The sequence below is a fragment of the Crinia signifera genome, chromosome 8 (genome assembly GCF_055691185.1).
Source record: "Crinia signifera chromosome 8, ASM5569118v1, whole genome shotgun sequence".
In the NCBI taxonomy this organism is placed as follows: domain Eukaryota; kingdom Metazoa; phylum Chordata; class Amphibia; order Anura; family Myobatrachidae; genus Crinia; species Crinia signifera.
Window position 1 is genome coordinate 64657430 of NC_139224.1, and position 115844 is coordinate 64773273.

At 44.1% G+C, this 115844-nt stretch overlaps 2 protein-coding genes across 3 annotated transcripts; one reads left to right on the forward strand and one right to left on the reverse strand.

Annotated features, from left to right (window-relative positions):
• Positions 1-21341: 21341 nt before the first annotated feature.
• On the reverse strand, positions 21342-25190 carry SHLD2 (shieldin complex subunit 2). Its single transcript, XM_083156592.1, has one exon. It carries the CDS (start codon positions 25052-25054, stop codon positions 22688-22690), a length of 2367 nt encoding a protein of 788 aa, XP_083012718.1. The 5' UTR covers positions 25055-25190; the 3' UTR covers positions 21342-22687.
• A 264-nt stretch (positions 25191-25454) lies between these two features.
• On the forward strand, positions 25455-92306 carry IFT56 (intraflagellar transport 56). 2 transcript variants are annotated; one of them, XM_083156594.1, is made up of 18 exons: positions 25455-25612; positions 34817-34954; positions 41330-41422; positions 43900-44014; positions 46614-46663; positions 47715-47860; positions 49269-49440; positions 53869-53943; positions 54485-54587; positions 55307-55362; positions 56562-56615; positions 67050-67113; positions 72585-72673; positions 73550-73633; positions 80514-80583; positions 84279-84385; positions 87870-88003; positions 91890-92306. In XM_083156594.1, the coding sequence occupies exons 1-18, from the start codon at positions 25610-25612 to the stop codon at positions 91999-92001; spliced, it is 1665 nt and encodes a 554-aa protein (XP_083012720.1). In that variant the 5' UTR covers positions 25455-25609; the 3' UTR covers positions 92002-92306. The 2 variants fall into 2 exon arrangements, with proteins under 2 accessions (XP_083012720.1, XP_083012719.1); XM_083156593.1 differs by lacking the exon at positions 25455-25612 and adding an exon at positions 25715-25735.
• The last annotated feature ends 23538 nt before the right edge of the window (positions 92307-115844 follow it).

A 115844-nucleotide genomic window follows, 5' to 3' on the forward strand; every position in this document is an offset into this window, starting at 1 on the left:
ATCGAATAGCTTCAAAGCTCCGGAGTGCCACTTTGTTCTTTTTGCTGTTTATCCCCGTTTGGAGGCACCCGAGGATTACGTTTGCTTGGAGGTTGTGCTGGACCCTGCTATCTTGTGTATATATATATATATATATATATCGAAGCGTGATGGTCCGGCACGGCCGCTTACAGTCACTCAACTCGGACGGGTGCCCGCAGTTTGCATATAATGCCACATAGAACTCCAAATACTGCAGCACTCCAGTCTTGCTGGGTATTACAGACCCCTCAGGACCACAGTAATCCGGGTCTCCCAGCTGGGAGACCCGGATTACTGTGGTCCTGAGGGGTCTGTAATACCCAGCAAGACTGGAGTGCTGCAGTATTTGGAGTTCTATATATATATATATATATATATATATATATACACATACACACAGATGGAGCATCTTTCATCTTCATCTTTCATGCAGGGACTAGAGGTGGATTCGCCATGCACCAGCCCCCGCCAGCTGCCGGAAGGGGTCGTGCGTGACTCCCCTTACAATGGGGGTCCCCGCCGCCAAGTTCCCCCACCTCCCCATTCCCCCCAACCCTACCCATCCCCCTGAAGCGGAGACGGGTAGGGTTCTCATCCCCCCGCCGACAGGAAACTGGGACGTGCATCCCAGTCAGATGTAGTGCCGCTTGCCAGTGGGGGTGGTCTGGCGAGCCCCGGTGCTGGATGAGCGGTGCAACATCTGTATATACACACACACAAACATGCAAACACATACATAACTACACACTAATTGACTATTATTTAGTAGGGATTTGATACACCCGGAATGGGTTTGCTGCCTCATGTAAAACTGTGTAAAACTCCACCAACTGAGGCAGCACACAAGTGTGAGTCTCAATATTAATTCTTTACAAATAATGTAAACATAGAAACTAAACCACAATCAGCTGCTAGGAGTGCATTTTGTATGTCTCTTAGACATAATTTTGACATGTATTGAATTAGGGTAAAATATCAGAGGAGGGAAAGCGGAGGAGTGGAAGCAGAGGAGAGGATGAGGGGAAGTAGAGAGAGGAAGAGGGCAAGTGGAGGAGGGAGCGAAGAGGAGGGGGAGCAGAGGAGAGGAGGGGGAGCAGAGGAAGCGGTCATGGGGGAGCTGAGGGGAGAAAGGAGAGCAGAAGCAGACCAGAGGGGGTAGAATAGTAGGTAGGGGGAGGAGGAGGGGGAGGAGAAGAGGTGTGGAGGAGGAGCAAAGAAGGGAGCGCAGTACAAGCATGTGCTACAGTATAAAAGGATGGAAGCAGAGGAGAGGAGGAGAGGAAGCGGAGGAGAAGGAGGTGGTGAGGGAGTTGAGGAGGAGAGGAGAAAGGGAGGGCAGGAGCGGTGTAGACGAGAGGGGGGAGGAAGGGGGAGTGACTTTATATCATGTTACCTGCTTGCTTTTTGACATTACGGGGGAAATTTACCAATATGGATTCGTAAAAAATAGGTGTATTCAAAGGCAGAAATACACCTATTTTTTACACATTTGTATTTTCGGGATTTACTGTCCCGAAAATACAACAATTCGTATTCCTAATGATGGGACATTCGTATTTGTATTTACAAATACGAATGTCTACACCATCGATAGGATACGACCGGAATCACCATTCAAAAGAATGGTGGTTCCTGATTTACTAAGCAGCCGTATTGATAATACGGCTGCTAATTGGTGTAAAACAGGCACGAAAATACGACAGGAAAATACACCTTGATTGTCCTGTCGTATTTGGCTTTAGCCTGCACGGATCAGTCAGATCCGTGCAGGCTTTAGTGTAAAAAAAAAAAAGGAAAATTAAATAAATAAATTAAAAAATCTGCGTGGGGTCCCCCCCACAGCTGTAACCAGCACCAGGCTGAAAGAGCCGGGCCGGTAATTAAAAATCATGGAACCCGACAAATAGGGGTTCCCTAATTTTTAACAACCAGCCCCAGGCTCCAGGTCCGGGGCTGGTTCCCAAAATACGGGGGACAAAATGACTAGGGGTCCCCCGTATTTTAAGAACTAGCCCCAGGCCAAACCAGCCAGCAGGGTAATGCCACAGCCGGGGGGGAGACTTTTTATAAAAGTCCCCCCGGCCAAAGCATTAACCCTCTGACCAGCAGCCTGGCCAGGGGCCCTGGGGGAGTGGGGACCCCCCCAATAAAGGGGTCCCCCCCTCCAGGACTTACCTAACCAGGCTGAAGCCTGGTGCTGTCCTCGATGCCCCTGGGCGGTGGGCATCGAGCTGATCTTGGTGTAAAAAAAAAGATGAATAAACTATTGTTTTAAACTGTGGAACTATGAGTCCCAGCAAGCCTCTCCTGCAAGCTGGGACTTGGAGAACCACAAGTCCCAGCCTGCGGGGCATTAAAGGGCCCGCTGGGTCTTGTAGTTCCACAGTAAAAAAAAATAGTTAAATAAATACACGTTGTCACCTGAAAAATAAAAGTTTAATACATACATTACACACACACTGATACTTACCTATCTTGATCCCGTAGGTAGGTCCCAGAGTCTTGATCCGGTGCCTTGTAATGGTTCTGGATCATGTCGTCATTCTTCACATGTCAATCTTCATGTCGGCGTCAGGTCCGGGTCCGAAGAAATCCATGGTGGACCTGTGGAAGGAAATCCAACTCACCCAGGTCTTCCATGGACGTTCTTCTGGCTTGGTCCGATGTAGTCCAGGGCTTCTTCCTTCTTCTTCCATCTTCTTGCTTCTTTTTCAAGCTGCCGGCGACTCCAGCAAGCTCCCCGACTGTCAGAGCCGCAGAGATCCTTCCTCCTCGGCGTCTGTACTCAGAATGAATTCTGGCCAATCAGGAGCCGACTTTCCTGGCTCCTGATTGGCCGCTAGGCGGCTCCTGATTGGCCAGAATTCATTCTTAATACAGACGCAGAGGAGGAAGGATCTCTGTGGCTCTGACAGTCGGGGAGCTTGCCGGAGTCGCCGGCAGCTTGAAGAAGAAGCAAGAAGATGGAAGAAGAAGGAAGAAGCCCTGGACTATGTCGGACCAAGCCAGAAGAACTTCCATGGAGGTCCTGGGTGAGTTGGATTTCCTTCCACAGGTCCACCATGGATTTCTTCGGACTCGGACCTGACGCCGACGCCGACATGAAGATCGACATGGTGAAGAATGACATGATCCGGAACCAGGACAAGGCACCGGATCAAGACTCTGGGACCTACCTACAGGATCAAGATAGGTAAGTATCAGTGTGTGTGTAATGTATGTATTAAACTTTTATTTTTCAGGTGTCAGTGTGTATTTATTTAACTATTTTTTTTACTGTGGAACTACAAGACCCAGCGGGCCCTTTAATGCCCCGCAGGCTGGGACTTGTGGTTCTCCAAGTCCCAGCTTGCAGGGGAGGCTTGCTGGGACTCATAGTTCCACAGTTTAAAACAATAGTTTATTCAATTTTTTTTTTACACCAAGATCAGCTCGATGCCCACCGCCCAGGGGCATCGAGGACAGCACCAGGCTTCAGCCTGGTCAGGTAAGTCCTGGAGGGGGGGGGGCCTTTATTGGGGGGGGGGGGCCCACTCCCCCAGTGCCCCTGGCCAGGCTGACTGGTCAGAGGGTTAATGCTTTGGCCGGGGGACTTGTATAAAAAGTCTCCCCCCGGTTGTGGCATTACCCTGCTGGCTGGTTTGGCCTGGGGCTGGTTCTTAAAATACGGGGGACCCCTAGTCATTTTGTCCCCCGTATTTTGGGAACCAGCCCCGGACCTGGAGCCTGGGGCTGGTTGTTAAAAATCGTGGAACCCCTATTTGTCGGGTTCCCTGATTTTTAATTACCGTTCCCGGCTCTTTCAGCCTGGTGCTGGTTACAGCTGTGGGGGGGACCCCACGCTGTTTTTTTTTATATTTATTTAATTTTCTATTTTTTTTTACACCTTGCAGCCTGCACGGATCTGACTGATCCGTGCAGACTGCCTCTACTAATTTGTATTAGCGGCCGTATATACGGCCAGCTAATACGAATGGTTACACCATCGGAGGGTTACAAAGCAGTCGTATCTGACTGCTTTGTACATTCCCCTCCGGAACACGACTTTGCATACGACTGAAACAGTCATATGCAGTCGTAGGGAAAATACTAATTCGAAAAACTAGGTTTTTCATATTAGTAAATTTCCCCCTACGTTTCACTAAAAATCATTTGCAAAGACCCTAGGAGTTATGCTGCCTTTCTTGTTTGTGAGATATGTATATCTCTCATATCTCATATCTGGGTCCGGAACTCGCAATAAGCCAAAGCGTAATATGCTCCGGTGCCTTTACAAAATTTAATTCTAACTATTAAATGGTAAACTACAACTTCTAAAAATTAAAAGTGGTGATGTTGCCCATCAGCAACCAATCACGTTCTGAATCTCTCCATGAGGTCTATACAATTAGATTGACCCTGCATCCTAGGGGGGATTCTGGAGAGTCACCCTTGAAAACTCACTCCCCACTCATTGCCCGATTTTGCTCCAGATTAGTTGTACTTTTGTACGCCTATAGACACACACTTACGGCCATGAGTAATTTGCAATTGATGGAATTGAATTCCATAAATATTAATGATGTGAGAAGGGCAGTATCTAGGGATGTGTGAGTGGTACAATCGCACAGTGCTCTGGGGGCAGCACAGTCACTGCCCCACAGTCTTGCTTTTGGCTAGCAGAGTGCCTGGCTGCAGGGTGGGCCAGGGTTTGGCACACTACAGCCAAAATCAGTGTTGCACTACTGCCTAGAGCACAGGTCTTCAACCTGTGGCCCTCCAGATGTTGTGGAACTACATGTCCCAGCATGCGCTGAGGTTTTTTGGCATGCTCTTACAGGAAAAAATGTGGCAATGCATGTTGGAACATGTAGTTTCACAACATCTGGAGGGCCACAGGTTGAAGACCCATGGCCTAGAGAGTCACAAGTGGTTGTTTAGGGGCACCAGTGGTGGATGACTAATTACATGCTGAATTTCAGTGTATTTGTGATCAGTGAAAGGAAATGCATATAGAGGATTATTACCAATGTAATTTACCAGTTGTTAGGTTTCGGGTGTGACCCCACCGCCGGGACTGCTGTTTAGGACAGCCACGGCCAAACCCTATACTACCTCTGTTGTACCCCCCAGGCTGGGTGACCGACTCCTGCAGGTGTTACTAGGCTTCGCCTGTAGCCGCCACGTTTGAATGGGTAGGTTAAGCCCACCCAAGCTCCGGTGCAGCCAGGTGTTATGAGAGGACAAGGAGCCGGGGACCCCCCTAGGGTACGGTCAAGAGGAAAGCTGACTGAGGGGCCTAACTGAAATTAACAAACGGCGACTTGCCGGACCCTGGCTAACGCAACTAAGCGCCCGCGACCTGGTCGCCACAACCCGCGACAACCGTCGCCCAGGGAACCATACAAAATATAAGACACAATACCAAAGTATACAAAGAGCAGGAGGGACTGGAAAACCCCAGAAAAACTGGGAGACAAGGGGAGAGAATGAGTGGGAAGCAATGGACCTTCCCAACATAAATGACCTGCCAATGCGGCAGACAGAGAACACAGGTAATGAGTAAGGTAATGACAATAAAGAAGGTGTGAATGAAACTACCCCAAAGGGGCAACTCACGACACAGGAGGAACCAATGGAAGAGGAGACCACGAAGGAGCCGCTGGGAACAGCAGGGAAACGGACCGGAGAGCAGCAGACAGATAGGTCCAAACAGGAGCTATCACCGGCGAGGACTGCAGGGCTGGCTTCCTAGATAAGAAGGCTAGGAGCCAATGAGAATGGAGGCCTGAGTCCCGCCTGTCATAACGAGTCCTTTCCGACACCTGCGGCCTGTTGAATTTCGCGGCTTTTCCTCTCTGCCTAGCAGCGTCTGCCGTTGCTAAGCAACGGCGCTGCCGCGTCTCAGGCGCTGAGAGACGTGAGGAGGGAGGACGGGCGTCACGCTCCGACGCTGCGTCCTCCGGCGTCCCTGGTTGCTAGGCAACCGGACGTCAGAGCCGGAAGGACAGGCGGCTAAGCGTACATGCCGCTCTGTCCTTCCAGAAGCGCTCCCACGGCGCCTAACAGTACCCCCCCCCTTGAGGAGGGGTTAAAGAACCCCGAAGCCTTGTTTTCTGAGGGAAATCCCGAAAGAAACTTGCTTTGAGGCGTGGGGCGTGCAGATCCCTATCGGGAACCCATGACCTCTCTTCCGGGCCGTATCCTTTCCAATGGACAAGGAAACATAAAGAACCTCGAGAGACCTTGCAATCCAAGATTTTTTCTACAAGAAATTCTGACTGTCCATGGACATTAACAGGTGGTTTACCCAGGTCTGCCTTTCGAGGAAATTTCCTAGACGTGAAAACGGGCTTGAGCAGAGAGGCATGAAAAGTATTGGCTATCTTTAAAGCCCTAGGAATTTGTAACCGAAAGGCTACAGGATTAACTCTCTTAATAATGGCAAATGGACCAATAAATTTTGGACCAAATTTAGAAGTTCCTTGTCGCAATCTGATGTTCCGAGTAGACAACCAGACTTTATCGCCTACTTTAAAGTTGCATGGTCGTCTTGACCGGTCAGAAAAAACTTTTTCCTGAAGAGCAGACCTCTTAAGAGCGTCGTGTACCTCCTTCCAAATGACCTATAAACGGGCAGTAGTGGAAGAGCGAACTACTGATCCCTCTGGAGCCAGAGCAGTGGCTTTAGGGTGAAAGCCATAATTGGCTACAAAAGGTGAAGTCCGGGTAGCCGAGTGATAGGAGTTGTTATATGCGAACTCGGCAACGGGGAGGAACTCCGACCAGTCATTCTGAGCTTTGGACACAAAAAGGCGCAGATATTGCTTCAAGGATTGATTAAGGCGTTCCGTCTGCCCATTGGATTGGGGATGATAAGCGGAAGTTAAACTCAACTTGATCTTTAATGCATTGCAAAAAAGTTTCCAAAACCGGGCAATAAACTGCGGACCTCGATCAGAAACTATATCGGTTGGAAGACCATGAAGTTTGAAAACATGAGCTAAAAACAATTTGGCCAACTTATTGGCTGATGGCAACTGGGGCAAAGGAACAAAGTGGGCCATCTTACTGAACCTGTCAATAATCACCCATACTACTCGAAAACCTGATGATAGGGGTAGGTCGACCACAAAATCCATGGCAATATGTGACCATGGTCTGGAGGGAATTGCCAAGGGGATAAGTTGTCCTGTGGGCGACACTCTGGGAATCTTGTGTCTAGCACAATCGGGACAAGACTGGATGTACTCCTTGGTATCTGGAACCATGCTCGGCCACCAGACGCATCGGGAGAGAAGATCAAGTGTCTTCTTGATGCCGGAATGCCCTGCAATCTGGCTGTCATGGAACTCCTCTAAGACCCGTTTTCTCAAGGACTGCGGCACAAATAAATGGCCGAGAGGCATCTGTCTAGGTGCCTGACCCTGGACCTGCAGAAGTAGATCCTTGAGGGTCTGAGTAATGCCAAAATGGATAATTGATGCCGGAAGAATGGGCCGAGGAGATTCCCGCAACCCTTGTTTGGGTATGAAACTCCGAGACAATGCGTCTGCTCTTACATTTTTAGACCCGGGACGGTAAGAGATAATAAAGTTAAAACGTGTAAAGAATAATGCCCACCGGGCTTGTCGGGCATTCAGACGCTTTGCTGATTCCAGGTATTGTAAATTTTTGTGGTCTGTGATAACCAGAATCTGATGGTTGGCCCCTTCCAACCAATGCCTCCATTCTTCGAATGCCCATTTTATGGCCAACAATTCCCGGTTCCCGACGTCATAGTTCATCTCTGCAGTAGAGAATTTTCGAGACATGTAGGCGCAAGGAAAAAAAAATAAGGACTCAGGATCCTGTTGAGACAGGACTGCCCCTGCCCCTACCTCAGAAGCGTCGACTTCAACGACAAACGGTAGTTGGGGATCGGGATGTCTTAAAATGGGAGCGGACACAAAAGCTTGTTTTAAGGCCCGGAATGCCTCTTCTGCCTGGGGAGGCCACTGGGATGGATCTGCTTCCTTTTTTGTGAGCGCCACGATGGGAGCTACCACATCAGAAAAAGAGCGGATAAACCGCCTATAGTAATTTGCAAACCCTAAAAATCTTTGGACAGCTTTAAGGGTCGTGGGCTTGACCCAATCTAAAACTGCTTGCAGTTTTTTGGGTTCCATATAAAAGCCTTCCGAGGAAATCACGTATCCTAAAAAGGATACCTTAGTAACTTCGAATTCGCACTTCTCAGGCTTAGCAAAGAGACGATGTTCTCTAAGCCTTTGAAGAATTAACCTGACCTGATGGCGATGTTCTTCCAACGAGCTGGAGTAGATCAAAATGTCGTCTAAATAGACCACAGCGAAGACTCCCAAGAAATCTCTAAGGATGTCATTGATGAAATCTTGGAAGACCGCTGGTGCGTTGGACAAGCCGAATGGCATTACGAGATATTCGTAGTGCCCTGTTTGGGTACTAAAGGCAGTCTTCCATTCGTCTCCCGCTTTTATGCGGACAAGGTTGTAGGCACCGCGCAGGTCGATCTTAGAAAAGATCTTAGCGGTGCGAAGCTGGTCAAACAACACAGATATTAATGGTAATGGATACGTGTTTTTTACCGTTATCTTGTTGAGTGCCCTGTAATCTATACAGGGTCTTAAGGAGCCATCCTTTTTGGAAACAAAAAAGAACCCTGCACTTAAGGGAGACTTTGAGGGCCGAATAAAGCCTTTAGCCAAATTTTCTTGAATATAGGTATTCATGGACTGCGTCTCAGGTCCAGACAAGGAATAAAGTCTGGCTTTGGGAAATTGTGCCTTGGGAATTAGCTCAATGGCGCAATCGTATGTGCGATGAGGGGGTAAGACCTCAGCTTCGCCTTTAGAAAAGACATCCTGGAAGTCAGCGTAGGCCGCTGGAATCCCCTCCACGGAAACCATTGCCCCGAGTATAGGCTGCCCTAGGCAATGACTGGAGCAATGACTACTCCAACGAGTTATTTCCCCTGCCTGCCAGTCAATCTGTGGGTTATGAACCCGGAGCCAGGGGTGACCCAGAACGATCGGCACAGTGGCGCATGAGATAAGAAAGAAAGAAATCTTTTCTGTATGAAAAATGCCCACACGTAGGGAAACTGGCGGGGTCTGATGGCGGACCACTCCGTTGACCAACGGGCTGCCGTCCAGGCCTCGCATTATTACAGGTTTTTTCAGAGGGAGCAGGGGGATGGCCAGTCTTTCAGCCAGCTGAATATCTAGAAAATTCCCAGCTGCCCCGCTATCAATAAATGCAGTAACTGACATCTTCACCTCTATACCCTGAATCTCAGTAGGGACTAATAATGCATTGTGAGGGGAAATAAGAAGAGAACCAAAGTGAATCCCCTCTGCATTCACTTGGTTTTGGCGTTTCCCGACTTGTTGGGACAAACGCGGAGGAAATGCCCTTTGCTCCCGCAATAAATGCATAAACCGGCATTCATCCGGCGAGCTCTCTCATCTGAGGTGATGCGGTAAGCACCAATTTGCATTGGTTCTTCTTCGTCCTCTGAGGGTACAAAGCCGAGGGAAGTAGGCCTCAAACTAGGTCCTCTCTCAGACCTGCGTTCCCTAAGACGCCGATCAATTTTAATCGATAACTCCATGAGTTTATCAAGGGATCCCGGGACGGGATACTGGATAAGGCTATCTTTAATGGCTTCAGAAAGCCCTAGCCTGAATTGGCTACGTAATGCCGGGTCATTCCAGCCACAGTCATTCGACCACCGTCGGAATTCTGTGCAATATGCTTCTGCAGGGTTCCGGCCCTGCCTGAGAGAGCGCAGATGACTCTCGGCAGACGCCTCTCTATCAGGGTCATCATATAGAAGTCCTAATGATTTAAAGAAAGCATCCACCGACGCTAAGGCGGGATTATCGGATTTTAACCCAAAAGCCCAAGTCTGGGGATCCCCCTGAAGCAAAGACATAATTAAACCAACTTGCTGTAATTCAGAGCCGGATGACCGGGGTCGCAGCTTGAAATAAAGCTTACAACTTTCTCTAAAATTAAAGAAATCCTTCCGGTTACCCGAAAACCGGTCTGGAAGATTAATTTTGGGTTCTACCAGAACCGGCGGATTTCCTCGTACACCCTCCTCCTGGGTTTTCATCCTAAGAGATAAATTTTGAACCATCTGCGTTAAACCTTGTAATTGACTGGCAAATGCCTGAGCCTGACCCTCAGGAGTGGGATTCATCTTAATAACAGATCCACACCAGAGACAACAAAGATATACACACCCAAAATGCTATCTGTCCAGAAAAAACGGGAGAATAAGAAAGGGGAAGGGAGAGAGGGAAAAAAAAAAAAAAATCTTTTTTTTTTTTTTTTTTGTATGGCCGGTGATAATGTTAGGTTTCGGGTGTGACCCCACCGCCGGGACTGCTGTTTAGGACAGCCACGGCCAAACCCTATACTACCTCGGTTGTACCCCCCAGGCTGGGTGACCGACTCCTGCAGGTGTTACTAGGCTTCGCCTGTAGCCGCCACGTTTGAATGGGTAGGTTAAGCCCACCCAAGCTCCGGTGCAGCCAGGTGTTATGAGAGGACAAGGAGCCGGGGACCCCCCTAGGGTACGGTCAAGAGGAAAGCTGACTGAGGGGCCTAACTGAAATTAACAAACGGCGACTTGCCGGACCCTGGCTAACGCAACTAAGCGCCCGCGACCTGGTCGCCACAACCCGCGACAACCGTCGCCCAGGGAACCATACAAAATATAAGACACAATACCAAAGTATACAAAGAGCAGGAGGGACTGGAAAACCCCAGAAAAACTGGGAGAGAATGAGTGGGAAGCAATGGACCTTCCCAACATAAATGACCTGTCAATGCGGCAGACAGAGAACACAGGTAATGAGTAAGGTAATGACAATAAAGAAGGTGTGAATGAAACTACCCCAAAGGGGCAACTCACGACACAGGAGGAACCAATGGAAGAGGAGACCACGAAGGAGCCGCTGGGAACAGCAGGGAAACGGACCGGAGAGCAGCAGACAGATAGGTCCAAACAGGAGCTATCACCGGCGAGGACTGCAGGGCTGGCTTCCTAGATAAGAAGGCTAGGAGCCAATGAGAATGGAGGCCTGAGTCCCGCCTGTCATAACGAGTCCTTTCCGACACCTGCGGCCTGTTGAATTTCGCGGCTTTTCCTCTCTGCCTAGCAGCGTCTGCCGTTGCTAAGCAACGGCGCTGCCGCGTCTCAGGCGCTGAGAGACGTGAGGAGGGAGGACGGGCGTCACGCTCCGACGCTGCGTCCTCCGGCGTCCCTGGTTGCTAGGCAACCGGACGTCAGAGCCGGAAGGACAGGCGGCTAAGCGTACATGCCGCTCTGTCCTTCCAGAAGCGCTCCCACGGCGCCTAACACCAGTGTTATAAATGTTTCTCATACCATTCCCCTTCCTTGCCCACAACTCCCTGACCTGTAAAGTCACTGATTGTATGTATACAATTATATATCCATGATCAGTTAACATCTAAATTGCTGAATATAAAAAGGGGAGTCCCATTGTCTGAGAGATAGGAGTTGGCTCTATTCTCAGGGTTGCCTACCTGACCCTCTCCTTCAGGGCCAGATGTACTAAGCTTCGAAAGTGATAAAAAATGTGACATATCAGGTAGGAGCTGATTGGCTGGCTGTTTATCACTCTCCATTTTATCACTTTTGAAGCTTAGTGCATCTGGCCCTCAGGGAGAAAATACTCTGTTCCTGGACTTCCCTGGTAATGTAGGATTGCCATCACCTGTGGTGAAACACCTTTCTTATCAATTAACCAGCTCACCACAGGTGATGGCAATCATACATGACCAGGGAAGTCCAGGAAAAGAGCATTTTCTCCCTGAAGGAGAGGGCCATGTAGGCAACCCTGCTCTATCTGTATTGCTTGAAAAAAAAATGCAAATGTTTTACCATTTTACTAACACATCTGGGTAATAACTGATTTCACCAAAGACATTGTATGGGAAGCTCTTCATTTTTTTAAGAAAATATCTTCTAAGAACTGTAACAGTAGCCTGCATTAGCAGTACATTGGTGGTGTTTATCATGGAAACTTGTAGGCCCAAATCAGTACAGTACTAATCAGCCATATGTCTACCTTTGCTATCAGCAAGAAATACTGTAGAGGACATGTGTGTTGTTTAAATGAAATAATGGTACAGTGTCATTTTTCCCCCCAAGGGCCATATTAACTTCCGCACTAGGTTGAGAAACACTTCCTCTTTTCCTATCACTGTGAGAACACCAGAGCAACTAAACACATCTAATCTCAGCAGATAAAGGATATGTAATAAAGATATGGTGTGCTGATTGTATTAACATAATCTGTGATGAGCAATTATACACTCTTCCCTTCTGTCACTCACACAGAAATAAACGTCACTTCATATCTTTCTTCATTTGTTAGTAATTAGCATTGGTGTTACAGTAGGTGAGCTCCGGTATCTGTAATACACTAGTGTGATGTGGCTCTCTCCACATGATTTCAACACATTGGGGCCGATAAATTGTGTGAAAAATTTGATATTGTTTGTAATTTACTTCCAATTTCATGCACAGTCTTGTGCTTATTGGATCGGATCCAGATATTGTCATTGCTTCCACAAGGATACATGGGATTTCATACAGTACATCATATGCAAAGTGACCACTTAAGATACCTTGCACTAGTGTATGGGGGGGCCTTAAGGCTGGGCGTGGACCATAGGGTCGACCACAGTTGGTCAACATGAGTTTTTCCCATTTTTTTTGTATCAGTTTGTACATTCCAGCAAATGGACCCCCAATTAGTGTACCACGTACAATCGCATTTCTTGCAAATGAGACATTTGTGAGCTAGACACATAGGAGAGCACAGATACTTTGTGGTGGACTAACTGATCCACTAACTGACAAACTGATCCACAAGTAAATGAACTCTTTCAGCAGAACGATCAAAGAGGGATTTGCCCCCATATTCCTATATCAAATGATCTACTTATTGCCAGCATGAATCTCTGAATCTTCTTGTTGTATGAAAGTTGGCCTAATCAGGTGAAGAAAACCTAGAAAGTTTTTACCCTATAAGAATAGGAATTAATTCCCTAAATTAATATCTCAATTGGATAATACAGGTTGAGTATCCCTTATCCAAAATGCTCGGGACCAGGAGAATTTTGGATAACGGATTATTCCGTATTTCAGAATATTTTAATATTTCAATGATGTATTTTGAAGTATCTTGCATTTATGCTGTATAAACACATCAACCACATGATATACACACAAATATATTTTATTTGTTCAAAAAACAAGGATTGAAAACATGAAACAAAGTTTGTGTACTGTCTCAGGCACTGAATTTGAATGCCAAGCAATCATTTTCTTGTACATATATAGTGCTAGTTACATACAGTATCATGTCCTCAGTAGTGCTGTTATAAAATTTCCCCAGTACATTTTTCGAAAAAAAAAAAAAAAAATACTTTCTGGAATGTATGGTTTTCTGAATTATTCAGATAAGGGATACTCAACCTGTACCAACATAAAGTCCCAATAAAATTATAGACCAATAAAACCTAGGAAGACTATAACTTTCATCTTACCTAATATCTGTAGAAAGATCTTTTTTTGTTACCCCTGATGAAATTTCTTGACGAAACGAAACTCGCTGGGTATGCTACACTAGTGATTTCAGGCAACTGATAAACATCATATATTTCTCCAGAAAAAAGGAACATTGTAAAGAAATTTCAGAATTTAATTGAATATTGGACTTTTTAATTAATATATTTTTATACATGAACAAATGTATTTTTATATGTATAAGAAAAGAATATAACTTTTGTTATTGCACACTTAGATAACACTATTGTACATTGATATATATATATATATATATATATATATATATATATATATATAGATATATCTATATCTATATATATATATATTCTGTGTATGGGATAATTAATCCACGAAAAGCACTCATCAGTAAAAACATCAATCTTTTAATTTCGTACTTGCTTGTAATAATACAAAGATCTTACTTCAAGGATCCTCAGATCCTGTAGGTCGACGTTTCGGCCACTAGAGGGCCTTTTTCAAGACAGCTTCAAATACTCACAACTGCACAGTTCAAGGGTTTCAAGTTCGTGGATTAATTATCCTATACACAGAATATTATTGGGACACATTGATTGTCACTCTAGTTAAGCACCCCAATTGATGACCTTGGCTGGCTGTGAGTGCGGATCCTCCAAGAATATATATATATATATATATATATATATATATATATATATACACACTACTACTACTACTACTACTACTATTATTATTATTATTATTATTATTAATAATAATAATAATAACAATTATAATAATATACAAAAGTATCAGCTGTTTAGGAAGAGAGGAGGAGGAAGCAGGAGCTCTTCTTCCATTTCATATAAATGTATTTTACAAATAATGCTAGTATCCGAAAAATACAGTATCTTGAATTTTGGAATAAGCTATAAATGTAGAGTATTGTTAGCTCAGCAAATCAGACGCTCTTTTGTAACTTTAAATGAGTCAATATTTAAACATCACAGTTATACAACCACATAAATCCAAGAGAGCACTCAGCTAGTGACAGATTGTAACTTTGTTTAGTACATTTGCTTGTGTTTATGATATATACCCACTTTTCACATGTTGTAAATATGTATATATGTCATCTTCACTAGTAAAAAAAAAACAAAAAAAACAATGAAACACTATCATGTTTAGGAGACACAAGACTTGATGTAAAAGTGTTGTGAAATGTTCAATGTCTACATAAAGGCATCAATAAACAGAAAGTCTGAGCGGGATACACAAAACCATTATTTGAGTGGATGAGAGGAGAGTCAGCATTACACTTGTAAAAACTCCCCATCTGCCTCATTTAAGGAAGAAGTGGAAAATGGAACAGACCATTAAAGGCAGAACAACAGAAATTTGACAGGTATTGTAAGGACTGAATCCCCATTACATATGAACAATATCACTCACAATGGGGTTTCTGAGCGATATCATTCACCATATCGTCTTGTGTGTACACTCAATTTCATTACCAATGCGTGCTCCCGTGTGACATTAATGATGATTGTCTTCTGAACATGCTGGTCAATTTTGCTATATAGCCTAACGACCTGCATGTTTAGCAGGCCCCGGTGATGTCACTGAACCATATCAGCCGCCATTAACTATATCGGCTACAGCTAGTGTCGGCTAGTGTGTAAGGGGCATTAGTCCTATTGAAATGGGCACACTGATCATTCATCCTCCACTCACAGGTTATTTCTGAACTACATACTGTATAGGGGTTTAGTTACGAAGATGGGAGATCTGTTGAAGAAGGGATGTTGCCCATAGCAACCAGTCAGAATCTACTTCTTATTTATTTAGCAATTTCTTGAAGATAAAAGAATCGGATTAGTTGCTCATAGCAACATCCCATCTTCAATAGAACTCCCATCTTAGTCAGGGCTGGATTTGTGCCTAGGCCCGCGAGGCACCGGCCTCAGGGCGGCACCAATTAAGGGCGGCAGGCAGGCTGACATTCTGTTAAATGGCACAGCAGGTGGGCAGCGGCGAGTGCCGCCGCCACAGACATGAATTATCATGTTGGCGGCAGCGCCGCTCGTCACCCGCCACTGCCCACCCACTCTGCCATGCACATTACATCACCGCTTAGTGGCTGGGTCCGACGGTCCCCCTGCATGTCCGGAAATGGCTCAGGCTCACTGCTGCCGGCTCCCGCCCATTGGCTACTCTACACACACACAGTCTATTGGCTGCTGTGTATCCAGCAGCTGAGCTGAGCGGCGCGCAGATCCTCCCTGCGCTCAGTCAGTCACAGTGTGTGAGCCGGAGAGAGACTGACGGAGACACTGTGCTAATCACTGTACTAATAAGTGCCTCCCTCCCTCCAGGTCCTCCATACAGTGAGCAGTCCAGAGTGCTTAAAAAAATATTAAGGTGGGCTACAGTTAAATTTTTATGAAATATATAAATAACAATGTATATACATGTATGATTACATTAAAATAGGGGGAGGGGGGGGGCACAAAAATGTTGTGCCTAGGGGCGGCCTGACCCCTAAATTCGCCCCTGATCTTAGTAAATAAACCCCATAGTTTTTGTGCTATTCTAAGGTCTATTGTGACACCAGAAACACTTTTACCTACACAGAATTGAACTGAAATATTTTTGTAATCCTATAATATAAGTAACACATATATTGAGACTGCGATATATTTATCAAAGGCTCAAAACCTAACTTTTGAGATAACTGAATCTACAGGTATGAGTCCTTTAGCATAGCTAACAAAGCCTCCTGTAGGTGGGTGCCTGACTGCCGGAATTCAGACAGCGGGGTGAGTGCAGCGATGCCCCTTGCATTCTCACTGTGCTGCATGCTCGATGGCTCGCCACCTATTCTAATATCCCTCTATGGGAGTCGTAGACCCCCACGAGGGAGAATAGCCCGTCAGTTGGGATTCCAGCGTCTGTGTATCTGTGTAGTCATTGCAAGCCATTGACTTCAAAGCATAGAAAAAATCTTCTAAGCATAGAGAAAATCAGTATGTATTATGGATGGCACCTGGAGGGAAAAAGCTTTCGTTTTAAAAATATATACCCTATATACTCGAGTATAAGCCTACTTTTTCAGAACATTTTTTATGCTGAAAAAGCCCCCCTTGGCTTATACTCGAGTGAGGGTCCCACTTGGGTCAATACGTTTTCCCAATTTTTTGTTGTAAAATTAGGTGCCTCAGCTTAAATTCGGGTCGACTTATACTCACGTATATACGGTATTTCTAATCATTGTTTTATAATGTAATTTTAATAGAGTTTAATAGCTTAAACTGGATGCCATTGTGCATGTGAAAGCCAATAAGTATGCTCACAAATGCCATCCTTGGCAACTCACTCGCCTATCGATTGGTAAGATAACTCTTGATGCTGTCACCCAATGCCATTGGAGAAGTGGGCATTGGGTGTCTATATTATTATTAATGCTTTTAAAAAAAAAAATTCCGTCGCTGTGAGGAGAAGCCATATAATTTTTTCCTTTTGGATGCATCTTAAACCATTCACTGCGGGTTTCATTCCTAGCACTGCAAGGAAGAAATTTACCAAGAAACGATTTTGGGAAAGATTACAATTGTCCACAGTTGCTAGCTCAGACACAAGGTGCATACACACTGTACAATTTTTTTGACCAACTTTTTTGACCAATTTCATTCATTTCGGCCATTCTGAACGAAATTCGTCAAAATATCTTTCAGTGCGTTTGGGACGAACAATGATGCACATACCCGCCAGGTGTTCATCAAGGTTGTTCGTCAACTGCGCATGCAGCTCAATTTTGTTATCTTTCAAAAAGAGCCTATAAACTGTAGTGAGAGCTTTCGTCATGTCTTTCAAGGAAATTGGTCAAATATTTTTTACAGTGTGTGTGCACCTTTAGAGCCTAATTCAGATCTGTGATTTTTGCAGACGGACAAAGCTATGCTGCACTGCAGATGGGACAAATGTTACATGTTCAGAAAAAGTTAGATTTGGGTGGGGTGTGTTCAAACTGAAATCTAAATTGCAATGTAATGCCCAGTACATGCGGTTCCATTTTAACTATTTTTCTATTAGATTGTGCTTATATAGGCGAAATAGAATGGGTTTCAGACATTTGCGGTGGACGATGTGCGGAACTACGGCATTGAAATCCAACATAAAAATAGACTGTGCCAGCAAGACTATATAGTACAGATTTGTACTATATGGTTTAAATCAAATGTGTACACTGCGCCCTGCGATTCAATCAATCTAAATCGATGATAAAATGAATCGCACCGTGCGTACGGGGCTTAAGAATAAAGCAGTTTGGCCATGCCTGGTTTAAGTAATAGAAGGAAGGAAAAGCACATTAGGGAAGAGGGCCTGCGCAAATAGCACCTTAATTTGCTTAAAAGCTTTTGAATTTGCTTTTCAATTTACCATATGTGCATAACATAGAATTTGAAACATAGAAACATAGAATTTGACGGCAGATAAGAACCACTTGGCCCATCTAGTCTGCCCCTTTTTTTAAACATGTTGGGGGAAATTTACTAAAGGAAATTTGTAAAAAATAGGTGTATTTGTATCCAGAAATACACTTATTTTTGACATTTACTATACCGAAAATACGGCAATTCGTATATGTATTGATAGCACATCAATACGACTACGAATTGCTGTATTTTCGGGATAGTAAATGTAAAAAATAAGTGTATTTCTGGATACAAATACACCAATTTTTTTGCAAATTTCCTTTAGTAAATTTCCCCCGTTACCTCAAACCATATTTGATCCTTATTTTTTTGTAAGGATATCAATATGCTTATCCCAAGCATGTTTAAATTGTACTACTGTATTTGCGTCTACCACCTCTGTTGGGAGGCTATTCCACTTATCTACTACTCTTTCTGTGAAAAAATTCTTCCTCGCATTTCCCCTGAATCTTCCTCCCTCTAGTTTCAGTGCATGTCCTCGTGTTCTGTTGCTCCTCTTCCTGTGAAGAATGTCTCCCACCTGTACCTTGTTAAAGCCCTTGATATATTTGAAAGTTTCTATCATGTCCCCCCTTTCCCTTCTCTGCTCTAAACTATACATATTAAGATCTTTTAGTCTTTCCTGGTACGTTTTGTGATGTAGGCCATGCACCATTTTAGTTGCTCTTCTTTGTACAGTCTCTAATGTATTTGTATCCTTCTGGAGATATGGCCTCCAGAACTGAACACAATACTCTAGGTGAGGTCGTACCAATGACCTATACAGTGGCATTATTACAGTACTTCTTTCTTTCTACTGCTGATACCTCTCCCTATGCAACCAAGCATCTGACTTGCCTTCTTCATTGCTTTGTTACATTGCCTACCTGCTTTTAAGTCCCCTGAAATAGTGACACCTAGATCCCTCTCTTCCTCAGTAGTTTCCATTATAGTGCCATTTATACTATATTGAGTCTTTGGATTTCTGAGACCCAAGTGCATGATTTTGCATTTTTTGGCATTAAACTGTAGTTGCCATTCTCTTGACCATTTCTCTAATCTGCCTAGATCCTCAATCATTTGTTTTACCCCTCCTGGTGTGTCTACCCTGTTGCATACCTTTGTGTCATCTGCAAAAAGGCACATTTTACCCTCAATTCCATTTGCAATATCACCAATAAAGATATTAAAAAGCACCGGTCCAAGTACAGATCCCTGGGGTACTCCACTTGTAACCTTTCCCTCCTTTGACTGTACTCCGTTTACTACAACTCTCTGTTTTCTGTCCTGCAACCACGCTCTTATCCATTCAACTATCTTAGAATCCAATCCCAAGCTTTCAAGTTTATTTAACAGTCTGCGATGTGGGACAGTGTCAAAAGCTTTACTAAAGTCTAGATAAGCTACATCTACAGCCCCACCTTGATCTATTACTTTAGTCACCCAGTCAAAAAAGTCAATAAGATTTGTTTGACATGATCTTCCCCCAGTAAACCCATGCTGTTTTGGATCCTGTAAATTGCTGGTTTTGAGATATTCTACAACTCTTTGTTTTAAGAGTGTTTCCATCAATTTCCCTACTACTGATGTAAGGCTCACTGGTCGATAGTTGCTTACCTCTTCCTTGCTTCCACTTTTGTGCGGTGGGACTACATTCGCTGTTTTCCAGTCCTCTGGGATTACTCCAGTAGCTAGTGACTGGTTGAATAATTCTGTTATTGGTTTTACCAGCTCCCCTTTAAGCTCTTTTAGTATCCTTGGATGTATCCCATCTGGCCCCATTGATTTATCCACTTTCAGTTTTGAGAGTTCTGTGAGGACTTTCTCCTCTGTAAATGTACTTGTCTCTCCCTCAGTTTTCTGACTATACTTGCAACTTAACTGTGGCCCCTTCCCCTCTCTTTCAGCAGTGAATACTGAGCAGAAATAATTATTAATATTATCTGCTATTACATTGTCCCCTCAAGAAAACTTCCACTCTCTGTCTTCAGTCTAATTATTCCACTTTTTGTTTTTCTCCTTTCACTTATATACCTAAAAAAAGTTTTCCCCCCTTTACCCACTGACTGGGCCATTTTCTCTTCAGCCTGTGCTTTTGCACATCTGATTACCTTCTTAGCCTCCTTCTGTCTAACAAGATACACCTCTTTGTCCTCATTCTTCTGCGTCTGCTTAAATTTCTTAAAGGCCAACTTTTTTGCTTTTACAATACTTGCTACTTCTTTTGCAAACCACAATGGCTTTCTTTTTCTTGTGTTTTTCCTAACTCTTTTGACACAAAGTTCTGTTGCTTTTAGAATTGCACTTTTTAATTTTTCCCACTTATCCTGCACTCCTTCCAAGTTCTTCCACTCTGCCAAAGAATCCCTTACAGAGTTTCCCATCTCTACAAAATCAGCCTTCCTAAAATCTAACACCTTTGTTTTTGTGTGCGATGAGTCAGTCTCTGTCTTTATTTTGAACCATACTGCTTGATGGTCACTGGATCCCAGATTTTCACCCACATTTATGTCAGATATTCTGTCACCATTTGTAAGTATTAAGTCTAATATTGCGTCCTTACGAGTGGGCTCCCTCACCAATTGCTGGAGGGATGCTCCTTGCAAGGAATTCAGCATGTCCCTACTTCTGGTGGAACTTGCAACAGGCAGCTCCCAGTTTACATCAGGTAGATTAAAGTCTCCCATGATTATCACCTCTCCTTTTAATGCCATTTTATTGATGTCCTGCAATAGGCTCTTGTCTAGTTCCTCTTCCTGACCTGGTGGTCTGTAGATCACCCCTATACGAAGAATCGCCTTCTCCCCTGTTTCTATGGTCACCCAAAGGGCCTCCGTTTTTTCTTCAATACTTTGTATTAAGGTAGTCTTTATATATTTTTTCACATATATTGCAACCCCTCCTCCAATTTGTCCCATTCTGTCCTTCCTAAATAAAGTATATCCTGGTATAGCTATGTCCCAGTCATGATTTTCATTGCACCATGTCTCTGTAATAGCCACAATATCCAGTTCATCCCTTGTCATTATTGCAATTAGTTCTGGGATTTTATTTCCTAAGCTCCTAGCATCACATATCAACCACCCAGGAGGTAATTTGTTGCCTACCCACCAAACTTACCAACAATGGCCACTGCAGTCACCTGAGGGAAACCTGGTCCCAGGATTGTGGACCTATGGGAACACAGGTACCTCAAAGACACCCTAACACCCAACCGGGGTCCCCTCAGAATGATAACCGGCAGTGATCAATACAAATAATAGGCATAATAGGCACAATATATGTGATATGATTTTATTCCATTAGTACCAATGAACGGATTGTCTATTTCATCACACCGTTTATTCTCTTCATTAACACACCTAAGGGGTACATATCACACAAGACACATCCCTCATACTGCATATTCCTAATATGCACAGACAACACCTATAAAAAGCAGAGAGCTCAGCATATAGACTTTTTCCTTGGATAAAATATACCACCAACAACTAGAAAGAAAAAAAACAGATTGCATCTGTGTATATATAGTAATTACCACTATAGAAACATAAGTGGGGATTATTTGATAAACAGATGCCCATGGGAATTACTTGATATACAGGTGCCCATTATTTAAACAAAAGACCAATTGTTCACTCTAGGCTGTTTTAGCAGGGCACTGCACCCTGCCCGATATTTAAAGGGCAAAATGCTCCCTGCCACTCTAGCAGCGGCTGTGGATCAGTTGGTCACCAGCAAGTCATTAGGTCAACATGCATTTAGGGCGACATGTGTCTAGGTTGACATGCAGGAAGGTCAACACGGGTTAGGTCGACAGGGTCATTAAGTTGACACGGATTAGGTCGACAGTCGTAAGGTCGACATGGGGTTTTTCACTGTTTTTTTTACCCGAATATCGACATTGTGGACATAGATATAGGTTAAAGTGATCCGCTGAGCTCGCCATTTTATTCTCCCACCACGCCATAGTAGATGGTAGGGCATGAAATACCGCCTGTCGGCACGTCGGCTCAAAAAAACCCAGTGAAAAACATGTCGACCTTTTGACTGTCGACCTAATCCATGTAGACCTAATGACCCTGTTGACCTAGACTCATGTCTACCTTCCGGCATGTCGACCTAACAACTTGCTGGTGACCCAATGATCGTATCCCCTAGCAGAACCCTGCTAAAACAGCCTACTGCCTGTCCCTGCCGGAAGCATGGGGATGCCCAGTGCCGCCATAGATGCCTGTCGCTTCCCCGGCAGTGACTTCGGCGGGGTCAGGCCCACCCATTTTGGCAATGTCCGCAGGTCACGCCAGCCTCCTTTCCTGACAGCGGTGGCAAGGCCCGCCCCCTTTCGTGACATTGCCCGCCCACAATGGTGAAGTTGGCAGGTCCGGTCCGCCCCCCTTTATGCTGCCCCCGTGCAGCATCGCCCTGCCCAGTTCCAAGAAGGAACACTAAGACCATTAATAAATAGATAAAACACATAAATCTCATGAAACAAAGCTAGGTATTATTAGTAAAACACATGTAGAGTTATCACCCTGAATACATAAATACCATTCATCTTTACAATTTCACAGTATTTAAGCCACTGGTAATTGTTTATCAAGCAAAAAAATGATAGTTTACATTAAAGATCAAGATGGAAATCCAAAACATGAAATTCCTGCTCTAATGGTACGCTATTTTCATCAAGCAAAAAGTGACTTCTTATGAGGAACAAATAAGATTCTCCAGTCTCGGCCAAAAGAGAATGGCAAAGGTCTGCTACAACAGTCCCATAGGTTACACCAGAGAAGCTGTCTACAGTTTTGTGTAATAAGTTAGGAGTTATATTTAAAAATATTTTTTCAAGAATTTCTGGCAGGACGTGGACCCGTAACTCACAGTCCTCACTCGTAATAGTCATTAGTGATGGCCTATAGAAAGTCCTAACTTGATTATAGGGCAAACAATTTAGGCACTGTTCAAACACATGGTTCTCATCTACTTTTAACTCTGTTTTACATTTTTCACAGCCTGAGTATATCACTACAGGTAGAGACATCAGAATATCTGTAATTGAGGTTGCTTGGGTCATGAAGATGTTCTCATTGCCTGGAATAAGAAATTCCAATTCTGAAATACTGGCCTTCACCTGAATGTCACCTGAATATCGATCTTCAATAATGTCCTTCAGGCTCATCTGCTTTTTTACTGCAACATGCTCAATAAAATGCTTTTGAAAATCTATAGCCCTTTTGTCATCATCAAACAAGCATTCACAGTAGGACCAAGGAGTAGTGTGCAACTCCAGATCTCCAGAAAATAAATTCTTCTTTGCCAGTAAGTATTTAAAAACCCAAATGTGACCTATTTTGCGACGAATCTGGTCACACCAAGAAATGCTTGCTCCCCACAGTATTAAGGCACCCGTTCGTCCTCTGACCTCTTCAATTGTCAGAATTATTTTATGTTGTTGCAATCCCTTGAAATGATATGTGCACTCCTTTAGAATGGAAATACTTCTTACTTTTAGAACTGAATGGACAAGCAATTCTGGTTGAAGCTGAGCAAGTCTGACATATTGTATGTTGTCTAGTTTCTGGGGCTGTCGTGGAGGCAGTTGTTTCAAGTGATAATGCTTAATATGAATGTAGTCCATTAACTCCTGTAGAACTGAAAGATTCACAATGTTTGAACTCTCCTCTACTAAAAGAGTAGAACAGCTTCCAAAATGTATCAGTCGACTCCTAAAAGTAGATTGAAGGAAGGGTTTTTCATTCCACTTATCTTCGGACACTGCCATATTATTTAGCATTATAATGTCTCCAGGGAATAAGGCTATACTCCAAAATGCAGCGGCACGCCACATGAGTACTTTACATTCAGCATCCGACTGGTCCAAAACAATAATTGTTCCCAATGGAAAAGAAGAACCAACATTTGGTCCACTTTTTACCTGGATTTCTTTTAAAGAACATGGGTGTAGCAAAACAGCCAAAATATTGTACTCTTTGGTTTTGTCTGAGCAGTGTTTAAGAAGAGTCAACGGTTTTATATGAGTTTGAGGTCTATGCTCATCATACGTTTTCTTAAGAAATTTTACTGGTGAGGTGGAATTTTTAGGCTTTTTTGACTTTTGATCATTTTTAGGAGGAGAGGGAGATGCAATAATATTTTTCCTTTTGCAGCTAGTAGTCTCAACTTGGTCACTGAGGTCATGGACTCTGCTAGTGGACTTTTCTAGACCTTTAATATTTTCTTGACACCTCTCCGGTTTTTGATTTTCTGACGCCACTTTGTTGGACTCATGTTCAGATATTTGAGTAAAAAGTTCAGGAGAGCAGGCAAAGTAGTCTTGATCTGCAGATCCTGCTGCAGTGTTTTTCCTCAAAACATTGTTTGTGCAACCTGCTGATTGGTGTTGCATGGAAGGGGTGAGCGCTTTTGTTTCATTTTGTGCAAAAGATGCACAATGTTTAAAAATGTTCCCACGACCTTCTATTGCGACCTGGCTAGATGTCAAAACTGTAAGGAACTCTGTTTCAGCAGATATTATATTAGTATTTGTTTCCACGCCATTACGATCTTCTGTCTTTTCAGGGTATGATGCGATAAAGTGATCATGAAGAACATCATTTGTATCTCCTGTAGGTTTATGCCAATTTGACGTTATATGACATTTTTTTGTGGTACATACCAAATCTGAAATGACCCCAGAGCTATGGGCACCGGTTTTAGACGTAACATTAGACCGTTGGGCTGATCTGTCACTACATACAGATGTGTCATAATGCTGGTTGTCATGTCTAGCACCTCCAAGCAACTCGGGAATCAATGACGTTTTGGTGCTGCTAGTACTCTGCAAGCATAGGGTTTGCTCATTGAAAACATAAGGGCTTTCTTCCCACTTCATTTTTTGAACATCTGGAGAACATATGTCAGATCCCCAATGCACAGACTGTGATATATAAGGAGCTCCGATAAAAATGTGAACTTTACCGTTATCACACATCTTTTTCAGGCGTTTGCTAACATAGCTTCCGCATATAAGCTCACCCCTGCATCACTTCCAAGTGCACGCTACTTTAACACAGTCACACACACACACGACTCTGCACCACACTTCCTATATCGTAATGTGTGTTCCGATTCTGCCCACCCAGGAAGTGCGTTCCGAGCCTCGTGTTCATTCTTGATATCCCCTGCCACAGGAAACCGGAAATACTCATCTACCATATTATATTCTGGAAAAACTACAATACCAAAGGCATTTCATTCCCTCACTAAAGTTTCACGTATTCATTACAAATCATCGTAATGTACTAAACTTTAGCATCCACCTGTAATAATATTCCCAAGTGCGACGTTTCTTTACGGCAAAGACGTCAACAGCTAGTCACGTGTCCAGCGCCTGCGCGGTGTATCCGTTACTGTTGCTAGGGAAACGCAGACTGTTGGGTTGACGTTTATAACGGACTGTACGGGCAGGATTTACAGCGGCTGCTATTTGAGTGGTGTAATATCGGACACCGCTCCCTCCTGGAGCGTCGCTTCTCATCTTGTCAAGATGGTGAGGAATTTTATTATCAGGATAATTAAAGTCCTCTCATACTAGAAAACGTTGGGTTTATATTATATTTGGCGAATTCTCTCTCTCTCTCTCTCAGATTTCCATCCATTGGCGTTGACCAGGGTCAGTAAAAGAGAAGGTTAAACGTTTAGAAAACGACCTACATGATTAGCCTAATACAGTGGCTCCCAAACTTATTTGAAACTAGAGCATCAGATTTTTTTCCCTTAGGCTAAAAGTTTCTTATTGGGAATGTAGAAATGTATACAAATAAACCCAATTTACTTTAATGTCTTTCTTATAGGGCATACATACAGTTCGATTTTGTATTTTCTTCTATTTGATTTTGATTATATAAGCAAAATCACAAGGAAATTGAACGCTTTTGGTTTGATCCCAATGTGTGACGCGGCGGCATCGAAATCGAATAGCAAAGTAGACTGTGCAGGCAAGACTATAAAGTACAGATCTGTTCTATATATTGTAAATCAAATGTGTACACAGTGGCATGCGATTTGATCCCGATTAGAAAGGGATCGAGTTGTGGGTTAAATAGAAAGTACATTGCACTTTGTGTACACCCCTTCAGTGTCAAGTATGTGGTGAGGGACAGAATTTGCTTCTGTTTGTCCACATATGTGTGATAGTAAGTCCATATGTATTGGTTTTCCTATTACATTAGCCGCAAATGATTAGCACAACACACAGTTTGGGTACTACTAGCCTAATATGTAAATTTGTGTATATAATACAGCTGGGCACACACTAGACAATGTGTGTGACCAATGACATAGTTAGCGTTGTCATTCGCTTGCCCTGCATTCGCTAATGATGCACGGATTGTCAGCTATATGGTGGGTATACACTATACGATGTGCACAGAATGTTGGTCCAGTCCACTGGATCGGACGACATATTGGCAGGTATTCAATGCTGTTTGCGAGTGGTGACAGCGAGCAGGGCTTCCTGCTCGCTGTCACCACTCACCCTGACAGCATTCAACACAGCCTCCGCATCCGCCAATTCCCCCTCGCTCCGGTTTTTGAGCGAGGGGGAATTGGCGGATGCGGCTCCAGAATCAGCGAGACCCGCGGCTAAAAACTGCGAGTTTTCTGCAGCAGCGGGTCTCGCTGTTTTGGGGAATTCTCGCCGTCCTGTGACGGCGAGGATTTCCCCAGTACGTTGAATAGAGCGAGCGGCCGGCGCGGGGGTTAAACAGCGAGGATCGCTGGTTTTCTGCAATCCTCGCTGTTTAACCCCCTCGCCGGCCGCTCGCTGCGGCATTGAATACCCCACATTGTCTAGTGAGTACTGAGCATAAGAGTGAAAACTGCATTTTGTAATGACCTTAAATACCAAAGGGGTCAATCCCAATGTCTGCAATGATCTTATGGGTATTAATCATGTTGGCAGTGGGCATACTTTTTTTGAGTATTTAGATTAAAAGTGTTTGTTGCCTCACAGTGCTTTGAACACTTCCGTGCTGCAAAGTCTGGTTGATTTCAGCCTGCAATGGGTGCTAGTTCAAGTGCCAATGTTAAAATGCTGCAGTAATGGCACATTGCGCCCTTTGTGCACAATAGGATTAACCTGAAAGTGTTTATTAAAGCATCAGGATATAAGCACCAATGCTTCAGACGACTACACACGTAGAAGAAGAGCTTTAATTGCAAGCAAAGAAGGGGGTAAAGACAAAATGATGCCTTTTTTGGGGCACTCTTTGAATACATTCACAATTTAAATATAGGGATCATTTTCTGGACAAAAATAAATGTTGTGCAGGGCAATATTTGTGATTGTCCTGTGTTGTTTTTTTGAGATATTGCTACTAAAGGTTGAGTATCCCTTATCCAAATATCTGTTATCCAAATTATTCCAAAAACCATACATTACAGAAAGTGACATTTGTTTTTGCTAAAAGCACTACTGGGGACATCTGTAACAGACACTCCCGGGGACATGATATGTAACAGGCACTACTGGGGACATCTGTAACAGGCACTCCCGGGGACATGATATGTAACTGGCACTACTGGGGACATCTGTAACAGCACTCCTGAGGACATGATATGTAACAGGCACTCCCGGGGACATGATATGTAACTGGCACTACTGGGGACATCTGTAACAGGCACTCCCGGGGACATGATATGTAACTGGCACTCCTGAGGACATGATATGTAACAGGCACTCCCGGGGACATGATATGTAACTGGCACTACTGGGGACATCTGTAACAGACACTCCCGGGGACATGATATGTAACTGGCACTACTGGCATACCTCCCAACCGTCCCGGATTCGGCGGGACATTCACGATTTACGGCCGATGTCCCGGTACTGCTTACCGCAGTCCCGGCTTCCCGAGACGGTTGGGAGATATAAACCACGATAATGGGGCAGATGTATCATAGCAGCGCTTATCGCGCCGCTATGATACTTCCTGCTTCGCCTCAATAGCGAGGCGAAGCAGGAAGGGACATCGACAAGATGTATTAACATCTTGTCTGCCGAAGCGGGGGAGCGTTAACTCCCCCCTTCGGCGATGTCCCTTTCTGGAGATAGCGCATCAGTTAATACTGATGCGCTGTCTCCTGTCCCCTGGCCGGCCGCACTGGGCATGCGCGGGATCTCGCTGTTCACGCGAGATCCCCAGCGCAGCCCAGACCTAACAGCAGGGACAGTGCTGTCCCTGCTGTTTAGATAGGGCTTCGCCAGCCTGATGCTGGCGAAGCCAAAGCAGGCTTCGTGCGGAACGGTCAGCGATGCTGACCGTTCATACATTCGGCCTGCTATCATTTTGATAGCAGCGCCGATATGGACAGGGGCGCATAGCGCCCCTGTCCATTACCGCATCCCGGCACGATCATACATGGGGGAGAAGCGGTATCAGTGCACATAACGTGCGCTGATACCCCTTCTCCCCCATAACGACCCTTCATACATCTGCCCCATTATTACGACGAGCGGCGAAAACGGGGGCGTGACCGGATTTCGCGTCACCCCGTGAGGCCACGCCCCCTTTTCTTGAGGCCGCGCGAACGTCCCGACCTACTGGGGACATCTGTAACAGGCACTCCCGGGGACATGATATGTAACTGGCACTACTGGGGACATCTGTAACAGCACTACGGAGGACATGATATGTAACAGCACGGTACTTGTGGATTATCACGGCTCCCACGATGGCCATCGTATGCGAAAAAATCGCATCGCATGCGATCGCATACGATTTTTCACTGAAAAGCATCCAAATGCAGTGGAATTAGTATGAAACATGTTCAATGGCTCCCAAATGGCATTTTTGAGGCTGTACCACCCCCACTATCAACGCGAACCCGAAGCGTGGCGAGCGCAGCGGTACGCGTCCTACGACCTTTTCATACCCCCACTATCCACGTCGGCGTGGAGTTGAGAATAGAAAGTGTGGCGAGCGCAGCGAGCCACCGAGCCCGAAGCGTGGCGAGGGGACGCGGATACCTTCACAGGTATCCGCGTCCCCTCACGGGCTTCACAGGTGTCCGCGTCCCCTTGCGGGGCTCGCTGCGCTCGCCACGCTTCGGGCTCGGTGGCTCGCTGCGCTCGCCACACTTTCTATTGTCAACTCCACGCCGACGTGGATAGTGGGGATATGAAAAGGTCGTAGGACGCGTACCGCCGCCCCTCGTGGGCTCGCTGCGCTCGCCACGCTTCGGGTTCGCATTGATAGTGGGGGTGTTACAGCCTCAAAAATGCCATTTGGGGTCCATTGAACATGTTTAATACTAATTCCAATGCATTTGGATGCTTTTCAGTGCAAAATCGTATGCCATCGCATGCGATCAAATCGCATGCGATGCGATCAAATCGCATGCGATGCGATCGCATGTGATGCGATTGCATACGATTTTGCCAAAAACGTCAAAAATCTGTACAAATCGCATCGCATCGCATGCCACTATATATGGCATGCGATGGCATGCGATTGGAGCCGTGATAATCCACAAGTACCAACAGCACTACTGGGGACATGATATGTAACTGGTAGTGTTCACTCTAGGATTTTTTTAGGGCAGGGTGCCGACCAACGGACAGGGCAATTTTTTCAATCGGGAGGGCACATTTTACATTCAAAATTTATATTAAAAATAAGATAAAAAATCATATATAAAAAATTGGGACACTGCGCCACGATTACACCCATTATACATTGTTACACACTATGGGGGAAATTTACTAAAGGAAATTTGTAAAAAAATAGGTGTATTTGTATCCAGAAATACACTTATTTTTTACATTTACTATCATAAAAATACGGCAATTCGTATTCGTATTGCTGTGCTATCAATACGAATACGAATTGCCGTATTTTCGGGATAGTAAATGTCAAAAATAAGTGTATTTCTGAATACAAATACACCTATTTTTTAAAAATTTCCTTTAGTAAATTTCCCCCTATAATGCCAATCACACATTATACACCACACACCGTAATTCACTTTACACTAGTGTTCATTCTAGCACCTGCCATCTTTGAAAACCCATGCAGTTCCTGTTCCTTGTCTGTGGTTTTGCTGTCTGCTGTGGTGTTTCTTGCACAGGTCTGGTTTGCATATAAGTGCTGATATACAGGCCACACTATGCTAGAAGCACTACATCAGACAGTGACACCCCAGGCTGGGAAGAGGAACTACATTAATTTTCAAAGATAGCGGGTGCTAGAATTAACACTATACACTATACACCACACACCATAATGCACTTTACGCCACACCATAATGCACCTTACCCTATATGTATCACACCATAATGCCCCTTACACTATAGGCCACACACCGTAATACCACTATATGCCTCCAGCTGCTGTAGTACAAAGCAGGCAGTGATACTCCAGCACACTCACGGGTACAAACTAACTCCACACTATGTCATGGCCAGTTAATTAACTAATGATAAAAGTGCTGTGACGTAGTAGTGTTTCTGTTACTGCATTTCCTTGTTGGTGTATACAGTAGCAGATCCTGGGGCGCAGGAACAGGATGATCTCCCCTTATAACTTTTCCCAGTGGAGTGGTGCCATACTCTGCCGCAAAAAAGGGGATGAGTGCTATAATGTACAATAACCTGATTGTGATTCCCTTCTCTCCCTTCCCTGGATTCACCACTGGGTGTAGCTTAGATAATTATTTAAGAGTGAGAGATTTGGCATAAAAAAGAAGGCATAATCCTACTTATCTACACAATTTGGGACATAAGAAAAACAACAACTTGGCTCAGTAGATATTATATTCTTTATTTTTGACTTTTTTATTTGTAAGGTGACAAAGTTTCCGCAGCACCATATAAGTATCTGTACAACTACAAGTCCCAGCACATGTACTTTGACTAGCCTGATATTAGTCATAGAACGTGCACATTATTGACATCTGCAGCCACCTCACCCCATATATATATATGGGGCAACCAGACCTTTGCACCAATGTGGGAGAGCATTTCATCACCAGCCCTGCAGACGATTCCGCTTCCATTGATTGCATTGCATACTAGAACACAATGGTCCCTGGTATTTACAGGCCAGCAAAGCAACAAGGCTTGCAATGGTAGCCAATAACAGAACTTCTCTCATGCACGGCAGCCCTGTATGCCGCTCTGAGCTGAGCAGGGATTGGGTGAGCCTTCTTGCTGTGTGGCCATGTGAGGTGCTGTAGGTAGGGGCCGGGCTGAATCTCCAGGGCACTCTGCTGACTGGAGGCAAGGAGACCTGCGGCTATGCTGGCTGGCTGATGTCTGTGATGGGGCAGGGCGGCTGCTCCCTCCTATCATAGCAGTAGCTTCCCAGTGGCGGCACTCCCCGCAGACACTGCCAGATCCCCCAAGAGGAAGTGGTTACCTGTCACAAATGGTGATGGCAGCGCCAGCTGCCACGGGTCCCGACTCCCTACATTAATGCCAGTAACAGTGGACCCTGTCATCAGCTCTGCAGCAGGGGTGCCTGTCATTAGTGCTGGCGGCAGCGCCAGTGGAAGTGCTAGATACAAGGACAGCCTATGTTATAGGAAATGATTGCGGGGGAGGGTCGCGGACTGCTGGAAGGGCTTACATGGCCACGCTGTTCTGAGTTAAGCAGCGTGTCAGCTCTTCCAGCTGCGCTGACAGGCCATTCAACTCCTAGGCTGAGAACAGTGTATCAGCTTTTCCAGCCAAACCCTCTCCCCAGCGGAAGGGTGCACAGTAAAATCAATTTAAAGGGCAGGGCGGATTTTCAAGTTTAAAAAAACGGGCAGGGTGCGGCGCCCTGCAAAACAAAGCTAGCGTGAACACTATAACTGGCACTACTGGGAACATCTGTAACAGTGAGGACATGATATGTAACTGGCACTAAATACAGTATATGCAAGAAAATGATTGCTTGGCTTTTAATTTCAGTACCTGAGATAGGACACAAACTTTGTTTCATGTTTTCAAACCTTGTTTTAGACACAAATAAAATATATTTGTGGGTATTTCATGTGTTTGATGTGTTTGTATTACATAAATGCAAGACCTCAAGATACAGCATTGAAATATATAAAAATATTCTGAAATACCAAATTCTTCTGGTCCCAAGCATTTTGGATAAGGGGGGATACTCAACCTGTAGTTTTACACCAGTGTGCACAGTTACGCAAGATGTGCAGTCAGATGAAATGAGCAATCTACCACTTGTGATGTGACCAAGAAAGCAGAAAAAAAGATGTATAAATAATCTATGAACTAATAGGCAAATGTAGACATTGTGGCTCATAAAAACTTTAGCACAAACCCAGCTAAACCATACAAACAGAGCAAATGCATGAGGGCAATTATTTTAATTTTGACATTGTGTTTGTGATTACAGGTATTACTGTTATTCTCTATCTATCTATCTATCTATCTATCTATCTATCTATCTATCTATCTATCTATATATATATATATATATATATATATAAATTAGTGCCATAAAGGATCTGCAACACCCCAATTACAAAGTACATTATTTATTTATTTATTTATTTACAGTTTCTTATATAGCACAGCAGATTCCGTTGCGCTTTACAATTGTAGACAGTGATAAAACTGGGTAACAACAGACAGACTTGGAGGTAGGAGGGCCCTGCTGCAAGCTTACAATCTATAGCGGCATAGGAGGGAAACACAAGGACAGGCAGGTCTGACAGGACCAGAAATAGCATAGCAGTCCCACCAAGTTGCAGGTCCAGAAGGGAAGCTATAAAATACATAAGTGCCTCACAGGGTTATGTGTGTGGTACTTAAATATGATAGGCTTGCCTGAAGAGGTGAGTTTTCAGGGAACGCTTAAAAGTTTGGAGGCTAGTGGAGAGTCTTATTGTGCGTGGAAGGGCATTCCATAGGATGGGAGCAGCCCGATGAAAGTCCTGTAGTAAAGAATGGGAGCTAGTGATCCGTGCAGAAGACAGGCGCAGATTTTGTGCAGAGTGGAGTGGTCGAGATGGGAGATATTTTGTGATAAGTAAAGAGATATATGCTGGTGCAGTATAATTAATAGCTTTATATGTGAGTAGACGTGTTTTATATTGAATACGGTAAAATACAGGCAACCAATGGAGGGACTGGCAGAGCGAATCAGCAGACAATGAGCTTCTTGCTAGGAAGATCAGCCTAGCAGCAGTATTTAAAATGGATTGCAGTGGTGAGAGTCTGTTCTTGGGAATACCAGACAGAAGACTATTGCAGTAATCAATGCGGGATATAATGAGTGCATGGATAAGAGATTTGGTAGTGTCGTATTTTGGATATGTTTTTTAGATGCATGTAACATGATTTGGAGACCGATTGAATGTGGGGAACAAAGGACAGTTCAGAGTCGAGGATGACCCCTAGGCAACAAGCTTGTGGGGTAGGGTAGATTGTCCAGTTGTCGAGTACATAAACATAAAAGCAAAACAGTTACAATAAAGGACAAGTACAGGGCACATAAACATAGCTGCATCAGCATACAACACTGAAATAAGTATTGGTGGCAGAAAACTGGGATTTATTGCTTTCAAAGGTGGTTTGTAGTAAGTAAGAAAAGGAAAAGCGAATGAGGGCAGAGGGCCCTGCTCATGATTATATTCTAAAGCAGTGATCCTCAACCGCGGTCCTCAAGACAAACCATCAGTTCATGTTTAATGGCAATACAGCTTAGGTGACTTAATTTGTACCTCAGTCAGCTTGATTATACCATCTGAGGACCAGGGGTGAGGATCACTATTCCAAAGAATTGACAGTTGCTGTTCTGGGCATGATCTACACGCAAAAACAATGTGCAGCCAAAACATTGCATTACACCCTGTCTAAAGTGATGGTTGAATTACAGTTATGAGTTCTCATTGAACAGCTGAATTGCCTTGTTTCCTATTGGGAGTAAAGTGATATGTACTGTAAGAAACATTATTTTAATAAACTATAATAATGACAGAACCACAGTTTATATAGAATGCGAGTTATTTTTGTTGCTCCGCTGTTTTATTTTTTTGAACACAATGGGGGGTTTGCAATGTCCCGCCGCTATTTCCGACGGGGGAAATAGCGGCGGGACCCTATTCAATGCTGGCTATAGTGACAGTATTGAAGAGGGATCACAGCAGAACGAGCCTGACTTTAGAAGCCGTCGGGCCCGTTCTGCCGATAATGGCCGTGGATTGTCGCGATCCCGGCCGCAAATCGACAATCCACAGCCGTTTTTGCGGCCATTCCCCCTTTTCAGAGATTGGCAGGCGGGACATTGAATCCCGTCTGCCGATCTGCTGGCGGTCAGACCGCAAATGGGCGAGGATCATGGCTGGTGGGAGCGATCGACAGCCGTGATCCTGGATTGCATACCCCCCAATATATCTCTCTCCTATGTATATTTTACCATATGAATACATATTTCTGTGGTTTGTTATTTTCGGGTTTTGGGTGATGCATGTTGGTTTTACAGTAAAGGGGCATACACATCGGGCGATTTCAGTCCCTTTTCCAAGCGATCTAATCAGATCATTTAGAAAAGGAGCACGGATTGCCCTGCAGCGATGGTGATGCGCGGTATCGACGAGGAGCGATGTGCTCAGCACAAAGCATTGCGGTGGCTGCGTTGTGCATTGAGCGATCGTGTTAAAGCATGTTGCTCAACCTAAAAGCAAGGTCACCCTGTGTGTACGGGGCTTAAGTAATTCTAATAAAAACTGTTTTTTCCAGATGCTGTCACGAGCCAAACCTGCTGTTGGCAGCGATCTACAACCGGCTGATAAGAACAAGAAGAAAGGAAAGAATGTTCCCAAGCTGGATGAGTTGCTGGCCCAACGGGACTTTACTGGGGCAATAACACTTCTGGAGGTATGATTCTTTCATTTTTGGTGGTCTGAGTTGCAGTTAAAGAAGATAACACAGGCCAACATAAAAATGATATCTGAACGATTTTAGGGTATTTTAGGTTGATGAGTTTATTTGAAGTTTGACACACTTCTATTCTCAGTGTTCATCCCACGATCATTCCAGAATATTCCCTGGGTTCTATGTATAAGTGATTAATCACTGTCAGTCGACAGTTTGCATTTAAGTGATTCGCAGTAGCGCACACAGGGGGGTTTCTGAGTACCCAGAAACCCCCTCAGGAGTCTAAGGGCCCTAGGCTGAAAGCTGAGGGTCCCCTCTTTCCATGGGTACAAGAATTTTTAAAATCGGCCCTTGGGAACCGGAGATATCTGACTTCAAAGCAGTGGTCCCCATCCAAGCCTGTTAATTGCTCTCCCCAGTCAGATATTTCTGGTTCTGGCTGACTTAGTTTTTCTGAGGGTATATTCCAAAAGCTGGGACTCTCCCCCTTTGATGGACACTAGTAGCTTGTCTCTACTGTTCCCAGAACCAGAGATATCAGCCTTCCAGCAGCTGGTTACTGCTCCAGCTCCACACACCTGGTATGTAGTATTATATACTCGTGGGCAGATTGCTCTGCCTCCTGAACACTGATCCCCTAGTCCCCATTACCATTTGGTAGGTGGGATTCTCTAGTTTTTAATTCCATTAAAATCTAAGAAATCTATTTCTGAGAACTGGAGATATCTGCAGTCAAGCAAGCTGTCCTCCCACCAGAAAAGTATGAATAATAAGCCCACTCCACTATACACCCCTCCTCTGCATATTAAACATCCTCTACCACCCTGGAAGTTATGTATCAGGGCCCCTTCATTCAGCCCAATGCCCCCTTCTCCCGCCTCATCTCCCACCATCTGTGCAGTAAAGGGGTAATTAGTGGAAATTACTGATCCAGGCCCTACATGCTGAGCGGTTGATATAATACCCCCTATCACCCGGGGGACATCAAAGCTTCCGCTCATAGCACCCCCCACCCCTACCGCTGGAGGATTGGTAGGGGCCCCAATACATTGCTATGCCCAGGTGTCTACACTGCTGTTGACGCCCCTGTATGTATATATGTGTGTGTGTGTGTGTATATATATATATATATATATATTTTTTTTATTATTTATATATATTTGGTCTATCTATAATACTTTAACTGACCGGCATATACTGGGTCACCTAAGTGTCCATCTCCGTGCTATCCTCCGCCCCTCTGGAAACCCCCTTCTAAAAATCCTGCGTTTGCCCCTGATTCGGGTTGTCTATAATACAGACAACCAGAGTGGTACACATTGTTTCTCATCCGTGTATCTCAAATATTCGAGCCAATCTAGCAATACTGATGTCAGGATCAGCAATACAAAGTTACCCAAAATCTCTTTAATATTATTGGCAAAAAATTGAGTGTTAATCAGTGATAAGTAACCATGTAAGGAGGCTGTACATGTAATGCCGCCTTTCCTTTTAGCCAGGATTTATTTATTAAAAATGTTTTCATTTAAATAAAAAAGGTCTCTTTTATATAGGCCCTTATACAGAACCAGGGACGTGCAGTCAGGGGAGGCAGAGGGTGGGGGGCAGCGGGAGAGGTGCCTCCCGCTGTTTACATTGAAACTCCGGGCAGCGTGGGGCGGGAAGGGGTGGGCAGGGGGGCAGGGTGCAGCAATGGGCTGTAAAAGCCCATTGAAAATGAATGGGGAAGCGGCACTTATACTGGTGCCGCAATGACAGGGGCACCAGTATAAACGCACGCCCCCAGATGTGATTGGGCCAGCAGATCCAGTGCTGGATCCGCTGTCCAATCACACATGCAGGACCCGTGAGGAGGATGCAGCAGCGCGGGCAGCGGGGAGTCCGGCGCCTGTTGGTAGACGGACTGCCGTTGACACCGCCGTGGAGAGGACCGGCCGCCGTCACCACCGTGGAGAGGACCAGCCGCCGTCACCGCCGAGAAGACAGGTGAGTTCGCCGGGTGGAGGGAGGGCAGGTGGGGCGCGCGTGTACCGGCGGGGGGGGGTGCAGAACAGTCCTGTAGTGACAGCCACGTCTGTCAGCATGTCCCACTCAGACAACCCCAGCAGCAACGGGGTTAATTTCCATAGCCTGGCTGTGAATATGGAAATTAAGCGTCTGGGATGGAAGGCACAGGGTAGTCTCATACGTACATTTCTCTGTTTAAAGCACTGCAGGTGTCTGAGTCGTATACACAAAACAAGCCTGTGCCAGCGAAGAGAATAAAATGACTTTTGCACAGACAATAGCAGGACAAGCCTGTATTATATATAGCAGGACGTCAGCAGGGAGGTTTTTATATTCTCATTAACCCTTCCAGCCAGGATGAGCGCTGACTGTAGCACAGGCTAGCATAGAGGTTTTAATGAGAATAAAAGCACACAGAACATTCAATGCCAAATCCCATATAACAGCATTACGTCCTCCCAAACAATGCTGTGCTAACTCCACCACTCCCAGATGGACAGATCACAGTCAGAAATGCAGAAGAATAGAGAGCCTTGCATACTGGATGTGGCTGTGAGCCTCAACAGTTAACCAGTTAATGACATCCAGGTATGAGACTACCCTGTGCCTTCCATCCCAGACGCTTAATTTCCATATTCACAGCCAGGCTATGGAAATTAACCCCGTTGCTGCTGGGGTGGTCTGAGTGGGACATGCTGACAGACGTGGCTATCACTACAGGACTGTTCTGCACCCCCCCCCCCCCCCCCCCCGCCGGTACCAGTGACGTGCGGTGAGGTCAGTGCCTCCCCAGGCAATGACCTCACCGCACGTCACTGTACAGAACTGATTGCAGTACAAATTTGTTCTCAAAATGGGCAAAACCATGTGCACTGCAGGGGATGCAGTTACAATCCCGGTGGTCGGGATCCCGGCGTTCAGAATCCCGACGCCGGAATCCCGACCGCCGAAATGCCGACACTTTCTCCCTCCTGGGGTGTCCACGACACCCCTGGAGGGAGAATAAATTAGTGTGCCGAGCCCGCTGCGTGGCGAGCGCAGCGAGCCCGCAAGGGGGGGCGATCCACGTCCCCCCCTTGTCGGCATTTCGGCTGTCGGGATTCCGGCGTCGGGATTCTGAACGCCGGGATCCCGACCGCCGGGATTCAATACTGAATCCGCACTGCAGGTGGGGCAGATGTAACATGTATATAGAGAGTTAGATTTGTGTGAGCTATTTTGTTTCTGTGCAGGGGAAATACTGGCTGCATTATTTTTACACTGCAATTTAGATTTTAGTTTCAACACACCCCACCCAAATGTAACTCTCTCGGCACATGTTATATCTGCTATGCACATGAGTGCCTTGAGTCCTGTTGAAGAAAGTGCGTTACATAAATTAAACTTACTTACTAACTTACTTAAATGGTTTTGCCCATTTTGTGAACAAATTTGTACTGCAATGAGATCTGAATAAGGGTCTATATGCCCATTGGCCTGATTCTGATTGTGGGAGCAAGTAAATGCACTAGGACATACCATGTGGCAATACAAGGGCTGCAAATACTTTTATACAGTATTTTACAAGCATGATACTGCCTGATTTCACCTATAGCCCAGAAATGCGGAACAGCTTTATTTTTTAAATTGCAAGTTGATTAGAGTTTAAATACACCACCTCAAATCAAAATTATGCAGTGCAACATGGTTTTGAATGTTGGAAGGTACACAGTTACTTGTTCTTTTTAATTTACTGCCAACTCAGAATCATGTACTGTACTATGACTTTATTTAGTTTGTACACAGAAGTGGTAATGGGAGAGTAGTGTGTAAAGGTAATAGAATAGTACTTGGTGTCACCATACTGTAACATATTGGAAATGATTTACAAAAAGTAAGTTTTATTTATATAGCGCACTTTCTCCAACAGGACTCATTGGTACACTGCTCCATGCAGGGGTAATTGAAATATTTACTGTCCTTAATATTTAAGGACCTCTTATATTCTCTGTATCTGTACTTTATATAATAGTATGTATAGTATAGAATAAGCCAAGGAGACCACTATAAATGATAGTCACTTATTAATGCACAGGTTTAAAATATACATTTTAATAATTTTGTTAAAAATTTCAATTTATATTAAAACAGTTTGTGAAATATAAGAAATAGATTAAGATAGGTGAATAAAGTACAGAAATTGTGTTTAAAATAAAATCATTCTGTACACATCAGAGATTGACAATGTGTTAAGCGCCGGAGTGAGCGACGCCGTCTCCCCACTCACCTGGCAGCTCCGGCGCTGCAGGAGCAGGGACCACGGCGCCTCCAGCCATCCCCGGGCAGCTCTGGGCGGAACTTCTGCCGCTCACATAGCACTAGGTAGAGAAGCATCTGGGACGTTGCTAGGCAACACGCCGAGCTTCCGTAATTCACGGGCACACGCTTCTGAAGTCACCCACGCCTGCAGGCGGGGTGACCGGTATTTAAGGCATTCTGTCCCTCACCATGGCGCCGGTTATAGTGTCTTGGACCCTGCCTCAGCCATGTCCCTGATGTGTTCCATTTGGGTCAGAACCTTGCAGTGCAAGGTATTGGGATAGAGGTTGTTTAGTCTTTCTGTACCATCTTCTGTGCATTGTTGCATTGGCTCTTATTTATATTCCACCTTTGTGCATTGTTGCATTTGCATTTATTTATATCTCATCTCTGTGCATTGTTGCATTCACACATTGTTACTGGTTGTTGTTATCCAGACACTCAGCAGCACCTGACGTGGGTTCTCCCACCTGGGCCTCCTCAGTGTGGTTCTGGCCTGTCCGTGTTGGGGTTAGTTAGTTTCCCTCTTGCGCCCAGTCCGCCTCAGTGAACGTGTTGTCCCTCTTAAGACCTGACTGCAACGGAGTCTGGGCGGACCTAGTTCGCCCTTACAGCCGGGGCGTTTAAAGGTGACTGGGTCATGGCTGTCGAGCCAGCTCAACAGCCATGACCCCCAGATTCAATACCCCCCTAAGTCTAGTGTTTGTTCCCTTTTTGAGTGATTGAGCGAATAATTATATATTTTTTCATATCTAAGGGATACAGAGGTAGAATGGTAATGTGTATTCCTCCTCAAATGAGTAACATCACATATAACATGTATTTTACTTCCCTGGCAGAGTATAGAGACCACTATTTAAAATCATATGCATTCAACCCAATATACAATGCACTTAGGCAGTTATCACTGAGGAATTTAAATTAATCTCTCTTTGAACATTTAGATAATACTAGTACTATAGTATTTCAGTTGTGAGTAATATATATCTAGCGCCTAAGCATAAATTAAATATAGGGAGATACTGATCTAAATAACGTGTCCAGGTCATTCTGTGTCAAATCAACACAGTTTTTTGCTAAAATTTCACTTCACCAGCGCAGATTTTATTCCAATTTGGTACTGCATATGGATAAATAATTTATTAACTAATAAAAATAATGGGCTGTGTCTCATGTTTCTAGTCAAGTCTTTTTTTTGTCACTGGGTGGTAAATGGGGCCCTAAGAAATGCTATACCTCTGAGTGCAGTGTTTGTTTTTTTTGTTTTTTTCTTTCTTGAGTATGCAGTCATACATTTACAATGTCAACACCAGAATGTCGACAGTTATAATGTTGACATGCTTGAAATGTCAACATTATAAGTATCGGCACCTGGATATTGATGACATGAAAAGGAAAATGTCAACATTGGCATTAGTGTTAATATTAGGGATAGTGGTATTGGTAAGTTTACCTTAAACAGTAATTTCCTGAAATTAAATAAATATTGATATAATGAACATGCTTGACAAGGACATTATGACAAGGACGACATATGGCATAGGCATTGTGAGGCATATATTCAATGCCGTGGGCGAGCGGTGACTGCGAGCAGGACTTTTTGCTCGCAGTCACCGCTCACCCTGTCAGTATTCAACTGACCCCCCCTCATTCGCAAATTCCCCCTCGCTCCGTTTTTTGAGTGAGGGGGAATTTGCGAATGTGCCTCCAAAAGCTGCGAGAGCCGAGGCTAATTACAGCGAGTTTGCTGCACTAGCCGCGGCTCTCGCAGTTTAGGGGAATCCTCGCCGTTCTGTGATGGTGAGGATTCCCCCGGAACGTTGCATAGTGCGAGCGGCCGGCGCCGGGGTTAAACTGCGAGGATCACTGGTTTTCTGTGATCCTCGCAGTTTAACCCCCTCGCCGGCCGCTCGCACCGGCATTGAATACTGCACTGAATGTCAACACAGTCAACTTTGAACATATGCCAAATCTCTTCTTTGACCAGAATAATGTTTTGTAATCACTACAGCACAAGTCCCTTGTTTACCAAAATTCTGTATAATCGAATGTATGAATTTGTCTTTATAGTTTAAACGCAGTGTTGGTGAGAGTGAAGAAGACACAGATTTGTGGATCGGATACTGTTCATTTCATTTGGGGGACTACAAAAAATCTCTAGAGGTAACATATTCCTAATCCAATATAGCATTGAAACAAGAAAGCAAATTTTTTTTTTAAATCCCAAGGCGGTAAATTATAATGGGGTGTGAGAAGCAGGAGTTTGTTTTAATCAAAACCAGGTTGGCATTTCATATGGTATGCACATATGATACATGGTGACTGTTTTTTAGTCTAAAGCAGGGTTGCCTACTTTAGAAAAATCATTTCAGGGAGAAAAGTAAAAGCCAGGGGGTTGGCCTGGTCTCACCAGGGGGCGGGCCTTGTGTCGCCCAGAGGCGGGCCTTGCGTCGCCAGGGGGTGGGCCTTGCACCATCGGCGGCGGGCCTTGCATCGCCAGGAAGGCACATTACACGGTGAGAAGGACTGGAACCGAGAGCAATGCTCTGCAGATAGCATACATAGTGAGGAGAACTGGGGCACAGTGCAATGATCTGCAGATAGCATACATGGGCCCTTATTCTGATCGGTGCGGCCGGATCCGAATATGCGGCCAGGACCGTGCGTGCGAAACCCCGCCTTCCATACGGATCGCCAACTCCGTCCGTACGCGGTAAGAAGCTGGCCGAACGGACCGCACATGTATTTTTCACGGAATACGCCTCCTCCATCTGAGGGAACCTCCCCCATCATTCGATGGTCGCAGACCATCGAATGCAGGACCGAGTGCTCCACCAGCTCCCGCAACCTCAGACCACACGGACATTTTTCCGTGCAAAAGCAGGGATCTGGGCGGGCAGCTGACATCCGGCGATGTCATATGTCCGCCCACTACACGTGCGTCACGGCCGCATTACCATACGTACGCCCAGCGTTTGCATGGGAACGCCCATGAAACGCGGGGCGTATGATGGTAATGAGCCCAAATAGCCCTTCACGCCCCTCTCCACCCCCTGTTCGGAGTGTTCACATATCATGCAGGATTTTGCCGTACGCCCCGCTCGCACATGCGCAGAGACACCTCTGCACATGCGCAGACACAAAACATTGGCGGGCCGTACGCACGCGGATATATCCGCCCCAACCAGAATAAGGGCCATGGTGAGGTCTAAGAGCACCAAGCAACCACTACAAACTGAACAAATGAATGGTGCTGCACAGGGACAGCTTTCTGGAAAGGAAGAATGTATTTATAAATCCAGAAGTTTACACATCAGGCAGGCATTCCCCAAAGCCTGCAGAAGCACAGGGCACCCATGGGCATGGTATACAAGGGGGCATACTCAGTGTGTGAGCTGATGGGCTTAATACTAAGGTAGGAGATAGAGGGAAACTGGGAGTGGGTGAGGCAATGCCAGTCGCAATGTGCCTTCCCCACCACAGCTGCCAGGCCCCATACCAACAGTATGTAATACAGTAGGAGCAATAATACAGAAGAGCTCCCTGTCCCCCTGCCTCAGTCATTACCTGTCACCGGTCACTCCATATCTCTGACACCAGACACGGGGGCAGTAGGGAACGTAGTCCTTTCATGATGTGGCCTCTCCAGCAAGACCCCACAACTACATTTCCCAGCATGCACGTGTCTCTGCTGCCGACTTGCCAAGCTCTCTATCTGCCGGCAGCGGGCAGCGCAGGTCATGGAGGAGTCGGACTACAATTCCCGGCAACCATGTAGCTGAAGGTACTGGTTGGCGAGCAGGTGGCGCTGTGTCATCGCGTCGGTAGCGTCGTAGCGCAAGCGCAGTGAGCACAGATGCGGAAGCAAAGCGGCAGCTGCGGGAGAAAGGGGTCCTCTTTCAGGAGCCCATGAGATGTCCCAGAATTCCGGGAGTCTCACGGACATTCTGGGAGAGTCGGCAACCCTGGTCTAAAGCCCCCATCCACTCTGCAGACATATCTCAAGCTACAAATCTATTCAGATTTCCCTTGAACTGTCCCAGATATCTGATCTGAGCCTGGGCTAATTTTCTATTCACTTGGCCTCTGCCAGCATAAGGTTATTAAATTTAGGGGGTGATTCTGGTTGGCTCGGTAAGATGCAAGGACCTTAGACGGCACCCATCAGAGTTCCCGCCCTCCTGCCACCACAATTCCCTTTTTTAACATGCATGGGGATGTGTAACAAAAACACACCCCCTTGCATGTCTCCGCTGCAGAGCGGATGGTTGCCGACCATCAAATGACATCTCCTTTGCAAATAAAAGTCAGTGGAACGGGATGAAGACAGAGCCCAGCGTTTTCATCGGGACACCTATAAAACGCTGGGCTTCCCCAGTCCCTGCTGCCATCCACTCCTGGTCCGCTCTCCGATACTTGCGAACGGCTCAAAGTCTATGCAGCCATTCGCAAAGAGTAGCTGCCCCTGCTCATATATACCATGCGCAGTCCCCCATTCATCAGAACAGGGCCAAATTCACCCCATTCCAAGGAAATCAGAATGATCCTCTGAGTCACGTGCTTTTAATAATAAGTCCACAAAGTGTTGGCAAAGTATTTACTTGTTGCATAGAAGGATTATTTGTTTTCTTTTCTTGTAGGTGTTTAAGATTGTAAACCAACAAGAGGGCTGTAACCCTGATGTCTTGGTGAACTTGGCTTGTACCTATTTCTTTCTGGGAATGTATAAAGAAGCGGAGGAGGCAGCAAATAAAGGTATGAGAGTCATTATTGCAGTGGATTGCATATACACTAAGGTAATCTGTGAATGACACATCTTACTTGTATCATTTTTTACTTCTGTTAAATGTGGGTATTTAATCCTAAGGGTCTATTTTTACATTTAATCCATCTCCTACATCTACCTGCTGTTTAGGTACACTAACGCAGTGGTTCTCACACTTTATTGAATCACTACTCAAGAGAGTATCATTCATTTTTTTATGACACCCTTAGGCCAAAATTTTCTTATTAAGAAATTCAGCCAAAATGCTGTAATTAATTTAATTATGGTTACCTGTCATCCTCTGGTGCAATTCTGTTATGGTGCATAGGGTTGCTGCTACGTTTTGCCAAGTATTTTATGATTGGTAGCCGCCAGCACTGGTTTTCCCCATAATATTGACCATATTTTTGGGTCCTGGACCAAATATACATTGCATCCCTGCAAGTGCCCCGCAGTTGCCAGTTTTAGAACCACTGTTCTAACTTACATTGCACCTAACAAGTACACTTACGATCTAGTTCTCATTTATTTTCATCTATAAATTGCAAAATTCAAGCAATCCCTGTTCCTTTGCTCAGTAAAATCATTCTTCCCCATTTTGAATTGGCGCATTGTGATGGTCTGTAATTCGGAAGAAAATACGACTTCTTGATGACTAAGAAATGATCTTCCGTCAGCTGTGTATGATTTACCTGCAAAGAATCACATTTGTCTGGTGAATGTATATCTGTATGCCTGTATCGACATATACTTCACAATATAAACTGTGTTTTTTGTTTGCATCATTAAGCAACTAGGAAAAATATTTAAAATAACTGAAAAGGGTTGAGGCCTATTTTCATTGGGAAAACAATAGTTAAGTGGTTAAAATTAGAAATTGATGACCCTTGCATCGTCTTTATTGCACTCAAAAAACACTTAAGGCGCCCATACACATTACAATTATTGTATACAATATCGCATCTTGGTTTTGCGATGAGATCTAGTACAAAAAGTATGTGCAGCCAGTAGCGCACGCAGGGGGGGTTTCTGAGTACTCAGAAACCCCCCCAGGAGTCTAAGGGCCCGAGGCTGAAAGCTGAGGGTCCCCTCTTTCCATGGGTATAAGAATTTTTAAAATCGGCCCTTGGGAACCGGAGATATCTGACTTCAAAACAGTGGTCCCCATCCAAGCCTGTTAATTGCTCTTCCCAGTCAGATATTTCAGGTTCTATCTGACTTACAGTTTTTCTGAGGATATATTCCAAAAGCTGTGACTCTCCCCCTTTGAGGGACACTAGCAGCTTGTCTCTACTTTTCCCAGAACCAGAGATATCAGCCTTCTAGCAGCTGGTTACTGCTCCAGCTCCGCACACCTGGTATGTAGTTTTATATACTCATTGGCAGATTGCTCTGCCTCCTGAATTCCCATCCCCTAGTCCCCAATACCATGTGGTAGGTGGGATTCCATTAAAATCTAAGAAATCTGTTTCTGCAAACTGGAGATATCTGCAGTCAAGCAAGCTGTCCTCCCACCAGAAAATTATGAATAATAAGCCCACTCCACTATACACCCCTCCTCTGCATATTAAACATCCTCTACCACCCTGGAAGTTATGTATCAGGGCCCCTTCATTCAGTCCAATGCCCCCTTCTCCCACCCTCTGTGCAGTAAAGGGGAAATTAGTGGAAATTACTGATCCAGGCCCTACATGCTGAGTGGTTGATATAATACCCCCTACCACCCGCGGGACATCAAAGCTTCCCCCACCCCTACCGCTGGAGGATCGGTAGGGGCCCCAATATATTGCTATGCCCAGGGGTCTACACTGCTGTTATGTATGTATATATATATGTGTGTGTGTGTGTGTGTGTATTATTATTATTATTATTATTACTACTATTATTTATATACATTTGGTCTATCTATAATACTTTAACTGACCCGCCATATACTGGGTCACCTAAGTGTCCATCTACGTGCTTTGCTCCGCCCCTCTGGAAACCCCCTTCTGAAAATCCTGCGTTTGCCACTGTGTGCAGCACATACTTTTTGTACTAGATCTCATCTCATCTTATCGCAAAACCGAGATGCGATGAGATGTGATATTGTATACAATATTGTATACAATAATTGTAATGTGTATGGGCACCTTTACATTTTGCTCTACTTCACTAGGGCCAGATGTATTAGCTGCTTCAGTGGTATGTCTGTAATTCTTCTGGGCTGCGCTGCAGGAGCAGGCTTTCCCGGAAAATTCCCGACATGTCACTGATGGGCAGGTGTACGCTAGTGGTGTCTCCAGCTGTGCAACATCAGTTTTCTCTCACCAGAGGGCACTGGCCCACATGGATCGCTCAGCACACATCGTGGGTGGATCACGGGTGTGCAGCGATGTGTGCTGACCGGTTTGTGCTTCAGCACGCCACTCAGCTCCCTCCACCCATCGCCATGTGTGTGCGGGGCATATGAAATGCTTCTTTGCAGGAATAACAGGATATGTGAACTTTGTTCTCATTTTATAGCAACGGAAGCAAGTAGCTGTTATATATATTTTGGGCATTTATTTTTTAGATTCTTCTAACTTATTTATTTAATCCTTTTTTTAGGACCTAAAAGTCGCCTGCAGAATCGCTTGCTCTTCCACTTGGCCCACAAGGTATAAATAAGGAATAAACATTTGATAGCATATGCATGATTTGTACACGGGTCCGTCCCAGGAGCAACCTAGCATTTGAATGGGTTTTCTCCCTACAGCAAGTCCCTGCATACGGGGAGACTTGCTGGGACTTGTTGTTCCACAACAGAACCCAATAGTTTATTCATCTATTTTTTACACTTCACTAGCATCAGCCTTGTACTCCCAACCCAGGAGCACCGGGGACAGTCTCAGTCTTCAGCCCAGGCTGAGGGTGACCTGGAGGGGGGGATCTCTTTATTGGGGGCTCCTCACTGCTGACCAGTTACGGCTGTCATGGTTTGGCCGCGGGACCTTATATAATAAGTGTCCCCGGCTATGACATGGCACCACTGGCTGTTTGAGCCTGGTGCTGGTTGCTGAAATATGGGCATCCCTAGTTATTTTGTCCCCTGAATTTTGGGATCCAGGGTGGGGCCAAGAGCCTGATGCGGGTTACAGAAATACAGGGGACCCCAGCTCCCCCCCTCCCCCCTATAGTTCTGCAACTAGGACCGTCTCAATGAGCCCGGGGCTGGTTATAGCCTGGCAGGGGGACTGCATGCTAGTTTTTTTAATTATTTATTTATTTTTATTACTATTACACACGGAAGCCTGCACATCTGACTGATCCCTACAGGCTTCTGGAAAAGGTGGTCCACTTTTCATTCGTATTCTAAGCACCTCCTCCCCCCACCGCCAATGACACTTTGCTGCTGTGCCGCGCCCCCAGATTACGTCGGCGACCTGGCAATATTGCCGGTTCACTGAGGAGGTCTGAACAGACCAAAATGCAGGGTCACACCGGGACTGAACCGTTTCAAAGTCCTGGGGCGACCCTGCATTTTGAAAGGGGTATTATTTGCAGCCCCCCCCAGTAAGCAGGAATTTTTTTAAATTTGACTCCTAAGGGGGTTAAAAGGGTTAAAATGTTCTGCCCATCAAACCTTTACCCCGTTGAAACCATGCATCTCAGGTGTGTGTGTGTGTGTGTGTTTATCTTGTGACCAAAGACTTATTTTCTATTCAATAGTTTAACGATGAAAAGAAGCTGATGGTCTTTCACCAGAACTTACAGGACATTATTGAGGATCAGCTGAGTCTGGCATCCATACACTACATGAGATCACACTATCAGGAAGCAATCGATATCTACAAGAGGATATTACTAGAAAACAGGTACTTGAATAAATTTGTACACTGCATTTGTATATTAAGAGGAACAAATAGTAGTACATTCTCTACATTAAATAGTACAAAATGTTTGTCCGATTTCTTGCACTGTAACAGTTGGAAGATTTGTCATATAAACATATAGCTATCTTTCTGGTTCTGAGTTTAAAACTAGAAAAACTAAACTACTGCAGACAGTTTATTAAATTTCAACCAGTTTATTACATTTCAAATCCACCCTTCCCATTTGACATAACCCCCTGACTGTTTTCTGTATCCATCATGTGTCTTCTTACTATGATTTGGCTTGGAGACCATTCAATCCTAGAGGTATAGTAGAATAAGGAATGAAGAAGTTAGCAAGATTTGTTATTGGACAGTTGTTTGCCCAACTCAAGTGCTGTAAACAGGGAGGTCAGTCCTGGGAGTTTTAGGCCGACTGTAATAAGCACTGTGGCCCATAATATTTTTAAAATAGCAACAGACCCTTAATAGCAACTACCTCTAAATTGGAATCTGTTAAGCCAAGGACTTTTCATTATCAAAACTAAAACAAGTATTTTAATATAAAACTTTATTTTAACAAACCGTTTTCACACTATGTTAATTACACCCTTACAACAAACAACTTCCACTCTGCAGAATATCCCCATATTTCTGACTTCATATGGTGGCATTCTTATTGGGAAGGGGCTGCAGGGGACATCTGAACTGCGCTGTTAGGGCCACATTACTGTGTTTATCCCACATGCAGATGTTTTACCTAGAGCTCAGTTGGTGCTATAATAGAGAACCTCTAAGCCAGTTGTGGTTACTTGTGGTAATTAGCTTGGTAGAGAGGTGAACCTGTGCAGTGTCCAGATGCTCAATAGGGTTCGAATACAGCTTTTCACATAAAAATGTGTGCAGTGCACACAAACTCCTGGGTCCAGGGGGCCCACACATTGCACGCCCTGCACCTATTTAATTATACAATACTGTTCCGCCACACCACGCTTACTGCAGTGGTGTATAAATATCAATGGGAAAATGCGGCTGCTAGGAGTAGATCGTCCCGATATGGGATACATGATTTTGGTGAAACCCAGAGGAGCAGTGGCTAGGCCGAATGGAAGGGCTTGGAATTGAAATGGTGGATATAGCAAACCTGAGAAATCTCTTTTCTCCGAGTCCACAGGTGTCACTGGACGCCCACCAAGTGCATTTTATGTATAGATTTCCTAGTGAGAGAAGCAGAATACTTTCTGTGTAAACTGAAGACTGTACAAATATTAAGGTTCTACAAAAAATACTAGCTAAATATGATATTTAATTTTTTTTTTTAAAACATGCCTCCTTAAGTACCCCTATAATGTAAAATAGTTTTGTGATGTATAGTAAACTCTTCATTGTTTTTGTTTTTTTTCCTCTAAAGGGATTTCCTTGCTCTGAATGTCTACGTTGCGCTTTGTTACTATAAGCTTGATTATTATGATGTTTCACAAGAGGTCCTTGCAGTGTATTTACAACAAGTTCCTGACAGCACCATTGCTCTGAATCTCAAGGCCTGCAATCACTTCCGTCTTTACAATGGGAAAGCAGCTGAAGTAAGTATGCACATTGTTGACTCATATTACAGTATAAATTTAAAATGCATTTATTGTCAGAAGGGGTTGGCTACGAAATCCTGGCAGTAAGGGTCCCGACATTAATAGCACTGATAGTGCGATCCTGATGGGCAGAATCCCAACTCATGCTGGTGTCTTTTCGGCTGTACATGCGGGCTGCTGCTGGTGATAGCCGCCGGCTTATCTCCGGCAGCAACGTTAAATTTTGTCTAAGTAAAATCGCCCAGCCTCCAGCCCGTGTGTGCACCCTTTTAGAGCAGTAATTCTTTGTTGTCATTCTCATTAGTGTTGCCTTAACCCCTTCCCGACATTTGACGTACATTTACGTCATGGTCGGGAAGTACTTCCCGACACATGGCGTAAATGTACGTCATGACTTTAAATTAACACCCCGTCTCGAGACGAGGTGGCAGAGGGACAATGTCTGCTGTCCCTGACAGCAGACATCCTCCCTCATTGCCCAGGGGGGGCAGCGATGCCTCCCGTCTTGGGCGATCGCTGCTATTGGCCGTTAAAAAGTTAATAGCCAAAAGCACCGTTGAAATGCATTGAGTCTAAAATTTAGACTCTGCTGCCCCCTAGCGTCCAAAAAAAATAAAGGCGGTTTAAATAATGATTTAAAAATAAAGAATATATATGGTCTTTGTTAGTTATTAACTATTTTGAGTGATATGATTATTTGTCTCACAAGCAGAAAATGGAACATTTTGCAAATAGCAAAATGTTCCATTTTTTCACGACACTTTGGAATTTTCCCCCCCAAAAAAAAAACTGTATCGACCAAATTTCACCACTAATTTAAAGTACAATGTGTCACGGGAAAACAATCTCAAAATCACTGGGATAAGTAAAAGCAAAAAAAAGTTATACCCACTTAAGTGATACATGTCAGATTTGAAAAAAATGGCTCTGTCAGGAAGGCAAAAACATGCTGCGTCAGGAAGGGGTTAACCCCTTCACGACATATGACGTATATATACGTCATATGGCCGTTGCGGGGGAATCAAGCCAGCTCACGGAGTGAGCTGGCTTGAAAGAGAGCAGGTAATGGCTGTATATTACAGCCAGGTCCCTGCTCTCACGGCCACGAGCGGCGAGTTCGCCCGCCGATCGTGGCCGTTTAACCCTTTAAGCACCGCGGGCAAAGCGCCCGCAGTGCTTAAATAGCTGATCGGAGGGGGGGCGCCCCCCTCCGGCGCCGATCGGGGCCCCCCGCAGCGAGATCGGAGGGTGCCGATCGGTTGCCATGGTAGCCAGGGGTCTAATGTAGACCCCTGTGCTGGCCGTATATGCATACCTATTACATCCTGCCTCAGGCAGGATGTAATAGGAAGTGCATAAAATCACTACGTTCAGCCATAGAGCTCTATGGCTGAACCTAGTACAGGCGATCGCGCCCCCTAGTGGTCAAGTACACTAGGGGGCCTTGTAGTAAAAGTAAAAAAAAAAAAAAAAATAAAGTTTAAAAATAAAAAAAAATAAAAAAATATTAAAAGTTCAAATCACCCCCCTTTCCCCATTTCCCAAATAAAAATAAAAAATAAATAAAAAAAATAAACATATTTGGTATCGCCGCGTTCCTAAAAGTCCGATCTATTAAAATATAACATTAGTTATCCCGCACGGTTAAAGGCGTAAACGGAAAATAATCCCCAACGCCAAAACTACGTTTTTTGGTCGCATCGCGTACCCAAAAAAAAATAACTAAAAGAGATCAGAAAGTCGCCCATATCCCATAATGGTATTAATTAAAAAGTACACTTCAGCCCGCAAAAAATGAGCCCTCACCCAGGTCCGTAGGTGGAAAAATAAAAAAGTTATAAGCCGCAGAACATGGCGACGCAACGCAAATTAGAAAAACCGTAAAAGTTGCGATTTTTTTTTTTAGTGGTAAAACATAACGAAAACTATATAAGTTTGGTATCGCCAGAATCGTAACGACCCATAGAATAAAGATAACCCATCATTTTAAACGAACTATGAACTCCAAAAAAACCGTAACCAGCGCAAAATTGTGCAATGGCGTTTTTTTTTTTTTTTACCCCACATTGAATTATTTCCTGATTCCCCAGAATATTATACGGTATAGTAAATGGTACCATTACAAAGTACAACTTGTCCCGCAAAAAAAAAGCCCTCATGTGTCTATATAGCCGGAAAATTAAAAAAGTTACGCTTATTTGAACGCAAGGAGGAAAAAAAAAAAAAAAATTACCTTAAAAGGCAATGTCGTGAAGGGGTTAAAGACAACCGATCCTGAAAATTGAAAATAAACAAACATACTGATTAAAAAAAAAAAATCTATTAGTAATAAAATGTCCTAGAGCCTGAAGTAAGAGAGACTGATAATCACATGAGGTCGGCTGTCAGTGCCTCTGGCTCTCACAGTACACACATTTTTGTGATTGTTGCTTTTTAGAACTTCTTATAGAATACTGTATTACTAAGAGAATCCTCTCATGTATATCTCTCCAGTATCTAGTATTTTTGAATATTACTAGGTAGAAGAAACTGTTATAGCAGCACTGCCATTACTATAAAACACTTCACATTTAGCATATACAGTAAAGCCAGCCATACATCTACAGATCGATTGTCAGATTGGGCTGGTTGGAACAAAATCCCGGTAATGGATGAGAGCAGATGACAGTAGACTATTTGCTTTGAAATGCTGGAAAACTGCCAAACTGTCATTCAGATACTACCAGGTTTTTGTTACAACCAGCCCAATCTGACAATCGATCTGTAGATGTATGGCCAGCTTAATTTTAAAAAGATAATTAATCTAAAACTTACCAATAGTCAAAGGGGAATATATTCAATGCCCTGATGGCAAACTATCGATGGCGAGAGGTTCTTGCTGTCAGTGTATTCAATTCCCTCCCCTTCACTCACTCTTTTCACCTCACCTGTTCCCTGAGGCGAGGTGGAAACGGCAAATGTGGCCATTAAAATGGCGGTGCTCACCACAAAATATGGAAGACTCGCTGCTTTTGAGGTGAACCATGCAGTATAAGGGGACAGTGATAGAGAGGATGGATTATTTTCGGCGAGGAAAATCCTCCATCACCATACAAACCCCATCACCGAAGGCATTGAATACCGCCCATAGCAAATTTGGAAAACTTGACTTGAATATATTCTTTACTGTGTAAGTATCTTGAGCTTGGTATGTGAATGATGAACAGTTTACTTTCTATAGGGAGGTAGGGTTCTACATCTTGTGGATCAGGTTTATAGGTTTGTAAGAACTGGGGAAGCCCAAGTGGTCATGGGACCTATTAATGTGCCCTCATACAACTATCCTGGCATGTTTCTGTACTGTGTATTTCTAACTCCATTTTGCTATTTTTCCTCAATTTTGCATCTGAATTTGTATATACTGTAGTGCCTGATTGTCAGTCTCATTCACCCACTTAAGGCCGTGGCATTGTACTTTCTTAACAATGTTAATGTGGCAAACTGCACAAGTAAATCTGTGGGGATAATTTACTGAGATGGGAATTCTATTTCAGATGGGATGTTGCTATGGCCACCAATCAGCATCTACTTCTTATTTATTTAGCACCATCTAAAAGATAATAGATAGAATCTTATTGGTTGCCCATAGCAACATCCCATCTGAAATAGAACTTCTATCTTAGTAAATAAACCCCTGTGTGTCTGAAAATGTAAGCCTATCCCACCCACTGTTCTAGCATCTGCATATACAACCATTTTGATGAGTTTCAGCACTTCCACCAGCTCCATACCAGGTGCAGAGATCCATTACAAACAGATGTTCCTTTCCTGGATGCACGACTCAGAATGGCCCTCGAAAATGAATTCTCTGTGATCTTTTTAATTTAGAAATATCTATGACTATATAATAATGTCGCTATTATTACTTATGTCAATAATAAGTGCTGGATGCATTATGAAAAGCAGGAGAAAGTGTGAGAACTGACAAATCATTGTTATAGGCCATACACACAGTTCAATGTAGTCTATTTTTCCATTCGATTTCGCTTATATAATTAAAATCAAATCGAAATTGGACGGAAATTGAATGATTTCTATTTGATCCCGATACGCAGCCCCGCGGTATCAAAATCAAATAGAAAAATAGACTGTGCAGGCAAGACTATATAGTACTGGTATGTTCTATATAGTCTAAATCAAATGTACACATGACGCCATGCGATTCAATCCCGATTTCATTGAATAGAAAGTAAAGTGCACCATGTGTACACTACCTTAGAAAGAAGTCAGGCACCCATGTAAGATGCTGCACCACTATCCATATCTAAATACAACTTGCTTTGTTGTTCTATATAGGTGAGAGCAAATTATAGTCTAGTCACATATGATTCATATTAACCTGTAGAGATTACCTTTATTTTCTATCTCTCTTTTTTTTTTACACAGGCAGAACTGAAAAGTTTAATGGACAGTGCTTCATCCTCGTTTGATTTTGCGAAAGAGTTAATTAAGCACAACCTTGTAAGTTTGTCTCTGTTCAATATAGTGCAGTATTGTGTCTGTTTTTTTTTTTTGTAGTTTCTGACTATGAAACTACTCTTTCAAGAAAGGATAGGTGCCAGGAAAAAAGTGGAGATTCCATTTTGTTGCATATGACAGCGCTTCATGGCCGATTGAATTGTATTCTGCCTTCCTCCCCCAAGCCTATCCCTTTTACCCCCACCCACAAGCTAACCCAAAGTCCACCACAGCCTAACTCAAGTCTAAACCCTGCCACCCCCCAATGCTTGCCCACCTACATATGTTCAGAACGTTGGCAGTTAGGATTCTGGTGCAGGTCTTGTGGTCCCAATCCAGGATGTTAACCAAATCCCATAGTGATAAAGGAATAAAAACCCTCTACTATTTACAGTAGATGGTAGATAAAATGTTAAATTTTCTTACTACACGAGATATATATATATATATATATATATATATATATATATATATATTTATATTTATATATATTGTCTGTCTGACCTTTATTTTATAGCCTGTTGAATAATACTGTATTTGTCAGGTGGTGTTCCGTGGAGGAGAGGGAGCCCTGCAGGTTCTTCCACCACTCATAGATGTTATACCTGAAGCACGTTTGAACTTGGTTATTTACTACCTCAGACAAGGTAGAGTATTTAGCTAGGTCAAAAGTATGTAATCCTTTATTATAGGATTAAGTTTGTTTCATGACATGTCTTTGCCCTACCTGCACCATCTTTAGTATGTTAATCTTCCTGTATGCATGTCTGAATAGTGCTGTAAACATTTTAGGGGCTATTTATCAAAGCGTGGAGAAAGCTAAAAGTACCAACCAATCAGCTCCTACCTGTCATTTTTCCAACCAATCCTGTAAAATGATAGAAGGTCCTTTGGTCAGTACTTGGTAAATCTCCCCCTTAATTGATACATCTATTTCTCTGTAGATATATTGCTAAGTCAAACTTGTTTCCATCATTGCTATTACCCTTTTTCTCTTTTATCCTTTCTTTGGAACACTGCTACCTTAGGGTATAGAAGGTGCATTTCAGGAGCAGGCACGCATATTCACAAGCAGACAGTCTTCTCTATATGCCCAGAGTCTGGACTCCACCTCTAATTGTTTTTATTTATGACTGGGTAGACAACATACTCTTTAAGTTGCTGCATTGGCAGCCTATTTTTCTTATTTTTAATTTTACATAGAATTATATTTATTTAGAGGTTCCACTGTTGAAATTCTGTGCTTTCGAAAACAATATTGTCACTTCCAGGATACTGTTTAGTGTGTGTTTGTAACACACACTAAGCAGAACTTTGTTATATCCTAGCACTTGTGTATTCTAATTTATTTTCTTCTTGTTTGTAGATGATGTGCAAGAAGCATTCAACTTGATTAAAGACATAGAACCCTCTACACCACAGGTAGAACAAGTTTAATTTGTGTACTTAAGACATTTAAGTGGGAATTCAATTCCTACATGCACCAGCAATTGTAGCTTCGTTCAGGTGCGATTGGATGCTGCATCTTGCAACACATTTTTGCACCATATGGCACAAGGTGAATGGTGCCACTTTGATGCTCTGCCATAGGTAGCGATTCCTTGATTTTCCTACTTATCTTTGCATTTTGCATCTGTGCTGCATTCAGAGTAGTGTTTAAGATTAGCATTATTGTTACTATGGGTACCCATCCTTTGTCACATTCGTGATGCAAATACATTAAATAAAAATGTACGGTCATCTATATATATATGTCTAGTGTCTGATTGTGTGTCTCTGAAACACTGCCATCTGTTGGCAGCGAGTGAAACTACATCTCTTTCTCTCTCACACATGCACAAACACAGAGGCAATCACAAGGTAGCAGACTAACTTTCAAAGCATTTGCTTCGAGCGGGCTTACTAGTATGTGTTTGTGTGTGTGTGTGTGTGTGTGTGTGTATAAATCTGTGTTACACCAAGCTTGGCTAAGTTAGATATTTTCAGAATAGATGTGTGTGACACATCTGTAGTGCCATAAAAAGTAGGCAGAGATCATTGTAATTTTATAATAATCTTAACTTGTAATAAAGTGTTTTAAGTTTGCCAATAGTCAATTCTAATAATTCTGTCATGTTCTCTGTAGCACTTTTGATAGTAGAGATTTAGGGGGGTATTCAATGCTCCGCCGACGGGGGAAATAGAGGCGGGTCCCTGTTCAATGCTTTCTTTACCGACCGCATTGAAGAGGGATCACGGCAGAACGAGCACGACTTCAGAAGCTGTCGGGCCTATTCTGCCGATAACGGCCGTGGATTGTTGCAAACCCAGCCGCAGATGGACAGTTCACGGCCGTTTACGTGGAGACGCTTACTTTTCACCGATCAGGAGGCGGGGCATTGAATCCGGCCTGACTATTTGCTGTCGGGAAAAACGTAAATGGGCCTGGATAACGGCTGTCGGGAAGGATCGACAGTCGTGATCCAGAATTGAATACCCCCCTTAATAGCAAATGTCTGTAATGTGTGTGACAGATTGCCTTTTTTATTCTTAACTGTAACCAAAATGTGACAAATCTTAAAGATGGTTAATTTCTGCCTTGTTTTAAGTGACAAAAATGAGACTGTTTTTGTGATGTACAGGAATACATTCTCAAGGGTGTTGTGAATGCAGCACTTGGCCAGGAACTGGGCTCGGTGAGTTCACCACACAAATAAATGTTTGTTTCCTTAAATGAATATATTGTGTGTATTCTGTTGAGAACAAGAAATAGAAATGATATATTTCAGCTACTTATACATTATGGAGATTGTGTATAGACTCGTCAGGAGGATCCTCTGTAATTTCAGTGACAACTGGGGAAATTTTTTTTTTTTTAATAAGTTCGTTAAAGAGAAATACAGATCATCATTGCTGCAGTCACGTTAAATAGCCCTTACGCGAACGTGTTTTTGTGCATTTTCTCCTGAAAATGTGCTTTATTCAGATCACAATGCAAATAAGACAGACAAGTAGGCTATGCCGGAAATGATATGCAGTAAGCCCAAATTATGTGTGTGACTGCAGCTGTATCTGCATACAAGATGCTTTTCCTGGAAAACGTATGCAGATACAGCTGCGACTGCACAAAGAATATACTCATGCCACTTTTTTTAATCAGCATAGTCTGTGTGTCTTAATGTGAATAGTGATGCAGATAAGACAAATTTAGAGGATAAAGGAGCATGGTGCTGGCAGAGTCACATATAAGCGCTCATGTGCCACTCATTATGTACAGAGACTACATCTGTATTCAAACAAAAGAAATACAAAGATGATCTATTTTATTTGTATATTTTTCATTTGTTTTTGGGTGTTATGCACCCAAAAACAGGTTGAGTATCCCTTATCCAAAATGCTCGGGACCAGAAGCATTTTGGATAATGGATTATTCCGTATTTCTGAATATTTTTATGTTTCAATGGGGTAACTTGATGTGTCTTGCATTTATGTTGTATAAACACACTAAATATACACAAATATATTTTGTATTAGTAGACTGCTTAAAACTGCTTTCACATTGCAGAAATGGGTAATGACACGGTATTCTTAAATGGGACTTTAAAACGGGTCTGAGCCTTGAGACCTTTCACATTGCAGGTGAAAACCATTTTAAAAATCATTTAATACCATTCAAACATTCAACCCGTTTAACCCCCAAGGGACACGTTTCAAGCCATTGAAATAGAGCTGTTCAAACTGCCAAAAAAACGGCTTTAAAACGTGTAGGACTCTGCTTTTTAACCGTGTTGAAATACCGGTTAACTTTAACCGGTAAATCAACTCTGGCACTTTCACATTGCAGCCTTAAACGTTTTAAAATGGAAAAAATACGGCAATATACCGTTTTAAAAGTGCGATGTGAAAGGGGTATAAGTTTGGTAAATAAGTTCCATACCTGGTGCAATGAACTCCGGGCTTTTAGTACTAGATTGCATTGTATATAGTACAAAAAGCATACAATGTGCTACAGCACCGTGCTTTTTGTGCTAGGTACGATGCGATCTAGTACTAAAAGCACGAGCAGCACATACTTTATGTGCAGTGCAATGGGATGTGCATGTGAGCGAGCATCACATCGCACCCAGAAAATGCACCGTGTATGGGCAACTTTACAGCTATTAAATATTGATGTTGGGAAAGATTTCTTATGTCTCTCAGTGTTTATTACATGTAGTTTTCTGATAATTATGTTTTGCCGATCTGGAAAAATTTTCACATGAAAAAAAAAAAATAGTTTGATAAAATGAATACTCCATATGGTCCAATAACTGAATCAGACCACATTCAGGAAATACATTAAACACTGATATGTTTGGACACTGGAGCTTTGTGAGATATTGCTTAAAGGTCCAATCAAATGTCTTTTCAATACGAATTATTGATTTAAATTCTGTGGCAAATCATTCATTTAATTAATAATTTTGAAAAACTGCTACTTGATAAATCATCAATTTTCTCTGTAGAAATTCTTCATTACATTTAGAGGATTTGCTTGATTTTGAATAAAGCAAACATGCACTTGGCACATTAAAGCTGGGTGAACACATATAATTCCACAGCTGATCTGGTTAAATGCTCCCAATCAAACTGAGCTACAGTATATGTAACAACCCAAATCGAATTCTATCTGCAACTGTTAAATCTGCCCCCCTGCAGTGCACATGGTTTTGGCCATCTGAGAAGGAATTTGCCTCTAAGAGTGAACTAGAATAAGGCCCAATGTCACACATTACACAATAATCATTATATTAAAAATAATATGTAAAAATAAATGTCAGATATTTTAATACATAAAAAATGCAAACTATAGAACAAATCCATCATCTGTTATAAAATCAGCAAATGTGCCGGCCTAACAACTGCGCACCAAGAGCTGCAGGATTTCACCTCCTCAATGATCTCAGTGACAGAGCCAATAATCTCCCCCAGTATGGCTGCACAGGACTTTTTTGAGTTCTGGCTGCATCTGCGGCCAGAACTTGTACGCAGGGAGGAGAGACACCGGATTGGACAGAGGTTATAAAGAGAGAGAGAGAGAGAGAGACAGTGGGGATAGGGACAGAATTAAGAGGTGACTTCTTGGTCACTGTAAATTAGTGGTGGACAACCTGATACACATTAAGTGCAGCATATGTGTTTCCAACCTTCAAAACGACCACAGATTACCCTTGATTTCAGTCATTTAAAAAACACTGCCAAAATGAATGCAGCACTCTCGCATTGTTCATCCCAAAATACCCCTATATGTCCCTCACTTGCTCTAAAATCTGCTCACAGGTACTATGCTTATTACATAATTCCACCACAAGCCCTCAGACACACACACAAATCTTCAGATTCCACATGTACCTTTAAACCACCAAAATGGCATTCAGACTTCCCAGCATGCCACAAATACATCCTTGTAGGCAACCAAAACTCTAATCCTGCTGATTTGCAACATACTGTGAAAATGCAATTTAATTTCCAAGGAAAAGGAAGGGAATGTACCCAGTAATAATCCTAAATTCTGCTATTAATATTAATGTTCCTCTCAGACACACAGCATATAGGACTCAACTATAATTTATTGATTAACAGTTTCTTATATAGCGCATACATATTCCGCAGTGATTTACAGAGTATAGTTAAACAGTCACATCAGTCCCTGCTCCAGTGGAGTTTACAATCTATATTCCCTACCACATGTACAGACATTCTAGGGTTAATTTTGATGTAAGCCAATTAATCTACCAGTATATTTCTGGATTGTGGGAGGAAACCGGAGTACACGGAGTAAACCCACGCAAACACGGAGAGAATATACAAACTCTGCACAGTTCGGCCCATGGTGGGTATCGAACCCATGACCTCAGCGCTATGAGGCAGTAATGCTAACCATTATACCGTCCGTGATGCCCAATCATATCCTCTCACCATTCATATGGTATGGTCTTATGTCCCAGAGTAGACAAGGTTGCAGTCAACACCGGATACGACAGGCAGTTTTCAGTGTTTGTTCAAGTATTTAATGTCATCCATGCAACAAACAAACTTCATATGGAAAACCACAGAAACATAGTCTTCCACCCAGCACTAGTTCTACTAACTGCCCACTTTTAGGCATCAGCGCACTGAGCAGCCGACTGGACAGGGTTCAAATCCCTTCAACTGCAATCAGCCTGAAAACCTGGACCGAAGCCGTGTGCTTGAGAGCCCACCCATCTCTCCCTCAAGCACACCAATTACTGTTTTTTCAGTGAACCAGGTTCTCTTACCTGGCTGGCTATGAGGCTGGATGGCTCCTCCTTAACCCTTTACAGGGCAGGAAAACATTACTCTCTGGTGAAACTAACCATTTCACCACAATATTATTTATTAATAAGTTATTTTTTAGAGCAGCATATTTCATTGCACTTTACAATTAGAGCTACAGTAATAGAACAAAACTGTGGACAGACATAGATCAAGGCCCTGCTCTTAAGCTTCATCTATAGGGAAGTATGTATTGAGTGAAAGTGAAGGAAGACAAAATATGGTGATCTGTAGGTTGTATAGAGCAGAGTAGGCTAAGGTAGAATTGCTTATGACGGTTATGTGGGTGGTTCTGGAATTTGATAAGCTGCCTGAAGAGGTGAGTTTTCATGGAACGCTTGAAGGTTTGGAGTGCCACTGACCACAGTCCTGGTATATGGGCCTCCACCCACTTTAGCCCCTTTGTCATAATGTTTTTCCCACTGATTTCCATATTAACCGCACCTCATACCGTTGCTCAAGAAACAAAAAGATGCTGAGAGTTCTTTTGCACAGTGAAAAACTGACCAATCAGTGCCAAACAGTCACCTCTCTTTTGATATCAATAAGGTCTCATTGTAGAGTTTTATTTTAGGGATCATATATCTCTCTTATCCCAATAATGGTTATTGAGATTGAAATATTATATAAAATATATTTATTATATCTGGTATTGATATAATAACATATATATATTTGACATCTGCAATTATATTCTAATAGACTTTACAATACAATATACAGAGTACTTGTCATAATTTGATTCCCCAAATATGAGAGTTCGAGACTTGTAATTTTAGCTCCAATTGGAGGATTTTATTTATAGGCAAAACAAACCATTACAGAATACATTAACACAATAATTGATGTATATGCTATTATATATATATTTATATATACGCCTCCTTGCTTATATTACATAAAATTACATTAAACAATTGACAGACTTAGACTGCTACGATACTAACATAAAAGGACATACTTACAAGTTACATGGGTATAGCTACCTATGATTCACCTCACCTCCTGCCCATTGCTTATTTATTCCATTCTTTCTCCTGCTTCTCTCTCACATCTCTCCTCCTGACTCTCTGAATGGGTTTCTTGCTGACTGTCCGTGTGTCTGTGAGTCTGTGAGTGTATGTCTACTCTATCTCTCTCCTTATATCCCAAATACGCAGAATGAAGTTCCCTGTTCTCATGACGTTATTGAATTTATGGATGCTAATGGTGACAGGGTCTCCTGCTTGTCTGGACGCTAGTGGTAATCTCCATTGCGAGATCTCCTGTTTCTGGTCTCTCCCTGTGCATCAATCTATTTTACACTCCTGTTGTCAAAATACAATAGTGTCCTGTCTGTCCTGCAATGTAACTAGCAGTCTACATTCTCCAGAAAGAAAACCAGATGGCTGGAGTCTGGCCCATAGTGTATACATTGCTTAATTAATAAATATAGATATATCTGGGGAGGGTAACAACACTCTACTGTATCTGCTTAATAGTATGCCTTAGACATTTTGTCTCCTAAATGAATTCAGTTGCATTTGATATGTTACAAAGTGGTCATTCATATTATTTAGTAAACCCAAAAGCTATACTACGATGTCTAAACATTAAACTCTGATGTCCTAATTATTAAGCTATTCCTATTTTTATATACACATACATAATATATACTATGGTTAAAATCACATTACATTAATGATGGTATAAAACAATATCTATATGCCTATATGGTAACAGTCCCCCGCTTGTGACCATGAGAAATTATTTTGATTGGTCACACAGTAAAATACCATACTTGCTTCATATATATTTCCAAACTTTCTTTTTCAAACTATCCTAAACATAAATTAACCATTGGTATGAAATATCCTTCATTTGATTAACCTGATTTACCCTATAATAACTAAATTTGACCAGGGACAGAGGTTATTTATATTCAGTATTCATGAGGAAAATATTTTCATTGCTACAGACAGTTATATGCCACGCCACAGCTTGCGTTGTCGATCTTGTTTGGTCGATGTGTGTGGACACTTTCCTTGTACTGTTGCTCACAGTGATTTCCTGGCTGAGGGCTGTCACTTGTGTGGGTTGCAGTTCTTGGAGACACTTTACATTTGCAGTATGGTGGACGTAGAAGTAGAATTCTTCTTCAAAGCTGTTGACTTGCTTGACATGTTGCTTTACATGTATAGAGGGAATGTGTGTGGCCCTTGGAGTGCTGTGGTCTTGATAAATTTCTTCACCACCGTTTTGAAAAACACAGGGCCTTTGATAAGCCTCATTGATGCAGTCCTTAGCGAGTTTGCTTTGTATGTCCTTTACGATTATCGCTGTGATCATGACAAGTGTCCTTGTGCGTCCTTTAAGATTATCGCGCTGCAATCATGATAAGTGTCCATGTCTCTCTAACCCCAACCTCGTTGTGTTGAACAAAACAGTTTGTGATGTTGAATACAGCAGTTGAAACTTTTAACCAAGTATTTTTGCTTTACTTGTTGATAAGAACATTTATCTTCAGGCATTGGCAGGTAAATGTCTGGGGTAGATTCTAAAGGATCCACTCTGTCTATACTAAATTTCCTCACTGAATAACAATTTACCATTCAGTCTCTGATCTCTTACCTACCTTCCTATATACTATCTTATCTTAAACTAAATTAACCATACACCAACTAAATCCTATAACTAACAATATTTTGATTTGACATACCTATGACAACATCCTATCAATACAACAAATGACTATGATTTTGCTTCAAACTAATATTAGATATCTGTTAAGAATGGGTTTGTCTATATCGAATTCCATCCAGTGTGTGTGATATGCAGCCATGTGCATATACAATAACTACAATATTCCATCTATGCTATTATTCATTCTCTTAGACTTGGTTGAGTCTGTATTAAGAGAATGGTCCATCTCAACAACTAACAAAACGTTTCTCTTTTGCAATTTGATGTAAGGCATACCATTCTTTGTCTGATATTTAAATTAGTTTGAAGCTTTTTAAGAAGGAAGCGTATATATAATCAGCATATACTCATATGAAGAATATGAAGAAAAAATAAAATATTTACAAGGTATATACAATGACATAAGAATGAGGATCATATGTGTGAATTGATTGGCGATTAAAAAAATGTATGTACAAAAGGATTCTGCATACTTGCAGGGGTGAGATTCACACTGTAAATGGAATGTGCATGTGTCACAGTGTCCTGACAAACACACAAGCAATGATTGCTGTAGTGAGGGGGTTAATGAACTTCTCCTGAAGAAGAGAAAAGGGGATTTTGTCCATGTGTCCAGAAAACAAATAGTAGTTGCTGTATTTAAACCTTTTCCTTCTCTGAAGGACTGAAGAAAGAAAAATAAACTAAAAAAAAGTCCTTTGATTTTTGTCCATGTGACAGTTTTTGGATTCTCTTTAGATGACAAACACAAGCTGTGCAAGGTACTGGCTCTTTGCATAATTGCAGCAATAAAAGGGTTAGTAGAACTTTGGTGTAAATTGGAGCTTTGTTTGGGGTTTTGCATCCTTTAGTATTGAAGCTGTTTGTGCAGAACTTGTAACCTAAAATTGAAACAAAAAGAAATACAATTACTATTATTGCTATTTCCATACTTTTGTGGCATTGCTGCTATATCTTTTGTGCTATCTACTGGTCCAACATTGCTGGCCATGTTTTCTGGTCTGTGCCATTTTCCTCCTCTATGTAATAGTATATGTCACTGACAACATAAACTTTGCTGCAGGTATGATGCAGGTTACATTTAATCTGGATCTTGTATCCATTTAAACATGTGGCAGTTCCTTACACCACCCAATAACTAGATTTAATCTATAAAGTAAATGAACAATACTCCCTGTTGTCATTGCCAGGATGCATCTTTTCTCGATTTGCTTTTGGTGGTCCTGCGAGTTTCTTCAGTCTGGAAACTTGGAGCTTCTGAAAAATATACTTTTGGGGCGAAAAACTGATTAGGCTGTGCCAAATATGCTTGGTATGACTCCGGACTTCATGTTTGACCAAACCTAAAATAAAATGGTTAGGACTCCAGGACATATAAACATTCTCATCCTGGTGATGCTTTTTAGCATTCCTGTACTTCTGTGTGGTGTTCACAGATTGGCACTCTGCATGTGGTCTCTCTAAGAGACTGTGGACATTTGCTCCACCACTAGATGTCTCTAACTGCTGTGTGGGGGTTACAGAGATGGTGGAACCTTTTGTGTGATCATGCATGCTCAAATTCATGCCATTGCTCAGCTCAGACATATTTGTGGCTGAATACATTTGCTCATTTAATTCTGTGACAACTTTACCTACAATTGGAGTGTGTGCATACAAGGTTATTGTCTGTTCCCCTTTCCCTGAGGGCAACACAATTTCTTTTGTCACAATAGGGACTATGAGTGTGGATTTTGCAGAATCACTCTCCTTATTGTACTGATCTCCCCCCTTAATCAAAACAGTGCAGGGGACATCTCTCATTGCTCCTGCCTTATTTGTAGTAATATTACGTTCTCTCTCTATTACAGAGCCCTGATTAGCATCTGTGACCATTTCAGACTTTGTAGTCTGTTTGTGAATGAGCCCCTCTGTGGTCTCATCCCTGCTCCTAACACCTTTGCTGGGTGCTTCTGTGATCCCTTCATGAGAGATCTGAGCAGTTTGTTCACAATCTACCAGAAAATTTACTTTTGTCTCAGAATTCTTCTGAGTACACTTCTTAACCTTTAGGGATTTTAAGAAGGAATGCACCTTTGCATTCATTTTCAGGCATGCCCTCTTAAGACGTGAACCTGATTTCTCTTTACATTCCTGCTTAACTTCTAAAGTCGCTGCTCTGTGCATTTTCCTAAATGTTACAGCAACTCTTTGCATTTTCAACATTGCACTTATTTTACAATGCTGTATTTATACTTTTGTACACAAGATATCCTCCCAATGAGAGTGTCCGGATTCTCAAAGTTAACTCTAATATCTGGTACTAATTATCATTTATTTGGAAATGCTCATTTCCACTGTTTATTTATTCTAGGCCTTTACCATTATCAAGTGCCTATTTAGTAACATACCCCACTGTGATCTTGCAATGTGTCAGCAGGCTAACCAGCCCTTGTGCTGAGCCTAGTAAATGTAGTATTAGTTAAAAATGTTTCTGAATAATGCCATATTATCAGTATCTAAGCGTGCACTCCCAGATAATGGTAACAATGGAATATCAGTTCTGTTTCACCAATACGTTATTCTAGGTATACAAACAATGCAAGATAAAAATACACAATAGTATTACGTTTTCCTAGATACATCCTCACTGTGATTCTGTAGGTTAGATAGCCAGCTTCACGCATCTGCTACTCCTTATAAATATTATAATCATACAATCAGATACCAAAATGTACAAGTCCTGCTGCGGTCGCCATTGTAGAGTTTTATTTTAGGGATCATATATCTCTCTTATCCCAATAATGGTTATTGAGATTGAAATATTATATAAAATATATTTATTATATCTGGTATTGATATAATAACATATATATATTTGACATCTGCAATTATATTCTAATAGACTTTACAATACAATATACAGAGTACTTGTCATAATTTGATTCCCCAAATATGAGAGTTCGAGACTTGTAATTTTAGCTCCAATTGGAGGATTTTATTTATAGGCAAAACAAACCATTACAGAATACATTAACACAATAATTGATGTATATGCTATTATATATATATTTATATATACGCCTCCTTGCTTATATTACATAAAATTACATTAAACAATTGACAGACTTAGACTGCTACGATACTAACATAAAAGGACATACTTACAAGTTACATGGGTATAGCTACCTATGATTCACCTCACCTCCTGCCCATTGCTTATTTATTCCATTCTTTCTCCTGCTTCTCTCTCACATCTCTCCTCCTGACTCTCTGAATGGGTTTCTTGCTGACTGTCCGTGTGTCTGTGAGTCTGTGAGTGTATGTCTTCTCTATCTCTCTCCTTATATCCCAAATACGCAGAATGAAGTTCCCTGTTCTCATGACGTTATTGAATTTATGGATGCTAATGGTGACAGGGTCTCCTGCTTGTCTGGACGCTAGTGGTAATCTCCATTGCGAGATCTCCTGTTTCTGGTCTCTCCCTGTGCATCAATCTATTTTACACTCCTGTTGTCAAAATACAATAGTGTCCTGTCTGTCCTGCAATGTAACTAGCAGTCTACATTCTCCAGAAAGAAAACCAGATGGCTGGAGTCTGGCCCATAGTGTATACATTGCTTAATTAATAAATATAGATAGATATATCTGGGGAGGGTAACAACACTCTACTGTATCTGCTTAATAGTATGCCTTAGACATTTTGTCTCCTAAATGAATTCAGTTGCATTTGATATGTTACAAAGTGGTCATTCATATTATTTAGTAAACCCAAAAGCTATACTACGATGTCTAAACATTAAACTCTGATGTCCTAATTATTAAGCTATTCCTATTTTTATATACACATACATAATATATACTATGGTTAAAATCACATTACATTAATGATGGTATAAAACAATATCTATATGCCTATATGGTAACAGTTATATGGTAACATCATCTTGCAGTCATACTAGTCATTGTTAAAGAAAACCGTTTCACTATGGCATTTGTTACATGATCCTGAGAATGCTGGGATATTGTTTACTCAATAATTACATATGCAACTCCCTTTTTTTTTTATTTGCTTGGTTTCGGACATATTTCTGTGCTAGTGTATAAAATATATGTTTATTTGTTAATTGTAGAGGGACCATCTTAAAATTGCCCAGCAGTTTTTTCAGCTTGTGGGTGGCTCAGCCAGTGAATGTGGTAAGTCGTGTACTGCATTATTACTTCCAATATTGTAGGATATTCTAAACTAAATAATGTTTATTTCTATTACTATTGCATGTCTTTTTTTTTTTATTACTTTTTTTTATTACTATGCATGACTACCCATGATGTTGCTAAAAAAGAACAAAAAACTGGAAATTGCTACATGTGTCTTACTTGCATCCTATTTGTTTAATTAATGCTACTTGAAGTAAACTTGCTGATTAGGTTGCATAAAGTGATGGGTGCAAAGAGCCTCCTAGAAATGTCAGGCAAGACACGCTGTGACCATATCATCGCTTATTATCTCTCTTAAGGGGCATACACACACACAGAGATCTGTGCTGAGCAATTTTGCTGGTGTCAAGATCTCCCATGGAGAGCACATACACACACAGAGATTTGTGCTAAGCAATTTTGCTAAGTAATTTTATTAAGTAATTTTGCTTAAGCATAAAAAGGCCGGGTAGTGGTTCAGAATGAGAGATTGCGATCAGTATCTCTCATTCTGTACACACAGAGATTTGCAGTCGTTTGCTAAGCAATCTGACTAGATTTTGACTGCATGCACTGACTTAGTTAGCAAGAGATATTTAATCTCTCAGAGCATACACACGGAGAGATCTGTGCTTACTTTCTAAGCAATCTAGTCAGATTGCTTAGAAAATAGCACAAATTTGCTCCGTGTGTACACCCCTTTACTCATTAGTGCCTCACAGGAAAATTATCATTGTTGGCTACTGTTCTATAAAGTCATGTACACAGCCAACCATTGTTGTGGCACATCGCTAAGAATTAAACACCGTTTACTTTTTTTACTTTTGAAAATGTCCTTTTGCCATGTTATGTTTGCACAAACTTTTTCATGCATATGTTCAGTCGAACACCTCTCAAGATGAGTCCTGCTCAAAAGCAGTGACATTTGCCCACTTTGTACGTCATTTGTAATAAGTCTTCCTACATACACCACACTATACCCTACATATGGTATTGACAAAGCATAGAAAGATATAGCTGATGGAGCAATAGCTGTTGTTTGTATAAATTGTTATATATATATATAATAAAGAGGTCTATACTTGTAATATTCTATCAAAAGCTATAATTAATGTGAAATTTGTATGTTACACATTAAATGTTGCAATCCTCTGTTCTTTCCTTCTTTGAAATTGCATTTTTTTTTTTGCAGTAGTGCAAACTAAAATGCCAATTAAGTAAATAGATACAACTTCATATAACTGCAGCGATAATCAATTAAGTAGAGCAGAATTCCATATGCAGTCAACTACTCAGCTGGTTAGTTATATTGATATTTTATTTGTCATTGTCGTTTTCATCATCATTGCCTATTGGTGCATAAAAAAAAAATAAAAAAAAAACACATGCACTAAATAACAAAAAAGTATACCCTACTTCAGTAGCCATATGGAAAAAAAGATATGAGCCAGAATGACAGATGATTTTAGCGTCCAGGAAAAAGTTGACATTAGACATCCGACTTTTTCCCAGTTGTCAGCTTATGTCACGGCGTGCGTCTTTTGACTTTTGTAGCAGTATTTAGACCAGGAAGCATCTCATTTTTTGGGACTAACCAGAATGCTTTTAACAGCTGCACAAATTGAGAGAGGAGGTGCTGGAGAGTGGTGAGGAGGATGCTGCATCTGCACCTGGCAAGGTCAGGTCAGGGCGCAACGTCTGTATTTCTTATTAAGAAAACTACGCCCTTGTCCATACAATGGTGCAGGTTTACCATGCATGCTGGGTGCCCAGGCACACAGAACCCCTGCTTTTTGGAAGCAAGCCATGTGCAGAACAGTCCTGGATGCAGTAAAAGTGGTTAGATCATGCTGTTTGGTCCTGAGGAACATAAAGAGATACAGTGACATCAAACATGCCCTGAAGGCCAAGATTATTATTATTATTCCATTTGTATTTATAATGTGCCACAAGTGGTACGCAGCGCCATACATATAGCACACATTAGAACAGTACAGGGTACGCAAATAAACATTACACCAACAGAACTAAAACAGAGCACAAGTAAAGATTAGCAGCACAATTCGTAGCACACAGTACAGCTGAGATGTAGGGAAGCGAGAGCAAAGAGATATATAGAGAATATATATAAGAAATGCAAGAAGAGTGCTGTGAGAACAGGAGGAATGAGGGCCCTGCTCCAAGGAGCTTACAGTCTAGAGGGAGGGGGAGACAGACAGGTGACATTAGGTGCAGGTAAGGAGAACTGAAGGCAAGAAGTGAGCATGGCAGGGCTGGTCAGGACATGAGGCAGCAGGTAGAGAGTGGATGGACAAATTGGTTCTCTCCCTCCTCCTATCCTCCTCTCCTCTTTCCACCTGCACCCTTGGCCCCTAACATCCCTTTTCTGTGGCCCATGCCACAACACACCCCGCTAGGGTGCAGAAAGCATGCAGAGTGAATAGATATAGCACAGGATAGAGGAACCATGGCTCCTGTACAATAGTATAGCTCACAAAGTGTCAAATTGAAAAAAGAGGAATAAATACAGAGTTAGGTTTAGTAGTGTGATAAGCAGGTGTCGAGGGAAATATACAGTCCAGAGAGAACTAATGTGGAATATGGAACACTGAAATAGTCACAGAGAAAATGTGAATAGTGATAGGCTGAGCAGCATTTAGTTAGACAGGGAGGTCAGAGTCAGGGTGTGCAGTCTGCAGGTGTTGATGGATTAGGTCATTCATTGTGGTGTGTTGATTGATTAACTTTTGTGGAGGTTGAATGGCTCTCTGTCCTTCTGTCTCTTCTTCTGTCTCTCTCCTCCTCTCTCTTATTATGATGATTATAAAAGAAAGATTTAATGGATCCCCAATGAATGGCGTAATATGAGACGCGAAGGATGGGATCGTATAAAGGGACGTTACTATATTCCAATCTAACGGCAAACAAATATAGTGATGTAGTGTTCATTTTAGCACCCGCTATATTTGAAAACCCATGCAGTTCCTGTTCCCTGCCTGGGGTGTCGCTGTCTGCTGTGGTGTTTCTGCCACAGGTCTGGTTTGCATATCAGTGCTGATATACAGACCACACTGTGCTAGAAGCACTACAGCAGACAGCGACACCACAGGCAGGGAAGAGGAACTGCATGGGTTTTCAAAGTGCTAGAATGTGATGCACTAGTGATGAGACACTCATATCCCTAGCTATCTAAAAACAAAATAATGGGACATTTAAACAAAACATACCTTGTATGCAAGTTCGTTGGTCCTGATGAGAATGATGTTAATCTTCCTGTGATGTTCCCTAAGTTTTCATTTATTCAACCATATAGGGAAACATAAAACAAAGATTGTGTAAACTCCGCCTGATAACATAATACATTTACAAACTTAGTGCTGTTTAGAGATTGATCCTGGCATATGTATCAGCGAACCCAAACTCTATTGTCTAGCATTTCACATATCTAGGTTTCTTTATCCAATAGGGTAGAGGTTGCCTAACTTTCACCAGAAGCTGGTAGGGTGTCTTAAATCCACCTTTGAAGGAGTGGGAGTTTCCCAGCGACCCTTGCTGGCTTCGGCTTGGGTCTCTAAGGCAATGGTGATGTGGGCTGATATATAGATTGATGGTCTTTAGTCTCACCCTGATTTGCTTCACCTTGCAGAAAAGTTGAAGGGGCTGCACTGCCTCATGAACATGGGCCCTTATTCTGGTTCATTCACAAAGGAAAATTCCTTCTCAAATGGACAAAAACATGTGCGCTGCAGGTGGGGCAGATGTAACATGTGCAGAGAGAGTTAGATTTAGGTGGGTTATTTTGTTTCTGTGCAGAGAAAATACTGCCCGCTTTATTTTTACTTCAATCTAGATCTCACTTTGAAGTAAAACCCCACCCAAACATCTGCCCCCCTACATTGCACATAGTTTTGTCCATTTGAGAAGGAATTTGCCTTTGCGAATGAACCAGGGACATACTCTGCTGCCCCCTTCAACTTTTCCAGAGTGGCTGCGGTTATGGTCTCAAAGATTTCTGCTACTACCATTGTTGTACAAAGAGCTTTGAGGCTAAAAGCTTGGGAAGCAGATATTGAATCTAAAAGGTCTCTGGATGCTCTTGTTCGGCTCGGGTCTCGAGTCATTGATACAGCAGGCGACTGGAGGGAAAAGTACTTTTCTTCTGGTCCAGGCAGCAAAACAAGCCTCTTCTAAATTTTGGCCCTTTCGGCCCTCCTTTTCGTGGGGTAGCGTCCAGCAGGGGTCAGGCATCTAGAGGTAGATTCCCAACTAGTCGGGGTAGATCTTTTCAAATCCAGGTTTGTGGGCTTCTCCAAGAAACCCGCCTCCAATTCCAAGTAAAATCTTCGACATGACAAGCGCAACGGAATATGCTGCCCTATGTAAGAAACTGTAAATAAATAAGTAAATAATGGCAGGGTGTTTGTACCTCAGTTTGTACCTCAACAAAAATCTGTGGGTGGATCACTTCAGGATGGAGACCCTGAGGTCGGTCATTCAGGACATGGAACCAGGCAAGTTTCTAGTATCTATAGACGTACAAGACTCCTATTTACATGTTTCCATTTGGGAAGGACATCAGTCCTTTCTATGGCTGTCAGTAGGGACCAAACATCTTCAGTTTCAGGGCCTCCCATATGGTCTGGCAACGGTGCCCAGGATCTTTACGAAGGTCATGGCGGACTTACTTTGTCTACAGGGTATTGTCATTATTCCCTTTTTGGACTACCTCCTTATAACGGTAAGAAACAACTGCAGGTTACAGTTCAATTTTTGCAGGATCACTGTTGTATCCTAAATTTAAGGAAGTCCCAGTTGCAGCCATCTCAAAGGATACAGTTCCTGGGAGTCATTTTAGATACCCATTTGTATTGAGTGTTTCTTCTGGAGGACAAAGCCAGAGCGCTTCAACAGCTAGTCTGTCTCATTCTGCCGTCCCCCGGGCCTTCAGTTTGGAGATGTCTCAGGCTGTTGGTCAAAAGGGTGGCTACCTTCGAGACTTTGCAGTAGGCTTGGTTCTACTCCAGGAGTATTTTCAGTGGAACATTCTGCGGAGTTGGTTTGGGGATCCATGAAACAGGATTATCTGACGTCTCAGGAGACTTGTCTTTCTCTCCAGTGGTGTTTGGATTTGGACACTCTCCTGATGGGCAGGTCTCTGCTGATCTGGTCTTGGGTAGTACTGTCGTCCAATTTTTACTACTTAATGTTAAATTTCTAAAGATTGTAAGCTTGCGAGCAGGGCTCTACTACCTCTATGTCGGTTTGTTTCTACCCAGTTTGCTTTATAACTGTTGTTTCCAGTTGTAAAGCACAACTGAATATACTGCGCTATATAAGAAACTATAAATAAATAGCATTTTCATAATGTTTTCCTACAAATAATGTGATATAGTGAATATGAAACGTTCCATAAAAATTATGCAAATTTGAAAAAATGTCTTTGTTATAAAATGTTTTATATTCTTTAATAGATACAATACCTGGAAGACAATGCATGGCTTCTTGTTTCTTTCTACTGCGCCAGTTTGATGATGTCTTAATCTACCTTAACTCTATTAAGGTCAGTACACTTTACTAGTACCCTTTTCACATTGCAAATCCTGGGTCGCACCCGGGATTTGAACTCCCATGTTTAGCTCTACACAGCGAACTGGCAATAAGTCGGATCCTTGATGTCAGACGGTGGTGGCGCAGAGTACCAGCGCGTCATCAGGGGCGGGGGCAGTGCTTGGAGCTGATGCTGTCTCCAAGTGCTGCCTCATTCATAGTGTGACCGGACCCCAGGTTGCTCAACCCAGGGTATCCGTTCACACTGCACAGCAACCCAGGTCCAACCTGTGATTAACCCTTCTTTTATGAAAGCCAATCCCAGGAATTCCGGTATTGAGCTTTTTTTTTTTATGCCGAATCCTGGGATTGAAAAAATGCCCCAGAATTAGCATCCCTACTCCTGATTGTCATCCCGTATATTAAACGCTTGCCTTTAATTTCACCTTCAAAATATCTGCTAAACCTAAAGGTTCACATTCTTTTGCAACGCAACATATGTAATATTGGATCATTTATATATTTATAATATTGTTCTCTTTATCTACTTTTAGATACATTTCAGTAAAAATATAGACAATTTTGAAGGGTTTACAACTTGCCAGCACCATTGCCCAATATGTTCCTCACTTTGCACTCCTGTACATGCATTATTTGCTATAGATATCCTGCCAGCTCACAGCCATACCAATTACAAATTTCCACAGCACTTCATAAAATTGCCTTTTACATAAATACAATGCACATTTGTAACCTGTGTGAGACTGCATTTGCCAAACCTCAACCTTTTCTGCATAGAGTTTAGTGAAATGTTATTTTTGATTGGATTAGAAATTTGATTGCGTCCAGACAATCGAAAATATTGATTCATTTGTATATGTATATTCAGAGCTACTTCTACAGTGATGACTCCTTTAACTTTAATTATTCTCAAGCCAAAGCTGCAGCTGGAAACTACAAAGAAGCTGAGGAGGTGAGTAGAATACATGTATGGGGGTCATACAAATGGTCTGCTTTCATTTTGCTGGTTTTCTACAAATAAAAAAATTCTAAGGTGGGAGCAAAGCAAAACAAAATTAATTATCTTTGGATCTGGGGCAAACCATGTTTCAATACAAGGGGTGCAATTACATTCATTGATTTTGAATGCAGGGTAAATACGAGTTGCTATTGCATGCGGCCATCAAATACTGGATAGTTTTGATATTGGATACATGCCTCTCAAATTCAGATCTCTACACATTTTAAATCTGTCCCTCTTGCAGTGTTACTTGGTTTTCCCAATGTTCAAATCTATTTGTTCTTTTTTTCCTTTGCTCCAAACATATACATGTATGTTCACAACATTATTAGCATAATATGATCGTACTGTCCATACTGTAGCTTTTAATGGACACCTGCAGGATATTGGACCTGGCCTAGTAATGTACATCAGTGGAGTAAGGAAGGGGAAAGGGGTATGGGGGAGGGGAGGGATATAGTGTGGCCGCACTGATATTTATAGAAATTGAAAGTGGATGATTCTGTTATGGTCTGTGAAAACTGACTACTTTCCTAGTGGTAAGGAGCAGTAGGTCCCAGAGCACTCGGACTTTGTGGGCGAAATGTAATAGGGTGTGATTTTTTAGACATGTGCGATTTTTGGTCAAAAACGGCCGAAATCGCACATTTTCCGAAAATCGCACATTTAATAGGTTCAAAATCGTGGTAAAAAATCGCACTTTTTACCGCGAAATCGCACTTTTCGAAGTGCGATTTTTAGTCACATTTCAATTCGCATCCAGATGTTTTCCCATTATAAAGTATACAACTCGCAAATGTAATAGGGTGCGATTTTTGGTCAATGTTACCAAAAATCGCAAAAAAAATAGACCAGGTTCTGACAGGCGAATTTGACAGAACCATGCACAGATCATTGAGATCTGTGCATGGTTCTGTTAATAAAAATGTGTAAAAGTGTTTTTATAAAAAAAAAACGGCGTGGGGTCCCCCCTCCTAAGCATAACCAGCCCCGGGCTCATTGAGCCGGACCTGGTTCCAAAAATACGGGGGGACAAAAAGCATAGGGGTCCCCCGTATTTTGAAACCAGCACCGGGCTCCAACAGCCCGCGGTGTCATGCCACAGCCGGGGGACACTTTTTATACAAGGTCCCCCGGCCAAAACATGAGCACCGTGGCTGGTCAGCCTTGGACGGGGTACCTGGAGGAGTGGGGACCCCCCCAATAAAGGGGTCCCCCCCCCCCCAGGCTTCACCCGTCCAGGGCTGAAGCCCGGGGCTGTCACCGGCGTCCGTGGCCAGTGGACGCCGGCCTGATAGGGTTAAATCCATCATACATATCATTACATTGCTTTTTACCGGCGAACTACAAGTGCCAGCAGACCTCCCCCGCATGCTGGGACTTGGAGAACCACAAGTCCCAGCATGCGGGGCATTAATGGGCCCGCTGGGACTTGTAGTCCACCTGTAAAAAGAATGTTTATAAAAAACACACACACAGAGAAGTACAAGTTTATTACACACACACACCTCAATTTTACACCAGCATACTTACCATTCCTGGATCCAGCGCTGGTCTGGCTGCTTCACAGCCGGCTCCCCCCGCACTGACAGGCAGCGGGGAGAACCGGCTTTCTCCGTTGCTTCTAACAGCTTCTGTAGCGCTGTCCGAGTGCTACAGAGGCTGAGAGCGTGATTGGCTGAGCTACAGTATGCGTCTCCATGGAGACGCATAGCTCAGTCCTGATTGGCTGAGCTATGCGTCTCCATGGAGACGCATACTGTAGCTCAGCCAATCACGCTCTCAGCCTCTGTAGCACTCGGACAGCGCTACAGAAGCTGTTAGAAGCAACGGAGAAAGCCGGTTCTCCCCGCTGCCTGTCAGTGCGGGGGGAGCCGGCTGTGAAGCAGCCAGACCAGCGCTGGATCCAGGAATGGTAAGTATGCTGGTGTAAAATTGAGGTGTGTGTGTGTAATAAACTTGTACTTCTCTGTGTGTGTGTTTTTTATAAACATTCTTTTTACAGGTGGACTACAAGTCCCAGCGGGCCCATTAATGCCCCGCATGCTGGGACTTGTGGTTCTCCAAGTCCCAGCATGCGGGGGAGGTCTGCTGGCACTTGTAGTTCGCCGGTAAAAAGCAATGTAATGATATGTATGATGGATTTAACCCTATCAGGCCGGCGTCCACTGGCCACGGACGCCGGTGACAGCCCCGGGCTTCAGCCCTGGACGGGTGAAGCCTGGGGGGGGGGGACCCCTTTATTGGGGGGGTCCCCACTCCTCCAGGTACCCCGTCCAAGGCTGACCAGCCACGGTGCTCATGTTTTGGCCGGGAGACCTTGTATAAAAAGTGTCCCCCGGCTGTGGCATGACACCGCGGGCTGTTGGAGCCCGGTGCTGGTTTCAAAATACGGGGGACCCCCAGATTTTTTGTCCCCCGTATTTTTGGAACCAGGACCGGTCCAAGAGTCCGGGGCTGGTTTCAGAAATACGGGGGACCCCTATGCTTTTTGTCCCCCCGTATTTTTGGAACCAGGTCCGGCTCAATGAGCCCGGGGCTGGTTATGCTTAGGAGGGGGGACCCCACGCCGTTTTTTTTTTAACTTTTTTTTTTTTGGAACAAAATCGCATTTATGAAAATGCGCACATTTTCATGACTGAAAATGCGCACATTTTCATGACTAAAAATCGCGGCAAATCGCATTTTTTGCCGCTAATTCGCATCTCATTACATATGTGAATTCGCGGCAAAAAACGCGATTTTTAAAGGTGCGATTTCTGGCGAGTTTGGAACTCGTCCAAAAATCGCACCCTATTACATTTCGCCCCTTATGTCTTGTGGTGCCTCTGTGTGGGACAGTCAGTGGTGCACCCCAGAGTAAAAATAAGCAATAGAATGTTGCCAAGAGAGGAGGAGAAAAAAAGGAAACTCTGGGTGAGGGCACCCTTTATCACAGGTCAAAATTGTAAATACGTTAAAATTTAGCTTTTATTAGGTATACTCTAAAATAAGTATGCTGGTTCTTGTACCTGACTTTTTACAAAGCGCAGCAAAAATATAATGGTTGATATGGAGACAATTACTGGAAATGGTTATTAGTGATCCTCATTTCTCCCAAATTGATACCAATATATAGGTCTGAGTCAATGGGTTTTAAATCATAGGACCTTTTTTGTAAAACCAGTTGTGTCTCATGTACGGCAGGGATCGCTGCAGAGTGAATGGTGCAGCAAATTGTATGTAAACAGTGCGGGGGCACACACATGTAGCCAATGAATGGATATATACCACAATATAGCACGATACAGTTAGGTGTAAGTAATGCCACTGGTCGGTGGTTACCTGTGAAGCCCAACCGGCTTGTAATGAGAAGCCAAAGTGTGGTATGCCGCAGTGTGCAGGGAAGTGAGCGCCCGCCGCCTTCTGCTGGTGTCCCTGCCTGGAGTGTGCCGGTCACGTGAGTGCACCACGTGATTCGGCGGAGTCCCCTGATGTACGTTTCGCTACGCTTGATAACACCTCCCTTATAGTATGTTGATTGTGTCCTCACTACTTATATTTAAGCTGTAATGTGCTCTTTATTTGTACTCTATTTTTGTTATTTATTTAATGTTATGCCAAGTTTTGTCTCCCTGTACTGTTCCTTTGTACGGCGCTGCAAAACACTTGTGGCGCCTTATATATAAAATTATAATAATAGCAAAAGGGACAAATCACAAATGCCTTTTTTTATACATACAATGCATCCTGGAAAGTATTCACAGTGCTTCACTTTTTCCACATTCTAAAATAGAATAAATTAATATTTTGCCTCAAAATTCTACACACAATACCCCATAATAACAACGTGAAAAAAGATTTTGGGAGATTTTTGCAAATTTATTAAAAATAAAAAACTAAGAAATCACATGTACATAAGTATTCACTTATATACATGCCTTTGCTCATTACTTTGTTGATGCACCTTTGGCAGCAATTATAGCCTCAAGTCTTTTTGAATATGATGCCACAAGCTTGGCACACCTATTGTTTGGAAGTTTCGCTTATTCCTCTTTGCAGCACCTCTCAAACTCCATCAGGTTGGATGGGAAGCATCGGTGCACAGCCATTTTCAGATCTGTCCAAAAATGTACAACTGGATTCAAGTCTGGGCTCTGGGTAGGCCACTCAGGGACATTCACAGAGTTGCCTTTAAGCTACTCCTTTGATATCTTGGCTGGGTGATTAGGGTCCTTCTGAAAGATGAACTGCCTCCCCAGTCTGAAGTCAAGAGCGCTCTGGAGCAGGTTTTCATCCAGCATGTCTCTTTACATTGCTGCATTCATCTTTCCCTCTATCCTGACTAGTCTTCCATTTCCTGCTGCCGAAAAACATCCCCACAGCATGATGCTGCCACCACCGTGCTTCACTGTAGGAAAGATATTGCCCTGGTGATAAGCGGTGCCTAGTTTTCTCCAAATATGACGCTTAGCATATACACCAAAGAGTTAAATCTTTGTCTAATCAGAGCAGAGAATTTTGCCATGTGATTTATACTAAGGAGTGGCTTCCACTCTGCCATACAGACCTGATTGGTGGATTGCTGCAGAGATGGTCGTCCTTCTGGAAGGTTCTCCTCTCTCCACAGAGGAATGCTGTATCTTTGACAAAGTGAACACCAGGTTATTGGGTACCTCCCTGACTAGTGCCCTTCTCCACGATTGCTCAGTTTAGATGGCCAGACAGCTCTAGGAAAAGTCCTGGTGGTTCAGAACTTCTTTCATTTACAGATTATGGAGGCCACTGAGCTCAACGGGACCTTCAAAACAGCAGATATTTTTCTGTACGATTCCCCAGATTTTTGCCTTGAGACAATCTTATCTAGGAGGCTTACAGATAATGAATTTGACTTCATGCTTGGTTTGTGCTCTGTCAGCACGCAGAGGCTTACCGCAGGTAGGGATCAGTCTGTCTACCCTGTGGGCCACGTGGTGTGGTCGGGACACTGGGGAGCAGGGGCACACATGAGGCAGGTTCCTGGCTGCGTGGTGCCGGCAATGAAGGCCACCATTGTAGCACAGTGTTGTGAAGGGGCAGACCTGCTGCGTGTCTGTGAGAGAAGGTGTTCCTGGTTCTCTGCAGTGTCTCCAGTATGGAGGCAGCCATGTTGGAGACCAAGGTTTCTCCACTCCATTGCCAGGGGTTTCTCCAGCCAACGTGGTGTGACTTTCCATGATAAAAGGGGTCTGGCTCATGTCTCCCTGCCAGTGCTTTAGTCTACCTCCTGGAGAGTGGTTCAGTGGCTTTGTGCTCCACAGTGTTCCTGCCTAACCTACTGATGCTCCTGTCTGGTGTTCCTTAAAGGTACCAGTGACCCACCAGTGTAATGCAGGGGACCAACCTCTCTCCTGTCGGGATTGCCTTCCAGCACTTCACAGTTACCATCCAAAGTTCTGCAGTGACTCTCAGCAGTATCCAAGGTAACGCAGCTATTCAAAGTTGTTGCTAAAGTCCTGCAGTTATTCACAGTTGTTTCCAAAGTATTGCAGTGGTTCACAGTTGTCTCCAAAGGTGCTACAGTTGTTCATAGTTGTGCCCAAGTGCTACAGTTGTTCAGTCGTATTCAAGTGCAACAGTTGTTCAGTCGTATTCAAGTGCAACAGTTGTTCAGTCGTATCCAAGTGCTACAGTTGCTCACAGTCGTGTCCAAGTGCTACAGTTGCTCACAGTCGTGTCCAAGTGCTACAGTTGCTCACAGTCATGTCCATGTGCTACAGTTGCTCACAGTCGTGTCCATGTGCTACAGTTGCTCAGTCGTGTCCAAGTGCTACAGTTGCTCAGTCGTGTCCAAGTGCAACAGTTGCTCAGTCGTGTCCAAGTGCTACAGTTGCACACAGTCATGTCCATGTGCTACAGTTGCTTACAGTCGTCATTTTCATCCTCTTTACAGTTGTTTATCCAATCTCTATGCAACAGTCCATCTATTGATATATGAACTACTCCTGTTATTACTGTTGCCTTATTCGTTGCATTACCAGTATTTGTTGCTTTTGCTACCTCAGTTTATTCAGTGACTGTATTGCAAGCCCTAATCACTAAAACTTCTCAACCTTACTCAACTTCTCCGTTTATCTTGCACTCTGGTACATGAGAAAGCACTACATCCATCCACCAAGCTTCCACCATCCAATTCCCGTCTCCTCTAAGGTTACTCCCCATTCGCCTGTCCCTACAAATCCCCAGAGTGTGACACTCTGACATGCACTGTCCCAAAAAATGTCCCCAAAAATGTTTTCACGTTGGCATGGGTTTTGCTTGTAGATTTTTGAGGGAAACAATAATTTATTCCAATTTGGAATAAGGCTGTAACATACAAAAAACAGTGGAAAAAGTGAAGCACTGTGAATACCCTCTGGAAGCAGTGTAGTGGCTAAGAGGAGAGGGTTGTATTAGCAGAACACAATTTTAGAACAATAGCTACATCATACACTTTTTAAATTGCAAAGCCATTGGTTGTGGTGTCGCTTTTTGAATATTCCATGGTCTGAGAGATCTTGTGAGCATTTATTGCTGAAATGTTGCTTTGTTCCTTCTGACATTACTTAGGCTATTTTGATCAGTCTCCTAATAATAAAGCTTTCTATGTGTAAAATGAATTATAGAAAGTGTTAATTGTCTGTTTATATAATTATTTGTCATTTAATAATGTTGTTTTTCAATATATGTAGCTCATATACAGTAGAAGGTTGACTTCTACATTACTAAAATAATTTTATTTTCTATTTGATCATAACTGATTACAGTGCTGTTGATAACGTATTTTATTTGTTCTTTGTATTTATAATGTTTTAATTTTTTTTGTTTGTCTTAGGCATTCTTGTTAATTCAGAGTGAGAAGTTAAAAAATGATTATATTTACCTGAGCTGGCTTGCACGATGCTGTAAGTAATTGCACATGCACCACATTCTATACACATCTTAGTTCAGGCTGAAATATGGGAGATGCAGTACATCTTTCGAATTTGTTAAGTGCCTACAGTTATAGACACTTAACAAATTTAGTCACCATAGCTGAAACCTAAACATTCAAAAAATGTACTTACCTTGGGAAATAGTAGTAAGCTGTGCTCCTTTTCTAGCCTTTAAGGCAATGGTTGGGGGAGCGGGGGTCCCCCAGAATCCAGGAGGGTAGCCCACCTTTCAGGGGGGGCGGGAGGGGGACCCGATTTTCGGTGGACCCTCCCGGCCATTCTGGGAGGGTAGGCAACCTTGAGTTTAAAACATGGGTCCTCAAACTGCGGCCCTCCATATGTTGTGAAACTACAAATCCCAGCATGCCTTGTCACAGTTTTAACACTCCCTTATAGCAAAACTGTGGCAAGGCATGCTGGGATTTGTAGTTTCACAACATCTGGAGGGCCTCAGTTTGAGGACCCATGGTTTAAAACATAATCATAAACCAATAGCTAATATCAAAAGTTATGAATGGATAGTGAGTGGTAGGACAATTGTTTTGTTGTTGTTGCACACTAAGGTAGTATCATAGTTGCCTACCCTCCTGCATTCTGCAGGAGACTCCCTGAAATAAGAGCAATCTCCCTCTCTCCCTCATTAGTCTCGCAATCTCCCTCATTTCACTTAGCCCACATTACACGGTTACATTTTTTGGGGGGGAAAAAAGGAATGAGAGACAGATACATTTACATTGAATCATCAGCACCATTTACCAGCACTTTACCAAGTATAGTAACTCTTACTAACTGCTTTTGGGCTCATCTACATTTGAGTCTAAGTTATTTTAAAAGATTCCTCTCAGATGTAGCAGTACACACCCATGCTTCTAGGTGCCACGTTCACAATCTCTCCATATATGGAACTAGCCACGCCCTTTGGGTGGAGCATGACACGCCCCCTCAATGGGGCGCCGTGCAAAATTCTACTACCGACTATAATCTCCCTGAAACTAGTTTTCAAAAGTAAGCAAGTATGAGGTAGTACTAAGTATGCAAATAAAGACAAATAAAGTCTGTCTTAGGGCACTTTTCTATAGTAAATTGTAATAAAATGTTACTTTTAATTATTATCTAAAATTATATTATTACATTTACACATCTAGACTAAAGTATAAAATACTGTACAAATCATGTGCCATGTAGCCAGGGTAACTCAAAGGCTACAGTGTTGGGAACTACTCTCTTGGTTTGTGTGAGTGCAACCATGAGTTAGTACATAGATTTTGTGTGAAATCAGGTTGCATTTGAAAAGGGTGAAAATATTCTTCTATCTAATCGCAAATCTATAAAATGCTTCTTAACTCCTGAATAGTTTCAATGTGGTTTATGATGGTGTTGGTATAACTAATCCCAGCATCAACAGAAACTGTACCTGTATTAGAATGAAAGATTGTTAGCACTGTGAACAAGCCAACAGGTGACACCGTCATCTGGGAATAACGTGGTGCCAGGCAGTGCGCAGAACCACATTTACTACTCTCCTGAGGCAAGAACCCATTTGGGACCGGCAGTCTTTTACTTTAGAACACGGTGATATGTGGAATATGCAATTATATTTAGTGCTCATATATTACCTTTCAATCAGGGAATAGGTAATACAGGTTTAGTCGAGCAGTTTCCATTTCTGCGTCTTCCTTTACTTTAGGTAAGATGTACTTATTAAACACACTTAAGCACTGTGGAGCTAATTTAGTTAGCCCCCAGCGTGCATGCTGTAAGTGTCAAACTGCGATTGCATCAAAGTAGGATGCAATTGCATTTTGTTTGTCAGTGGGTACTGCCTAATGGTGTTAGGGAGGCGCGGTCTGAACAGCACAGGCATGTCCAGTCCGTTATCGGTGTGGTTTGTGGCTTCACACGCAGCCGATGCAAGCCAAAAATGGTGGCACTGTGTCTAACTTCGCAGTCAGGCTGCTTAGGCCGGGGGCTACCCTTATGGTAGTGGTCGCGATGCGACCAAATTTAGATTTTGATCGCATTGCAGGACACTACTTTAAATGCTGGATGGCCTTGCCCTGTGCTGGGCAGGCCAGTATGCAAGAGACTGCAGTTGCAATTTTGCTTTTTTAGCAACACTGCAACTGAACCTGAATCGGGCCCAGTGTGGCTCACACAGAAGCAGCAGAAGTTTAAAAGTATTTAACCTAAAACAATATTTTCTAACTCCTTTCTTGACCCACATGATAACAGCATATATTTAGCGTCTAGATGTGGGCATGTAACTTAATTTTTAATTTGAGAAATAAAAGTAAAATTTGAATACAAACTTCTATGGAAGAGTACCCCAAGACTGAGTATTTCGTCCTCTCTATTTGCATCCTTACATGGTATAAAAGAAAGTCACCAATGCGTGTCTGTCTGTCTGAACACGCTAATCTCGAAAACCACTGGATTCATTTTTGTGCAGTTTTCACTATTATGTAGTGCAGTTCTCGAGGAAGGTTCAGGTATATAAACAATCAGCCTATCCCATATGGGAGCCAAGCAATAACAATTTAAGTAAATCAAGGTTATCACTGACGCATGCCGCGCACAGGAAGGAACACGTTGCTTGGCCATGAACCCATGTGAAGCAGGGCCGGGTTGCTAGAACTTTATATTTGCCAAACCAGGCTGGAGCCTATAAATTACCTGCGAGGAGCAGGCAAGACTGAGTGATACTTTGGGCACTATTCAATTATCTAAAGCAGGGATGGGGAACCTTTGGTCCTCCAGCTGTTGCTGAACTACACATCCCAGCATGCACTGCTACAGTTTTGCCATTTGGCCATGCTAGAACTGTAGCAAAGTATTCTGGGATGTGTAGTTCAACAACAGCTGGAGGGCCAAAGGTTCCCCATCCCTGATCGAAGTGAGTGACAGGAGAATATTCAATGAATGGTTTTTAGCTGGCTGATCGCACTCATTGGGGTCAGGTTTAGCCGCATTAAGCAGCTAAACTTGACAAAATGAATGAACGTCAAGCCAAAAGTGAAATAAGCACTCAAACAGGTCACTTTTTGCTCAATTCTGATCGCCACCCCCAGCGCAGACACAATTAATTAGCGCCCCATTGAGTACTGTATATATTTATGTGCTTAGGACCCATTGAGGACACTACCTTACTTCCTCTGCCCAACTGGCAGGGGCAGCTAGCCTTCACACAACTTCATACAAAGTCTCAGTATTGCAGGTATGGCCATATTATTTTTTACTAGTTTGTGCTGCCTTGAATCAAATGCCTTAATGTGTTGAAAAAATAAGATGGCTCAACAATGCATACCATTTGGAAACTGGGAAATTTACCTTACCAGTTGGGACCAAGCTGTGAAACATTGGGGCAATATAAAACCACCTCAATAGCAAGGTACAAGTATTTGGAAAAAAAAAATGATCAGTGAGTATAATCCTACATATTGGTAGAATTTCTTTGCCATGTCAGGAGACATTAGCAAACAAAAGATACTGTATTTTCAGAAACCTTAAACATATTTTGAGAATAACTACTAAAAAGAGATGACTGATATTGATTGATTGTGAAATGTGACCAGTCAAACATACCGCTAAAAAGGCTTAGCCCAGGGATTGGGGACTAGATAATAAATTACTTTTTCTATTTTAATTTTGACTTTAATGATTTTAAGATATTATGAACAAGAAGCCGAGGATGGCATGGGAGCTATATTTGAAATTGGAAACTTCTGGAGAGTCATTTAGCCTCCTTCAGCTGATTGCCAATGATTGTTACAAAGTAAGAATTTATTTTTTATTTTATTTCTTATAAGGAAATGTAAAAAAATATATGGGTAGATTTCTGAATTTGTGAAGATTTTAATGAACTCTTTTTGTATACATATTTTATCCAGTATTTCTCATGCGCCAATATATTTAATAACAAAATGCCAATAAGTATACTGTAATGCACAATGCTGCTAACTGTAAGTACAACCTAAAATAAGAGGTATAGATATATATTTAATGCCAAACAGGTGAACTTCGACGACAAGCAGTGCCTAATGCTCGCCGTCATAGCCCGCCCTCAGTGTGCAACACACTCCCTGCACTTGCAGTTTCCACCTTGCTGTTTCTTAAAAGCGAGGTGGAAATGGGGAGTGCGGCATTCAAAACGGCGAGGCTCACGGCTATATGCAGCGGGCTCCCAGCATTGGATAATACAGGAGGCAGCACTGGGAGCAGGGTGGTGTGGTTTATACTTACCCTCCTCTGGGCGGTGATCCCCGATAACTCCCGGGGACAGTCACTCCCCAGCAGCAGCGTTCAGTCCCCCTCCACTGGCACTCACAGCGGACGCTGTAAGTAATTCAGCATAGTGCCGCTGACGGCGCATCACATGGTTTCATTGCTCCCCCAGTGGCACTACGCTAATTGCGTACAGCATCCCTGGTGAGTGCTGGAGCAGGGGGACTGAATGCGACTGCCGAGGAGTCACCGTGGATCCCAGCGTGAGTCAGCGGGGATCGAAGCGGTGTCCGCGCCAGAGGAGGGTAAGTATAGACCAGCCATTTTACCCCCAGTATCCACGTCCACGTGGAGTTGATTTTATAAAGTGTGGCAAGGGCAGCGAGGTGACTGGTATCCGCCTCCGCTCGCCACACTTTATAAAATCAGCTCCACGCCGAAGTGGATACTGGGGGTATGATGTGGATAGTGGGGATATTAAGCATTGTGAATTTGAAGGGCTCCAGAGCCACTTACGTAGTTTACGTAGCCAGCATAGTGCTGTATTGTTGTTGTTCCACCTTTTCATAATTACATAGTAGTTCAAAAAGACAAAATGAAGCGCTAGGGCTATTAGAAGCGCTGGTCTTATGTATTTAAAAGATCCCCAATTGCTATACACTGTTGCAGCCCCTTGTTAGTGTAAGCTACATAATAGTCCAGGTTGAAAGAAGACTTACGTCCATCAAGTATAACCTTTAACGGTATTTATATTTAGATGGCGTTGTCTAGATGTTAAATACCAATTTGAATTTTTTTACTTCTATTCCAGTTTGGTGTAAAATATTTTTATCGGTTGCACCCCTGGATGTTTTTATACAATAAATGCTTGTCCATCCTTAATTTAAATGTTATTGTGGTGCCGACGACACTTCTTTATGTCAACCTTTTGACCCTGTCGACCTTTTTCATGTTGATCTTTTGACCCTGTCGACCTTTTTGGGATGGACCTATTGACTCTCTATCTGGACATTCTCTTATAATCCACACCCAAGACACTTGCCAGTTTCAAACCTGTTCAAAGTGTTTAGAAACGTAGAACATTCTATGACCGCTATATTTCCTATATTACTGGCACTCTCTGTGTGCCTGAATTGATCATACTGCAGTCTATGCAGTGTGTTTATGGTCCTAACAAGTCAGACACACAAGGTCCGTCTATATACTGCTCTAGTGCAGGTGCTCAAATTCGATCCTCAGGACCCCACACAGTTCATGTTTTCCAGGTCACCTGTGGATTTTTCAAATGTGACAGTAATTCACAGTGCGCCTGGCAGGTGACATGAACTGTATGGGGTCCTGTGGACTGAATTTGCGAAAAACTGCTCTAAGGAGCGATGCAGGACAGCGACTCACCACCTCTCTAATCAATTATTGCCTTCTCCTTCTGACTAAATGATGTTATCCAGGACATTTTTTCCATTTTATGCTTTTTTTTATGCTTTTCCTCTGATAGTTAATTTCCTAAAAAAAAATGTAAATAATGTTAGAGCAACGTGCCAAAGTAAAACAAATTCATCCATTAACATCTTAAACATGATGCATTCCTGGCGGCTGGAGCGCCGGCTAATGCATGAGCGTCTCACGTGCACGCGCGCCATTGGTGCGTCACAGACACACGCACGACAAAATCGCCAGCACACCTTAGCAAATGGCTCGTCTGGATGACAGCGGCTACATCTGTATCTCTGTTATCTGTCTGGACCAAAATAGATTAATCCAATATTCCAATTACTTAAGAGCCGATTTAGTACCATCTTACAGAGACCACACATTAAAAATGCCAGCGCCGCTCACATTTGTTACATAAATTCAAATAAAAAATGTGTAAAAATAGATTCTATTTCCTATATAAGGTAATCATTACAGGTCATTATGATAAATAAAAGTGTTTTCACATTTAGTATGACAAATTCACTTGGCAATTAAAGGGTTAAAATATTAATGGATTTTAAACTTTTTTTTTATTAGCATTGGAGGCAACTGGGGGACCAATTTTTTTTTAAACCAGCCATATTGAACAACAATGTCACATACCATATGTGAGCACCTTAACTGAGTGATATCAAGTAAATCCTAGCTTACTAAATAATATAACTCTTTTAGGCCCTTATTCTGATCGGTGCGGATATATCCGCGTGCGTTCGGGCCGCCGATGTTTTGTGTCTGCGCATGTGCAGAGGCGTCTCTGCGCATGTGCGAGCGGGGCGTACGCCAAATCCCGCATGATATGTGAACACTCCGAACAGGGGGTGGAGAGGGGCGTGAAGGGCTATTTGGGCTCATTACTATATGCATACGCCCCGCGTTTCATGGGAGTTCCCATGAAAACGCTGGGCGTACGTATGGTAATGCGGCCGTGACGCACGTGTAGGGGGAGGACATATGACATCGCCGGATGTCAGCTGCCCGCCCAGATCCCTGCTTTTGCACGGAAAAATGCCCGTGTGGTCTGAGGTTGCGGGTGCTGGTGGAGCACTCGGTCCTGCATTCGATGGTCTGCGACCATCGAATGATGGGGGAGGTTCCCTTAGATGGAGGAGGCGTATTCCGTGAAAAATACACGTGCGGTCCGTTCGGCCAGCTTCTTACCGCATACGGACGGAGTTGGCGATCCGTATGGAAGGCGGGGTTTCGCACGCACGGTCCTGGCCGCATAATCAGCTCTGGCCGCACCGATCAGAATAAGGGCCATAGAGACATACAGTAAATCCACTGGAGTAAAACAGAGATGTGTTTATATGTATATATGTTTCATCTTAACATTGATTACTTGACAACATTCTATATTCAAAATCTCACTTTTTTTTTTTCTACTGTGAGTTTACAATATGTAATTGTTGCCATCTTTGTGGGCAGTACAAGGTGCTGAATGCAAACTGCTGAAAACTATCAGAATGGAAACATTTTCCTAAAGGCAGGGCGCTTGTATTATGACAAGTTTGTAACTGTTTTATGCATGATATAAAATTTCTAAATGTGTTTGTTTTAAATAGATGGGTCAGTTTTACTATGCTGCCAAGGCGTTTGATATATTGGAAAGACTTGATCCAAGTCCCGAATACTGGGAGGGAAAACGGGGAGCTTGTGTTGGAATCTTTCAGATGATCTTAGCAAGCCGAGAACCCAAGTAAGTTTTTCACGTGAGCATGTTATAAGCTTGCAGTCTTTGTACTGTGGGACTAATTCATATTTGTAAGTAAAGCAAACAGCAAGCAATTTTGCTAAACCATGTAGCACTGCAGGTTGGGCAGATGTATCTTCTGTATATTCTCATGCTAGAAACTAGGGGCCCGATTGCACCGATGCGAATTTGCAGGCTGGGCGATTATCAAAAGATGGTGCATGCGTATGGCCCGTAGTACGTAAACTCCTGCTACTTTTATTTTATCACTGGCTGTACGCAGTTGATTGACAGAAAGCTGGCATTTGGGGGTGGTAACCGGACCTCTTTTGGAAGTGTCAGGGAAAATGCAGGCATGCCTGGGCATTTAAGGAGTAGTCATAGCCATACTAAGCAATTTGCAGGCTTGCACGGAGCAGGATTTCACTCTGTTGAAGCGGCATATACCTGATTGCAGGGCTCCAAAAATTAGCAGCCCAGTGATCAAGTCGGAATTAGACCCTTCATTTGTTGAATTGATATATACCCCCACTTATGGAGAAAATTAAGGTACTTGTTTCCTAGCACGGCGCCCATCGCATCGCATACCATAACACTAAATAAGGTATGCGATGGTATGCGATGCGACGCGATGTTGTACAATAAAATATTGCATCGCATTGTATGCCATACAATGGCATACGATGCGATCGTATACGATTTTTGATTGTACAAGCACCCTGATGTGTCCTTACAATGTGAAATGGCCCCCATAGTCAACACCAACTCCAGGATCAACGCCAACCCGAAGCGTGACGAGCGGCGGATGTACGCGTCCTCCGACCTTTTCATACCCCCACTATCCACGTCGGCATGGAGTTGAGTTAAGACAGTGTGGCGAGCGCAGCGAGCCACCGAGCCTGAAGCGTGGCGAGCAAACGCGCAATACATGTAAAGTAATCCGTGCCCCCTCGCAGGGCTCGGAGGCTCGCTGCGCTCGCCACACTATCTATGGCGTTGAGTATGGGGGGCCATTTAACATTGTAAGAACCCATCAGGGTGGTTGTACAATAAAAAATCGTATACCATCGCATCACAGGCATTGTACGCGGCTATATGGCATGCGATGCAATCGCATAAGATGCCATAAGATGACAATATTGCGCGTCGTGCTAGGAAACAAGTACCAAAATTAACATAAGTCATCTTCATATCATTCATTGGGTATTTTGTTATTAATAATATTATAATATGCACTAGAGCTGCTAAGGTTTCGCAAGTGTTTTGTTTCGCACTGCTTTCACTTCAATACTGTACTTTACAAAGCGTTTCTAACTGCAAAATTATTTGCATAATATAAAGAGAGATTGTACAGTTGCGAGAAAAAGTATGTGAAAGCTTTGGAATTACCTCGATTTCTGCATAAATTGGTCATAAAATGTGTTCTGATCTTCATCTAAGTCACAACAATAGACAACCACAGTCTGCTTAAATACCACACTAACCATTATACAGATGCCGGGCGCCTGCCAGATCCCTTTCACTGGCGAACGCTGGCGATAGGGACTGGGACACGCATGCGTCTCACGCGTTTAGCTGGCACTCTAAAATTCTTCTTCACCTCACTAAGCATTCTGCACTGTCATCTTTACAGGATGGCCACTCCTAGGGAGAGTAGCAACAGTGCTGATCATTTATAGACAGTTTGTCTTACCATGGACTGGTGAACATCATGGCTTTTAGAGATACTTTTAGGCAATGCTTCTTGAGATTAGCAACTCAAAACTGGTGTTTTTTTTTTTTTATATATAGGGCAGGGCAGCTTTAACCAACACCTCCAATCTCATCTCATTGATTGGACACCCTGGACGAAATGTAATAGAAATGTAGGTACTTGTGTATTATTACGGCACCCGATTTCATCTAAATCTCATCCGATATCGCATCCGATTTATCGGCTGATTTTCTGGCCGATTTGATCTGCGATGCGATTTTGCGTCCGATTTTCGGCCAATTTTTTGCCGATTTTCGGCCATTTCCTGCTGATTTGCATGTTATTCCATCCTTGCACACCCCCAGGTACTATGCGATGGTATGCGATGTGATTTTCGGGAAAATGCCCCTGATTGTACAATTAAATATCGCATAGCAACGCATGCCAGCAAGTAGCATGCGTACGATGTGATTCGCAACGTTAAATGCACCCCTATTGTCAACGCCACCCCCACTATCAACGCCAACCCGAAGCATGGCGAGCGCAGCGATCCGGCGAGGGGCGGCGGTACGCGTCCTCCGACCTTTTCATACCCCCACTATCCACATCGGCGTGGAGTGGATTTTAGATAGTGTGGCGAGAGGACGCGGATTACTTTACATGTTTTCCGCGTCCGCTCGCCACGCTTCGGGCTCGGTGGCTCGCTGTGCTCGCCACACTATCTAAAATCAACTCCACACCGACGTGGATAGTGGGGGTATGAAAAGGTCGGAGGACGCTTAACCACCGCCCCTCGTGGGCTCGCTACGCTCGCCACGCTTCGGGTTGGCGTTGATAGTGGGGGTGGAGTTAACTATGGTGGTGCATTTAACATTGTAAGCACCCATCAGGGTGATTGTACAATTACAAATCGAATCGCTTCACATACAGTACATCGCATGGCATGCATCACATGCCACTATATCGCATGCAATGCACTACGATGAAAATCGGGGGTGTGCAAGGTGTGCAATGATGGAACAGCATGCAAATCGGACGGAAAAAGTGAAAAATCGGTCAAAAGATTTTCGTCCAATTTTCAGCCGATTTCGTGGGCGCCGTGATAATACACAAGTACCGAAATGTAATTCGCTAAAAAATCACACATGTAACAGTTGAACATTTTTACAGCCAAAATTTGCAAATTAATAGGATGTGATTTTGTTTTTAGACAGTCAGAATTCACACCACTATATCCAATACTGTTGTGATAGAGGGTTTTTTGCAATTTTAGCAAAGTTAAGGGCCTAATTCAGACCTGATTGCAGGACAAATTTGTTCTCAAATGCACAAAACCATGCTGCACTGCAGGTGGGGCAGATGTAACATGTGCAGAGAGTCAGATTTGGGTGAGTTATTTTTTTCCTGTGCAGGGTAAATACTTTTTGCACTGCAGTTAAGATTTCAGTTTCAACACACCCCACCCAAATCTAACTCTCTCTGCACGTTACATCAGCCCCACCTGCGGTGCGCATGTTTTTGCCAAGTTTGAGAACAAGTTTGCACTGTGGTCAAGTCTAAATAGGGCCCTTAGGGGTAAATTCAGGATCGCTTGTTGCAGTCCAAATTTGGCCCCAGCCCCGATGGTTGGGGTTTGCGTGTGCGCACGCGCATTTCTGCGTATTTGCAAGCCCCAACAACGAACGGCTTTGGCAATTTACACACTCGCCGGGCCATTAACTGTGGGGATGGAGGTCCAGGGGCCGCAGCAGGGGAACACCCAGTATTTTATGGAGTCCTCATATAAATGCTGGGCATTCCCCTGGGAACACAGAGGGGCCAATGACTGCTTTTCATTAACAAAGTGAAGAACCATCAAATTATTTCTCTCCCCATCGGCCATATGCAAGGTGCTGTACTCGCATACATTCCCTTGCATGCCGGTGGGGGGGCATTTTGTAGGGCGGTGGAAGGCGTTTATGGGCTCGCTTATCAAGCCATGCTTATCAGGCCCTTAGTACGGACACACTTCTAAATCAGGAAAAGGGGCATATGCACAGAAGGCACAGGTCAGAGAGATGACAGACTTATTCGGTTACTATATATATTATTCATATTGCAATCGCCAATATATTGCATTTTTACTTGTCATAACGGAAGCATTTTTGTGATTTTAAGATGGACTACTTGACTGTAAATAATTTTGTTTTTCCTTTACAGAGAGACATTAAGGGAAGTTCTTAATTTGCTCAGGAGTACTGGCAGTACACAAGTAGAATATATCATCCGAATAATGAAGAAATGGGGCAAAGATAACCGTGTACCAGTCTAGCTGCCGCTGTACAGATCACAGCACCAATAAACTTTTCATTTGTTGCAATGTGACCCCAGGATCAGTCAAGAAAAAAAAATAAAGGACCAATTTTTATAGTGATCTTAAAGGTCCATTTGGAACTGATAATTTAACAACTTATCTTCCTGGTAAAAACAATGGACCATGTCCCGGGCCCAGAATATGTATTATATATTTATACAAATTGTACTGATGAAGGGTGGAAAATGTTTTCTTAACTTTTTTTTGTATTGGTCGTAAAATGACAAAATGTAAAAAAAAAAAATAAACATTTTTAAATTAATAAATGTTTATACATGTGTGTATAGAAAAATGTTAATTTGTATTCTTTATAATGTATGTCATAACATACCTATGGGCGCACACTACTATTTTTCAAGTGTCAAATTGGTACTTTTTTCCTAGCACGGCGCCCACGATTTTGATTTATTGATCGGGTCAGAAAAAAAACGTGTCGGTCGCATCGCATGCCAACCAAATCGCATGCGATGCGATCGACACGATTTTTACATTGGAATCAATCTAAAATGGTCCCCGAGACCCAATTTTACTTTGAATTCAATGTAAAAAGCCCCCAAACCTCCCCCCCCCCATTTTAATAGCAAACCCCCCCTGATGGGTGAAATGGCCCTCCATTGTTAACGCCACCACACTATTGACGCCAACCCGAAGCGTGGTGAGCGCAGCAAGCCCGCGAGGGGCGGCGGTACGCATCCTCTGACCTTTTCATACCCCCACTATCCACGTCGGCGTGGAGTTGATTTTATACAGTGTGGCGAGCGTGCCCCGCGAGGGGACGCACATAACTTCACAGGTATACGCGTCCCCTCGCCACGCTTCGGGCTCGGTGGCTCGCTGCGCTTGCCAAACTATATAAGATCAACTCCACGCCGACGTGGATAGTGGGGGTATGAAAAGGTAGGAGGACGCGTTCCGCCGCCCCTCGCGGGCTCACTACGCTCGCCACGCTTCGGGTTGTCATCAATAGTGGGGTGGCGTTAACAATGGGGGGCCATTAACCATACTTTCTAACCATATACAATGAGAAATTGGCCATATTGGCCCATTTCCCATTGTTCCCTATGTAAAATCGGGTTGATCAACCCGATTTTAACTTAAAAAATCATTTAACAAAATTCTCTATGGGAAAATCGCGTCGGTCGCATCGCGGCCCATTATAATGGGCCGCGATGGACCCGATTAACGCGATCTTCTCTTTCACGGGCAAATACACTGCTGATTGACATAAAATCGGGTCCATCGCGTCAATCGCATGCCTTAAGTACCTTAAACTTAAGGCATGCGATCAACCCGACGGGCGCCGTGCTAGGAAACAAGTACCGTCAAATCATTCTCACTACAGTGCAGGTTGTTCTTTGTGATAGTAAAAAAGAATGTTCTGATAACTGGTTTGAGACACAAAATGAGCTTTGAACTCCATTACTTTTGTTTTATGTGACACAAGCCTATGGATTATTAGTCATTTATGAAAATGGAGGTTTCTTTACAATGGCCAATTCAGACCTTTCTTCTACTGTGCCCAGCGCTCGCAGCCGCTGCATGAACCACGCGGTGGCTGTACGGATCAATGTAAATTTGTGGCAGGCACCGATGTCATCCGCCTCCCCCGAGCAGGCAGGGGAATGCTGGGCTGCTACACTCTGCACAAAAGCCCTGGCCCTGCTGGCTGTAAGGAAAAAGGAGTGCCGCAGGGATTGCTGTGCGTCTGGAGCCATCGCCCATCCACCATGCTCAACAAATGCCGCATCGTGCTAAATTAATAGGCTCCCACTTTGCAAACCAGCTGCTCCTTTTATCAGAACATGTATAAAGAAACCTGTTATGCTGGATGAACCACACAGCCACTGGCATTTTTAGGCAGTAACTGCAAATATTAAATATCCACTCAATGCTTCAAGAGAGGACCGCAGAATTATCAGCTGCAGTCCCTATTTTGTACTGCAAAGGCTGTCCCTGCATGAGTTAAGTGAAGTGATCAATAATTCAATCACTTCATTTCTATAATACATCATAGGGAAATTCCAGCTTCTATTGTACCCCTGTCCCTGCATTTGCATTTTGTTACATTCGGTGGCAATGAAAAAATTATAATTATCGGGTCTAAAACTTGGTAATTAATAAATATGAACTTAAACTAAAAAAGAAACCTGTGGGAGCGGCAGCTGAACAGAGCAGCTCTGCTACCCGTGCCGCCCACAAACTGATTTCTAGGCTATTAGCCTCCCCGCACCTCATCCTTGCACCGCCGTTTTCATTGATTACTTGTTTACTATTTATAATTTCTCTGTCGTCCATCCTGGTGACACAGCTAACCATGGGATGTAGGAGGGTCCGCAGGAGCAAGGCACCTATGCTAACTTATTTGAGAGGCAGGCTCCTGCCTTCTGCATCCCAGCATTACCCAGTTTGTTTTAGGTGCCCACTGGAGTGGATGTTATGCTGTCTGGCTGCGGGCTGCAGCCATGTTTAGAGTAGCTAAGGGTTTGTTTTTCTATTAATATTCACTTAGTTGCAGGCTACAGTGTGAAACTTCCAGAGGAAGTTTCTTTACACTGACAGCGCAGCAGAGGCTGACAGAAGCGCGTCCTGTCAGCACTCTGGGGCAGATTTATTAAGCCTGAAGTAGAGATAAACTGGAGATAAGGTAAAAGGAGATAAACCACCAGCCAATAAACTCCCAACTGTCATTTTCAAACACAGTTCATTGGCTGGCACTTTATCTCCTTTTGCCTTAGCTCCAGTTTAGCTCCAGTTTATCTCTTCTCCAAGCTTAATAAATCTGCCCGAGTGTGCGGAGAGACGCTGTCTGCCCTCTCTGCACAGCGCTTTGATCTCCACAAAAGGAGGTCTTCTGGGCCCTGGGGTGCGTCCAGAGCCGGCTCCCTGCTTAGGGGGGGGGGATCATGGGTGATGGACCAGAGGGAAGAGTATGAGTCCTCTGTCCCTGGTATTGAAGATTTAATAATGGCAGTTCCGAAGACATTAAGGGGGAAATTTACTAACAAAAAATCGTATTTTCATACGAAAATACGATTATTTTTTGGGGGCGTATACGTATTTTTGGCATTTACTATGCCAAAAATATGAATTTTCGTATTCTTATTGATAGGACATTCGTATTTGTGTTTACAAATATGAATGATTACACCATCGATAGAATACGAAATAAATCACCATTCAAAAGAATGGTGATTCCTGATTTACTAAGCGGCCGTTTTTTCAATAGCGTAAAACAGCTGCGAATGGCCAGGCAAATACGGAAGGAAAATACACTTTATTTTCCTGTCGTATTTGGCTTTAGCCTGCACGGATCAGTCAGGTCCGTGCAGGCTTCAATGTAAAAAAAAAATAGAAAAATAAATAAATTTAAAAAAACAACGTGGGGACCACCCCACAGCCGTAGAGCCGGGCTGGTAATAAAAAATCAGGAAACCCAACAAATAGGGGTTCCCCATTTTTTTTTGTTTTTTTTTTAAACCAGCCCCAGGCTCCAGGTCCGGGGCTGGTTCCCAAAATACGGGGGACAAAATGAATAGGGGTCCCTCGTATTTTAAGAACCAGCCCCAGGCCAAACCAGCCAGCAGGGTAATGCAACAGCCGGAGGACACTTATTTTATATAAGGTCCTGCGGCCAAAGCATTAACCCTACTGACCAGTCAGCCGGGCCAGAGGCCCTGGGGGAGTAGGGACCCCCCCAATAAAGGGGTCCCCCCCTCCAGGACTTACCTGACCAGGCTGAATCCTGGTGCTGTCCTCGATGCCCCTGGAGCTGATTCAGTTTAAAAAAAAAAGAATAAACTATTGTTTAATACTGTGGAACTATGAGTCCCAGCAAGCCTCCCCCGCAAGCTGGGACTTGGAGAACCACAAGTCCCAGCATGCGGGGCATTAAAGGGCCCGCTGGCACTTGTAGTTCCACAGTAATAAAAACACACAATAAAAATAAAACTTTAATACATTCAAAGCCCACACATACTGATACTTACCTATCTTGAGCCCGTCGGTAGGTCCCGGGGTCCGGTGCTCCTGCATCCGGGCCTCCAGCTCCGGGGCTCCAGGGTCCAGTGCCTTGGGTCCGGGGCTGCAGAGTCCGGGTTCCGGAGCTGGTCCGGGGCTCCAGGGCTGAAGATTCCAGGGACCTGTGGAAGGAAATTCTACTCACCAAGCTCGTCCTGCAAAGATCTGTCCTCTTGATCCGACGTAGTCCTGGTCTTCTGCCAAATGCCGGCGATTCCGGCACACTCTCAGACTTTCTCGGCTCCTGATTGGTCGCTAGGCGGCTAATAGAATCATTCGGAGGAGAGGCGCGGAAGATGAAACATCTCTGCGCCTCTCCTCAGTCCGATGCGGGGAGCTGCCGGAATTGCCGGCATTTGGCAGAAGACCAGGACTACGTTGGATCAAGAGAACAGATCTTCGCAGGAGGTGCTTGGTGAGTAGGATTTCCTTCCACAGGTCCTCCATGGATTTCTTCGGATCCAGGACTCTTTAGTCCTGGAGCCCCAGAACCAAGGCCCCGGACCCCGGACTCTGTAGACTCGGACCCAGGAACCAAGGCACCGGACCCTGGAGGCTCGGACCCAGGAGCATCTGACCCAGGGACCTACCGACGGGCTCAAGATAGGTATCATGTGTGTGTTTTGGATGTATTAAAGTTTTATTTTTATTGTGTCTGTGTGTTTATTTGACTATTTTTATTACTGTGGAACTACAAGTGCCAGCGAGCCCTTTAATGCCCCGCATGCAGGGACTTGTGGTTCTCCAAGTCCCAGCTTGCGGGGGAGGCTTGCTGGGACTCATAGTTCCACAGTATTAAACAATAGTTTATTCTTTTGTCCACCGTATTTTGGGAACCAGCCCCGAACCCGGAGCCTGGGGCTGGTTTTAAAAAAATCGGGGAACCTCTATTTGTCGGGTTTCCTGATTTTTTTTTATTACCAGCCCCGGCTCTTACAGCCTGGTGCTAGTTACAGCTGTGGGGGGGACCCCACGACGTTTTTTTTATTTATTTATTGTTTTCTAATTTTTTTACGCATTGCAGCCTGCAGGGATCTGACTGATCCGTGCAGACTGCCTGCACAAATTCGTATTAGCGGCCGCTAATACGAATCATTACACCATCGGAGGGTTACAAAGCAGTCGTATTTGACTGCTTTGTAAATTCCCCTCCGGAACACGACTTTGCATACGGCTGAAACAGCCATATGTAGTCGTATTGATTCGTATTAAGAATACGATTTTTTGTATTCGTATTCTTAGTAAATTTCCCCCAAATTGTCTGTACAGTCTGAGTCCATTATAGTACATTATAATGAATGATTATACCCCTGGATACTATTTTCTGCAAAAAATTAGTCTAACCCATTTTTAAATGTATTAATTAAATCACAACCTTCTCTGTAATCTATATCTTAAATACCCTTACTGTAAAGAAACTTTACCTATGCTGGGTAAGTAACTTCCTCCCTTCTAACCTTAGGGGGTGACTTCATGTCCTGTGTACAGTCCTCATGGTAAAGATAATCTATGTAAAAAGTTTTTTCCAACCAACTGTTAGTGAACTCATTTGTGCTGTCATTTTTTGTATTATGACATGCTTTTATCAAACTGAATTACACTACAAGGAGGTGCTTCATGGATACTGTTTGAGGTATACAGTTGTACCAATGATGAAGGCCAAACTTGTGAACTTCTAATGTCGGCTACACTAGACGATTCCCGGCACAGTTGATATTATTAACTAAACCAGTGGTGCCGCAGAAGTCATGATATAGTGAATACACACTGATGACTGATATCAGTAATGATATCGTCCATATTGTTAGGAAAATATTGCCCAGTGTTTAACCACCAATACATGTAGCTACACTAGGAAATAATTTGTGAGGAGTTCCAGATAGTTATCCTATTTGGGAAGTCCATAATTTTTTACATGTCCTCTTATATTCTGTTGGTGTACTTACGGTGGGGGCCGGGACGGTCACATGCAGAGCTCCGATTCTCCATCTTCAGAGTTCCCATTCTTGGCCCCCTAAGAAGGGTCGCTTAGCGTGTATGGGATGAGGGTGGAGGAGGACGAGGGAGAGATGGAGAGTGCGGAGGAATGCTGAGTGTCCCTGGCACTGGATGCGGCTTGGGAGACAGGTTGCACCACAGCCGCTGCCCTCAGCGCGGCCTCCATTGGCCTGAGGGTCCCCTGCCGTCTGCTGGCAACATCCCGGCCAGCAGGATCCCCAGTCACGGCCGCTACACACCCAGCTACCTCACTCCTGGCAGGCGCTGATGTACAGAGGAGGATCCCAGCCTATAGAGGAGGATGCCGGCCTGCACAGCAGAGGAGACTCCCTGCCTGCAGGCCACGGCTGAGAGCCCGTCCACCCCCACCTGATATCCCAGCTCCCCCCAAGGAGGAAGTATGGTTCCAGAAATGGGGGCAGCAGCAGTGGACTTCAGCCCGGAGAGGGCCAAGCTTCAGCCCCAGGCCTCACTGACTCTGCCCCCCCCCCCACACACACACACACACTTGCTGGCTCTCCCTCCAGCTGTGACTCCAGCCCTAGCCCCAAAGCAGGACAGCCTCAGGATCCATCCACATGGCTGAATCCTTTGGAGTGCTGAAGGGGAGATGACCTTGAGCCCTCCCACTGCTGCCCTGTGAGCAGCAATGATCAAGATGGCACCACCAGTGGCTGCCTAGGATCTGTGTCGCACAGACAATATTTTATGTACCCCGTGTCTCCCTGTCGTGTCCTTTATCTGTACTGTTTTTACCTATCTGGTTGTTGCAATGACCAAGTGGCACAGCAGAATGGCTGCCTAGGTGCTGTGCAGCTCAGCAAATATATGTTTCCCTTGTCGTATTTTTTATTATTTAATATTATTTATTAACAGTTTCTTATATAGCGCAGCATATTCTGTTGTGCTTTACAATAGGAGACAGTGATACAACAAACTGGGTATTTACAGACAGTCAAAGGTATGATCTGTACTGTTTAGTTGTTTTTACCTATCTGGCTGTTAGCAAATATATGTTCCCCGTGTCTCCCCATGTCCGTGTCTGTCACCCCAGGGTACATACAGTATCTGTAATTGTATATATATATATATATATATATATATACTAGGTGATTCATCGCGCCCTACGGGCGCTCTTCACACCGTCGTAAGGGGCTCTGCCCCATAACATGTGAACACCTTTATTGCGGGAAATATGTTTTGGGCTGGTGTGGTTGTTTAGCAGGTGGTGTAGTTGAAGGTGTGTGTGTGTGTTGGGGGGGGGGGGGGGGGGTGTTGCATGTGGGTGGTGTAGGTGTGTGAGGTGCTGGGGCGAGGGTGCTGTAGGTGGAAGAGTGGTGGTAGGGGTCGTGGGTGTCGGAGGTGTTGGTGGGGGATTTTGGTGTGGCTTAGGGAAGGGGTTTGGTGCACTGTGGATGTGGTAAAGGTTGGTGTACTATTGGTGGTGGAGGGGTGGGTATGGGTGTACTGGGGGTGTGGGAGGTGCAGTTGCTGTGTTTGTGCAAGTGGATGCGTGGGTGGTGAAGGGGGGTTGCATGTGGGTGTGGTAGTGGTGTGGGTGGGGGAGGGTGGAAAGGGTGTTTGGGTGGGCTTGTGTCAGGTGGGGGGATCCTGTGGGTGTGTTGGTTAGGTGCGTGGGTGGACTGGTTACGAACGGGCAGTGGCATGGATGCTTTGGGTGTGTGAAGCGTGGGGGTGGTGGTGGTGTGGGTGGGGGAAGGCTGGGTGCATATTCAGCGGTACCCCTGGTTCGCTGACCACAAACCTGTGGTGTGCTCTGCCGCTCCGCTCCGCTGACCCATACAATCTTCACTGGCCAGCTCCCCGTGGCCTCTGATGTCCCCCCTGCCGAGCGCGGCGAGACTCCTGGTGAGCTGGCGGCTGTGTGCTTTGGTGCTACGCTCCGCTGACAGAGTAAGGAAACTGGCGGCACTGGCCAGCTCCCCGTGGCCTCTCATGTACCCCTGCCGCTGCCGAGCGCAGCGGGACCCCTGGTGAGCTGGCGGCTGTGTGCTCTGGTGCAGTGGCGTAAGTTTGTCCATGTCGCCTGGAGGCAAGCTAATAGTTGGTGCCCCCCATAGATAGATAGCTAGCTAGAGAGAATGATAAAAAGGGGTAGCGAGCGAGAGCGAGAATCATGGAGAAGAGAGAAAGAAGGGTGTCAGCGACAAAGAAAGAATGTCAGGGGATAAGGGAAAGTGAGGAAATTATAGGGGAGATTGAGAGAGTGTCAGGAATAGAGAGAAGGGGGTGAGAGAGGATTTAAGGGTAAGAGAGAGAGGGGTCAGGTAGAAAGAGAGAGGGGAGGTCATGCAGAGAGAAGGGGGGTTATGACCGAGAGAGTGAGAATGGGGTCAGGCAGAGCGAGGGATGTGGTGAGAGGGGGGTTAGGCAGAGAGGGAGAGAGGGTTACGCAGAGAGAGGGGGGTCAGGTAAAGAGAGATGGGTTACAGAGGGGCCTGGCAGAGGGGGATTGGGTGGGTTAGGCAGGGAGGGGGGATTACATAAAGAGAGTGGGGGGTTCATGCAAAGAGAGATGGGTGACAGTGGGGTCAGACAGAGAGAGAGAGAGGGGTCAAGCAAAGAGATGGGAGACAGTAAGGTCAGGCAGAGAGAGATGGGTGACAGTGGGGCCTGGAAGAGAGGGATTGGGTGGGAGGGGGGTTAGGCAGAGAGGGGGGGGGGGTCCAGGCAAAGAGATGAGTGACAGTGGGGTTAGGCAGAGAGAGAGGGGGGTCAGGCAAAGAGATATGGGTGACAGTGGGGCCTGAGGGGGAGAGAGAGAGAGAGGGGGAGAGAGAGAGAGAGGGGGGGAGAGAGAGAGGGGAAGAGAGAGCGAGGGGGAGAGAAAGAGGGGGAGAGAGAGAGGGGGGAGAGAGAGAGAGAGAAAGGGAAAGGTACCTTCTCCATTCTCCAGACGGTGGTGCAGGGCCTCAATCAGTCCTGCTTAGATCTGGGCTGCTGTAGTGGCCTCGGCAGGCCCTGCGCAGCGGCTGCAGGGTGGCGCTTTTCTGCAGGTGATAGCAGATTAGCTGCTGCTGCGGAGGTGGCCGGCGGCACGGATAATATTTGCACAGCGGACATTGATGGGGGAAGGTGCCATGGGGATGCTTCCCCCCGGGGAGCCCTCAATAGCGGCTGGTGACAGGAGACGGGGCTGACACCCGGCAGAAGCTCACGCACATGCCGCTAGGTTACCGGACCTGTCTCTGCTGGCAGAAGCTGCTGCGCTCAGGCAAGGTCAGATTTATGGAGCGGGGGTGACGGGGGACGCCACCGCTGCATAGAAAAGGGTGTTTGTTTGCGCAAGGCAGATGATCCGTGCAGGTGTGGGGGGGTTGTTCCTTGGATGGGGTGTAGAGGCTGGGCTGAGTGCCTGGCATCAAGGGGCGGTGAGGGTGTCCGTCCGGAGAGCGAGGCTGGGGGGGGCGCGGTGTGTAGGCGTGGGGCGGGGTTTGGCCGTGGATGAGTGGGCATGGGGAGTGTTGGGAGGCTGTGTGTAGGAAGGGATGCGTTGGGGGGGAGCGGTGTGTAGCCGTGGGGCGGGCTTTGGGCGGTCATGGGGAGTGGCGACCGAGGAGGGGGCGGATAGTGTGGGAGCTGCTGTGTAGAATAAAATAGTGTGTAGAACGGAAGTGGCCAGGTTTTGCAGTGTGGCTAACGGTGGACGGGCATGTCAATCACCCGTGGAAGCCCGCCCACCGTTCCCTACACTGATTGTGAGTGACGGTTCTGGCTAAATATATAAGATATATATATATATATATATCTGTCACTGTTTACTGTTTATCTGGCCAAATTAAGCTGATTCTGATTAAGAAGGTTCCGATGGAAAAGGAGGTTCCGATGGAAAAACATATTTGGCGGATGCTGTGGGTATAGTGGGTATTCCGGGATGGAGGACTGGGCACCAAGGAGAAGAAATTTCTTTGGGATAGTACAGCCCGTAGCTCTGCCCCAATACCCCTTCCTATCCTCAGAGACCAGTTTTTTCCTTGGTGCTCTGAGGAACAGGGACTCAAATCTTGTTTTTGGGGGTGAACAAGCCAGATGGATCATTCCGTCCAATCCTCAACCTGAAGAGGTTAAATCTATTTCTCTGAGTGCCAAAGTTCAGGATGGAATCTCTGAATACAATTTTGCAGGCCCTCAAGCCGGGAGATCTGATGGCGTCATTGGATATCCAAGACGCTTATCTCCACATCCCCATAAACATCAACGGTTCCTTAAGTTCACAAACCAGGAACGGCATTTTGAATTTTGAGCCCTCTACATCTGACAACCAATCTTCTCCAGTCTTACGGCTGGGTAATAAATTGGAAAAAATCCAGCAACCTCCATGGTACACCTAGGAGCTCTGATAGACTCAACGTCACTAAGGGTTTACCTCCCACAAAGCAAAATATTGGAGATACAAACCCAAATACGATCATTCCTGGCTCAACACAGAGTGTCCATACACAACTGCATGAAGACACTAGGAAAGTTGGTTTCAAGCTTTTCAATGGTGGAATTCGGTCAATTCCACTCTCGCTCACTTCAATTGACATTACTGAGTTGGTGGGATCACGCACATCTACATTTCAAGACTCAGTTCCTCATTCTGTCAAGGGAGGTTCGAATCTCCCTCCAATGGTGGCTACGCATGACCAATCTCAGCAAGGGCCATTAGTTCGTGGCACACAACTACATCATTGTCACAACGGGTGCCAATCTACACTCTGGGGCGCTGCAGTGGAAGGTCACTCCTTCCAAGGGCATTGGTCATGCCAGGAAGCTGCTCTTCCAATAAACATATCGGTACTGTGGGTGATTTACCAGACACTTTATCATGCCGGGATTCAACTCCACAGCAAAGCAGTTCGATTTCAGTCCAACAATGCCACTGCAGTAGCGTATGTGAATCATCAAGGGAGAACTCGCAGCCGCGCGGCAATGCGAGAAGTAACCCCAATTCTAAAATGGGCAGAAAAATACCTGCTAACACAAACAGTGTTATACATTCCCGGAGTGTTAAATTGGGAGGCAGACTTCTTAAGTCGCAAAACAGTCCACTCAGGGGAATGGTCTCTCCACCACAAGGAATTCGCCTCTCTGGTAGAACGCTGGGGGTGCCCACAAGTGGACCTAATGGCCTCCAGACACAACAAGATGTTGCCTCTGTACAGGTCCAGAATGAGAGACCCTCAGGCTTGCTTTGTGGATGCCCTGTCGGCTCCTTGGCCTTTTCAAAAGGTCTACAGCTTCCCACCAGTACCACTTCTTCTGCGTCTCCTCTGACGTCTCAAGCAGGAACCAGTGGTCATGGTTATAGTGGCCCCCCACTGGCCACGAAGGTCTTGGTACCTCCTACAGCTGTCTCGAGCTCCTCCAATTCCTCTGCCCCTCCATCTGGACCTGCTATCTCAGGGCCATTGCCACCACCCAGACCTTACCAGGTTAGCTTTGATGGGATGGCTATTGAGCGGTCAGTCGTAAGGAAGAGGGGTTTCTCACCATCGGTGATTGAGACTCTGCTGGCAGCTAGGAAACCAACCTTAGCAAGAGTGTACCATAATATGTGGCAATAATACTACCTTTGGTGTGAGCCTAAGAGGTTTAATCCTAGGATATACAAGTTATCCTAGCCATCCTGCAATATGGTTAAATCTCAGCCATGCTTCCTTAAAGGTTCAGGTGTCAGCACTTTCAGTTCTATTACAACGAAAGATTGCTAGTTCTTCTTCCTTCCATACCTTTTATACAAGGTGTTCTACACTTGCAACCTCCAATCAGACAACCTGCAAATCCTTGGGATCTCTCCTTAATGCTATGCTGTCTAACCAAGTCTCCATTTGAGCCTCTGGAGTTGGTGGCACTTTCTTGGCTGACATTGAAAACTGTTTTCCTGCTAGCAATTTCTTCAGCGTGCAGGGTTTCAGACCTTATTGCTCTCTCTTGTAAATCCCCCTTCTTGGTCTTTCATGAGGATAGAGCGGTGCTACACACAAAACTCGACCCAAGGTGGTCTCCAGGTTCCACATTAACCAGGAAATTGTGGTTCCGGTTTATTCCTCTGCATAGGAAGATAAATTGTTACACATGGTTAGGGCATTACGTACATACATAACTAGAACTGAAACTATAAGGAAATCCGATTCCCTATTTATCTTGACATCAGAAAGTTAGGTTGGCCAGCCTCTAAGTGGACCCTAGCCCATTGGCTAAGATCAGTCATACACCAAGTGTACCTGTTGGCGGGAGGCAGTCCCTCAGTCAGTGCAGGCACATTCCACGAAGTCTGTAGGGGCATCTTGGGCCATGTAGGGGCACCTTGGCCATGCGGGCAGGTTTCTCGGCAGACAGCATTTGCAGAGCAGCTACATGGTCGTCTGCTCACACATTTATCAAATTCTACTGTTTTGACACTTTTGCCACAGCCGATTCGGCTTGCGGCAGAGGTGTCCTCGGTGCAGCTTGGGAGCATTCCCACCCGTAAGAGACAGCTTTAGGATGTCCCACTATCCCAGCATCTATCAATGGCCGTGAGAAAAATGTGGATTTTCAAAACCCGATTACATAATGACCAGCAATACAGTTGTAAAGCATTGGGTCCAGCCCATAATTACTCATTATGTTTCATTGAACAAATATGTCTTAAAACCTTTACCTCAACAAAATTACACTAATTATCTATATATCAATTACATATACACAAAGACAAGAAGGGTAAGGAAAGAAGGGTAAGGGGGGGGGGGGGGGGGGGGTGTGTGTTAGAATTCAAAGCAGTTGGATATTTGAATATTTCCGATGACAGTTTACTTTACATAAAAAAAAAACAAGGCCAAAGAGCGAATCAAAGAAGAAGCAAAGAAGACATCTTTGAGGTATTCCTCCTCAACTTTGCCAAAAGGAAGATCCAAGCCCCATATATTCCTTTCACCAGGCAACCCCATGCTGTCCGCTTATACCAATGACAATAGGCCTGTTCCATCTACCTATCGCTTTATTTATTATTCTGTATTCTAGGAGTTTTCTACACTGAACATAATATGTGATTTCGTCTTATCATCTAATGTATTCATAAATGTTGACCACTTTAAATAAAACTTCCGCATTCCAGACTGCCGTTCCAATTGGGCATATTTTTGTATTTTGTATATTTGTATATGTGGAGTTGTTCAAAAGCCAATCTCCTATATATCTCAAGTGGATCGCCAGAATATAACTTTATACATCTGGATATCCCAATCCTCCACCTGCTGTGGGGGATTTGAGCTTAGCTTTTGCTATCCTGGGACGTTTACCCATCCATATAAATTTAGAAAACAGTGAGTCTATCCTAGCAATATCCATTTTCTTCAAAGTAATAGGTAACATTTGTGAACTAAGGGTAGCATCTGAACAGTTAAAGAAGCAGTTGAACAAACATTGAACAACTACATAAAGAAATACCGGAGAAACACAGAAGGACATAAAAGTAAACATCATCCACTGAAAATCCAGAATTCTGCAGTGAGTTACCTGAACCAGCACCACCCACAGTCTGCACAGCCAGGACAACAAACTCCATACTGATCCAATCTCTGTAACAGAGTCATGGTTCCTCAATCCTGTGCGTTCACTCTGCATGCTTTCTGCCCCTGGCAGGGTGTGTTGTGGCATGGCCCATGGTGCAAAGCTGTTAGGGGTCAAGGGTGCAGGTGAAGGGGGAATAGGAGGAGAGAGGACTACTTTGTCCATTCTCTTTACCTGCTGTCTTGTGTCCTGACCATCCCTGCCATGCTTAGTTCTTGCCTCAGGTCTCCTTATTTGCACCTCATGTCACCTGTCTGTCTCCCCCTCCCTCTGGATCGGGCTTGTCCGGCCTGCGGCCCTCCGGCTGTTGTGGGGCTACAGGGCCCGTCATGCCTTGCCACAGTTCTGCTATTAGGTAATGCTGGGGCTGTGGCGGGGCATGCTGGGATCTGTGGTTTCGCAGCGGCTGGGGGGCCGCAGGTTGGACAAGCCTGTTCTAGATGGTAAGCTCCTTAGAGCAGGGCCCTCCTCCCTCCTGTTCTCACAGCACTCTTCTTGTATTTCAACTACAGCTCTCTTACTCATCTACAATCTATACGTGCATATATTCTCATTCACTTATATCTCAGCTGTATTGTGTACTAAGACTTGTGCTTTAATTGTGTTATGTCTAGTTCTGTGTACCCTGTACTGTTCTAATGTGTTCTATAGGTACGGTGCTGGCTGGTGCAATCACCATGTGGTGCCGCTGATTGGCTGCCTGGGTGCTGCACAGCTCAGTAATTATATGTTCCCCATGTCCGTCCCTCATTAGAGTACATATAGTATATATATATATATATATATATATATATATATATAAAAAGGTGGGTTTGTCGGCACTCCACTTGTTACGTTTGTAAGGTCCATGGGTGCCCTCCTGGGTCAATCAAATATACTTGGAGGGGGGTTGGCGGCACTCTCAGGATTTTTCAAATAAAGACAGAACACCAATGTCGTCTTAACGTTTAAATTCTATTACGAATTTTCATCAGAAGGCTTCTGATGAAAATTCGTAATAGAATTGAAACGTTAAGACGACATTGGTGTTCTGTCTTTATTTGAAAAATCCTGAGAGTGCCGCCAACCCCCCTCCAAGTATATATATATATATATATATATATATATATATATATATATATATATATATCAGTACTGTTACTGGCTACCTAGCTGGCTGTGCAATCACCATGTGGCGCCGCTAATTGGCTGCCTGGGTGCTGCACAGCTAAGTAATTATATGTTCCCAATGTTCGTGTCCCTTATTAGAATGCGTCTTGTGTATATCTGTATGTGTGATGTATATCTGTACTGCCATTGTTGCCTGTTCCTTGTACTGATAACCCTTATTACAGTATGTGCATTGTTCTTTTTAATTTCTGTAAAGCGCCTTGAGTCCTGTTGGACTATATATGCGCTATATAAATAAAACTTACTTACTTACTTACTAACAGTATAGAATCTTTGGTAGGATGATTGATCTTATCACTGTCAATCTGCCCATCAAAGATAGTGGGAGGTCTTTCCAAGCCTCCAATTTAGTAGCTATCTGGGAGATTATCGGATTAAAATTCATGGCATATAATTTGTTAAAATCGTTGCCAACCTGTACACCCAAATATTTAAAATGCGATTGACAGATGGGAAATGGAGAGTTAAGCGAGTGGAGTAGTTGTGGAGTTGTTACGCCTAGTGGAAGGATCTCTAAATTTTGTAATATTGACCCTATATCCCGATATCTCACCAAATGACTTAATGAGGTGTAGAATAGCTGGCAGAGTATGAGTGGGATTGGTTATAAAAATAAGAGTATCATCCGCAAATAATGCGATTTTAACTTCCTCTTGATTAATTTTAATCCCTTGAATCAAAGGTGATGTGCGAACAGCTATTGCAAATGGCTCAACAGCTACTGCAAACAAAAGCGGGGACAGTGGGCAGCCCTGACGGGTACCCCTTTTTTAGTTGAAACGAATTTGACAGAAGGCCATTGCAGGCTATTACCGATTTGGGGGAAGAATAAAGTGTGCGAATGATATCTATAAATCTAAGGGGGAAACCAAAATTTTCCATAGACTGGAACAAGTGTGGCCAAAGAACCATGTCGAACGCTTTCTCAGCGTCCAGCATGAGGACCAATTTATCAACCCCGCTGGACACCGAGGAAGCGCCCGAACTCCGTATGGCTGCCAACAACTTTCTTACATTGGTGACGGAGTGCCGACCGGTGATGAACCCCCGGACTGGTCCTTATGTATAATAATAGGAAGAATTTCCTTTATTCTTTCAGCCAGGATTTTTGTGAATAGTTTATACTCAGTATTCAGGAGTGATATCGGCCTATAAGAGCCTGGCATATTTAGGTTGTGGTCCTTTTTAGGCAAGACTTTAATGATAGCATCAGAAAAATATGCTGAGAGAACTCCCTTTTCTATGATAGAATTAAAGCCTGCAGTCAGTGGCCTCACTATCTGTGATGCCATGAGTTTGAAAAATTCGTTAGAGTACCCGTCAGGGCCTGGCACCTTTGCGAGCTTTAGCTTGCCAATTGCCCACTGTACCTCCTCCTCCGTTATAGGCGTGATTAGGCTATCCCTTAAGTTTTCTGGGATTTGCGGGAAGGGCAAAGAGTTCCAATACTCTGTCGCTGATATGGGGTCAGATGATGTCGGGGTCACTTGATTTGCAGGAGTGGGTTCTAGACCTTTTGAAGGGAGACAAGGAACAGAGTACAATGATTCATAATATTGTTTTAAAATGTCTACAGTTTGAGAATCCGTCTTAGTTAAAGTGCCATCTTCCTGCAACAAAGGCTGCACGGAAGTTTTTTGTCTGGAGCCATGGAGAAGATTGGTTAACATTTTCCCTATTTTATTCCCAAACTCAGTGTCGGACTGGGGCATGAAGGGCCCACCAGGGAAATCACTCACAGGGGCCCACCAAGGGGCGTGTTGCGCGCCGTGTTTTTTTTTTTGGGGGGGGTGGCCTAGCAATATGGGGGTGTGGCCTATTTCAATTAGACCACACCCCCATTTTTGACGCTGTGGGGCATGGCTAGTGGCTCTGAGCTGCTGGCTATGTCCCCGGCAAGGACAGAGAGAGTGACAGCAGACAGAGAGTGACAGCGAGGACACAGAGAGAGCCACATATGTATATTGAGCATCATTGTGTGTGGCAAATGTATAATGGGCATCACGGTGTGTGGCCTATGTATAATGAGTCCATTATAGAGTGCAAATGCACTGTGGGCAAGGCACAACTGGCACACAGATAGTTACGTCCCTGTGTGGGACACAGATCAGGCTGCTTCTACCTCCACCCATACACATTATTATGTTTTTCACTAGTGTTTAATGACAGGGGGCATGTGTTGGTGTTGGTGCACTGCCCTACCCTAAAACAACCACTGTCTGCCAAGATAATGATCTTTCTTTTACTTACCATGTTCTTGGTCTTCTTTCTTCTCCTTCTGTCTTTCTTCTCTTTTCTTCTCCTTCTGTCTTTCTTCTCTTTTCTTCTCCTTCTGTCTTCTAGGGCTCCTCGCTGTATGCTCCTCACTGAATGATGCAAAATGTTATGAGGTGGGAGGGGGTCTCTTTTCAAATGTAAAGGCCCCCCTCCACTAGTGCACTTTGGAATGTTTAATCCGATGCAGAGCAATCAAATCAAATTAAATTAAAATGTAAAATGGAGGTAGAATCTACCTTCATTTTACATTCCCTCTCCCCTAGGACCCAATAGCAGCATCTTCTACCAGGTACCAGCATCTTCTACATTCATACATACTACACCCACTGCCGCCCTCATTCATCCATTCTACACACACTGCCACCATCATTTATACATACTCCACACAATGCCGCCCTCATTCATACATACTACACACACACACACACTGCCGCCGTCATTTATACAAACTACACACACTGACGCCGTCATACATACAAACTACACACACTGCCACCCTCATTCATACATCCTACACACACTGTCGCCCTCATTCATACATACATATTACACCCACTGCCTCTCTCATTCATACATACTACACACACTGCCACTCTCATTCATACATACTACACACACTGCCGCTCTCATTCATACATACTACACACACTGCCGCTCTCATTCATACATACTACACACACTGCCGCTCTCATTCATACATACTACACCCACTGTCGCTCTCATTCATACATACTACACACACTGTCGTTCTCATTCATACATACTACACACACTGTCGTTCTCATTCATACATACTACTCACACACACATGTTTTGCGCCCCCTCCCCCCCCAATTTGTAGTAGGTGAGGCTCCTGCACAGTGAAAAGTGGGCACGGACCAACATTATACCACACACCGTAATGCCCATTGCACATTAGGGAACTTTGTAATTACAATTACACATAAGACCACACATGATGCCCACGACATACTATATAACACTCCGCAATGCCCACGATATTCTATATAACACTCTGCAATGCCCATGACATTCTATATAACACACCGTAATGCCTATTACATACTATATAACACTCCGCAATGCCCATGACATACTATATAACACTCCGCAATGCCCACGACATACTATATAACACTCCGCAATGCCCACGACATACTATATAACACTCCGCAATGCCCATGACATACCATATAACACTCCGCAATGCCCATTGCATACTATATAACACACCATAATGCCCATTACACATTTGACACATAAGTGCCACTTACCTACATGCTCAATGCCAGGGGCTTCATGCTCGATGCCAAAGGGCTTCGTGCTCGATGTCAAGGGGCTTCATGCTCAATTCCAAGGGGGACTGAATTTGTTCGTTGCCAAGGGGGACAGAACTGTGCAGCGGCCTGCTCCCGGACGCTATTTTCAATTCAATGCACCGCCGGTGGTGTGCAGCAGGGAGGGAGGGTGGGAGCGGTGGTGTGCAGCAGGGAGGGAGGGTGGGTGCAGTAGTGTGCAGCAGGGTGGGTGGGTGCAGTAGTGTGCAGCAGGGTGGGTGGGTGCAGTAGGGTGGTTGTGGGAGGGTAAGTGCAGTAGTATGCAGCAGGCAGGGTGGGTGCAGTAGTTTGCAGCAGGGTGGGTTGCAGTAATGTGCAGCAGGGTGGATTTGAGACTAGTGTGCAGCAGGGGGGGTGCAGCAGGGTGGGAGTACACCTGACCTTACTCACCCCCCTGCTTGTGCTGCGTCCTGATCCACCTCCCCCTGCCTCTGCTGCTGCCTGTAATGCCCTGTGCCCCCGCTCCCCCCGGGAGAGAGAGACGTGCTGCTGCTATGTAAATTCATTCATATCTCCCGCTGGACCGCTAGCCAATGGGCGCTTGCGGTCCAGCAGCCAATCAACTGGTGGCTGCTGGACCGCGAGCGCCTATTGGCTAGCGGTCCAGCGGGAGCTATGAATGAATTTTACATAGCAGCACGGACATCTCTCCCGCACACAGCGGGCAGGGGAGCAGGCGAGCGAGCTGGCGGCACAGCTCCGGCGCCATGCTATGTTCCTGCGCCTGGAGCGTGTGCTGCTTCGCCGGCTCCGGGCTCGCTACGCCTCTGCTGGGTAGGCAGGCAGGCTCCCGAGTACCTCTCAGTGTGCTGTGCGGTGCTGACGTCTCCGTCTGACGTCAGACGCCGCACAGAGCACACGCTGGCTGACACTGACAGTGGCGGTGGGCTGGGGATGGTTTGTGCGCGGGTTCGGCGGTGGGGAACACTGCTGACGGCGAACGGCTGACGGCCCGGGCTGGCGGCAGGCGCAGGCTCCGCCCCCCTTTAAAAGTGGGAGGAGTTCTGAACCAATGGGGCCCACCGGGGAATCTCCCGGTCCCCCGCCAGGCCAGTCCGAGCCTGCCCAAACTTATAATATTTAGAGTTCATGTTGAAAAAGTATTTATCCCGTATGTTTTCAAGGTATTCTCTGCTCTGAGTCTGGGCCATAAAAAAAATCAGTTTTAGTTTGTAAATTGGGGGAGTGTTTAAATTTCTGAAATGCTTCTGACAACTCAGTTTGTATTTCCACATATTTTTTTTTTTTTGATACATAGGAAATAATTTCTCCTCTTAAAACGGCTTTCGCCGTTTGCCAAAAAGTCATTGGGTCAGCTAGTTGATGTTCATTATTTTCTAGCTGGAATTGTTCCCATACAACTCTAAGGTGATCTTGTAGTTCTTTGGAATGCGAGAGGTGAGAAGGGAATCTCCACAAAGGGTTCACTTTGGTGGATGCCCGGAGTTCCAACACCACCGAGACCATACCATGATCTGATAATATTGGGGGGGGGGGGGGGGCGATCTCTGGGGAGACTATTTTTGAGAATAAAGGTTCCGCTATCAGTATATAATCGATACGTGACCACGAATTGTGGGTGAGAGATAGACATGTATAGTTCTTTTCTATAGGATTATGAATCCTCCACGCATCCACCAAATTAAGGGCTTTACTCAGATAAGGGATCCCTATCTTTGGGAGGTTAACTGTCTTGTTATGCTGTGATGATCGGTCTAAAGCACGGGTGTCAAACACAAGGCCTGCGGGCCAAATCCGGCCCGCCAGACCTCGTCATGTGGCCCACGCGAGGAGATAGCACGCAGGGGCAGTGTGTCTAAAACAGGAGTGCTGCGGGCCGCGTCCACGTCCTCGGCCGCCTTACCTGTTCCTCCACTGTCGGCAGCCATGTTCCTGTAGGCACATATGTATGCGGCTACAGAAACATGGCCGCCGGCCTCCACGGCTACATGGAGGAGGGCCCGGCCGCCTGTTCCCTCTGATGCCCGGCAGTGACAGACACTGGGTGGGGACATCATGACGATGACGCCGCCCGCCCATGCGTCTGTAGAGAAGTAGGAGCAGGCAGGGAAGCTGGACCGGGAGTCGGGGACAGTGTGGCCGCAGCAAGCAGTGAAGAAAAGCTGGAAGCTGCAGCAGCTGCAGGACAGACGGAGAAACAGTAAGTGCGGATGAGGATCACACTCACAATAAAAAAAATATATATATCTGCTGTTTCCTGAGGTGTCCCCGTGTATAATAATAATAATGCCATGACACCACAGGCTGCTCCTCCTGTATAATCATTTATGTGTCATGGCATTACTTTTATTATATTATGGAGGGGGAACAGTCTGTGGTGTCATGGCATTATTATTATACAGGGGGAGCAGCCTGTGGTGTTATGGCATTCATTTTATATTATACGGGGGGAGCAGCCTGTGGTGTCATGGCATTATAATTATACAGGGGGACCTACAGATACAACCGGCCCTTTGAGGGTGACCAAACTGCTGATGCGGCCCCCGATGAATTTGAGTTTGACACCCCTGGTCTAAAGTAACAGAGGAAATTAAGTTTAAATCTCCACACACTATTAACGACGTAGGGTCAAAGGTGTACAATTGGGCCACTCCACAAGACTTGGAGTTCAATGACGAGGATCCCAGAGCCCTCCAGCCCAACATCTGGAGCTTTTTACCTCAGGGGGCAACATGTGTGTCTCCTGGAGACATATGATATCCACCTTTTGTTTGTTTAAGTACGATAAAAGCTTCCTTCTTTCAGCAGGGGTGTGGATTCCCCTAATATTTAAAGAGGCAATTTTAAGTGCCATCATAAGCCCCAACATCCATAGTTATCTTGCTAATCATCAGTTTAGTTTTATAAGGATGGGGAGGGAGATGGGAAACACATAAGGGATACATCAGACATCTTAACCTCTAAATGAGCAGTAAAAGAAATCTGAATAATGGACTTCCAGCATTTAAACGACATGGGGTTTCTACTGAGCACCATATCTATGTTACCATCACCTAAAAATAAAACGCTCTAGCTAACCGCCCCAACCAAACACTCTTATATATCTTTCATAAAATCTTCGATTGGCTCTAGTATATGAGTGTCTCTCCTTGGATAAGGCTATCGAAAAGTCCTGAAAGATCCTCAGGAAGTGATCCTCCCACTTCACAGGGTTGATTTTTCTGGATGCTGACCATATAATCTGGCAATGCAGGAAATTCAGTACCTTAAAAATAACCACCCTCAAGCGATCCTTTTTTTGTGGGTCTAACTGTCCCATCCTATGCACGCGTTCAATTACAATGTCGGCACATTGCGTGGAAACATTTAGCAGAATAGAAATAGTGTACCTCACAAAGGACCTTATTCTGGTTGGTGCGGATATATCCGCGTGCGTTCGGCCCGCCGATGTTTTGTGTCTGCGTATGTGCAGAGGCGTCTCTGCGCATGTGCGAGCGGGGCGTACGGCCAAATCCCGCATGATATGGGAACACTCCGAACAGGGGGTGGAGAGGGGCGTGAAGGGCTATTTGGGCTCATTACCATATGCATACGCCCCGCGTTTCATGGGCGTTCCCATGCAAACGCTGGGCGTACGTATGGTAATGCGGCCGTGACGCACGTGTAGGGGGCGGACATATGACATCGCCGGATGTCAGCTGCCCGCCCAGATCCCGGCTTTTGCACGGAAAAATGTCCGTGTGGTCTGAGGTTGCGGGAGCTGGTGGAGCACTCGGTCCTGCATTCGATGGTCTGCGACCATCGAATGATGGGGGAGGTTCCCTTAGATGGAGGAGGCGTATTCCGTGAAAAATACACGTGCGGTCCGTACGGACGGAGTTGGCGATCCGTATGGAAGGCGGGGTTTCGCACGCACGGTCCTGGCCGCATAATCGGATCCGGCCGCACCGATCAGAATAAGGGCCAAAGTGTTCTAATTGTGCCCCTTTTATAGATTCTGGGATTCCTGAAATCCTCAAATTATTACGTTTGGCCCTGTTGTCTGCGTTTTCCAGACCCTTTCTGTTCCTTCTCCAGCCTATGGATAGACTTTTGCAGGGTAGCTATATCTCCTATGTTACTCTCAATCTGGGCTTCAGCAGCATCCAGCCATATAGTGAGATTTCCTAGCTGGGCAGTGATATCTACAACTGCCTTTTGTAACAACGGTTGAATCGCTGCTTGAATTATGGCTGTTTATTCTCCTTGGGACATGGGGGGCATACCTGAAACATTTTGCAGGTCTTCAGCTGTGTAGCCCTCCTCTGTGCTAGATTTTGTTTGCAGCCGGGGTGCCACGGACGTTGTCCTCGTCCGGCGCCATGCTGTGTTCCCCTCTCCTTTTCACCTGGCGCTGTTGTAATGGTGCAGGGCTGGGTTTCCCTCCGGTCGGAGGACCCAAAAACTTGTCCATGTCAGCAAGGGGACGGCAAGGCGACCGGGAGCGGTGTCTGCGTGCAGGGTTCAGCTTTAAATATGAGTGGGCTGTAAGCGGCTAACGGAGCGGTGGAGAGTAGCTGCTCACCTCTCCATGCCGGATCCGGAAGTCAGCAGTTATAATAGTTAAAGGTTACAGTTGTTATGCAGTTGTTATACTGTTTGAAAGATTGTATGTTCTGTTGAGTGGTTCTCCCTCTTATCCCTGTTCCTCTGATTGTAAAGTTAAAAACTGGTCTCTGAGGACAGGAAGGGGTATTGGGGGGCAGCGCTATGGGCTGCACTGTCCCAAGGAAATTTCTTATTCTTGGTGCCCGGTTTTCCAGCCCTGAATACCCACTATCCCAGCATCCACCTTGGCCTAAGAAAAAAGGATTTTACAGTTAAGAACCAAAAATCCACTTATTAGGACTTTTATTTGGACACTATAGACTGCTTTTTTTTTATAACTTAATTTTTTTAAGTACCTCACCCCATCATGTTTCTGAGTGTATACCATTGTGATTGAAGATGTAATAAATGAGTTTTATGTTGAATCAGTGAGTTATCATGCATTCCTGCACAGTGTAAAAGACAGTTTTCTTTCATACCTCTGATGGGGTGCAGTGGCGTAAGTTCATCCCAGTTGCCCGGAGGCAAGATATATATTGGTGCCCCCAAACACATCCACATACACACACACACACACACACACACACACACACACACCCTTATATAATTATATATATATATATATATATATATATATACCTATGCCTATACATATAATAATAATAGATAGATCGATAGATAGATAGATAGAGAACATATATCTATTTCAGAACTCAGCCACAGAAGTTATTTTGATGGCTTTCTTTAAATGGATTTAAACTTTCAGGGGAGGAGAGATGCCCCTTTGAGTGCAGAAGCCCGGCGGCAGATGACTCCATTGCCTCCCAGAGTTCTGCCACTGCTGGGGTGAAATGTAATAGGATGAGAGATTCAGAAAGTGAGAGATCTGGTAAGAAA

Coding starts and splice junctions, on each gene's coding strand:
- SHLD2 (XM_083156592.1), bottom strand. CDS start 25,054: ATGTGTGATAACGGTAAAGTTCACATTTTTATCGGAGCTCCTTATATA.
- IFT56 (XM_083156594.1), top strand. Junction 73,634..80,513: donor ACTACAAAGAAGCTGAGGAG/GTGAGTAGAATA, acceptor TGTTTGTCTTAG/GCATTCTTGTTAATTCAGAG. Junction 80,584..84,278: donor GAGCTGGCTTGCACGATGCT/GTAAGTAATTGC, acceptor AATGATTTTAAG/ATATTATGAACAAGAAGCCG.